Raw genomic sequence first — 121,896 nt, forward strand, 5'->3', positions numbered from 1 at the left:
CTACTTCCCTTTTGTGAGTTAATTAAATAAAAAGTTTAAAATTTATCCTAATATTTTGTCACTTTTACACGTATTATTATTAGAGACCAAAGCAGGATGATAAGGTCATTTTAGGACCTGATTTTCCAACTTTATTGTTCTCGTCATTACTGGGAAACATGCTACTTCCCTTTTGTGAGTTAATTAAATAAAAAGTTTAAAAATTTATCCTAATATTTTGTCACTTTTACACGTATTATTATTAGAGACCAAAGCAGGATAATAAGGTCATTTTAGGACCTGATTTTCCAACTTTATTGTTCTCGTCATTACTGGGAAACATGCTACTTCCCTTTTGTGAGTTAATTAAATAAAAAGTTTAAAAATTTATCCTAATATTTTGTCACTTTTACACGTATTATTATTAGAGACCAAAGCAGGATGATAAGATCATTTTAGGACCTGATTTTCCAACTTTATTGTTCTCGTCATTACTGGGAAACATGCTACTTCCCTTTTGTGAGTTAATTAAATAAAAAGTTTAAAAATTTATCCTAATATTTTGTCACTTTTACACGTATTATTATTAGAGACCAAAGCAGGATGATAAGGTCATTTTAGGACCTGATTTTCCAACTTTATTGTTCTCGTCATTACTGGGAAACATGCTACTTCCCTTTTGTGAGTTAATTAAATAAAAAGTTTAAAAATTTATCCTAATATTTTGTCACTTTTACACGTATTATTATTAGAGACCAAAGCAGGATGATAAGGTCATTTTAGGACCTGATTTTCCAACTTTATTGTTCTCGTCATTACTGGGAAACATGCTACTTCCCTTTTGTGAGTTAATTAAATAAAAAGTTTAAAAATTTATCCTAATATTTTGTCACTTTTACACGTATTATTATTAGAGACCAAAGCAGGATGATAAGGTCATTTTAGGACCTGATTTTCCAACTTTATTGTTCTCGTCATTACTGGGAAACATGCTACTTCCCTTTTGTGAGTTAATTAAATAAAAAGTTTAAAAATTTATCCTAATATTTTGTCACTTTTACACGTATTATTATTAGAGACCAAAGCAGGATGATAAGGTCATTTTAGGACCTGATTTTCCAACTTTATTGTTCTCGTCATTACTGGGAAACATGCTACTTCCCTTTTGTGAGTTAATTAAATAAAAAGTTTAAAAATTTATCCTAATATTTTGTCACTTTTACACGTATTATTATTAGAGACCAAAGCAGGATAATAAGGTCATTTTAGGACCTGATTTTCCAACTTTATTGTTCTCGTCATTACTGGGAAACATGCGACTTCCCTTTTGTGAGTTAATTAAATAAAAAGTTTAAAAATTTATCCTAATATTTTGTCACTTTTACACGTATTATTATTAGAGACCAAAGCAGGATGATAAGGTCATTTTAGGACCTGATTTTCCAACTTTATTGTTCTCGTCATTACTGGGAAACATGCTACTTCCCTTTTGTGAGTTAATTAAATAAAAAGTTTAAAAATTTATCCTAATATTTTGTCACTTTTACACGTATTATTATTAGAGACCAAAGCAGGATGATAAGGTCATTTTAGGACCTGATTTTCCAACTTTATTGTTCTCGTCATTACTGGGAAACATGCTACTTCCCTTTTGTGAGTTAATTAAATAAAAAGTTTAAAAATTTATCCTAATATTTTGTCACTTTTACACGTATTATTATTAGAGACCAAAGCAGGATGATAAGGTCATTTTAGGACCTGATTTTCCAACTTTATTGTTCTCGTCATTACTGGGAAACATGCTACTTCCCTTTTGTGAGTTAATTAAATAAAAAGTTTAAAAATTTATCCTAATATTTTGTTACTTTTACACGTATTATTATTAGAGACCAAAGCAGGATGATAAGGTCATTTTAGGACCTGATTTTCCAACTTTATTGATCTCGTCATTACTGGGAAACATGCTACTTCCCTTTTGTGAGTTAATTAAATAAAAAGTTTAAAAATTTATCCTAAAATTTTGTCACTTTTACACGTATTATTATTAGAGACCAAAGCAGGATGATAAGGTCATTTTAGGACCTGATTTTCCAACTTTATTGTTCTCGTCATTACTGGGAAACATGCTACTTCCCTTTTGTGAGTTAATTAAATAAAAAGTTTAAAAATTTATCCTAATATTTTGTTACTTTTACACGTATTATTATTAGAGACCAAAGCAGGATGATAAGGTCATTTTAGGACCTGATTTTCCAACTTTATTGATCTCGTCATTACTGGGAAACATGCTACTTCCCTTTTGTGAGTTAATTAAATAAAAAGTTTAAAAATTTATCCTTATATTTTGTCACTTTTACACGTATTATTATTAGAGACCAAAGCAGGATGATAAGGTCATTTTAGGACCTGATTTTCCAACTTTATTGTTCTCGTCATTACTGGGAAACATGCTACTTCCCTTTTGTGAGTTAATTAAATAAAAAGTTTAAAAATTTATCCTAATATTTTGTCACTTTTACACGTATTATTATTAGAGACCAAAGCAGGATGATAAGGTCATTTTAGGACCTGATTTTCCAACTTTATTGTTCTCGTCATTACTGGGAAACATGCTACTTCCCTTTTGTGAGTTAATTAAATAAAAAGTTTAAAAATTTATCCTAATATTTTGTCACTTTTACACGTATTATTATTAGAGACCAAAGCAGGATGATAAGGTCATTTTAGGACCTGATTTTCCAACTTTATTGTTCTCGTCATTACTGGGAAACATGCTACTTCCCTTTTGTGAGTTAATTAAATAAAAAGTTTAAAAATTTATCCTAATATTTTGTCACTTTTACACGTATTATTATTAGAGACCAAAGCAGGATGATAAGGTCATTTTAGGACCTGATTTTCCAACTTTATTGTTCTCGTCATTACTGGGAAACATGCTACTTCCCTTTTGTGAGTTAATTAAATAAAAAGTTTAAAAATTTATCCTAATATTTTGTCACTTTTACACGTATTATTATTAGAGACCAAAGCAGGATGATAAGGTCATTTTAGGACCTGATTTTCCAACTTTATTGTTCTCGTCATTACTGGGAAACATGCTACTTCCCTTTTGTGAGTTAATTAAATAAAAAGTTTAAAAATTTATCCTAATATTTTGTCACTTTTACACGTATTATTATTAGAGACCAAAGCAGGATGATACGGTCATTTTAGGACCTGATTTTCCAACTTTATTGTTCTCGTCATTACTGGGAAACATGCTACTTCCCTTTTGTGAGTTAATTAAATAAAAAGTTTAAAAATTTATCCTAATATTTTGTCACTTTTACACGTATTATTATTAGAGACCAAAGCAGGATGATAAGGTCATTTTAGGACCTGATTTTCCAACTTTATTGTTCTCGTCATTACTGGGAAACATGCTACTTCCCTTTTGTGAGTTAATTAAATAAAAAGTTTAAAAATTTATCCTAATATTTTGTCACTTTTACACGTATTATTATTAGAGACCAAAGCAGGATGATAAGGTCATTTTAGGACCTGATTTTCCAACTTTATTGTTCTCGTCATTACTGGGAAACATGCTACTTCCCTTTTGTGAGTTAATTAAATAAAAAGTTTAAAAATTTATCCTAATATTTTGTCACTTTTACACGTATTATTATTAGAGACCAAAGCAGGATGATAAGGTCATTTTAGGACCTGATTTTCCAACTTTATTGTTCTCGTCATTACTGGGAAACATGCTACTTCCCTTTTGTGAGTTAATTAAATAAAAAGTTTAAAAATTTATCCTAATATTTTGTTACTTTTACACGTATTATTATTAGAGACCAAAGCAGGATGATAAGGTCATTTTAGGACCTGATTTTCCAACTTTATTGCTCTCGTCATTACTGGGTAACATGCTACTTCCCTTTTGTGAGTTAATTAAATTTTTATATTTGAGCAAATATTTCATTACCATTGCCGTGAAGAGGACACAAATTTAGAGCGATAGTCACGTTACCCTTTTATGCATACAAATTACCAGTTGCCAACAAACCTAAATTAAAATCAGGTTTTGCAAAACCGAAACACATCAAATCAAATGTTGTTAATTTCAACAAATACTTGTATTAATCTAGCATTTTATTCTAACATTTTATGGTTTTGCACAAACTTTAACATAAAAGATTTGGGTACTTAATCCGTTTCAGAAGCTAAGAAAAACCTATTACCTTTATACCTATATTAGGTACACCTATATTATTAGGTATGATATTTTAGCTACCTACTACCATAATATCTGTAAACCTTATTATCGCAGTCAATTAAGCATCTGATATCAAAAATACACTGAAGAGCAATTGAATTAAGGATAGCAATACTATGCAAGTTGTGTAGCACTGCTCCTCATATATGTGCACATCATGGTTCTGTGGTAACTGCATACGCAGATAGCGCTGCGGTTATTGGTAGTAATTAATTGCTAGATGGAATTGATTAGTGGTAGTAATTTGAGCTCATGTTTTACTTCACTAACTACACGCAGCTGAGTCGCCTCACATCAAGCTCGTTGAGGGTTTATTATTATTTACAATTTGACAGATCTCTAATTTTCCACCATCCGGGTATTTCAGTTTTCTCCTTATCCTCTGTTATGTATCCTTATTTCTGACTTTTTCGAGAATGTAATGACTCATAATCGAGTGCCTACTATTTGTCCGCAAAGGCATCTGAATCAAATCTTTAACCTACACTTGCAGTTAAATCAACTAATCAATTACAATCACAGTTCCAGTCATATATATGCAATGACATACCAGCAAGTGATGTAGTGTGGGGTATCTCGATCGTGATTGGTTGCTGACACGTAAAATTTATTTACGTTATTAACTGCTCTTTTTATTCTGTTTCAAGTAAGCAAACCCGTCAAGTATCAATTTTCTTAAGTGACACATTCTATATTCTTTCACAAATATTTAAATTCCTTCTATGTATTTCTTACTTGACACAAAGACAAGCGCAAAGCCGTCTAGAATATGAACAAACTAATTATGCATCGAATCTGTCAGGTACCCAAAACAAAAATATGTTAGATTACAATAAAATACATAAACTAATAATAAATCTAACTTTAAAAAAAGATGCAGAAGAGAAAGAATTATATTTCAGCAACTTTGGTGTGCGATGCGGTGCTGCATTTAATTAACTTCATGCTAATTAACATTCTAACTTATGTGAAAAGTCAGAACTCAAGTTTTAACTCGCCATTTTGCTTATAAACGATCAACTGGCTCTGATAAAATTAAATACAAAGTCGCACTTACTAAATATATGAAAACAGTTAAGAAGGCCAAAACAGTCAACTTCAAAAACTACATAAATCGAGTCACGACCGTCGATACGTTTGCGGCTAAGTATAAAATTGCTAAAGGAAACGATATCAGACAGCCCACAAACTGCCCTTTGATTTAAAACAACACTACTACGACAAGTTTTAGCGACACTATCACGGCTATTATGAATCACCACATCTGGCGTTTTTACTCAATTCATTCCCATTTTAATTGCATTGTAACTCTATGAAGGTCTTTTAACCTCACAAACTTTTATAAGGGTCCCTTGGCATCTGGCGTTTTTACTCAAACCATTCCCATTTTAACTATAATGTAACTCTATAAAGGTCTTTTAACCTCGCAAACTTTTATAAGGGTTCTTTGGCATCTGGCGTTTTTACTCAATTCATTCCCATTTTAACCATAATGTAGCTCTATAAAGGTCTTTTAACCTCACAAACTTTTATAAGGATCCTTTGGCATCTGGCGTTTTTACTCAATTCATTCCCATTTTAATTACATTGTAACTCTATAAAGGTCTTTTAACCTCACAAACTTTTATAAGGGTTCTTTGGCATCTGGCGTTTTTACTCAATTCATTCCCATTTTAATTGCATTGTAACTCTATAAAGGTCTTTTAACCTCACAAACTTTTATAAGGGTCCCTTGGCATCTGGCGTTTTTACTCAAACCATTCCCATTTTAACTATAATGTAACTCTATAAAGGTCTTTTAACCTCGCAAACTTTTATAAGGGTTCTTTGGCATCTGGCGTTTTTACTCAATTCATTCCCATTTTAACCATAATGTAGCTCTATAAAGGTCTTTTAACCTCACAAACTTTTATAAGGATCCTTTGGCATCTGGCGTTTTTACTCAAACCATCCCCAATTCAATTACATTGTAACTCTGTAAAGATCTTTTGACCTCACAAACTTTTATAAGGTTTCTTTGGCATCTGGCGTTTTTACTCAAACCATTTCCACTTTAATTATATTGTAACTCTATGAAGGTCTTTTAACCTCACAAACTTTTATAAGGGCCCTTTGACCTGACACTCTGAACTTATTACATTTTATATCATATTCTTTGTTCCCATGTTCTGTTTTTTTAAATTTATTGAGTGCTGTTGTCATCTTTCAAAGTTTGTAATTTTATGTTTTTATTTAATAAATACCAGGGAGGGACTTCGCCGGGCCGTTAGTTCTACGTGAAATACCAGCTGCTAAGGTTACTCTCGCTTCTGGTCAATAAGATCGAAGGTATGTGGGCAGTTATAAAAGGGACTCATGAAAAGGGAAAAAAAATCCGGTACCACAGACGCCATTTTCGATTCGTATTTGGAGGTACACAGATTCTATTCATGATAAATTTAGACAGTATCTAACTGCTATTAGAGAATTCTGTGCCTGAGGATATTCAAGCTTAATGAAGAAGTAAGTTGCTTTTGTTCTTTTTCTTTCTGTGCTTATTCCATTAATTTTTGTTTCGATTAAAAATGCATTTTATTTGGTTTATTAATTTTGCTTATATTGGGTTCATTGCAATTTTATAAAGCTTTGACCGATGTTTTGCTGAAATTTACCAATGTTTTATTGAAATATCATTATGTTTTGGCCGTTGTTCCTGTTACCACAGTGTTCCGCGCAAACAGGAATGGCGCCAAACATAACTCGCCGATTTTGCCAAGGAGCACCCTCAAGTATATTGCTACCGAGAGCTGCCGTAGCGACGAGTTTGTCTTTTCCCAAATTATATGGGAAGGAAAAAATTAATCTTCTTACCACACAAAGATGCCAAATATATAAAAATCACAATTTTGAATTTTACGTTGATTTTTCAGTTGCCTGGCAGAATATATGTAACAATTGCATCTTAAATAATGCAATTTAAATTTATCGCTGAAAGAAATTTTGACCAGTCCCAAACATTGCAAAGTTAACTCAATTCGCTTCATCAATTTTTTTTACGTTATGAAATCAACAAAGACTGTATAAATAACTAACATCAACATTTGTTAATGAATAAAAAGCATTTGATGTGTTCCCAACGTTTTTTACTGTAGGTCTCCTAAAAATAAAATTATTTTCTCCCATTTTCGTCTATTTTAAAAACACGTGTTTTTCTTACTTTTTTTTTTAATTTTTGCTTCATCAATTTTTCTCACGTTATGAAATCAACAAAGAGTCGTTGGTGTCATCAAATAAGAAAGTTTTGGTGCTGATTGATTTAGAATCGCGGATACATACATTCATAGATTCATACATACATACATGCATACATACATACATACATACATACATACATTACATATACATACATCATGCTTACATACACACATACAAATAATACTCACACATCTAAACATTTAGCTTAATTAGAGTTTGAAAATCAATGTTGTTGACACATGCCTGTTCAGGCAGAGGGGGTGCGATTGCTCTTGTTTTCCAGTAGCGCCATCTGTGGCCAAGAATTCGACTTCTGCAACACCATACGTCACGCCCGTTTATAGGGCGGACCCATTCATTCATCCACAGATCGTAATTTTGACCTGAATCAGAGAACGATCGATCTCCAATCCAGTACCCCCAGAGGTTTTGATTTGTTTTAAGAACATGGAGGACTTTTGCGACTCGACAGATTTAACGTGCATCAGTCTCTTTACTACACGGGGAGTCTTCGGCCGGTGGGGTTCGAACCCACGAACTCTCAGACATGGACCCAGTGCCCTACGACCAGGCTATACCTGCCCTTTTGAAAAATCAATAGTTTATATATATTTCTTAGTGAGGCCTACCACACTATAACACTAAATTGAATAACTTCAAACACTAAGTGGAAAATATTATCAAAGTCAAGAGACAGGATTCTTAGTAATTTAGATTTTGATTTTAAAATACTTTTTTTTAATTAACTGAATAATTTTTTTCTAAAACTTAAGAAAATCTTTTAAAATTCTTAAGCAATTTCTATTCAAAAGGAAGCTCCTTTTTGCTTTGTTTTTTTCTTTTTCCAACATGTATTTTAACAAATTCTTTCTCCTTTTTTTTTTTTTACTTTTAAAATTATTTTCAAAGCTATATTGAAATTCAAAACCGTATATTTTCATGTTGAGCACATTCTGAATTAAATCTCTAGATACCTTCAATGCAATTTATTTTCCGAAATTTCAATCAAAATCATATAAAAACAAAAACCTCAAAAGAACATTTAATAAGAAAAACGGGATCCACAAAATAATCAATTCTCTAAAGTTGGAATTACCCTCGCAAATACCACAAATTCTATTGCTTCTAAACAGCACGATTTTGATACATTTTTCTAAATTCTCTTTTCATTTATAAAATGTGTTTTGTTTTTCGTTTCAGCTGAGATTCCTTTCATTTTCTTTTTAGCTTCTTTTTTCTTGAAGAGCTAGCCTTATTTTCAAAATTAGAGTTTAGAGGTTAGTGCTATAAAAAAAAGAGAATAAAAAAAGAGAAAAGAGAAAAAAGTAAAAGAAAAAAAAATTTCACTTTTTGACGAAGAGAGAATGTGTTTCGAGAAAATTTTCCTCTTAAAAAAATTACCTCTTACAGAATATTCATCTGATTAAGTTTTAAACCATTTAAAACTAATTTTAAATTGAAATTTTAAAATTAGTGATAATCGTATTATCTCTTTTTTATTAGATGAACTAAATGGAAATATTTTTTTAGTTAAATTAGCTTAAAATCTAGGTTAATTTTTAGTTAATTTGCGCAAATTGAATTAAAGGTTTGTGTAGTACGCAAAAAAAAAAACATCCTGAATAATTTTTGATCTAATGATCGGATTTTCACATACTTGGAGTCAATCTTAATAATTCAAAGGGGTGATCTCCAGCATGCTAATTAGTTAGTGCAGACCATATTGTAAGTTACGAAATTAAACGGAAAAACACTCTTTCTATAAATAAATATACTTTTTTTCGAAGGATATGGATTTTTGACTCTGTAAAATATAAAAGGTAGTATCACAATCTGGGAAATATGATCATAATAGTTTGGCCAGGAAAGCGGTCGAAAGTTTGGGACCCCCTTAAATGTTAATTTCACTTTTTTGTTATTTCGATAAGTTTCGAGAAATTTTTAAGCAAATTAAAAAAATTTTAAAAGCAAGTATGAAATTCATTTATCCAAAGATAATTCCACGTACGAAATTAATTTAATAATTATTTATTATTAATGGCATCAAAATTCCTGTAAAGCATACAAATTTTTACATCATTTTTAATAAAGTAAATTTATGCAACAAAATACAAATTTGACTGAAATCTATCGAATAGTTCGTGAGAAATCAAATTTTTAATATTTGACATTTTAAAATTCAATTTTTCAGGACCTATTCAACCAATTTCATTCAAATTGTGTATTTTGTCACATAAAATTACGTTCTTTAAAATAATATTAAAACTTTTATGCATTAAAATGCAAAACTTTTTCAACTATTACTAAATAAAATAATACTAAATGTTTATTATAAATTATTTCTTGTATGGAATTATATATGGATAAACGAATTTCATAATTTTGTACAAAAATGGTGAGATATGGGGAAATCTGTAAGAGAAATGGGAAAATTTGTAAGAGATATGGGGAAATTCGTAAGAGATATGGGAAAATTCGTAAGAGATATGGGGAAATTCGTAAGAGATAAGGAAAATCCGTTAGAGATGTGGGAAAATTCGTAAGAGATGTGGGAAAATTCGTAAGAGATATGGGAAAATTCGTAAGAGATATGGGAAAAATCGTAAGAGATATGGGAAAATCCGTTAGAGATGTGGGAAAATTCGTAAGAGAAATGGGAAAATTCGTAAGAGATGTGGGAAAATTCGTAAGAGATATGGGAAAATTCGTAAGAGATATGGGAAAATTCGTAAGAGATATGGGAAAATCCGTTAGAGATGTGGGAAAATTCGTAAGAGAAATGGGAAAATTCGTAAGAGATGTGGGAAAATTCGTAACAGATATGGGGAAATTCGTAAGAGATATGGGGAAAATCATAAACAAATAAAATGAACAGTAAGGTGGTTCAAACTTTCGACCACTCTCCTGAAGAAACTATGAAGACCATATTTCCCAGATAACTGCTGCATTTTGTATTTGGAGGGGGGAGGGTCTGAAATCGTAATCGGTCTAAAAACTGGAATGTTTATTAAAATAAAACACGTTTTTGTGTCTGATTTCATAACCTATTGTCTGTGCTAACTAATCAGCATATTTGAGGTCAACTCCTCAAGCCATTAATAATGAGCTCTAATATGTTAAAATCCGATCATTAGATCAAAAGTTATTCAGGGTGTTTCTTTTTTTTTTTTTTACGCATTGTATGTTAACAGGAGATAAAGGTTTTATAGAAGGACTTTATAAAGGAAAATATGTTTAAGGAGATCATATTACGGAAATACAGAAAACTAAACTTGATTTGATTTCTTGTTCGCAAGATTCCAATTACTGATTGTCATTTCACCTGTTCAGCATTCATACTCAAGGAGCCGAAAATAAAGCAATTCTAAGTTAATTCTATGATTATTTCTTGCCAACTACAATGGAAATCTTCTTCAGCTCCAAAATCACCTAAATAATGTTATTTGAGCCGGGATGGCTCAGGGGATAGAGCATTCGCTTTCCAATGAGGCGAACCGGGTTCAAATCCCGGTCGATACGAATTCCGCATCCGGCTTGCACCCACCACAGTGCTGACGTGAAATATCCTCAGTGGTAGACGGATCATGGGTTAGAGTCTCCTTACCGTCAGTTTAACAGTGGGAGGTTCTCGTAGTCTTCTTCTCCATGTAACGTAAATGCGGGTTAGCTCCATCAAAAAGTCCTCCGCGAAGGCAAATTTCTCCCTAATACTCGATCCAGGAGTTCCCTTGTTTTCTGGATTGGGTTCAAAATTACAAGGCTACGGAGTTGAACATTAGTAGTCGTAAACCCATAAAATTGGGTCGGCTGTTTAACAACGGTTATATAAAAAAAATATGTTATTTAGTGCATTCCTCCATTGAGAACTTACAGGGTTCTATTTCCTAAGAACGGTTATAAAAAGAAAATATGTTATTTAGTACATTCCTCCATTGAGAACTTACAGAGTTCTATTTCCGAAGAACGGTTATAAAAAGAAAATATGTTATTTAGTACATTCCTCCATTGAGAACTTACAGAGTTCTATTTCCGAAGAACGGTTATAAAAAGAAAATATGTTATTTAGTACATTCCTCCATTGAGAACTTACAGAGTTCTATTTCAGAAGAATCCGAAAGATTCCAAAGACTTGACAAAATAAATAATTTCCTTATAGTTAAATGAATCTAAAATAAGTTCTTTCTCGCAGAAATCTAATTTCTTTCGTAAAATTTCCAGCTAAACTAGACTTGTTTTAACTATTCCATGCAGTAAAATTTAAAGGAAGATGGAAGAGGGGGAGCTCATGTAAGCGGGTGACTTATATGAACATGGTATGCCTTACTAGGATAATTTGGAATTAAAAATCCGTAAAAATTATCAGACGATAATTTCAATTGTCCAAAACTTTCAAAGTAATGAGTCGTTTTGTGTTTTCGTGACAATTTCCTTGTTTTGGCAAGTGAAGGATATACTTTTTTCACGTATTTACAGTCCCTGGCCAAATTATTAGACGTACTATAAGATTCTATGTAAAATCTTAGTTATCAGATGATACTATACAGCAGGGATGTAAAGCAGGGATGATACTATACAGCAGGGATGATACTATACAGCAGGCAAGCAAACTCAAAAGTTAACTTGGGCCAAATAAGCAATGCTTACCTTTAGGTGGGCCGCAAAAAAAGAAGAAAAAATCAGTGTTCATAGAAACAAATATTTTTATTTTGAATAGTACATTATAATAAACATATATAAAGTAAAATTATTATTTGACATCTCTTCTCTGCTACTGTCTTTCCTATTTCAGGAGAAATTTTACTGGCCGAGACTACTTTCAAAATTGACCCAACGTGAGCGTTATTAATACGGTTTCGGACAGGAGATTTATTTCCATTCATTACAGAAAATAATTGCTCGCACTGATTAGTACTTTTGAACATATAAATAATTTCATATGCCAATTTTCGAGTATTTTCAAACCTTGCCGGTAAATATTTGTAAATTTCAGGCACACCCACTTCAATGAATTTTGCCTTCAAATTTGAGCCGCACTGAATCTCAATCACTTCTATTTGCATATTACTAGGTACTGAGTCTATATTTATTGAGAAAATCGAAGAAAACAAACAAAATTTGTCTTACAAAGAATTAAAATATTTAAACCTTGCTACTAATTCGGTTCTAAGATTTGAAATTTTTTCTGCGTATTTTTGGTACGATGCAGTATCCCTGGAATGGCAGGTACCGCAAGCCAATTAGAATTTTACATTTTCGCGCTTACAATTTAAAATCATCCCTATAGTTTATAAATAAAGTATATTATAATTTTATATGCTAGTTTTCTTTCCAATTCACATTTCTATTTTATTTTTGCCTTGCATCGGATGCATTGAATGGGCCGCAAAAATTTTCATCTCGGGCCGCGACTTTGACACCCCTGCTATACAGCTTTATTGCTTTTACGTGACTGAAACTGGTTCACACTTGTTTACGTTCGTGTGTCAATTAGTTAAATTATACAATACATAACATGAATTCAACGATTGGATAAATTGGACGATATATTATATAAATGTAGAATATTTATTACATCAGGAATTATATTAGAATATTACAATAATTTGACCAAATTATTGGACTCACTGATGTTTTTTAATAGTTACATGTTTCGCGCGAGTATCTATGCATTACTTTTATATTTAAACATACATGTAATGGGTATAGAGATTTTTTATATACTTCCTATTTGTATTTATTTTAACTTGTTGCATTGCAATGTTAACCAATTGATACACGAATGTAAGCAAGTGGAAACCGGTTTCAGCTACCAAAAAAACAATAAAGCTGTATAGTATCACCTGATAATTAAGATTCTGCATAGAATCTTATAGTTAGTCTAATAATTTGCCCAGGTACTGTAAGTGAAAATGAAATTTGAACTAACTAATAAGCAATAAAACAATTATTGCAGAATATTCCATAAACATCTTGGAGCCGCGATTGCTCAGGGGATAGAGCGTTCGACTCCCAATGAGGCAAACCGGGTTCGAATACCACGATACGAATTCCGTATCCGCCTAGCACCAACCACAGTGATGACGCGAAATATCCTCAGTGGTAGACGGATCATGGGTTAGAGTCCCCTTGCCATCAGGCTAAGCGTGGGAGGTTCTCGTGGTCTTCATCTGCATGTAACGCAAATGTGGGTTAGCTCCATCAAAAAGTCCTCCACGAAGGCAAATTTCTCCCTAATACTCGATCCAGGAGTTCCCTTGTTTTCTGGATTGGATTCAAAATTACAAGGCTACGGAGTTGAACATTAGTAGTCGTTATCCCATAAAATTTGGTCGCCTGTCCAACGATGGTTATAAAATAAAAAATAAACATCCTGTTGAGCCGCGGTGGCTCAGGGGATAGAGCGTTCGCCTTCCAATCAGACGAACCGGGTTCGAATCCCAGTCAATAGACGGATCATGGGTTAGAGTCCCCTTGCCATCAGGCTAACCGTGGGAGGTTCTCGTGGTCTTCCTCTCCATGTAACGCAAATGTGGGTTAGCTCCATCAAAAAGTCCTCCACGAAGGCAAATTTCTCCCTAATACTCGATCCAGGAGTTCCCTTGTTTTCTGGATTGAATTCAAAATTACAAGGCTACGGAGTTGAACATTAGTAGTGGTAAACCCATAAAATTGGGTCGGCTGCTCAACGACGGTTATAAAATATAAAAATAAACATCTTGTTAATTTATTAAAAAAATGTTTTTATTGGATTAAGAAAAGCTGCTACAAGGTGAAATGAAAACGTAAAAGCAAGCAATTAGTATAAGCACACTTAGTTTTTAGAACACCGTTTCAAAAAGCGTATTGATTTGAATGTCAAGTGAGTTAACAGTCATAAGTAGACAGCGGATAATATGCAATTGCATACGTGCATATGCAATTGCATATTTTAGCACTTTTTGCCATTTGTTCATATAAATGCATACAAAGGTATATTTGCTCTTATAAATGCATATTTTCAGCATTTTATGGCCTTTCCCTCCTAGAACCATATCACTATTCTTTTTATGTTAGCATAAGGAACGCTTTAAATTTTGTTTTGTCGTTCTTTATCACCTGAAAGGGTCAGCTGGATTGATGTTGCTGGGGGTGATTGCAATCACGTGAAAAAGATGTAGAAATGAGATGTGTGAAGGGGGTACAAAGGGCCCACCCAAACAGACATTCGTCATAGAAACCTCAGAAAGGGATGGTCATATATTCTATGAAGGGATGTCTTTTCCTGGAATAAATAATTGTCAATCTGTGTGGGAAAAATAAGGCTTCTGTGGTAGGTAGAAAATGACCTCCCTTTCCTGTGATTGATTAGTTAAAAGGTGGAGTGAATACATTTTCGGAGAGAGCTGCTATTCTGACATATTTCGATAGTCCATCCGATAGATAGATAGTTTCGACATCCATCAGTTTAATACGTAGTTAGTGAAGCTTCGAACGTGATTTTTGACTGCTGAATTTTATAATATGCCGAAAATTAAGTCGACTAAATCAAATTTAATGAAGACATGGATTTCGGACTATGGGAAGGACATTACGACCGATGGGGAAATAGTATTTTGTGTGATTTTTCAAAAACACATTTCCTGTGAAAAATAGTACCAAATCGATCAACATATAAAGACTAATGCTCACTCCGCGTAGAAAAAGCAGAACACAAAAGGATTTGTTCAAAGTTTATTAACTATTCCTGTTCAAGCAGCTAAAAAGGAAAATGATTTTTCTAGTGATTTATGCAAAGCCTTAGTAAGCAGCAATATTCTTTTAAAAAAGTTAAATAATCCAAACTTAAGACAGTTTTTAAAAAAATATTGTACCAATCAGATCATTCCCGATTAATCGACTTTAAGAAAGAACTACCTTCAACCGCTATATAACGAAGTACTGGATGATATTCGACGAGATATTGGAGATGGCCCTATATGGATTGAAGTCGATGAGACGACAGATAAGTGCGGTCGCTATATTGCTCATTTTATTTGTGGAAAAATGGATAATATTCCTACTTGACCACATCTTCTTGCAAGCAAAGCCCTTGAAAAAGTCAATCATTCAACCATATCAAGGTTTGTCAATGATTCTATCAGATTATTATGGCCTGATAGGGATGGTTCTGAAGATGTTTTGATTTTTGTCAGTGATGCCGCTCCGTATATGGTCAAATCTGCAGCAGCACTGGAAATTTTTTATCCCAGAATGCTTCATATTACATGTTTGGCTCATGCTGTTCACAGACTGGCTGAGACTGTTCGAGAAGTATTCTCCTCTGTGAATGATTTAATTTCTAATATCAAGAAAGTTTTTCTCAAGGCACCTGTGCGCATAAAATTGTATAAAGAAATGTATCCTGATTTGCCCTTACCTCCACAGCCTGTGATAACTAGGTGGGGTACATTTATTGAAGCTGCACGCTTTTACGCTAATAATTTTGACGCAATAAAGTCAGTTGTAGATGCAATTGACAGTTCCTGTGCTTCTTCAGTTTATGTCACAAAAGAATTACTACAGGATATCACTTTGCAGAAGGACTTGGCCATAATTGACACCCACTTTTCTTTCTAAAGTGGAACAATAACAAGACTCGAAACACGAGGTCTTCCCCTGGCTGAAGCCATATCCGAAGTTGAAAAAATTCAACAGTGCATCAATGCTCTTCCAGACTCAGTTGGGAAGAAAGTAAAATAAAAATGGTGTTTCGTTCAAAACAAAAATTCGGGTTTCGCAGCAGTGAAGAAGATAAATGATTTTCTTAATGGAAACGGAACTGAACTTCCAAAGAAAGTAAAACCAATGAGTACGAAATTGTACAAGTTTTGTCCAATAACATCGGTTGACGTGGAGAGGTCATTTTCTGCTTTCAAAATGATCTTTGATGACCGACGACATCAATTCACCCTTGAAAATTTGGAATTAGTTGTGTATTGCAACAAAAATTATTCAGTTTAATAAAATCTTTCCGGAAAATTCGATGATTTTTCTTCTCTCATTTATCATACTTCAGTTTTAGGCTTTTTCTTCAGAAATGTGCAGATTCGAGTTAGAAATATTTTGAATTTCTTCCTTTTAACAAAAAAATGTTTTAGCTGTGTTTGTTGGAAAAAGTAAGTAGTAGTATTTAAACAAGTTGAACTTTTAATTTCTATTTTAAATGCATATATCTAGTTTTAAGAGCATATACTGAAGTTTTTTAGTGCATATTTGCATGCATATTTTGTCCGTTTTTTAGTGCATATAATCCGCTGTCAAGACTCATAAGCTTGAAAATGGAAACTAATAAGCCAACTAATAAACTAAAATAAATTAATTCTAAATATTACATTATAAAAAGTAGGTGAGTTTATCTAAACATCATTATGAATTATATCAGTTTTTATAAACATCATATGAGTTATTTTAAACATCAGGTGAATTCATGAAATTTTTTAATTTTTTTTCTACTGGATTAAGAAAAGCTGGAACGAGAAGAAATAAAAACTTAAAAGCAAGCAATTAGTATAAGCACACTTAGTTTTTAGAACACCGTTTCAAAAAGCGTATTGATTTGAATGTCAAGTGAGTTAACAGTCATAAGCATGAAAATGGAAACTAATAAGCCAACTAATAAACTAAAATAAATTATTTCTAAATATTACATTATAAAAAGTAGGTGAGTTAATCTAAACATCATTATGAATTATATCAGTTTTTATAAACATCATATGAGTTATTTTAAACATCAGGTGAATTCATGAAATTTTTTAATTTTTTTTCTACTGGATTAAGAAAAGCTGGAACGAGGAGAAATGAAAACTCAAAAGCAAACACTTCATTTAAGTGCACTAGGTATTTAAGGCTCCGTTTACGTAACGTTACGTTAGAGTAACGGTTTGAAATGTCAAATGAGTTAACAGTCGTAAGCATAAAAACGGAAACAATATCCAATATTCTTTAATCCACTCTAAGCAAACAGAGCTTATAATTTTACTTTAATTTGCATAAACGCAGATTCAATAATAATTTAGAACTGTGCTTATAAACAAACTCCTTTACTCCGTTTACACAAGAATTTGCAACTGTAATTCACTTTTAATGATGCTTAAATTTTACAAGGCTCTTAAAAATGTATGATCAAATTCTTATTTTTATTATGTTACAGAAGTCTAAAAATAATTTAGAAACTATATCATAGTTTCAACGATGCTTCATAATCCCCGCCTAAGAGAATATAAATTTTGTCTTCAAAAATCACTCGGACATACTTTCTTCATTTTCTTATCTTTTCTTTGGTTTTCATTTATTTTAAAAGTTTATTTTAGACTAAAATTATTATGAGTTTATGTAAGAGTAAAAATCACGCGTCTCCAAACACTTAAATTTATAATTTTGAATACATAAAATCGCAATTTCGATGTAATCGTACAGTATATAAAATGAAATGTTTATAAATGGGAAGCTTGACAAGATGTATATGATGTATATTTTTAGAACTTCATTTTAACACTATAAAATGTCGTGGTATACTTCCCACTAACTTCCTTAATTTTAAATGTCTATGGGAAGTTACGTAAGTATACTTCCCACTAACTTCATTAATTTTAAATGTCTATGGGAAGCTACGTAGGTATACTTCCCACTAACTTCATTAATTTTAAATGTCTATGGGATGCTATGTAAGCATACTTCCCACTAACTTCATCAATTTTAAATGTCTATGGGAAGCTAAGTAAATATACTTCCCACTAACTTCATTAATTTTAAATGTCTATGGGAAACTATGTAAGTATACTTCTCACTAACTTCATTAATTTTAAATGTCTATGGGAAGTTACGGAAGTATACTTCCCACTAACTTCATTAATTTTAAATGTCTATGGGAAGCTACGTAGGTATACTTCCCACTAACTTCATTAATTTTAAATGTCTATGGGAAGTTAAGTAAGCATACTTCCCACTAATTTCATTAATTTTAAATGTCTATGGGAAGTTACGGTCCTCCCCCCCCCTTAATTTGTGCGGCCATGTGCTGATTGATTAAAAAATAAAAAAAATACCAATTATGGGGTATGCTTACCTAAATGTGGGTTAGAGTAAAGGTTAGCGTTGGGTCAAGAGGAAAAGCTAACACGCAAGAATTTTCTCTTGTACGTTACACGGTAGTTCATCTTGCCATTTCTCACTGAGTGTGTATGTAATCATAATAAAAGAATTTATAAATTCACTCATTTCTAAACACAGAAGTTCAAGTGTATAGCCAATTATTTATATTAGATAAAATTTTATAAATCCCACTAAAAAATCTTAATAATCAAATTAATTTCGGATATTAAGTTCGATGAGTTACTTTTTATAATTCAATCTCAATCCCAAAAAAATTTTAACACAACTTTACTTGAAAAAATGAAGGATTGTAAAGAGTATAAGCATATATGCAAAACTAGACTAAATAAATAAGTATTCAATGAATAAGAAAATTAATCAAACTCAGAAATGTACTGTACCAGCAAAAAGATAATTTAAATTAAAATTATTGTAGGCAGAAGTTATGTGTAGCTGGTCGTTACTTGTTAAGAATTATATCATGCGATTATTTAGTCAAACAAAATAATTCGACAATAATCAGAAAGTGGAGTAGAAAAGCAGATCGTAAAAATACATTCCTTTTCGTATAATTTAAATAAAACATTTTTTGGTAATGCATTGAAACAATGTACTATTTTAAAGATCAAAAATATATAAGAAAAAAAATTCATCAATTTGGCAAACCTTCAATAGAATTTATGTTTTACAAATCATTAATGAGAATTAAGAGAAATTGAAAGCGCACTTTCGAAAACCTTAGCTTAGTATTTGCTCTGAAACTGTAAAATATCTAAAATAGCAAACTCTAAAATAGGATTGTTAAAAATAGGTCACGTCTAAGCTTTAAAGGTTTCAATTTTCCTGAATCAATTTAAGAAAGGGGAAAGAGTTTCCTTTTGGAAATAATATAAATGGACCAATATAAATAAAAAAGAAAACAAATATAAAATTTAAATATAACTATGCGTCTACATATTATGTTTCCAATACGACAACCTTCCAAATTCATGATTTAGTCACCGGATATTCTGATATTAATATTTATACTTTAGTTTATTAAATCTAATTTTTGTGCATCACTTTACTTTTAAATTGATGTTTTGAAAATAAATTTGTTAGTACATTTACTTACTTAGCTTCTTGTAGGAAACATATTGCCAGATTGCTTAAAAGTTTTCAAAAAGTAATAGTTAAACATAAATTCTATATTAAATATTATTTTCAATTTATTGTCGTGTTTGCGAACAGTGGTTATGAAATATTCGAAGTTTTATAATAATTTTTTTTTAAAAAATAATGTATTTCACATAAACTATAGTTAGCGAAGAAAAGTTTAAATTTCAAATTCAGAAAAAATTTGCACCGAAGTAAGTATATTTACACGAAGTATATGTAAAACAAATTTTAAAAAACACCTCTGAGTCTGAGATCTAAAAGTAAAATTTAAGGCATTGACTTTTACCCATTTTTTTTAATTTTTTTTCACATTTATGCTACTCCGTGAAGATTTTCAGAAACTAATTTTGACTCGACAAAAATGTTTCCGAAAATCTCAGAGAACTTTATTTAATATTATGTTTCCGATCAATTGAGAAACATTTCTTTTATTTTCAAAAGTAGAAAATTGATTCGCAATGAAGCCTCCTCACGGTATTTTATAAGTAGTCTGCGCAGACTATTTGAAAAGTGAACCAGTGGTGCGCATGAACCCAAATTCTTATTTAATAGTAATTGAGATAAATTTATCTTATATATTTGAGAATTGAATCTGTAGTGGTTGACAAGTGAATACGACAAACCAATCGTATTCATAAATTTTAAAAAAAATTAGAATATAAATATTTACTACCACTTTCTTATTTTTACCATATTTTCTATTAATATCTATTTCGTAAACTTGCTTTCCTTCTTAGTGGCCTGCTCGCACTACTTATAAGGGACCGTGTGGAGGCTTTCAGTCATTGGAGGCGCTGATTGAAGCCGATTCAGTTTCAGAGTGTAGCGTAGCTACCACTATAATTATTAAATTCACTAGTGTGTAAAACTTTTTAACTCAGATCTATCAAACATTTTTACATTATGGTCTTATCACCCTAATGCATATAACAACACAGTCATAACTCAATGATCATCTATCCACATGAATATTCCTTTACTTCATTTGCATTCCACCACCTTATCGAAACACCATAAAGTTCAAGTTAAAGATGAATGGGAAAAGAGCAGCAAGCGGCCTCTTGTACCCATATGTTTAATGTAGTTCAGTTCTCAAATCTATCGAAGTAGGGGAATAATGTAACGTGCACTGCACTAATCAATTCCCGTTCACTAGTATATAAGACATGTTAACTCCAGTGTATTAGGAGATAGAATTTAATAAATGACGGTTGACTACATCGGACTCAATGCAAGGCCAAGCCCCACATGGGTGGCTTGCGGACTTGTTGGTACTACTACTTCAGATTAAGTAAAGCCACTTCAGAGAAAGAAAAGGGATCAAAAGGGTGATCCCGGTCGCAGAAGTGACCAACACCCCAATTAGTGATTACTCATGCGTTTAGATTAAATGTAGATTTGATTTCCGAAACTAGATTTCACCGCCACCTCTACAATTCACAGCCAATTTCCAATAACAACGATATTATTCCGCCCTCACAGATGAAAGTGTGAAGTGTCGGCTTCGCGGACCGGTACACTGTACTAAACTTCAGTTCAAGTTCAAAATTATATCTTGAGAAACATTTTGATAAATGACGGTTGACTTTGCTGGTTGTCTACCCCCTCCAGATGTCTCCAAAATATTAAGAAACGTTTTAGAAATCTACATGCACCATAGCTGTCATATTTATTCAGAAACTTCCCGGGATTTTTTATTACAGTGTAAGCAAAACCTGAAAGCACCTCGTAATGCATTAATTTTATAACAAAAAAGCACACATTTTTAAGACAAGATAAATGTGCTAAAAAAATTTAACGTAATGGTCTAAGTTTATTTTACTATAGCTACTTTCAAAGTATAGTTAACATTTTTTTTCGCACTTAAAAATTTATCTTCGCTTAAGTTCATCTTTTACGAAAATTAAAAGACTCTGAAATGGATGAAGCTAAAATTTCCCATTTATGTAAGTACATTTGAATTCGCTACTCGTTTTATAGTTTATGTTTCATTCTGTTTTTTCTTTTCTTTTTTTTTCTTTTTTTTTTACCTTATTTTATTTTCTGTTTTTACGTGTTATATTTTTACTTATTGTCTTCGATTCTATTTGTGGTAATTTTTGTAAAAAAAAATTTTGAGTGCTCCTCACACTATTGTATTAATATATTTTGCTTTGGCTATATTGATACAATATCAGAAAGCACTCTTTTTTGCGGATATAATCGTGTGGGCTGATTTTCCGGATTTTTTAAAAAAAAAATTATCCTTTTTTTTCCCAGTTGTTTGTTGTTTCTTTTTCATTATTATTTTCTTCCCCCCCCCCTTTTTTCATATGTCTATAATTTTCCTTTGTTTTATCTTCCTTTTGAACTTATCTAATGAGTTCTGTTTACTTGCAGCTTATGCGCAATAAATGAAACGTATTGTTTTTCTTAATTTTCTTCGTGTTTTCTGTATTTATTTATTTTGTTACAGATATATATATATATATATATATATATATATATATATATATATATATATATATATATATATATATATATATATATATATATACAGAGATGCCAACTGCTCCGGACACACAAAAATAATTAAAAAAAAACGTAATTAAGTACAAAGTAAATTATACAAACAATTGACTATTTTTGCTCGCTTTTAAAAGGCATAACATGCCATAAGTACTATAAATTGGTGAATTATACAAGCCTACGAATTATTTAAAAAGAGTGATGGATAAAAATCTTCTAAATTGAATTTCTTAAACCAAGAATCACAATTGATAAACTACCACTTTAAAATATGTATTTGCTGTCCGCAGCAAGTTGGCATCTCTGTATATATATATATATATATATATATATATATATATATATATATATATATATATATATATATATATATATATATATATATATATATATATATATATATATATATATATATATATATATAAGAATACAAAAAAAAACACTTAGTATTCTTTTACTGAAAAATATATCGGTAAATAATAGCTCAATCCCTTTCAATTCAATTTTCGTAAAAGGTGAAGTCAGCAATTTTAAGCTAAGATAGGTTTTTAAGCGAAGAAAAAAATGATCAGCTATACTTTGAAAGAAGCGGTAGTAAAAATAAAATTTGGCCATTACTTCCCTTTTTCTTTCTTTTTTCTTTTTTTTAGCACATGTTTCCTTACTGGCCATAAAAGAAGTGAACTTTTTGCTATAAAATTGATGCATTACGAGGTACTTTCAAGTTTTGCGTTGCATATTTCGGTAAAAAATTCAAAAAATCTGTAAAAGACAATGCATTAAACTTTACTTTTACACAACAGAGATTTTTAAAATTCTTCGGAACGCATACATATACTTTTTCGGTGCAAACTTTTTCTGAATTTTAAATTTATATTTTTTCCTATCTGATTATTGTCTTTATGAATTACACTATTATTTTTTTATCTACCCGCCATACTACATCATAACTTAGAACATAGCAAGATTTTTATGATTGTGATAGTTTCGAGAAATTGAGACTGGGGAAAATTTTATTCTTCAAAAATGTATTTTGTAAAAGTAAATTATATTCATTCTGACTACTTTTTTATTTATATTTAAGTTCTTTTACAATAAATAAAAACAAATTGTTTATGGCAATAAAATATTCAATTATAACTCATTAGTAAATAATAGTCCGCAAATTTCCTGTTAACTACATGATTTAATTCCAATTGAATCTCAAAAATAGACACGAATTAAGTTTTCTAAAAGTAGAATTTACCTAGACTAAATATATAAAATTTATGCTGCTTGAGTAAGCAACAAAATTGTACTTTCTCATTAAATTTCATTCTTGAAAAAAAATTCATATGAATAAATTTATTTTTAAAACATATTTTATTGTGTTCTTCGGTTGATATATTATTGCCAAATCATATTATTTCTTTTAAGAAAATAAAATATGTATGCATAATATTCCTAAAAATGTTAATGCATTTTTCAAAAATGCGAATGCAAAATCTTTTTTTTCGTAAGTTGTTCTTCATATTTAACAGATTTCGAAACGCTTATCAAAACTTAGTTGTTCTTTAGTTTGTTTCTTTTAAAAAAATGCAAATACTTTAGTTATTGAATTTCTTGTCGACCATCCTGTGTAGGAGGCAGGGAACTGTCCTCGCATCAGAAAGGTTCTGGGTTCGAATCCCGGGCAGGGATTCGAACCCAGAACCTTTCTCTCTGTGTGTTCTATGTCCTTTCTCCTTATTAACGGGTTTGAGGTAGTGTGAATGGTGTGGCAGAAGTCGAATTCTTGGCCATAGATGGCGCCACTGAAAAAAGAAGAACAATCGCATCTCCTGCCTAAACAGGCATACAACGAAAAAAAATTGAATTTCTTAAAATTTGAATTTAATGTAAAATCCGAACAGAAAAATTCCATATCTGTAACAGTTCTTTGGCTACTGAAAGCATTTTTAAACATGCAAAGAGTTACATTCAAAATTTGATTAAAATTCTTAATTAACTGTAAACTATGCATATATTAAGAATATTCCATACCAAACGTTTGCTTGTGAGTAGAAGTTTCGAGGTTATGCTTCTACAATTGGATGCCTGCAACCTGCAAGTGACGTCATCGTAGGTAAATCCTAGCATTTTTCGATTTTGGAGCCAATTAGGTTTGACGCAAACGCGTGACGTCATTCACGGGTATCCGATTAAGTCTGATTTAAATCACGTGTTTAGGCATAATCACTTCACTTCTTCTCCAGTTGCAAGAACGCAATTATGATGGTAAAACACTAATCAGGAGGAAAATTATAGTTTAGATTTCAAATAAATAATTAATATTAATATTAAAACGGTTATGTATTTTAACTTTTTATAAGGCATTAGGAAATAGGCTTCCTACCAACTTGTTTACTTTTTAAATGTCGAAAGAAAGGTCTATTCCGACCTTTGATTTGCGCTGCCATCTGCTGATAACTTTAGGAAAGAAAACCAATTAAAGGCTTTGTTTCAGAAAACGTGAGTAACAGTAATGGTTCCGTGGGGTCAAAGAGTGAAAGCAACCAGGGCAATTAGTTTTTTCGAGTGCATTAGGCGTTCGTTCATTTGACCATTTTTCATCGAGTATATTTGCAATTATTGTTACAGAATTTATAAAATTGGTTAGTTCTAAGCATAGAAGTTCAAGTTTATAGCCAATTTCTTATAGTTGGCAAAATCATGTTAAAATCCCCCTCACCTAAAAAAGTTTTCTTAAGAAACAAATTAATTTTTCGTAATAAGTAAAATTACTATTATTATTTTTATAAATCAATTTTAATTCCAAAAATATTTAAGCGTAGCATTTACTAGAAAAAATGACCTTTTAAAGTCTTAAAGTGACACTAAAATCTCGTTATGATAGGATGTTATTTATATTTAAATCAGATTTAAAAAATATGAAGAAGAATGGGTTTCTTTTGTTTGCTATTTTTAAACTAATTAAAATAACATGATGGTAACTAATTACAATAATAATTCTAAATATTTTAATGTATAGCTCACTAAAAAGTCTGCTTTTGATGCAAAATTAGTTAAAAACAAATTTAAAAAGACGCAAATTAAATAGTTTAATGCTAATTATAGCATTTCTACATTTATCAAGTTGTATTATCTGTGGATCAAAGTTAATTAATTTACTATGACAAGAAACTATGCATTCATGCATCAGGACAAATGTATGATTGATTCATACTCATATTCCTAGAAACTGTGCTAGAGAAATCGCTGTAGCCCAGGAATGTATGGTAGCCAAAACAGGAAAATCAGGACCGAATACGTATGCGGAATTAGTAGAAACTAAAATCCCTTACTATAAAATCGACGTTTATATGAAAGATGCAAAATTTAATCGGCATAAAGATGAGCTAACGTACCAAAAGCATTTTAGCATTAAGAAAGTTAATATTTTGTCCAAGAATGTGCGGCAATTGATGATGTCTCGATCTCTTAATAATAAACATATCTATCTAGTTTTTTTTTTTTTTTCAATCTAAATTTGAGGCAAAATAAAGCAAAAAGAATTTTTATTTTCTTTGATTTCTTTTACTTCATTTTAATAATTGCATACATTGGTATATGACATGTATGACGATTACAATTTTTTAAGGTTATTCTAGTCCAATAAGTTATCAAAAACCAATTTATTTGTCGATTAAAACTAAACGATAGCAAATAGGCACATCCTAGTTTCAGATAAATATTAGAACAACTCGAATCTCATATTTCTTAATTACGCCTTTATTACACGCGTTTCATTTCATGCACTATTTCCTTCCTGATTGCAAACATTTTGCTTGTAAAGACCAATATTATTTTATTTTCTATCTTGAAATACACTTTTATTTGTTACCAGAGATATTGTTTGTTTGTTTTTTCGTTTGTTTTTCAATTTTTAATTTGTTTTTTCTTTTCTTTTCTTTTCTTTCAAGATAGCATCTGAAAAAACGCCCTTTACACGTCCCCACCTCTTTAGTGCGTCAGATATTTAAGCCTGCTTCATCTTTCTAAGCCTTTTACTTCGTAAGAAATAACATTATATCATTTTTCAGAGTGAAATGCAGCGTATTTTGTTACTAAACATTTTTTGATGTTTTTCCAAGATGGCAGTAAAAACCACTCACATTTTTCTAGACTTTTGGCATGTCAAAAAAAAAAAATACTAAAAATGCGCAAAAAAAAAAAAAATTTAATTCCGTCTTTACGAGTATTGGGAGAATTACGAGAATCGGAAGATGTGTAGTAAATATGCCTAACAATGCGATTTAAATCAGATTTCGTTTGATGCTTAGAAGCGATGTCACGCGTGTGTGTCGAACCTGATTGGTTTCTGAATCGACAAATGCCACGATTTACCTATGATGACGTCACTTGCAGGTATGTGATACCAACCTGCTACTAGTACGAAGTAAGTATTCCAATTAAATTTCACCCGCTGTTTTACACTAATTTGACTATATTAATATCAAACAATTCAATTTAACTTATTTACATTTTAATTACTAATTCAATCACACATGATAGATTTCAAAATGCATTGTTGTCCCTTATGTCCCACATGTCATATTTATTGAATCTGCTTCAGAAGCATTAATTTTCAGCCAAATAATGCCATGATGTTTAAATCCGTCAATTGTAACCCATGAATTTGAACAATCGCAAGAAGCTTCTAAAAAAAGTATTTTCTTATTGTTAGTCACATTTTATTCAAAATCTCAAATAGTAACTATCACAAACATTTGCCATTTAAAAAACCGTTTTCTTACCATTAGGTAGGCAGTACTATTACAACTCAAAATTGATAATGAAGAAAATATTTTTTTTAAAAAAATTGTTCTAATAATAAAATCGTTTTCCTAAAAAAATTGCAAAAATGCTTATACCCTTCAATACTATTTTTTTTCCTAAAATAAAATACATGTTAGAACTTTTAACATTAGTTTGTTTGTTGCAAGTTTTTAAATTCGGTAACTATCTGTTAATATATTTTCATTTCGAAAAAGCATCATGGACTTAAGTTTTTTTTTTTATTTCCAATGCAGCAGGCGATACAGACATTATCCTAACGCCGTACAGAAATAAGAAGAAAAAAAAGAAAATACAAATACAGAAAAGAGATGAAATATACAAAATACAAAAACAAGAGCAAAACATCAAACACAAAAATTAAATCAAGAATTTAAATTAAAAAGGTCTCTGGCCTCCCAGTATCGGGAGTAGATGCAGTTCCTTGTGAGAACTGAACAGTTGAGGAGATGTTCATCGTCGCACCACAGCGGCAGAGGAGGCAGGCAGGATTATCCACTATTTTAAGACGGAAAAGATGAGTGTATAAGCAATCGTGCTTGGTAGCAAGACGAAAGGCAACTACAGCACTGCTTCTTGGGCAATCGGGAAGATTATCATGGACTTAAGTTTAAAGAAGAAATTGCTCAATATATACCTGAGCCATGGTGGCTCAAAAGGTAGAGCACTCGCTTCCCAGTGAGTTGACTGGATGATGGCTGGCTGATATGGCTGATTGATTCGAATTCCGCACCCGGACCACACCGACCACAGTTCTGACGTAAAATATTCTCAGAGGTTGACGGATCATGGGTTAGTCTTCTTGCTATCAGGCTAACCTTGGGAGATTTCCGTGGTTTTCCACTCCGTGTATCGCAAATGCGGGTTAGTTCCATCAGAGAATCCTCCACGTAGGGAAATTTCTCCCACTACTTAATCTGTGAGTTCCCTTGTCTTCTGGGTTGAGTTCAAAATTACAAGGCTACGAAGTTGAGCATTGGTAGCCGTAAAACTAAAAATTCAGTCGACTGTTCAGCGACGGATATAAATTAAAAAATTACACCGGAAAAAAATTGTAAAATTTTTCTCACTCTTTATCATATATGGCAGTACTTTTACTTTCGTTACTTGTACCGCCGGAACAAGTAAAAAGTACGTACTTTTACTTGTACTTCGTTACTTTTTAAATTTAGTACTTTTACTTGTACTTTCGTTACTTTTTTAGGGAAAAAGTACAAGTATTTGTAACGGAAATGTCGAATGAAATCGTTACTTTTTTCTGAAGCTCGGTAAGCTTTCTAAAAAGAAAAAAAGGAAGCTTGGCTTAACCCCGTCCCGCCTCCTGTGGGAGGCATCCGGGGAGGCAGATGATCCATTGAACAAACATAGTGTAGTTTTTACAAGTGAAAGATGATAAATATAATGGCAACTATGAACAGAAGTAAAGATGATCAGTACAATAGACAAAATATGGTTTTTACAGGTGAGTGAAGGGGTTGTACGACGCAACCACACTGCTCAGTGAGCAATTATAGCAATTACACTAATAAGTTGAGACATATGCGATGATGATGGTTACAGTGGAAAGCATGAACAGAAGTAAAGATGATTAGTTCAACAGACATAAGGTAATTTTGCGATGTTCCATAAGGTAATGTCTGATTGACATAAAGTCCGTCTAATTGCAATGATAATAAATACAGTGGTTGGTTGGAACAAATTTAAAGATGGTAAATACAATGGGAATTATGAACTGAGACAAAGATGGTCATTACAGCAAGAGTAATGTGATTTTACAAGTGAATGAGGGGGTTGTGTGACGCTGCAACAGTGCCCAGTAAGCAAGTATAATATTTACAGGAGAATGTTGAAACAGATGTGAAGATGAAGGGTACGGTGGTAATCGTGTACAGAAGTAAAGATGTTGGATTACACAAACAAAATATGGTTTTTATATGGGGGGGTTGTGTGACGAATCTACGGTTTCCAATAAGGTAAGGTCTAATTGGCATTATATCCGCGAGCTGTAGCAAGATTTCGATCTGTGTAGTGATTGTTATGCACAATGATTTGACGACTGTGAGAAGTGTTATCTGTCGATGATTTCCGGCGTATGTCTCTCGAAGTGTGACTTGATTATTTCAATGATTCCCTGTTTAATCTGTTTGTTTCTCCAATTCTGTCTCAATTGTTCGTAATTGAACCCGGCAGGGAAGAAGCCTGTTCTTATGGTTTGGTATTCGGGGCATCTGGTTAGTATGTGGTCCAAATTATCGGTGGTGTTACATGAGGGGCAGTTAGGATCTTTATGATGAAAGCGAGCCTGATAGGTGTGCTGGGTACCGTGATCTGTTAAGAATTGGTTGAGATAAAAATTACTGTTTAATGTTCTTGGGTTTACGTTTTTAATTAGATTATAAGTGTGTCGACCCTGTTCATGTTCTTCATCCCATCTCTTCTGCCATATGTCCAAAATCTCGTCTCTCTTTTGCTGCCGAATGGTTCTTCTTGATGGGCAATTATAAGTATCGATTTTTTCTAGTTCGCAGGCCTTTTTGGCATAAATGTCTGCTTTTTCATTTCCCTCGTGTCCCACATGGGCCCTTATCCATGACAAGCCAATGTTGTTTTTGTGGTGCATTTTTATCATAGTTACGAGATAGTCCGCGTCTTTCGGCCGCTCAAGTGCTTGGAGGCCCGAAAGTGAGTCTGAGAATATGTTGACATGTTTACTGATCCCGTTCGTGTTTATGAACATTATTGCCTGAAGAACTGCCCACAGTTCTGCTTTAAATACAGTGGAATTTTCACAAAGTCTGAATTGGCCTTGGTCAATCTGGTTACCATTTTGGTAAACTACAAAGGCGCAGCCGACTCTGGTCTCGTTATTAAATGTCATTCTTGACCCATCAGTGTAGATCTCCATTCCCGTGTTTGTTGGTGGGTTAAAATTAAAAGAGATTTGATAATGTTCTGCGGGGTGTTTATATAGTAGGTCAATCTGTCTATCAGTTGGTTTATCATGTAAATAGATATTAGAGATGTCGGCTTCTGTTCTGACGATCAGGTCAAGGGGTATAGTTCCTGCAAGAATTTGTAAGGCCGAGGTGGACGTGGTGCTATAAGCCTTGGTTATGTTTAGCAAAGGTAGTCTCTCTATTTTCCTAATCTTGTTAAAAATTGTTACCTTCTCACTGTACCAGATCTCAGCTCCATAAATTACGATTTTTTGAGTACACTGTAAGTAAATCAGCTTTCTTATTTTTGGATCTAGGCCCCAATCGGCTCCCGATAGTCTATTTAACTTGTATTGTAGTTTTGAAATTTTTGTGTAGAGTTTCTCAAGATGAGGGAGCCAAGACAATAGGTTGTTTAAGCGAAATCCGAGGTAGTCGATTGTATAGTGTACTCTAATGGTCTGATTATCCAGTTTTACGGTTGGTTTTCTTGTGATCTGCTTTTGCTTTGGGAATACGATTGCCTGTGTCTTGGTAGTACTAAATGTTAATTCATGCTTTTTAGCCCAGTTTTGGTATTTGGTTAGTATATTCGACATGGTGGGCCCGAGGCGAGAAAAAAAGGAAGAAAAAAATTAAATTTAAAAAAATGCTTATGTTTCTTTGATTTATAAAATTAATGTGCAATATATATGCATTCACAGCTAACTTCGTGTTTAAATACCTTGACCTCCCGTGGAGCGCTTATTCAGCGTGGATAAGCACGTTCTGAGAAATTCTCGCAGCAGACTCAGTGACACCACTTTCGAAATGCAATTATTTTGCAAAATGAATAAAATATTAATTAGCAAGTTATTTTAATTCATTTTCGAGTTTTATGCATTTATTTAATACATTGTCAATAAAAAATGTTGGATTTTGTTATTAAGTTTTTTAATTTTCTTTTTGAACTCACTAATAATACATTAATGACTTAACACATTTTTTACTAAATATTTTTTTACCTAGTACATTTTTTACTAAAAGTATGTTCATGCCCGACCTTGTCAAACAACGCCCAGTCAAATCTCTAAGAACTTCAAAACTATTTGTGCTATTGAAAACTATTATAATTACTATTTTAACTCTTGAAAACTCGAAGGTATTAATTTAGCCGCTGATACTAAAATTCATTTACAAATTTTTATTATTCCACTAGGCAGAAATGTTCGGAAAATGATTTTCTCGCATGACTTCAGCATACAAATAAAACTGTAGACTGTTCTGTTTCAGCTTATACTGCACATTCAATTATTTTTTACTACCTCAAACATCACAAAGGTATCTATCTGAAACCCCGTGTTTGCTTTGTTTATGTTTGCTCTTTTAAAACGCGTTTCTATGGAGTAAAACAATTTTAAATCAATGATAATTTAAATAAATAAAAATAATAAACTAAAAATTAAAATCATTAGATAAAATTTCTTTTTCGTGCAAATCCATAAAAAGTTTGATATTAAAATCTTATTTGATTTTAAAATTATATTATACGATTATATTATAAGATTATATTATAAGATTATATTATAATATTCTTCTGAATTCAAAAATAAATTAATGCCCATAACTTTCAAAATTAAAATTAATTAAATAAGTAACAAAAATTTTGCAAAAGCATTAAAGAACATAAGAATATTATTCAATAAAATTTTAGGTTACTTTGAATTTTCGATTTCCTAGAAATGTACTTTTAAATCGTTACTTTTTTTGTTTGGTACTTGTACTTTTACTTGTACTTTTTACTCGTTACTTTTTAAAATAAGAACTTTTTACTTTTTACTCGTTATTTTTCTTAAAAATACTTGTACTTTTACTCGTTACTTTTTAAAAGTAACGTTGCCATATATGCTCTTTATCATTATTTTTTTAACCCTTAATTGCATAGAGACGTAGATCTATATCGTATATTTCAAACCTAATTTTTCTTTATGTACCTACCTTTGCAAAGTATTTTATTTGTTAATTTTAGTTTTAACAAAATTATTTTGTCATTTCCGAACGCAACTAAAATCTTTGAGATTTTTTTTTCCTTGATCTATGAGAATTTTCATTGTTAACTTGCTGACTGAAAAATACATTAAAAAATCGAGAATTTATTGGTGCATTTATAGTAGAACGATCAAACCACATTCAGTAGAAATGATCCCTAAGTTCGTAAAATCGTGAAATGTATTTTATTATTCTTTCAGATTTTAACTTTAAGATTTTAGCTTTAAGATTTTAACTATTCGCAAACACAACGACCTATACAGAGATTTGAAGATCTTAATCAGACGTAAAAAATCATTCTGTAGAGAATTGTCATCAAATTAGAACAAAAATTATTTTCAAGCAAATTTTATACTATAAAAATCATAACACTTACCTGCTTTATAAATCCGGGAATTCCAAATTGAAATGTTCTTCATTGAAAGTTTTATTCTCAAATAATATATCTATAGATTATCCCTGCATTACTTTAAGATGACATGCCACACTATAAAATTTCATAATTGAAAGATCTGGCTATAAATTATATTAACTTAAAACTAATGAGCTTATGTAACTTAAAAACAGAACAGCTGAATTCTATTTGAAATTAAGCATTCAAAATAAAAATAAAAATACTTGCCAAGAAAACGATAAAAATTTATTAATAATCAACACAAATAATATTATTTCAAGCAATTAGGATGATTCTTTATTGTTGTTTTCCGTATTACTTAGATACAGAAATATGTACTATTATATAAGGAAGAACAATATTCTATAAACAGTTCTGCACGTTCTGAAATCACATTTATTCATTGGAATAAAGTAAACAATGTGGACTTAAATAACTTCAATTTAATTTATAATGAATTGTAGACAAAACAGAAATATTTTACTTTAATTCACACATTTGTAACAGTATGCTATGATGAAATCGGAAGTTATAGGCTGCAAATTTGTTGATAATAGAAAGGGAAAAAAAATATTGAAAAATTATTCTTCAAATGTTGGGCGCATTCTGTTTCAGAATGATTTACCAATGTTCTGGGTCGTTTTTTAAAATTCTTCTGCCTTTCCGTTGGAAAATTTTGTTTCGTATTTGCTGCTAAAAAAAGCGTCCTACTCTACCAATGATTCTGATAGAACTTAAAATAAATAATAGCCTGAAAAAATAGCCTTTCTAAAAGCTTAATAAATAATAGCCTGAAAATATCCACCCCACTAGAGGGCGTATTCGATCGTTGCTATCACGAATAGCGTAATTTTCAGACAGAAATGTTTAAATAGTGATAAAATAATTATTATTTAATAAAGAATAATGACGTCATGTGAAAATTATGAACTGAATTATCAAAAAATCAACAGTTCTTAACATAACAACTGGTCCAAGGGAAATATTGAATATAAAACTAAAGTCAATATTTGAGTTAGTTTCTTGTCTGCTATGCCTCAAAGTAAATTCACATCAAAATAAAGAAATAACCAAATTTCAGTCAAATATAATACCATTGTACTAATCTAAAAATATAGTCCTTCTCATTCTATGTGTGTTTAACAAAACTCAGTAAAACCTTGTGATAGAATAATCCTTTCAGCCTCTTCCATCTTTTGATGCGTGAAAAATATAAGGCAGCCATGCAATAACAATTTGAGATAAAAAATAAGGTAATATTTTAGATTCTCGATTAAATATTTTCTCTCTGAATTATGCCAATACAATTCTTCAATCAATTATTTTTGATAGATATTTAAATAGTAAACGGTTATTAGTTTTTAGATTTTATATAAGTATCTTTTTTTATGCAATTGACGTTACGGTGAATTACGTAAACGTTAAAGGTAATATTAAGGTTTTAAGTAACTAATGTTATCCAAATCATTAATTTAATTTAAACTGAGATAATTTTTTAATTTAATAAATTTAATTTAAACTGCGATAAGATTAGATTGTAAAAAATCCAAAAACTAAGAAACGTGTAGCTTTAAATAATTTACTCAAAACCAGAAATCGCATCATTTTATTGCTTTAAAGTCTGGTGGAAAAATTGATAGAAGTTTCAAAAATTCTTATATATGCTATTTCTCCTATCTAATAAAGCGACCAATTTACTTTCTACCTTTTCTTAAAGGTATTGTGCTGTCTAATAATACTCTATCATTAAAAGTTTATTAAATGCAAAAAATTTCGACAAAAGACAAATTAAAAATTTTACCTGGAATCAAAGACGGCGGAGGGAGAGGCCTCTTAAATGATCTATATATGCACTATTTTAAAGTGAAACTCTTGAATTTATTTAGTTCTTTTTTATAGACGATAATTATTTCACATAGATGGTTAATGCTGCTATTGATTATGTTTTCTATATTATGAATTCTGTAGATTCTTGCATACAATTCGCGTTTGGACAGTTAAGTAATAAATGTTTAACTTTCTTAGATGTTCATATTACTCGAAATTGCGATAATTTTCTCACTACTGTTTATCGAAAACCTCTTGAGGTTTTACTTCCCACTCATTATCTTTCATCCCATCAGCCTAAACAAATTATAGCTGTCTTATGCACACTTATATATCATGCTTCTAAAATTTGTTCAAATAGTAATTAAGAGCTCCTTTACCTTAAAGCTATCACTTTAAACCGCAATTTTCCTTCTAATATTATTGATCCTACCTATATAAAATTAATCTCGGAAATCACCAAACTCTCGAATTCGAACTTTAACAAGTTGATTGTTTTACCTTATTATCTGATAATTAAGTTCCAAAATTGCTAAGATTTTGAATAAATTTGAGTTTAAAGTAATTTTTTCCCTGTTAATGAACTAAATTTCTCTAACCTTTAAGACCCTATTGCTGATATTGATAGCTGGGGGTATTTATCAAATTTTAAGTCATTGTGGTATTTTGTATATTGAACGAACAAACTCTTTTGAACTTCAACTTCCCCTGAAAGAACACGTAAAATATGTCCAAAACCAGGACAATAGCCGATCTTCTACATAGTTGAAATTAAATCGCAGGTTTGAGCTTTACTCTGCTAAAATCATTCAACACTACTCTTCATCAACCGAACTTGATTTTTGGGAGGCATTCCATATTTTGAAAAATTCCAGCAATTTAGTTAATAATCTTTCTGTTATGCCACTGTTTCCCAATGTTTGAAAGTTAATTCTAATTTAATTTTAATTTTGCGAGAATCCATCTCCCTCCGTGTGTGTTTGCGTGGGCGTGAATGTGTGTGTGTGCACAATAGCAATTTTGCACCTGGGATGTTTGTCTAGAATTTAACGATCTTTGTATAAAGTAATATTTTTCTGCTATCTTTTTATTGTGTTTCTGTAGCCAGCGATAGGAAATTTATCAAAGAATAAATATTTTGTAATAATGAAGTTTATTGTCATACAAGCTTAAATGACGAATAATCTTGCATCTTTAATGCTATTTTTTCGCTAAATTTATTAAATACACTCTGTACAGGTGCCCTTAATTAGACTGGCAATTTTTCAAAAAGGTATTACTCTAAAACGGTAAGTTCAAGAGGAACAACTCTTGCAGTAAGTTAATGTAATAAGTCTTTCATTATATTTCCTCTCAGATTTCCTAGATTTGATTCAAAACGTTTTTGATAGATGGAGCTGTAAATCCCTTTTGCTGTTAACGTCTAATACTTAACTAATTTCTGTAATTTCTGTAGCATCAGCTAGTTGTGATGCGAATTTTTTTTTCTTTTAACTGACACATTAATTAAATACGGTGCTTTGTGCTTAAAAAGTATAAGAAATTATGTTCTAATCTAACTTTTTGGAGATGAATAAATTCTATATATTCTAATAAATTCTATTTGGGATTCTATTTATCGCTAAGTAGGAAAACTTTCTTGCTTTTTTTTTCAGTTAAATTATTCTATTTTACCTAAATGCGAAGCTCCGTGTCTGAAAAGTTTAAGAAGTTGCGCTCTAATCTAACTTCACGAAAATTAATAGATGCATTTTTACAGGATTTGGACAATATTCTAGGAACACTTCGTTACTAACTCTACCTAAACTAATCTTTCTTTTAATAACAAATGCCTTAGAGTATTTTATTTGGCAAATTTCTTGGCATAGTTTAAATGACCATGCTGAAAGCTGTAAGAAATTATGTTCTTTTCAACCATGGAAAATTAGCAAAGACAAAAATGAAGATAGAAAATTAAAAACCTTTTTCTTTTTCCAATACCAGATAATCCTGTAGAACAGGCCAGGATAGTCTGATTGGTAGAGCGTTGAACCCATGTCCAAGAAGTCATGAATTCGATGCCGAAGACTCCTCGTGTAGTAAATGGGGAATGGTACACATTAAATCTGTCGGGTCACAAAGCCCTCCATGTTCCCCTCTAGGGGTACTGAATTGGAGATTGATCGTTCTCTGGTTCAGATCAAAATTATAATCTGTAGATGGGTCTGCCCTATTAACGGGCTGTGATGTATGTGTGGGGCAGGAATCGAATTCTTGGCCATAGATGGTGCTAGTGGACAACAACAAGAAGCGCATCCCCTTTGCCTTAATGGCATTCGACAAGAACAATCCTGTAGAATGATTTCAAATTTTCCTAACCATGTCCTTATCTCTATGAGTCATAAAAGTTCACTGGCTGGATCAGCGAGGGCCCAAAACCGAAAACATTATGCTAGAAAAAATTTATTAACTTCCTGTATTAAAATGGTTATTTTGTAGTTATCATGGGAAAATGATAACTACATGATAACATAATTTCTGAAAACTTCAAGCATAATCTTTTAAATTGGGCCAACAGTTTTGGCATTTAAAAGTTTAAAAAACATTTCCGGTTAAAGTATAAATTGTTCATATAGAGTTAGTATAGAAGTATTTCCATAATTTTGTCTAACTATTTATCGCTATGTTGGAAAGTCTTCTTCCTTCATTTTTTTTTCAGTTAAATTATCATATTTTAATTAAAAATGTAAAATTTTAATTTTAATATGAAATCCACACATTTTAAGCAGTTTCATCTTACATGGAACTATAAGATCCATTTTGACCTATAATATTTACCGAAATGAGTAAGATATCATATTTAATGTTTATTTATATGTCGGAATAAAATATTACGTCAGCTACAGAATCTTGAGTGATGATGAAATTGAACCTTAAATATTAATAAATCAGATTTATGAGCTTGTAACATTGCAGTTACGAAATAAATAACTGAAATGGAAAAATGGCATTTTCGAAATTTATTTGGTCATCAACATTTCGGGTTTATATGTGAAGTGTTTACTATCGATATTAAATGTTTTCTCACTGCTTAGAGTCCAACATGATAAAAAAAATACATAACTTTCATTATTATTATTATTTTTTGTGAAAAAGAACCATTTGAGAAATACAATAGGGTAAAAAATTGTTATTGAAAGATTTAAAAAGTAGTCCAGGAGGCAGCGTCACAAAACTATCAGTCACTTTAATAGTTTTTCTATTTTATGTATAAAAAGTTAGGTAAAATGATATGTCTGGTTCTGCAATAGTTCATGAGCAGCCTCCTAGTGAAGAACAGCACGATTTCAAAGTAGTCTCTAACATATCTCTGCATAGTTATTTTGCACCGCCATCTAGTAAAAATTTTAAACTTTCTGAAGGTCCTATTTGGAAACGATACGAAGAATCAGTTTGAGCCGCTGTGGTTCAGAGAGTTGAGCATTCGTTTCCCAATGAAGTAACCAGGTTCGAATCTCAGCGACGGCTGGTTGAGGCTCGCACCGACCACAGTGCTGATGTAAAATATCCTCAGTAGCAGGCGTATCCTTTAGAATCCTCTTAGCATCCGGTTAACCGTGGGAGGTTTTCATTATTTTCCACTCTATATAACGCAAATGCGGGTTAGTTACATCAAAAAAGTTCTCCACGAAGGCTAGTTTATCCCAATACTTGACCCAACCCAGGAGTCTTCTGGGTTGGGTTCAAAAGCACAAGGCTATGGAGTTGAGAATCGATAGTCATAAACTCAGAATTAGATCGGTTGTTCAAAGCTGATTATAAAATAAATAAAATATTGAGTTAGTTTCAGCACTGGTAGCTCAGGAGATACAGCTTTCGCCTCGAAATGAGGTGACCCAGGTTCGAATCCCAGCGATCCTGGTTGAAACGATTTCTGCTCCCGGCTTACGCCAACCGCAGTGCAGACTTAAAATAACCTTAGTGGTCGATAAATCATGGGTTACAATCCCCTTGCCGTCGGGTAGTCTATGGGAGATTTTCGTGATTTTCCTCTACATGCAACGCAAATGTCGATTAGTTACATCAGAAAAAGCTTTCCACAGAGTCTAGTTGGTCTCAATGCTTTATCCAGGAGTTTCCTTGTCTCCTGGGTTAGGTTCAAAGTTATAAAGCCACGGAGTCGAACATTGATATTCGTAAACTCAGAATTAGGATTTCAGGACAACAACAGTAAAGGAAGATGACAACATATAGCCTAAAAAGTAAAAAACAGCCTAAAAAGTAAAAAACAGAAAGGCACATCTGATCATCTGAAAAATAACTTGTTGGGGACAGCAACAGACAACAACCTTAAAGGACGATGACAACGAATGGAGACAACAGAATTAAAAGTAAAAAACAGGGGGACGCATTTGATCATCTGAAAAATATCATCCTTAAGCAGCAACATCCTTAAGCAGCAACATCAAGAGACAGCAGCCTTAAAGGACGATGACAACATATGGAGACGACAGCCTTAAAAGTAAAAAACGAGCGACGCATCTGATCATTTGAAAAATAATTATTTGAGGACAATATCCTTAAGGACAGCATATGAACACAACAGCTTTAAGGAACAAAATTAGGGAACAACAGCTTTAATGGAAAAACAATTTGATGGCTAATTAATGATTTGACTAATAATAACTTAAGAAAACAGTCTTAATTGGTAACATTTGGATCCAAAAGAATAAAATAATGTGACTGCTATTAATACATCTGGAATTAGCATATTGCAAGAAACTTATATGTTTCATCTAAATAATTACTAATTAAAAATCTATTTAAAACATATGAATATGTAGTGAAAGAACTAAATGATAAAATCCAAGTCACACCTGGGAAAGCGCTATAGCAGCATAAGATCAAGATTTGTCTTCAGGTGCATTTTAAAAATTAGAAAGTTGAACTTGAATTAAAATATAAAATTTAGGTAAAAGAAACAGGAAAGAACATGAATGGATAACATGACTTTTTCAGGGGGCACCCTACATGCATTGTTAACCCTGCACCCAGCTTGTTGAACAGTAATTGACAGGAAAGTTCAAATGTATCCAGAGCCATATTTGAAATTTTGTTAACTTGAAATTCTATCCCCTCAAGATTTGTCCACATAAGAATTCGTCGACTCCCACATAAGAATTCGTCGACCCAAGATTCTGTCCATTTAATATTTTTTTCTAATCAAGATTATCATCTGAAGAAAACAACATCAATGCATATAAGAATTATAAAATATGTCTTTTTTCATGACCTAATGGATTTAAAATTTACCAAAAAAAATTTTATTTCTTTCTTATCCTTCTAAAATGATGATTTGTAAAACACATGAAATTAACTTCGTTGACTCGAAATTTTATTCATTAGAAATTTTGTACTCATGGGATTTTTCTTACTGAAAATGTTACTCTTTCAAGATTTTAACCATATGAGATTTTATGCACCCCGCATTCTGTCAATGTAAGATATTTCAACCAGATACAGTAGTTTCTTAACAGTTGTTAAAAAAATATTTTTTCCATTACCTAACTAGTTTAAGTTTCACCAATGAAAACTAACATTTCAGCTTTTAACGACATAAAGCAAAGTTATTCTCGGAAAAAAATAATATAGTGTTACCCAAGGAAAATGTATTAAAGTAAGTAATTTGTAGTAATTTGAAGTGAAGTAATTTGTAGAAAGATAAAATTGTTATCAAATAAAAAAATTTAGAGTGAATTAAATGTGAGATAGAAATACTATGAAGAAGTCAAAGTTCACCAACAAAAAACAAAAATTAATAAATGAAAGCTAATAATAATCACAAAATCCTTTAGACAATAGTTATACGAAATTGAAAAAAGCAGTATTTTTTAATTAAGCATGGTTTTTCAAATCTTTAATTTTATTTGTAGAAATTAAATGATATTTGTTTTGTTAGAAATAATTTTACTTGGAACTAAGCTATCAAGACTAATATTATTTTAGTGAAAAATAACATAAGTTTAATCTTCTCTTGCGATTAAAATGCTTGCGGGGTTTGAAAACATAATGAGAATTTTTACAAAATGCTATGTATAAGTTTACATATAATGCTAAAAGAATATCGTACTAAAAGAATAAAGATATGTAACTATTTCTCCATTTAATTTCAGTGAAAAATGAAGTGGAAGAAAATATTTCTTGAAATAAGTAATTTGAATATTTTTATAAATTATGTTCTTCATAGTGTCAATTATTACAAAAAATGAAATTTTAAAAATTGAACAATTTTATTTTAGGATTTTAGGAAGAAAAAAAAAATTTTTTAATTCAAAATTTCCATTTAATTCAAACGTAAACACAACTTTATAGTTATATAGAGTGGTTTTTATTGTATAGAGTGGTTTTTATTGTATAGAGTGGTTTTTATTATATAGTTTCAGAATATGAATAATATATGATTATTGTAATATTATAAATGGCTAGGGTAAAATGAGAGATGACTAGAATTAATTAAATTGGCTACAGATTGATTAAATTTGTTCATTTCTTGAAAAAGAAAAAAAAATTAGGAATGCATTTAAAATTAAAAATAAATACTTGGAAAAGATTAATAATATAAAATTTATCAAAAAAAAACTCCTTGTATTAAGAACAAAAAAATATATCAATAAAAGTTTAGATACTCAAGTATTATTTCTTAATTAAATTTGAATTATTTACTTCAAAAAATCAACTGGACACAAAACATATTTTGGAACTAGAGAGTGGAAAATGGATGATAGTAGAATTCGGTAATATAATTTTATTTAGTATTTCTGTATTGCTAGGTAAGTAATGCGTGGAATGACATTATAATACTTACGTTCCTTGTTTTACAGCTTCACAACAATACAAAAAATTAAGTAAAATAATATCGCCAAATTATTCTACCATCCAAATCTCCCCTTTCTTACTCTAAAAATAAAACGCGAGGCAAGATAATATCAGAAAATACAAAATCTAATATTATATAGAATCTAGACCAGTGGTTCCCAACCTGGGGGCGATCGCCCCAAAGGGGGCGATAGAGCTTCTCAAGGGGGCGATAAATCTTAGTGGGGCGATCAGGGGGCGACGAGTACTCAAAAGATAAAAATTGCTAATAATATTAATAATAAAAGCTATTTGAGATTGAAATTAAAAATATATATGAAACCTATGGTTCTGGTGTAGACAAAGAATTATGATAATTAAAAATTTAAAAAAAATTCAAGTGCAGGATTGTTTTCGTCATACGTTTTGGTATCGCAGGCGGAAATTTGAAAAGTCACTCTGCTCCTCTGAGCAATAATACTGTTTCCAGGCGTATTGATGAGATGGCCGCAGACATTGAATCAAAACTCATCAAATTTCTGAAAGAAGGTAAATTTGCGTTGCAGATTGAAGAATCAACTGTGATAGATAACAAAGCTGTTTTAGCTTACGTGAGATTCATAAATGAGAGTAAGGAAATGTTGTTTACAAGAACTTTGAACACAGATACAAAAGGATCGTCGATTTTTAAATTGGTCAAAGATTATTTTGAGGTAAAAGAAATTCCCCTCACAAATGTAAGTGTTTGTGCAACAGATGGTGCTCCAACCATGTCTGGTTGTCATACTGGGTTTCTGGGTCACCTTAAAAAAGAAGTACCAGAAGTTATCTCACCATTCATTATGTCAGTCATCGTCAACTTTTGGCTGCGAAAAAATGGTTATTTCTGGCATCAATAAAATAAAAGCTAATTCTCCTAATAACCGTTTGTTCCGAAAATTTTGCCATGAAAATGATGAAGATTTCAAATTCCTGCTCCTACATACAGCTGTGAGATGGCTTTCAAAAGGAAACTGAACCGTTTCTTCGAATTGGTGGACTCTGTTACTGAGTTTCTCGACACCACTGATCCTGTTTTAAGTGAGAGTTTGAAGCAACGCATGTTGGAAACTACGTACTTCACTGATAGTTTTGAAAAAATGAAGTCAATCAACGTAAAACTTCAAGGAAATAAAATGAACATTATCAAGGCTAAGGGGATCATATCTTCATTCATCGCCAAGTTTAATATCTACAAGTCAAACATTAGTCGCAAAGAGCTAATGCAATTTCCAACTCTTAAAAAGTGTTCAATGGCAGATATCGAGATTCTCGAAAATAAAATCTTAATTTTTAATGATCACCTTGATCAGTTACAAGATTTAATGAAATTAGAAATTCCGGATTAGATTTTCGATCCCTTCTTTTTTAGAAGTTGTGGATAAGCTCACTTCCTCTTTGTAGACTAAGATTTGAGATTTGAAGTATGACTGTGAGGCTAAAGTCGTCTTTAAAAAATACGGTTACAAGTTAGCTTTAGTAAAGTTTATGGACACTTATACACAATTGTGGAAACAAACTGAGCCGCTTCTCATCTCGTTCCCGTCAACATATTTAGTGGAGAGAGGATTTAGTTCTGTCTTCCAGCTGCTCACAAAGCAAAGAGATAGGTTGTACATTTGCTTCAAAGGAGACCCGCCTTTAAATCTGACGAGCGTAAAACCTGACATTCAAGCTTTAACTTGAAATACACCAAGCACCAGGGCAGTCATTGAAGTGGTAAAAATGCACTTTCTCCCTCTTCATTTTTTTTCTCAAATTTTAGTTGTTAACGTTTTAACTTTTTCTTGATTACATTAAAATATGAATTTTAAAAAATGTAGTTTTGTTTTTATTATTCCGTTTTAAATATTTCTTTTTGAAAAAAAAAAGATGCAAATTTTTTTTTAATTAATAAAAATGACAGGATAAATGTGCCTCCTTATTTGCATTACAATTTAAATTAAAATCAAATAACATAGCATATTTTCAGTGTTTGGTTGCTCACAAGCAACAAAATGGTTTTTTGAGCAAAAAGAGAAAGGGGCGATATGTGTCAGCCAACCCCAAGAAGGGGGCGATGGTTCACAAAAGGTTGGGAACCACTGATCTAGACCAATGCAAAATAATGTTACGGCGAACACTAGATAATATTAGTATCCAAAGAAACTAATATTATTCAATGCAGAGAAAACAGCGACCTTTTGTATCTTTCTAATATTAGAAAATTGTGCAAGATAATGTTAGATTTTATAATACTAAAAGGTCCCGCAGTGGACTGATCGTTAAGACACGGTTCCCAGCAGATCACCGAAGTCAAGCATCACTGGCTACGGTCAGTGTGCGGGTGGGTGACCACTTGGATCAGTCTGCATAGGGACCGAAGGTGTGTGGTATTGGTCCTCGTTAAACTGTGCTACCGTAAAGTGCTCGACTTCGGGCGCAGGTCGTCGGGCTACCGAAGCGGGGGTGCCATCCCCTCCGCAGAGGATCAAAATTGTGACGGCATGTCTTCGGATCATCCTCCGGGATGTTTCCCAGACCGTCGCCAATAGCCCATTGTGCAGCTCTAGTGCGACGTAAATTAACAACAACAACAATACTAAAAGAATAAAATAAGCCGAGCAGGTGGCCGAGTGGCTAGCGTGCTTGACTGCGCAGCCGATGGTCGCAGGTTCGAATCCCGATCAGGGCATGGATGTTTCTCTCTCTCTCTGTGTTCTTTGTCCTTTCTCCTTTGTGTGTGATTGTGTGAATATGACCCGCCCTATAAACGGGTTTGTGGTTGTGTGACGGTGTGGTTGTGTGACGGGTTTGTGGCGACGCTGCTCCACCGCCGTGGCTTCGCCACAGGTGCCCACTGGGTAACGAGAAGAGAGTAGCAGTTCTGGCACTAAAAGGCCAATGGGACAATACATCCCAAGTGCCCGCCATTTAAAAAAAAAGAATAAAATAAAATACTAGTTTTCTGATGCTATCTAACATTAGGTGCTACTGGGATAAAATTACATTGGAAATAAAAATTTAAAAAAATAAGTAGTTCTTAGATCAAATAATGTTCTTAAATTTAAAGTGATGTGCGTAAAGTGACGCACGTAAATATCAAACTTTTTAATTAATATGTATAGGAAGAGGAGTAAAATTTTCAATTTGAGTTTCTCTTCACTATAGAGCAGCATGAAGTTAATTTTGAATCCTTTTCAATTCCTTCCTAACACTAGCGTTTACTTGCTAATACTTCCTCTAATCGAAATTGTTTTAAACATACACATATTCGAAGATTATAAGGATTAGTTTGAATATTATTGCAAAGCCCTTATGGATGCTCAATCAATTTATAAAGCATAGCAGTTCCTGTTCATTGTTTCAGAGTTTAACAATTTCCCACTTATGTTCGCATTCATTATTCCTACAGGTAGCTGATACACCCTCTTGATATTGTTCCACATAGTTACCAAAATCGAAATTGAATTCTCAATTATTCAGTGTAGTTACTTTAATAATACTTAAAAGCTAAAATTAATCAACGGAAGAGTCACTTATTGTTTGTCATGATTATGGTTGCATCCGAAATTGATAGAGAGCCATTGTGCAAATAATCGCCGGATGGTTTTCAAATTATAATATTGTACGTCTTTCTAGATAATGTTTTGAGTTAATTAAATCACTTAATATTAATTTCCTTCAAGAGAAATGTGCTGAACTTACGCATGAATGTTCGATCCATAATAAATATTTAAAGTCAAAAAGAGTATTAAGCTAGATGTCTCCAATTCACATTTCCGCGATAGGAGATATGTTTCGTCATTTCATACTCTATTGGTAAATTTTGGGTATAGTATAGCAGTTGTATTTCAATAACTCTTAGAATGGACTGTAAACAATAATTATTTTATTTAACACTTTTAGTACACAAACATTTTCACTGTTGTATAGACACATCCGCTTAATTGCGGAACTCAATAAACACTAATTGAAATATTTAAAACTCTAAGAGATGGCGCTTGTGTCGCAGTGGGCACGAACATCCCGCCCCACATTGACATGTTTACATTCAATTAACTCACTCTAATTTAATAAAATGCAATTAATGAAAATAAAACAAAAACACAATATAACAATAACATTGAATCACACACACAAAAATTATACATTAATAGGTAAAATACAAATTTTTGAAATGGGACGTTTGAAAATTCCTGATTGAGTTTTGACTTTTACGACTCTTACATGTTTATCACTGCCAAAATAAAGCTCAATTATTCTACCTAATGCCCATTTTTGCGGGGGTAGATTTTCATCCTTAAGGAGCACTAGCTCATTAATTTTTACATTATCCTTTTTTACCATCCACTTGGACCTCTGTTGCAAATTGTTAAGGTATTGTAGATGCCATTTCTTCCAAAAGATTTGAACTATTTTAGTTAATTTCTTCCAATTAGACAGTTGATTGTCCTTAGTTTGACTTAAATTTGGTTCTACAATAGCGTTTAAAGGTCTACCGATTAAGAAATGAGCAGGAGTTAATGCATCATAAACATCAGAATCAGGTGACAGAGGTACAAGTGGTCGCGAATTTAGAATTCCTTCTATTTGGGTTGTGACAGTGAGGAATTCTTCGTAACTCAATCTGGAATTGCCCACAACTCTTTTAAAATGAAATTTAAAAGCTTTAACGCCACTTTCCCAGAGACCACCGAAATTGGGTGCTCTCGGTGGGAGAAAGTGCCATTCGATTCCCTCAGTTGTTAAATAGTTAGCCAAGCAATCGTCTGGTTTTACAACCAAATTATGTAATTTTGATAGTTCTTTGTTGGCTGCTGTGAAATTTGTGGCATTGTCCGAAAACAACTTAGAACATAAACCCCTACGGGCCACAAATCTCTTTAAACACGCGACAAAGGCATTTGAGGTTAGATCCGTTACTAATTCTAGGTGTATTGCCTTAGTCACTAAACACACAAAAATGCAAACATAAATTTTATGATAAATTCCCTTCCGTTGATGTTTGTACTTTATAAAAAATGGACCACAGAAATCTGTGCCCGAGCAATTGAAAGGAAAATCAGGAGTTACTCTTTCTTTCGGGAGATTTCCCATTAACTGTTCAACTCCTAAAGGTTTTACTTTAAAGCAATCTATGCAATCGTGCACAATTTTCCTGCACGTTGCCTTACCCTGAACAGGCCAAAATTTCTGTCTTACATAATGTAGTAAAGCAGTAGGCCCTAAATGAAAATATCGTTTGTGAAAGAACTCTAAAATTAGCCTAGTTAATTTATGACCTTTAGGCAGGATAATTTGAAATTTACTATTAAATTCTACATTAGCATGATTTATTCTGCCATTTACTCTTAACACTCCTTCTTCATCTAAAAAAGGATTTAAATTTTTTATCTTACTTTTGTGTGGCACGTTTTGTTGAGCCCTTAAACACTGCAGATCTTCTGCAAACGCTATACCTTGTACGTTTTTTATCAGAAAGGTTTCACTCTTACTTCTTTCTTTCGTAGTAAGAGGCCCCAACATCCTATTTCCAGGATTCCTTACATTGTGGATAAATCTGAAAAGATAACTAATAACATGCAATACTTTAGAATAACTATTGCTAATATCAAGTAATTCAAGAATAAAAAGGTTCGACGTCATAGTAAGCACAGGTAAGTTAATTTGCTCTGAATGTCTAATCTCGCAGGTGAACTTATCATTTAGGATCGATGACGGAATTTCCCGATTGGGATACTCTCGCTCATTCAGAAAATCAGGTCCCTTGAACCACAGTTTATTTCCATTCAACTTCTCAGGATTCATCCCTCTGGAGATGAGATCCGCCGGATTGTTCTCAGAAGATACGTGACGCCATTGTTGAACTTGTGTCAAGTCTTGAATTGATGCTACCCGGTTCGCAATGTATGTTTTTAAATGAAACGGCTCTTTCCGTATCCAGGAGAGGACGATCATCGAATCGCTCCACAGGAAAATGTCAGCTGATTCAAATTCTAAAGCACTTTTCACTTTGGTCATGAGTCTTGCCAAAAGGACTGCAGCACATAACTCCAATCTTGGAATGGTAACACGCTTAAGAGGCGATACCCTTGATTTACCACAAATCAAGTTCACTTCAAAGGTATCATCGTTTGAATATGATTTGCAATAAATGACGCATCCGTAGGCAGATTCGGAAGCGTCCGTAAATCCGTGAAGCTCAATATGCACTGGATTTTCTATTAAAATGCATCTCTTAATACTGATGTTGTTAATTGATGGCAAAGCATTGCTGAAGCCTTCCCACTGTTGAGCCTCCATTTCAGGAAGCGGATCGTTCCAGTCAAGCTTAAGACACCACAATTGTTGTAAAAAGATTTTCGCTTTTGTGATCACCGGACCCAAAATACCAAGAGGGTCGTAAATGCGTGCTATTATTGACAACACTGATCTCTTTGTTGGTGGTACAGTACTTTCAATGGAAGTTTGGAACGCAAAATGATCATCGGCAGGTTTCCAAATTACACCGAGTGTCTTTGTCTCATCTTGGAAATTATAGTTATTGTCAGACCCTGTTAATTCCGGGTTGTTGCAGTACCACTTGTGCAGGAGCATGCCGCCACTATTTAAAACCTTTGATAACTCTGACTGCAATTTTTTTGCTTTACTCAAGGAGTCAGCACCACTTAAAACGTCATCGACGTAAAAGTCTTTTTCTAACACTGGACAAGCTAGAGGATAGTTGTTAGACTCATCTCTTGCTAATTGCAATAAAACTCTTGTGGCTAAGTAAGGTGCACTAGTTGTGCCATAAGTGACAGTTTTGAGTTCGTAGGTCTTAACTGGGTCATCTACTCCCTCCCTCCAAAGAATTCTTAAAAGTTTGGTTTGACTCTGATCTATTAAAATCATTCTATACATTTGTTTGATGTCAGCTACAAATGCATAAATATGTTTGCGAAATTTTGTTATTATTTTAAATAGATCTTCCTGAATAACTCCACCATTATATTGTATAGAGTTGAGTGAATTACCTAAAGTTGTTGGTGAGGATGCATTAAACACGACACGAAGCTTTGTTGTCATTTTATCCGGGCGATAAATTCCTAAGTGTGGAATATAATAGGTTCCTGCTTCTTCCTCACATTCCGAAACTTCGGTCATATGACCTAATGTTTCATACTCATGTAAAAAATCTCTATACAAAGCTAAATATTCAGGATCTTTTAAAAACCGATTCCACAGAGAATTTAATTTTTTAAGAGCGATATCTTTAGATTTTCCCAAACACCTCGGATCATCTTTTAATGGCATTTTTACAATATATCTCCCCGTTTTATCTCTTTTAACGTTTTCCTCAAAGTGTTTTTCGCAAATTATTGCTTCTTTATTTTTGGGTACCTCACACTGCACCTCTTCTATATCCCAAAATTTCTCTATATTTTTGTTTAGTTCAGTATTATCCTGAATAAAACCACAGTGTACCCTTTCCTCTGATTCCACGGGAACGTTACCACAAGCCACGTATCCAAAAACTGTATTTTGAAAAATCAAAGTACCATTATGCGGATAAATTTGACCTGGCAGCAATAATTCGTAAAATATCTCAGCACTTAAAAGCACATCGATACGACTTGGAACATTAAAGTTTTCATCGGCTAGTTTAATAAACTCTAATTCAGGTAAATTTATCTTTATCATTTTTGACGGCATAAAATCTGTAATTTTAGGTACAATTAAAAAATCTAAATCTCTTTCAAAACTTCCCTCAAAATTAGAAATTGTAGCATTAACAAAGGATTTAATTGTTGTGAATGTATCACCTAAACCGCAAACCGTTATGTTTGTTTTTTCTTTCTTTAAGTTTAAGCTATTTGCACAATCTGAAGTCATAAAATTATTCATTGCACCCTGATCTAATATTCCACGGACTCTATATTTATTTCCTCGATTATCTTTCAATAAGCAATTAATCGTACTCAGCAAAACAGTTTTTCTCTGATTTATTACTCTCGATGAAAGAATCGGATTGTTTTGACTTTGAGTAGAGCCAGACGCCTGAAATATTGGTGCGATTGGCGAGAGAGTCGATTTGTTTACTCTAGGAGAGGGGGAAAGAAGTTCTCATTAGCATTTTCATTTTTCCCATTCGTTTCTAGGATAATGTAAAGAGAAATTATGTCTTTTATTTTTTCCTTCTTGCCTGCATATCGAACAAGAAAATTTTGAATTACACTTACTCACTAAATGTTTTCCCAGGCAATTAAAACAATGGTTATTTTTCTTAATTACTTCTACTCTTTCAGAAACGGGTAATCCCCAATAATAATTACATTTATATAAAGGATGACTTTCCGATGAACACATGATACACTTTAAACTCTTGCTATCAGCTAAAAATGCTCTAGACATATTTCTCATATTAGACGATTTATGACTGTTGACCTCCGTTAAAGATTTTCCTAGCGAGACAAAAAATAAATCAGCTTCTTTGCCCAAACTTACGGGATCAAACCAGCCGCTAGACTGTCTAATGCTTATATGAGAAGCGGTTTCCTTATCTAAAGTTTGATATAATTTGTCCGATACAATTAATTGTTTTAGCTTTTCAAAATCAGACACTTCTCTCAATTTTTAAGTAATAATTAAAGCTAGTAGTTAAACGTGATGCAAATTGCAAATGGGTTTCATTTGTGTGCCTAGTAGTTTTCTTAAATTTTTCTAAACAATACTGGGGGGTCGGTTCAAACTCTCTCAATACAATTGTTTTTATTTTATCATAATCACTGAGTTCGTTATCACTTATGTAAGAAATTACGTTTGACGCTTTTTCGCCTAGTAAGTTCAAAAGAATTTCAGCCTTAAATTTATCGGGTACATTTTTTGTTATAAAGGACCTTTCCAAGGAAGCAAAAAATAAACCCCACCCTTCTGGCTGACTCGGAACTCTAATAGTTAAAGTTTTTATACTTTTTATTATCGAATCCAGAGACTCGCAATTCTCAACTTTGTTTTCCGAATAATTATCATTAGTTTTTTGAATTGGCTGCTTGCGCATCAATTCCAATTCTGCTTTCGCTCTCTCTAATTTTATTTGTTCCAATTGTAACTCTTGTTGTTTACTTTTCTCAAGTTCCTCTAATTCTGTTTTCCTATCATCTATTATCCCCTCGATTAGATCAGTTACCATATTAGGATCTGTTTTGTAACTCTCAGTATTTTTTATAAGATTAGTAAGATCTATATTTGTCATTTTATCACTGATTATCACTCAGTAGCGGCAATTTGTAAGTCTACTTTTTTCGCGCCTTTAAACATTTTGCAAACAAAATACGATCACAAAATTAACATATATCACTTAACTCATATGGGTAAATACAGAATTTAACTGATGGGAGTAAATGACCAGAAAGTTCATGCACCTACTTCGTTCGACACTAGATGCTTATCCAAGAAGTTTCACTTTTGATTTCAAAGTTTCTCTTTGATTACGTCGTAGCTTACGCACAATGAACATTAATTGCACATCTCAAAATTTTATCCATAGTTCGCTAATTAGTCCGGTTTCTACGGACCAGATGTATTTCAATAACTCTTAGAATGGACTGTAAACAATAATTATTTTATTTAACACTTTTAGTACACAAACATTTTCACTGTTGTATAGACACATCCGCTTAATTGCGGAACTCAATAAACACTAATTGAAATATTTAAAACTCTAAGAGATGGCGCTTGTGTCGCAGTGGGCACGAACAGCAGTGTTCCGGACCGGTACCAGTCAGCGAATCAAATAGTACCGGGCCGCCCATTTCATTGAAACTAAATTTAAATTCCTAAGTTTATACCCCAAATTAAAAAAATCTTTGTTCCATTAAAATTTTATTTATTTAAAAAAATGGGCCCATAAGTAACATAAATTTTTTAATGTTTGTATTGTATCATCGTCTCCGATTACCTCCAGATGGAACCGTCTCATTGCAAAGAAACAAGCTTAGGGTTCTCATTGATTTAACGATCTTTATATTTATTTTTTGATGTAACTGTATTTTATTTTGAAGACATGTTTAAATAAAATAAAATTTAAATTAATAAATCAAAATAATCTAAAATATAAACAATCAACGTCCCCCTCCCCAGCGGGCCGCGGTAAAATTATCAAACGTTGACAGGTCCGCCTTGCTACAAAGGTTGGGGAACACTGTAGTAAAGTATACAATGCGAGATTTTCCGCTTTGCTGATAATATATAGATCTTTAAAAATATTTCTCGTTTTCTTAATAAGTTCCGTTTTTATTTTTTTAAGAGAATTATGATGCCATTAAAGGCTTTACTTATTTCCTAACTATTAAAATTTCCTTAATTTCATAAATTTAATTTTTTTTAATCATCCTTAATCCTATTATAATTAAATTAAACCGATTATTCCATTTTTATCGTATTTTATAAATAGCAAATATAAATATGTTATTCTATTTTCAACAAAATCAATGTTTGGGCTAACTTTTTAATTTAATATTGTCGAGAAAAGAAAAATCAACGTCAGCGATGAAAAATCCAAAATTGAGATTTATATTGCATTTGGCATCCCTATATGACAAAGACGTTGCAAAAGAAAAATTTCTTTTTCAAAAATAAATTTTGTTTTATTAGTTTTCTGAAATTCTCTTTTAGCGTTGATAGCATTGGCAATAGAAAGAAAAAAAGTTCTCATGCGGCTTCTTTCAGAATTTATCGTGAAGCACATAGGTTGCTTTTTCAATTGCAGGGTAATATAACTCATTAAGCCAGTATCGCGACTAAATCGAATTTCAAAATCTAATTTTAACTTCATTTTTCTTTAAGCTACTTTATTTCTCTAACCATAAAATGGTTCGATTACAGTTCGGTCATTTTTGGATGTCCAATGGCCCCTCAGTCCGTCCGTTATTAGTTTCAAAAATTGTTATATAAAATCGATGGATGAAAAAGAAACTATTTTCCTTCTCTCTAAATGAAATGCTTCTTAGAATTTTATTTTGTTAATATGATATATTTTCCAAACTAGACTATAAGTATGGCCATATTTGTTAATTTTTAAAATTACATAATAAAACAAGATACTTTTCTTTGTTTGAACGTATCTCCGCAGTATCCTTGTATTATGGTACAATGACAATGTAAAAGGAATTTCAACTATAACCAATCTGCTACGATAAGAATTACCAACGTATGTTCATTTAAACTTAAGTGAAAGATAATGTTAGCAGTTCTTTTCTAATTAAACACCAAAAACTAGAAATGTAAGATAAAAAGACAAAGTTTGTGTTCTCGTATGCAAAATAATTATTCTAATAACAATATTTCAAGAATTCTAATAACAATAAGATTTGAGTTTAACTAAAAACAATCTCAAGGCGAAACAAATAATAAATATTTCATTTTACTTCAGTCAAAACAAATCAAAAGTGTCCATTATCTTGCTTTTAAATATTATGACTGAACACCAAATGTTAAAATGACAAACAGATATTCTGAGCTTTTATTATAATATAATATATAACATTACATATTAATATATTTTATATATTATACAATATTATATATAAATATATAATATATAATATTACATATTATAATCCTTAGTATTATATGAAATAAGCTGTGGGAATAAAGAAATAGTTTATTTTTTAAACTTTTGAGTTGGAATATCGAAAACTTAGAGAGAATTTTAAATTTTATCCTATTTAATTACTTTCTGAGGACAACAGTTATTACGACATTCCTATTGGTCATTTTTAATTTATGTGAAAAGCATTTGCTTGAAACAATTTTTTTTTCAATACATTATTTTGTTAGAAATTTTTATTTCTTGTAACATTGAATTTTAATTTTATACAGAGATTTTGAAACATTGATTTTATATCGTTATTTTGAAACATTGATTTTCTGTAGATATTTTAATGAGTCCCTCAAATTTGCAAACGTTGCCTATTTTAAATTTTTATAAATGCTAATCTAATTGTTGCTTTCTTACTTTCCACACTACGCCTATTTTAAAATGTTCAGTAAATATTGAAAAACAAAAATGCTACCCATTTTATTGTACATCTCAAAAAAAAAAATTGGAAATATTAGGCGCACTACAGCTTATTCATAGCATCTCAGGATGGCTTATTAATGACAGCTAACAATAATATGTATAATGAATCGCGATGGGGGCCGGGATAGCCTGGTCGGTAGGGCGCTGGGCCTACATCCAAGAGGTCGTGGGTTGGATCCTCGCCGGCCGAAGACTCCCCGTGTAGTAAATGGTGACTGATGCACGTTAAATCTGTCGAGTCTCAAAGTCCTCCATGTTCCCACAACAAATCAAAACCTCTGGGGGTACTGATCCAGGAGTTTCCTTGTCTTCTGGATTGGTTCAAAATTACAAGGCTACGGAGTTGAACGTAAGTAGTCGTAAACCCATGAAGTTGGGTCGGCTGTTCAACGACGGTTATAAAATAAAATAAAATGAATCGCGATGGGGGCCGGGATAGCCTGATCGGTAGGACGCTGGACCCATATCCAAGAGGTCGTGGGTTTGATCCTCGCCGGCCGAAGACTCCCCGTGTAGTAAATGGTGACTGATGCACGTTAAATCTGTCGAGTCTCAAAGTCCTCCATGTTCCCACAACAAATCAATACCTCTGGGGGTACTGATCCAGGAGTTTCCTTGTCTTCTGGATTGGTTCAAAATTACAAGGCTACGGAGTTGAACGTAAGTAGTCGTAAACCCATGAAGTTGGGTCGGCTGTTCAACGACGGTTATAAAATAAAATAAAATGAATCGCGATGGGGGCCGGGATAGCCTGATCGGTAGGGCGCTGGACCCATATCCAAGAGGTCGTGGGTTTGATCCTCGCCGGCCGAAGACTCCCCGTGTAGTAAATGGTGACTGATGCACGTTAAATCTGTCGAGTCTCTAAGTCCTCCATGTTCCCACAACAAATCAATACCTCTGGGGGTACTGATCCAGGAGTTTCCTTGTCTTCTGGATTGGTTCAAAATTACAAGGCTACGGAGTTGAACGTAAGTAGTCGTAAACCCATGAAGTTGGGTCGGCTGTTCAACGACGGTTATGAAATAAAATAAAATGAATCGCGATGGGGGCCGGGATAGCCTGGTCGGTAGGGCGCTGGACCCATATCCAAGAGGTCGTGGGTTCGATCCTCGCCGGCCGAAGACTCCCCGTGTAGTAAATGGTGACTGATGCACGTTAAATCTGTCGAGTCTCAAAGTCCTCCATGTTCCCACAACAAATCAATACCTCTGGGGGTACTGATCCAGGAGTTTCCTTGTCTTCTGGATTGGTTCAAAATTACAAGGCTACGGAGTTGAACGTAAGTAGTCGTAAACCCATGAAGTTGGGTCGGCTGTTCAACGACGGTTATGAAATAAAATAAAATGAATCGCGATGGGGGCCGGGATAGCCTGGTCAGTAGGGCGCTGGGCCCATATCCAAGAGGTCGTGGGTTCGATCCTCGCCGGCCGAAGACTCCCCGTGTAGTAAATGGTGACTGATGCACGTTAAATCTGTCGAGTCTCAAAGTCCTCCATGTTCCCACAACAAATCAATACCTCTGGGGGTACTGATCCAGGAGTTTCCTTGTCTTCTGGATTGGTTCATAATTACAAGGCTACGGAGTTGAACGTAAGTAGTCGTAAACCCATGAAGTTGGATCGGCTGTTCAACGACGGTTATAAAATAAAAATAAACTGAATCGCGATGGCTAAGAGGATAGAATGTTCGCCTTCCAATGCGGCGAACCGGGTTCGAATCCCAGTCGATACGAATTCCACATCTGGTTTGCATCGACCACAGTGCTGACGTGAAATATCCTCAGTGGTAGACGGATCATGGGTTAGAGTCCCTTTGCCGTCAGGCAACCGTGGGAGGTTCTCGTGGTCTTCCTCTCCATGTAACACAAATGTGAGTTAGTTCCATCAAAAAGTCCTCCACGAAGGCTATCTTCTCCCAATATTTGATCCAGGAGTTCCCTTGTCTTCTGGATAGGGTTCAAAATTACAAGGCTACGGAGTTGAACACTAGTAGTCGTAAACCATTAAAATTATGTCAGCTGTTCAACGACGGTTATAAAATTAAATATATGTATAATATGTCTGTGTATAATATATCTTTGAATTTGGTTATAATTAAGTATACAACCATTGTTAATGAGGCTGAATAATTTTGATTTACAATAACACAGTTTTAAATGTTATCAGCTACAAGTAAAATACGATTAAGGCTGTTTCTCGCAAGCTCCGTCGGCATGGGAAATGATGGTTTTTTACTAGCTATTTTCATAACTACAAGGAGTTTTCTGCAGTTACTCATGACTGCTGGACAAGTTTAGCCTATCGCAAGCCAGCACTATCTACGCTTATGGGTTATTCTCACAAAAAGGTGATTTTTTAAGTCCTTGAGTAATAAATATTAGGAAATACAGCAGATTTCTTAATATTTTTCTTCATCATTTTTCGTAAAGTTCTAACTAACAAATCATATGCATTTCTGCCTAATGTATTTAATATTTCATTCTTATTTTTTAATAAACATAACTTCAAAATCCCCTCCGTGGACGTCCCTACGTCTGTGACACAAAATAATTTTTAATGGCTGTTAAACAATTTAAATGTTATTTTAATGACTTTTGTAGTTTTACCTAGTTAAATGTTTATAGTAACTTTTTATTTAATATTTTTCTTTAAAAAAAATTTTTTTTGTAACATAAATGACTAGTAAACTTTGTCCATCAAAAATGAAATCCCCCTCCATGGACAATTAATATAGTTCGGTAAATATGCAATAAAGGGCAGCATATGCGAAATCCCTATAAGACAGCTGCTGGGAGGGGTAACCATTCCATTTTCTATTGTTAACTATCAGTTGTTCTTGTTCTCTTTGGTGTCAGTTTTGGATTGTTGTGTTCAACTGGGGTTTGGCAAAGTTCTCACCATATACTCCGCGGACATCATAAAGAAGGTAAGAGAAAATTATTTTATATTTGATAGCTGAATTTTAGATTGCAAAAATAGTATATTTAATAAAAAGAACTGCCCCATTTTCGTAACTTTAAAATTAAAAATCAGAAAAATTCAAGAACTAGTTTTTGTCTCCTCCGTGGACATAACAAGTCCACAGAGGAGAAGAAACAGTCATGGAAGAGACAATGTGTTAGATAATCATAATACAATTTTAATAATTAAAAAACTATTTTTTTTATTGATATTTTTTAAAATGGAACAAATGTGTTAATTTGTTTGTATTTTTAAAGAAAATCAATTAAGTTTAACTTTTTCTTATCGGAAAAGTAAATATTGGCAATTTTTCTAAATAATTTCTGTCATGTTTAACATTTTTTTTCTCTTCAAATTTTAGGAAAAAAATAGCAAAACCAAAATGTAAGAAAAGAAAGCAATCAAATGCTCAAATGCAAAAGAGAAGGGAACAGAAAAAACTTAGTATGAGACAAGCTAGACAGAAATTAAAAGAAAACCCTATATTGTTTGAAGAAAGTAAAAAAAAAAAGAGCAAGAAACTTTAAAATATGTATCAGAAAAGGATTTAACAGAAAAATCGTGATTAAATGTACTTAAATTTCTAAAAATTGATAGAGCAAGCCGTTTGTGCCTAGGGAAAAAAGAAACAATAACAAGAAGAAAAGAGAAAAAACAAAAACGTTATTTGGATGACAGTATGTTCAACTTGCATAAAATGTTCATAAAAGAGTACCCTCAACACTCAACTTTCATGTGGAGTCTGAATTTTCATTTCAATAGTCTTTACATTTTAATTTATTAATATTCAGTAAGAGTTACTTAAAAAATTGTACACCTAGGTTAAAAATGCATGTTTTCCTTCATAGCAGCATGATTAATCGGAAGTAGCTCTATCTCTAATAATGAAATATTTTATTATTTACTTATTAATGTTAAACTCATATCAGTTGTACCCAATAATTAATGAATTAGTCTTCATTGACATTTTATATTTTATAACATAAAATGTCTCCTCCATTGACTATTACGTCTCCTCCGTGGACAAGGCAAAATTTAAAATATTTTAAATCTTGTAAAAAATAAAATAGAAAACTTGACCATTATTATAAGGACGTATAACAAAAATAAATAAAGGCATTTATGCAAGTTTCATCACTTTTTTAATTACTTTAATTTAAGAAATTTTTTTAGTCTATTTATACCTTTTCAGTGAGAATGACCCTTATTCTGAAAATGGCTCAAAACGTCAATATGGTGAAAAGCCACAGTTTTGTGAAAATGAAGTATTGGTGGAATATTTTTTTAATATTTAAAAATTTTCTCCAATGCTGCATTATCTGGACTTATAAAAACTTGCAAAAATTGAGAATAAGGCAGTGATTTGGATGATTTTCTTCTAGATGGAAAAATATCGATTTTTTAAAAAAAAGTTTAATAGTTTTTAAAATATTTAAGGCTATTACTATTAAACGAACAAAAATCAGTAAAAAAAACTAATATACAAAGAAACATATATATATAAGAATACATAATAATATAATAGAAAAGTTTTAAAAAAAACATTAATTGAAACTTAATTTCTTTTTTTAAGACATGACTCCTTCGGTGAATAATTTTAAAAATTAAATTACTTCACACCACAAGATACATCTAAGAATACTTTGGAAGGATAAAGAATGAAAAACATTCACTAAAAGTAAGATTAAGAAAAAAAGAAACACATCTGCAAAAATTAATAAACCTTAAATCAAAAGAAGGTGATGAAATAGGGACTAGGATAAAAATAAGATTCTTCTACAATAACAAAATTATTTATTATTTTATAATATTTACAAATGAATATCAGGACACTTCAAGAGGAAACATCTAAACTGAAAGAATTGGAAGCAGGTAGTACATGAACTTGCATAGCTCTACTCCAACTGAACACTTGACCTGTATCAAAAGGTTCTAGACGAGCAGCTTTATGATTACTCTCCTTTGATGGAGTTGATTTTGAAGGAAGGGACTTAGTAGGTGTAGACTCTGGAAGAAAAAAAATGAAGAATAATTTTCAAAAGGCTGTTTTTCCTAATTCAATACAGTGGTCTCAAAGACTCATATTCATTATCTTTTACTACAAAATACTGAAGGTATTTTTATCAGTATCAAATTTACTAAATACAATAGAATCAAGTTTGATTTGTTTTCAATGAAAGCAATAAGTCTTGAGAGAAAAGACTTTTCTTTTCCTAAAAAATTAATGATTGATTCTGAGAAAGCAAACATTTCTAAAATAATTTATGCATATAAGAAATAGTAAGTAATTGTTGGGTTGTTTCCAACCACCTGGAGGCTGTTGCCAAATCTCCTCACACCCTGTTTTCTTTTCTCCCTTTTTATTTTCTTGTTCAAACATGCTCCTCTTCCCTATTAGTTAAACTATTTTACATGTGTCTTTTTTTCTCTACCATCATTTGGTGTTTAGACACTGAGGAAGGTTCTTGTTTGTGGAACTGAAACTATACTATACAACTAATAACTCGAACACTTATGTAAGAAATATCGAAATTAAAATTTAAAAAATTAAAATTTTGCCAAAAAATCTGTTTTTAATCCTGAAGCTCCTCTTATTCTTAAATAAGGAAGCTACCTTAAATAAGGAAGTACCTGTCAACAACAACTGCTACAAAAATTTGTCAAAAGAGAATAGGAAGTAGCTGTATTAAGCCTAATTTTGTTAATTTATAATTTTCTTTCATATTATTTTCAGAATAACTTCATACCTTTGGTTGAGGGCTTCTTTTGTTCCGCAGGAATGTACTTAGATAAACGAACATTTGGCAATGGAAGAAATCCTGAAATCAAAGGCATGACATCCAAAATAACAGCATGTTTTCCAGATTCATCAATATTTACTACACCTAAAAGAAAATTTAACAAAATAAATTATGTTAATAATAAGAAAGTTAAATCCATAATTAAATAAGGTTTTCCTATAAAATACCCTAGAGAAATTTCATGTAAGTTCTCTTTTTAGTTTTTAGCTTTCTTTAAACATATTTGCTTAAAAAAATTAACATTAAAAACACTTATCAACAATTACCCAAAATTATTAACCATACACATAACTCATATTTTCATATTTAACATTACTTCTTTTGAAGATCAATTTTAAGTTCAATGGAGAACACTGCACAATCCCCTTTAATTTTCAAATTTTTAAAACTTACTTATTTTTTTAAAAAAATTACTTTAAAAAACACTTCTTCAACGAAAATTATTAATTATACACATAATGCTAAGTTGTGTTATAAAATTACATATTGCCTTACTTTAATTCATCAATATTTGCAACACCTAAGAGAAAATTTAACACAACAAACTAATAACTATAAATCCATAATTAAATTAATAAGGTGCTCCAATAAAATACCCCTCAGAAATTTGACTGTATGTTCTCCTTTTAGTTTTCACCTTTCTTAAACATATTTGTTTTAAAAAATTAACATTAAAAAAACTTAATACATTACAATTATTAGCTTAGCCATACTTAAAACTCATATTTTCAAGAAAGACCAATTAAGTCCTACGAGATCAATTAAAGCAGTGTACTGCGATGGAATGGAGAATACTGCCTATTCCTGTTTAATTTTCAATTTTTTTAAACATATTTATTTTGATAAAAATTACTTTTAAAAATACTTCTCTAACATTATGCTACAGTTATTAATTATACGCATAATGCTAAACTGCATTATAAAATTACATACTGAATTCATGAATAATTTCAGTTTAAATTTTTTATAATAAGTAAACACTCTGACAACTGAAATAAAAATTAGCGTGATAAATTTTTGTATTAATTAACTATAATACTTTTGAATTAAATTATAATTTTAATCTATATTAACTATATAACAATATTTGATACTCACCAGCAGTTCTTCCACAAACAGCCCACATGGTTTGATCTGCTACAACTTCATACATTAAAGAAGTATAGTCAGAATTATTAATCTTGCAAATAGCAACATGCATGAAACACATAATTCCTACTCTACAAAATTCAGATCCCTTTGGTGGTTCAACTCTTGCACGAACACCATACAAAGTCTGCAATCAAAAAGTAGTTAAATTAATTACAAATTAGAGAAATGTTGATTGTGTAGCATAAAGTATATATAATGTTATATTATTATCCTAATATCCTATAAAGTTATATTAATATTTTACAGTAATTTAATAAAAGTTAACACCGTGTAAACATTAACATATAATAAATTTTAACATAATAAAATTTCAAAAAAATAAAAAAATTCAATGCATATTTTGATAATTTATCCTTATTTTGATAATGTATCAAAATATTGAATTGATTTTCGTAAACTTGTAAGATTTGCTGCATAATACGTCGAGCATGATGCAGGACAGGACATGCTGTGACATGTATGATCATGTGAACTTGTGCATTCATTTAATTAATGGATTTGCTCACTCTTATCAAAATCTTTTAGTAAAACACCTAATAATATTTCATGCAAATAATTACACATTTATAATATTTCATACAAATAATTGATTCAATTATGTAATGTAAGAAAAAGAATTAATGATACTTTCAATATAAATAATTTAAATTGCACCTTATTTGGCTGCAATAATTTTTAATGAAGGTAGAAAGAAGCTAAGAAGGTTTGACAGTTCTAAAAAATGCTCAAAATAAAGATGACCATAGAATTTCAGTTGCTACTCTAAAAAGAAATGAGGTGTCCCATGACCTTAGATCGACATGAAATAGCATTTGAGACTAAAATTGAGACAGAGAAGAAGATGTTATAGACATGGTAATGATGCATTATAGTTAGTAGCAAAATTAATACATTTTTATGAATTATTGATCACAAAACTTTAAATGTTATTAAATAGAAACTATGTTTCTCTTACTTGCTGTAACTCTAACTAGCACAAATTTCAACCATTTTACTTCAAATTTAAAATACAATATTAAAGTTTACAATAAATATAGTTTTTGTTACACATAGAGTATTTTTTTTATTGGGTTGACTGGTTTGGAGTAATCCATAAAAATGTAACTTATTTTATGAAATTTTTTAATTTTTTTTTTAAAAAAATAATAATTTTTTTAAACTTATGAGTATAGCAAGTTAACAATCATTTAAAAAATAAGTTACAAGCATAGTATTATATAAGTGTTTATTCTGTAAATTTTTGTAGTTATAGCATAATGAAAAGAAGATTAAAATATATTCAATATGATAAAGAAATGCATTAAGTATTGAATCATAATTTTTTAATTTTTCTGTTTGTAACATGATAAAATGAAGATTAAAATATGTATAATAAGTTTAAAAAATGCTATAAGTTATTTAATGCCACTTGTTACAAAATTCATTAAAAAATCCTTTCTTTTACAAACTTCTATTGTGTTGTTCCCCCTTAACAAGGGTCAATTGTTTATGAATGGTAAAAACAAAGAAAAAATTATATTAAAATCTTATTTCAGTAATTTAATAAAAAATTAATTTAAATTAATTGCAAAATGCAGATTGTTTTCGAATGCAAAAACAAATCAACTAAGAAAATAATTCTGAGTGACTATCAGTATTCATCTTACAGAATAGCAAAAAGTAAGAAGAATTAGATAAGTAACAGTAGATTAATATAAAAGATCTATATGAATGATCGATATGTAAAAAGACTTTAAACAAAAAACTAAATATTAATATGAAAATGACTTTAATCATTGAAATCTAAGAATAACAATGTTTCACTTAAAGTCTACTTCACAATTATTTTTATACCAAGTGAAAATAAATTTAACAATCTTAGGTTTTTAATTTCCAAAAAAGGAAATGCTCTGAAATTGAAAAAGACACCGAATATGTAATGTAATAAAATACCTAACTCGCAAATATTTTTCAATTAACATACAAAAATAATATCTACCAGGATAAAGTTTGGGGAAATAAATACTAATTAGTAAAATACTAAACTGGAAATAAATAAAAGTACTTGTGTAGATAATTATAAATATCAAATTATTTAATTTAATTGATAATTATTTCAAATTTTATTAATATAAACATAATGCAATAAATTAGTCATTAATATGTAGGAATTTATTTGAATAATCCCAAAAAACTTAAAAGTTTTTTAACAGTAATTTTTAAATTAATTGTTTATGCTTTTTGTTTTAAATGTTTTTTTGTAATTTAAAATTAATAGTAATTATTTAAAGATATGTGTAACAGTATTAAATTTAAATATAAAAAAATTAATATATATCTATACAAAGTTATTTTTGTATGAAACAATCTATCTACAAATAAGCTTTCTAAATAAGTGTCACGTTCTTTTTTATTCCCAGAATTAGTTTCAGACATGAAGAAAAAGATAAAAACCAAAAATAACTTTTTGTTTGATTTTTCAACCAGCCACTTGATTAAACTGTTAGGATATGTACCAGATTGTTCTAACTCACATCTTAAAAATTAAAAAAAAGGGCTTTTTTACCTTATTTTTAAGATTTGTACTCCAATTAATAAGTAACACTAACTAGTTATGCTCAGATTACTTAAAATGAGCTTAATTAGCTGTAGAAATGGTATCATGCATGAAAATCTATTTATCACATTTGGAAGTAAAACTATAAGTTTTAATCATAAAACATTTATTTTTATGTCAATATACATTTAAGGTAATGAATCAATTATAGATATATAAGTTTAATTAACTCAACCAGTCGAAAATATATCAATTTAATAAATAGATTGTGAATTTATATAAATTTATATAAATTTCATAACAAAAAATTCATCTAACCTCATAATCATTCAGCTTGATTTCAAAATTAAATGGGCTAGTTTGAAGATTTTGTTCACTCTGTAGTACGTAATCCATAGAGAAACCAAAATGGGAAGGTAAAATATCAGAATCTTCACCCATTATTTCCCATAGGAAGCTTGCAGTAACTTCAGCTCTAACAATCTGAGAAAAAAATATTTATACCATAAAAGTGAGTAGGATGAAGTTAAAAATTTTACATATTTCTATAATATATATCAATTTTAATCAAAAAGGTAGGTCTATTTTTAATAAAACATTGAGAATTTAGTTATTTTGATGTAAATGACACCTGATAAATAATTGTAAACGAAACCTAAAACAATATAAAGTAAACATCAATGAAAATAAACAAGATTTATAAAATTACAAGTTTTTTTTTTTTTTTTAATTGATAAATAAAAAAGCTGAAGTTAGACGTAAGTCAATTGAATTTGTTCCCTTTATTAATTAGAAAAATAGCCACAAACACTTAAAAAATTTCTCTGATTTTTCCCTAATTTCATTGTATTTCTCTGATTTTTTCTAATTGGAGGCATAAATTTTTTAATTCATTTTTCAACTATGCCTTATTCTTACATATTAAATATATTACAAAACAAAATACTACTAGCCATTAGATTTGAAAATGAAAAAAAAGCATATCTCTATTATTATAAGGTTGGTCTTTTTTTATTTATTTTTTTTTAAAGGAAAATATTGGATTTTTAGGTACCTTAAACTAATTTATTAAATATTTTAGTAACATTTCCTGACATTACCTTGATTTTTTCATACTGTCAAAATTCCCTGACTTTAATATGACTTTATTTTATTATAGGTTCTAATGATTAATAATTAGGATTCTAAAAATAAATGTTTAAAGTAAAAATGAACAAAAAAGATTCATGGACTTTTCTCCAAAGTAATAATCTGAAATTTTTATTTTTAATAAAGCAAACAGAAACCATTATTAACTTCCTTGAAGTAAATCATTGTTAAAAAATTCTAATAAATATGCTCAAAAGCAATCAATAAAATATAATTTTTTATTAAAAGTATTTTTAATTTGGCATTTTTTTAAAGATAAATATCAATCAAAATTTCATTCTATTGAAGACATATAATTGAATCATTATAGTATAGATTGAAATTCTCAGTTAGTTCTTAAAAATAACACAGTTACATAAATAGTAAAAAGCAGGCACCATGAAAATTTCTGAGTTTAGTTTTAAAATGTTACAAATTGAAAAGCTAATAAAAACAAATTTTAAACACTTGTAAAAACTCTGATAATGTTATTAAAAGACTTTTATACGTTAATTTAATAAGAAAAATAGTTAGTAACAAAGAACAAAAACTTACCACTTTGTCTTGCAAGCAAAGCTGCTTTAATGGCACATTTTTTTGGTCTAACACTTTAAGCTGAGTATTACTCAAAAGGAAACGATACTTTTGTGTAGTTCCATGAATTACAACTTGAATATATTTCCTAAAAAAGCAAATAAATAAAACTGAATGTAACATTTATAGTATGTCTGAGACAGCAGGAAAAATAAATATATTTTACTCATAATTTTGAAAGATAATTATTACAAAAATTAAATCACAAATGTATTACAGTTAATTGTTTACAGCGTCCAGAAAACCAAGCACAAATTTTAAATAAGAAACTACATACATGAAGATTTTGATAGTATTTGCCTTTTTTCTTTCTTAGCTTTCATTTTCAATGAAATAGGTCCAAATTAAGTAACTTTTGATGAGTATTCTTAAGAAGTTTCTTTATAATTGATAACATAACTGATAATTTAGCATCAAACGAATCTAATATGTAATTAAAAATTTGTTTCTAACAAAAATATTTAGTAAAATTAAATATTTTGCTTAGAAACTAAAAATACAAGTACACAGATTTAAAATTACAGGTTAACTAAATCTGCAAATAATGTTTATTTTTCAAGCAGCATAAAGTTATCTTTTTTCTTCTTTTTAAAAAATATAAATATTTTAATGCATATTACATTCTAATGCATATTAATTCAAATTCTTCTAAATATTATTGAAATATAAACTAAAAAATATTAAAATGCAAATTTCGCAATAATAAAAAATCAAACTTTTACAAAAAGCGCAAAAATTAAGCAGCTATGCAATCTTAGCAACTAAAGTACAAAAAATAAAGTATTATTTTATATAAACTTTTTAAGTGACAGATTGCTCATGAAATTACTCGAATTAAACAATTATAAATATAAAATTTTACATAATTATGTTAATTAGCCCTATTTATTTATGAACAAAAGAAAAACATTTTAAATTTATTATATTTTGAACAATACCCAAGTCTTAACGAAAATAAAGTTCCTGTTTTCTGTGTTTATATCATTTAAAAATTGAAAAGAATTAGTTAATTCAATATCTTAAATTTTGAACATAGACAGGACAAGCTTCTGGCACAAAAAAATTATGCTTGAATTAATTTTGAGTCACATACATTTTATTTTTACCTTATTTTGCACATTTTTTATCAAATACAAAAATCAGATATTGAAAATAGAATATGGTTTTATCAGAATAAATAAAACTTGGACATATAAAGTTGGTTACGTTCACCTAGGCTTTCACTGAAATGAAGCTAATTCAACTCATTTTATTCACTTTTAAAAATTATAAGAATAGGTGTAAACATTTTTAACTTTATTTAAATATAATAGATGGTTTGGGGGAATTTAACTGCTTGTAAATTCTTTTTGGTGTACAACTTTAGAAAGAAGACCTAAAAATTCTGAAACTAAATCTCCTTTATTAAGTAAAAATATATGACAAAACACATTTTTTTTTTAAGACAGGACACTTTAAAGCATTTTTTTCGAAAATACAACAAATATAGAACAACTGTGAGACTTGACTATATTTTATTTTATAACCGTCGTCGAACAGTCAACCCAATTTTGTGTTTACGACAACTAATATTCAACTCCGTGGCCTTGTAATTTTGAACCCAATCCAGAAGACAAGGGATCTCCTGGATCAAATATTAGGAGAATTTTGACTTCGACTTTTGATGGAACTAACTTTGCGTTACAAGGAGAGGAAAACCTCTCACAGTTAGCCTGACAGCCCTAACCCATAATCTGTCTACCATTGAGGATATTTTACGTCAGCACTGTGGTCGGTGCGAGCCGGGAGCGTAATTCGAAACCCAGACTTCGTAGGGAGGCAAACTCTCTATCCCCTGAGCCACCACGCATCAGACTTGGCTATAGTAAAATTTCTGGAAACTTTAATTATAATCACTCAAAATGTGATAAAATTTTAGACTTATAAACATGCCGCAAAGGAAATAAATGCCTTTACCATAAATTATCATAGTCAGTGTGTGCAATATTTTGCCACCCACTCACATACTTCTAAAGTATTTTAAAGAATAATGCATGATAAATCAAACTTACCTAACATCACAGGTATGTAGCTTATGAAGGACAAAAAATGGAGGAAGAAAATGAAGAGAAATTTTATGTGAGCTTGTTGACCACGGACATTGCAATGAAACAAAATGTTCAATCATGTTGGCACTTCGTTGAGGACCAAACGGTGCTTTAACTTTTAATGAAACTTCTGTAGATTGAAATGAAGCCATTTCAGCTAAGGGAATGCTTACGTCATCAGACCAATCAGCTGGTTCTTCACTTTCTTCATACTGTAAATATTATGATAATGGCCAATTTTATTGTAAAATAATAATAAAATATACTTTGTTTAGAACAGAAATTTTCCTATATAATATTATCAATGGAGCATTAAATAACTCAATAATTTAAAAGGAATACAAGTAAAATTCTTATTTTACCCTTGCATTAAACAATAACCAGTATTAGTCAGTTAATAATCTCAAATCTTATGAAATTAACATTCATATTTAAAAAAATATTTTTTTTTCTACTAAACAACAAATAGGTGACCAACATAAATATTTATATGGATAAATTAATAATGGCTTAGAAATAAATTAGCAAGGCAAAAATTATAAATAGATTCACAAAAACAGGGATGTTCAAATGCTGAATATGATCTACAAAATGTTTTAATGTTTTCCAGTTATCATTCGAAAAATTTTTTACATGAATTGCAGTTAAATATTTTTTATTTCAAGAATTTTATAAAATGTTTAGCCAATTTAAGATTATGACAGTTGAAATCCATGTTAAATCAATAAAAATAGCTTTTTAAGATATTTCCCCAATCATTTTAAAATTTAATTTTATTAATTGGGGGTTTAATTCTATTCTAAAATTTAATTCTATTATTCGATTAATTGGGGATACTAAAAAAATATTAAACAAAATATGCAATTCATATTCCTATAAAATCTTTTCCAGAATCTTATCCACTTATTTTAGTGATTTGAGATAATCACTTAGTATATAAATCTGTCACAAAACACATTTTCTTGAAATAAACACAAATTCAAAAAATTATAAAGAATTATAATTATTTAGCAGATTTAAAATCGATTCAGATAATACACATATCAAACTACCCATGTTCAATGTTGAAATTCAAAATTCATACCCTCAGCTGTAAACCCCTGGATGACTTAATATGTATTACAGAATCTTTGGGAAAAGATGAACTGCCACTTGTTATGAGCAATATGAGTGTTTGTTCTAGACCAGCAACAAGATCTCCTACAAAACATTTAATAAAAAAAAATTTAGACAAGTTTGTAGTATGCAAGCATGTTCTCATTTAATATTTGCTATAAAGCTATGCAATATAATTGCTCAATCACTAGTTTGCATGCAATGTGAATGAAATTTCAATACAGATTTATATATGTATATAGAGTATGTCCCGCAGTGGACTGATCATTAAGACACGGTACCCAGCAGATCACCGAAGTCAAGCATCACTGGCTGCGATCAGTGTGCGGGTGGGTGACCACTTGGATCTGCCTGCGTAGGGACCGAGGGTGTGCGGTATTGGTACTCGTTAAACTGTTCTACCGTAAAGTGCTCGAGTTCGTGTGCAGGTCGTCGGACTACCGAAGGGTGGCGCCATCCCCTCCGCAGAGGATCAAAATTGTGATGGCATGTCTTCAGATCATTCTCAGGGATGTTTCCCAGACCATCCCCAATAGCCCATTGTGCAGCTCTAGTGTGACGTAAATGAACAACAACAATATAGAGTAAAACCTATCTATATTGATATGATCTATTAGAATATAAGCCCCGCTAAATTCTTATCTTTTTAATATGTTTTCAACTTCTCAACAAGATATTCAAAAATTTGTGCTTTTGATGGTCTGATGTCTTCTTTCAAACGTGCTTCAGATGTCTGCCAAAGCCACAACAATCTATACTATCCCACTACAATCCTCAAGTTTGTCCACAGGCGATGCATAAACTACTTATTTAAGATGACCCAACAAATGAGATATAGCGCAAACGGTGGCCATACAATGGGTTCCATGCGTCCAAGTAATTTATCTTGATTCAAAAACTACACGCACTTTTCAAGAATTTCATCCACCCTACATGTCTACTCTACTACTTCTATAATAAATTTTCACCTTCATGATAACTTTCATTCCTCTGAAATTGTGGGCTGAATTTCAGAACACCTAATCAGTATTTTTTTAGATGAACCTGTTTATAATATAATATGCTTTTTAGGCAAGAATAAAATTTTAAAGATAAGAAAGGAAGATAATTTTACAACAATTTTGCAAGTGCTAAAATTTTATCTTGGAGAAACTAACATTATAGTTGGGAAATGATGACCCATAATTCATAAAAAAAATCATGAATCATGGATAATAAAAGATATCTGACAAAAAGTTTGCTTGTGTTCCTTGGTGGTCATTGGTAAGTTATGATTTTGAGGAAGGAGAATGCATTTGTTTAGTCCAAGCTTATCCATTACTGTATGTTTACTTGCACCAGTTATAGCAGTCAGACCACTTTTTTCCAGGAAATTCATATTTATGAATTAAAGCTTTAAATGTATGCTAGCGTGGGAAAAAGATTTTAGCAATTAAAAAAAGAGCTTGAAATAATTTCAAAAATTGGTCAAGTTGAAGCTGCTTTAAAAAGTAACAGACCTAGATTTTTCAAAGAAACATTTAGGTATTGAAAATATGGTAGAAGATTGTAAAATGGACAGCATATAAAAAATGTGTTATAAATGGTGTCATTTATAAATTGACTCACATGTAGGGCATTAGTAAATCAAGAATTTTTAAAAAAGTTAAAAAAAATAATTATGAAAAATAAATAGCTAATTTGTAATAAAATATCAATAAACAAAATAAAAATATTTGCTAAGTTTACGGATATTAATTGCCAGCACAGGTTATAGGTACATTTTTATGTTGTGTAAATGCCTTAAAGTTTTTTTTTCTGATAGTGAATAGTTTTAATTTATATACTTATATTTATAGTTTAGTTTAGTATGTATATTGAGATTTACAATGTAAAAAGTTTAAAAAGCAATAAATTCACACAGTTAGTCACGTCTCATTTTTGAAATAGTCACTTATAGTCAAAAGATTATTAAGGTGCATAACTTTTCCAACATTGTGGCTCACCAAAAAGGTGGCTCTCTAATTTTTTTTCTAAAAATTTAAAAGAAATTAAATAACTAGTAAAAGAAGTTTTATTTGAATAAGCTTTGAAAAATAACCAGATAACATTAAAATTCCAAAATGTATAAGAGTCAAGAATACAAGATGGCAAAATGTAATCTTTCAAAATTTCAAATTTTTTATGAATATGTTACAGTTATAGAGAATTTTGTTTACATAAAACGTGATCGAACTAAATTTAGATTAAGGATTTATTTAAAAAATAAAAGTGTCAATAATTCATGCTGATTAAATAAGTAATAAAGCTAATTTTCTTGCAGAAAAAGCTTAAAACTTGCTTTATATTAGATTTATTGAGAGAAAAATGTGCAAAATTTCAATCATAAATATTATATGCATAATTTGAAAATATGAACATAATTCTTTGGCTTTTAATTTTTTAGAAAATTGACACTGCAAGAATTATTTAAATTATTATCAATTGATGTAAAAACTGAATGCAATGTGATCGGCTGGGGGTCAAAACTTTTTTTTTCCTTGCAGATCTCATCCCAAAAACGTTGTGTACCCCTAGAGGACATATCTCATTTAATGAAAATAAACAACACTTATACTTAGTTTGATTGATTTGAGTTGCAATACTTTATTAATTCAGAATAAATATTTTATAATAAATTTAAAATCTTCCAGAAATAAAAATTTAGCTTTTCCTTGTATTCATATCTATAATGAGTCTCTATAATATATATCCCTAATATATTATTTTAAGTAAATATTGAAATATACGTATGTACTATTTTACTTTGATTTTCAGTTAAACGACACAGCATGATACAGGTCATAATTAACTCGATTTGTTATAATAAGAATAGAAGGAAAAGCACACCAATTGTAACTTACCATTTTCCTCAACATGCTTTCTAATGATTGAAGGCTGTTCTTCAGTTACCACAAATGAAAATAATGGCGATAAATTTGAGAGAGCAAAATGAATATTCCCCCACTCCATCCAGAGACGATGAAAAACATACATGCCGATGTCAGCTGCCTAAAAAAATGTACCAAAAATTAAAACAAGGAAGTAGCAGTGGTGGTGCTAACAACTTATCCACATCCTGAAAAATGGATTACGGGTAGCGAAAAAAAAATATAGAATATCCACAGGTCTTATTAAAAAGATCTTTAACACAATGCTGACGACTTGGTACTTATAAATTATAAGAGTAAATACAAACATACTCAGATAAAATAGAAAAAGCGAACATAATTTACTTTAGTTTACTGGATTAGAGTAACAAGCTACCAAAGTCGAATAACAATAAATGTTGTTGGATCTTAGGTTAGCAACTATAACTCTTTAAAAATTTGAGAAACTTAAACTCATGATAAAAATAATAAAGCTTTTACAATATTATGTTTAATAACATAGTTGTTTATAAAAAGTTCCTGAAAAAAGCTTTATAAAGACTCATAGGCACTGTGTCACTGCTATTGCATGCATTGTTAAAAATTGACAGTTATTACTTGAACTGAATGATGGAAAAATACATTTTAATGCCCAGAATTTTTCCCTGCAGTTAATATATTGAAGCCTAGAAATTATAATTAAGAGATATCTTTCTATTAAATAAAACCTTTAACTTTTGATATAACAGACACTTTTAAGAGTCATTAAGACAAAAATTAAAATATATATTTCGATAATACTTGAAATCATACAAACTCTTCTAAAAATTAATTGTGATCACCTCTTCGATTGCAATAGTTCTCTATTCTTCCACAAAAAACATTGTAATTTCTCTATAAGAATCTTAAAACAAATATATCATATTATTTAACATTTAGTGTTACATTCTGAAGTCATTTACAGTAACTTGATGATTTTCTGACAAAATGTTTGTTATGCTTGTAAAATTTGTAAACTAATTTTATTATTTCGAGATTTTGAGAAATTTTTGGTAGCGGATGTGTTTGGAGAAATCTGTGTACATCGCAAGAGAAATGAAACACCAACAAATTTAAGTATATGTGAAATAAGTTTGAGTGGTTATTAGGTATATAAATGCAACAATTTAAATAAATGATTACGTTCTTTGTTTTCGATCGAGTGATGGTAAATTATCACTACCAGTGAGATTGTCATATATTAATCAAGTTTTAATAAAAAGGAATGTAAGTAAAAATTTTATATTTTTTCTCCTCATTGCAGCTTTCCTTTTGTTTAACCTTATTTTATTTTTCAAATTAATATCTTTTACATTAGAGAATGAATTAAAACTAACTGTAACGAACTGTTATACTTTCCTTGCATGATTTAAATCTAGTATTTTAATCATGTGGTAAATTATCATACTCCAAGAGAGTAGCATATTTTAATGTTTAACATATGATTTCGATTAATTTTTGCATGGACTAATTTTGTTACCATGTATAATTTGTTTAAAAACTAATGATTTGAACTAATTTATTAAGTTGATATTCTAAATTGTTATACAGCATGTACTATAAGTCTGAACTTACATTATTTATCACTAACACATTAATATTAGTGAACGTATTACTTGTATTTCACAAAAGTTAAAATATTTAATGCAGGGTTGGGTTTTTGACGTCAAAAAGTGGTTTTTGACATGACAAGGGTATAATACTGGTTTAAACCGTCAAAAACCCGTCGAAAACGTCAAAAACTGAAGTTTGCCAAGAAAATATATAAACTTCAAAACTACCAACAGTTGCCATGCATTATATGGAAATTTAATTATACTATAGGTAATCAGCAGGTTTTAAAATATTTTTTTATTAAAATTAAGGTAAAATAACAGATTTAAAATCTCAGAAATTTATATTCAAATGCATGTGCAGAAAAATTTTGTACAAAAACTGTTTAAATATTTATATTTTGAAAAAAAAATTTTTTTTTTTTGATATTAAAGAAAATTAAAAGTTTATTACCATGCATTTTTGACATATAAGGAACATTTAACTAATATTTATATTTATAAGGAACTTACAAGTTATGTTGTATAAATACAAACTTGATACAAGTGTATAAAAAAAATTTTTAATGTTAGACTGAATATCTTTATTATCCAGTATGCTAATTTGATTTTAAAAGTAGTTATATTTATGAATAATGATAAATATAATTCATATTGTTCATTATATTTATTTATAATTATTACACTTATCATTTTAAAACAATTTTCATCTCTTAATTTTTTTTTCTTCACTTGTATTAAGAATACAAATAATGTATATCTTGAAAGCAAGAAGTAATTATTCAACAGCTGAATATTTAGATATTCAACAAAACTATATAGTATTCAGCAAAATGAAATTCACAAGTATTTGGATAAACTAAATTTTCAGCATAGTAAATGAATAGGCTGAATATACTGTAAATCGACACTAACTTCTCTGTGTATTTAACAGAAAGCACTTAAATTTGTATTGTCTTATGTTAACTATGAATTAAAAAAAATTTAAGATTTAAAATTCAGAATTACTGATTTTTCTGAAAAACTAACAACCAATCACAAAAGTCAAACGAAACAGAAGAACATTACAGTCACTGATCCATGAAATATGTAAACAAATTATTATGGAAATTTTTTAATTACCCTAATTAAATACATAATTTTAAAAATTAGAACATGCATCACATTACATAATCAAAATGAAAATGATGGAAGTAGAAATTTAATTCAAAATTCAATAGTCTAGTTCATTTGCTCCTTGAAAGCGGTTCACTAATCCCCCTCCCCCCAGTTTACTTTAGATGAGCTAAAAATAGACAAAAATTCCCTGATTGTGAATGTTGCATGTGCCCAATCTGTTTAAAAGATTTTTCTTTAAAAGATGTCTAATGTACAAAACTGCTAATGTTTATCTTTAAAAATGTCTAATTTTTAGTATAATCTATATTATACACTAAATTTGGTTTTAAATAAATTTCTTAATAATATCACTGCAGATTTTCAATAACACGTGAAAATGAAAACATAATATTACAAAAGATGTGAGCTTTCAAAAGTACAAGATTTTGGTTACTATTCAAAATATAAGTGTTTCTTCAAAATTTTTAAATTTATTTTTTCTAGAACATATTTAGAAACAATATCCTTTATAAAAAAATATATAAATTTTATGTATTAATTAAATTTTACATATGAATATAGGTTTTTGACATTTTCGACATTTTTGACAGTGAGGTTTTTGACGTGACGGTTTAAACCGTCAAAAACTGTCACATGTAAAAAACCTGCCAACACTGATTTAATGTTAACTAGCAGTATGGCCGAGTCAGTAATACGACCACACCAGTATATCACACATAGTACAAACACAGTATTACACTGTAATGTCTGAAAAATGAAAATACATTATATTTTAACTAAATAGTAGTCGCATGTAAAGATTTAGACCATCACAAAAGATTTATCTCAAACCTTCCACAAAAAAATTTAAATTACAATATTAAATAAAAACATTTTGGAAAATATAAATTTGGGTGTTTAAATTCATTATCATTAATTTTATTTTAATTAAAGATAATAAAAATTGTTATTTGCAATAAAAAAGGCAAAATTTAGAAGAACAACTGAATTGAAACATTGTAAAGACTCAAGAATTATAAAGACTACCAAATTGAAATAAAATTTATCTCAATAAAACGAAAAATAACTTATTGTCTTACAATAATTATATTCAAAGTTTATTTAAGGGTTATTATTATTTATGAACTTAAAAAAATATCTTATAAATGAAAAAATATTTTTATTGTAACTTATAGTGTTATTTTTTCTGGAACGTACCATCTCAGATCTCATAAGCCCGGCTGCACTATGAGGTTTGTGTTTACGCCACAGTTAAAAGGAAACAACCTTCTTTATGTTTTACTTTTACGCTTTAATAAGAGTAAACTTACTTTTACAGGGATGGTAACAACATTATTTCCAGGAATAAGCTTAACCATGCTGGTCTTATAAAAGAGCCCACTCTCTTCTTCATTGATATCATCCTTGTGGAAACCTTGGCTGTCTCTGCGCCTCAACACTTGTTGTATGTTCCTACACATCACTGAATAAATTTGAGAGCCATCTTGGCGATAGGAACTTAGAACAAGCTGAGGCTGTACTAAAATACGCTGCGGCATATCATCTCTGGAAGGAATGCCAAGTTCACCAGAGAGCATTGGCGACATAGGACTGTGAGCAGTTGGAACTGTCGCTTTTGAAGATAGATAATGAGAATCCGATTGCTTCGACTTGTCCACAGAAGGGGCATTCTGCTTCTTCAGCACTAGTTTAATGCTCCGGCATATTATTTCACTTGGCAGATTACTTTGAATGTGAAAAGTTATAGATATTTCAGAGTTTTTGGTAATTGGAACAATAGAAGAGTCGATTTTGGCACCACTGACTAGAAATGTTTTTTCAGTTCTTAATCGTAAAGGATCTGAAATTAGAATGATAACCATTGAATTCAGTTTAAATATTTCAAACAATTTTTAACTCTTTTTTATGCATGTTATGTGTATGATAAACTTACAAAATAGAATAAATTTATGTTATCATTGAGTTTATATTTTCTATGTATATAAGCTAAATAGCATAAAGTTACATTAACTTTGGATGCATATCACCTATATCCTTTAAATACTTAAGAACATTTATATATAAGACTTTACTGGGGAAATTCAAAATACATGAAAAATATACCTATTAAAAAAGTAATAATTGAAAAATTTCAACTAACAATTATTATAAGACAATAAACAAACCCAATAACAATTTAGTTAGTATTCCATGAGGTTTTACATTTCCATTTATAAAAAAATTACTATTCACCACTACTCGTGATAATGTACATTTAAATGGTAACAAAGCTACCTCAAACTAAAAAACAAAAACTTATGACAATATATACTCAAGCGTAGATAACTAAGTGGTGTTAAACAATATGTCTAGTACAAAAACCAAAATAGGGTGAGGAAAACATAATTATAAACAAAATAAGAGAAACCCAAGGGAAACTCAGAATCGTAGAGCCCATCTGCATATAAAGAAAACCACCACATAAGTTTAGTCAAAATATTTCCCATAAATATTCTTTACAAACTGCATCATTTACTACATATGGTCAGAAAGAAAGTTCAAAAGTATTTTAAGTAAATCTAATGCTGGTTATTACTAGAAAGATTAAATTATTAAGACTTCTTTAAAAACTAAAGAAATGCATCCATACTTTTTGTAAAAAAATGCATTTCAAAAGAAATATATTATGCAGAATATATATACTGCAGGATATAAACGTCTTCGGCCAAAATGTTAAATTAAAGTAAAGTTATATGCTATAAAATGGCAAATTTGCCATTATCCTGGCTGTCATTTTCCTGGATTATAAATGCCAGGACATTGAGGTGTTACCAGAAATTCTTTTTAACTGCTAATACTGTAAAGATTATTTTGTTTCAGATTATTTTGAAGACCTTAAATTTGAACAAATTTTTTGGTCCGAATTGTCATGTTTCGTGAGAATCACCCATATATATATAATCATATATATAGACAAAAATGCACCCAATTTTACATGCTCTCATTTTCATAGAATAATATGACAAGAACTGATTATTTTTGATCAGGAAATGTAATCAGCTTAAAGTTCAATAAAAGTTCAGTACTTAGATTTACATTTAAAAAAATTCCTTCTCTATGTAAGTTGTAGTAAAAAGATTACAAAATTTAATAAACACACTTTGAATAAAACAAAATTTATTGTATCAGTAGGCTAATAGTTATCTAACACTCACTGGTATTTTGGAAAATTGAAATTGATGGATACTTAATAAAAGGTTTTATCAGATACATTATTTAATGTATTCTTCCATATTATGTTAACATTTGTTTAAAATTTTGTGTATTTTGTTTGAATAAAAATGAAATGAACTTCTTTTTAACCTCTTCTCTGTCGGATTTTTTTTTTTCGAAATTTTAACCCAAAAAAAAGCATTTTTTTATTGCATACAATTGAAATATGTTCTATCCTAAATTCGAAAATAGAAAATATTTTTTTCAGCAATCAGTTTTTTGCTTGACCTATTGGTGGTGAAATATGCAATGTCCCATCCACTGATCTCCATTTCTCCCTGCAATGCATTAAAGTTTTATCTTAAATTACACTATGATAGCACATTTATTAACTCTATTGCTTTAAGGTGCTTAAGATAAATATCTGCATAAAATAATTATTAAAATTAGGTAAAAAATATTTTGGAAAATTAATTTTCCAACTTTAAAACAGCTTTACAATCAGTCTTTGGCTGTCAATCAGCGAAATTACAGAAAAATAAAGCGAAATTACAGAAAGTTCAAAATAACTTTGATTTCAGTTCAAGGCTGGAAATTTCACAGCAAAAATTGTAAATAAAGTGGGACCAGTTGTGCCATTGCTTAGCAATATTCAGAAATACAAAAATAATTATGGGATTTAAAGAGACGTGTAAGTAGCAAGGAATTATATGTCAATGATGCAATTTTTCTAATCGTTGCATAGCATGCAACACCGACCATGTGGGCACTAAAATGCTGAACGCATGAGATGCAATGCCAACAGCGAAGAGGTTAAAATTTATGAATAAAATCATAAGTAAACTAAACTAAACTCAGTGGCACGACAGCCCATACAGGCCTAATGTGCCCATCTCAGTTTTCTTGACCATAGGATCTGGGGTGCAGTAGCAGATGTTTCGGTTAGGTGGTCAGCTGAATGCGAAACCGCCAGTGTTTAGTTCCCAAGCATGCTTGGTACTCACTTATCGACCCCCTGAAGGGATGAAAGGCTGAGTCAACCGTGCAAGACCAGAGGATCGAACCCAGGACCTGTGGCATGGGAGCACGAAGCGCTACCACTCACACACCAGGCGTATCATAACACTTCAGATAATATTTTTTTTCATAAATTAGAATAATAAAAGATTGTGTTAGAGGATTATCAGTACATTGTAGCTTATATTGATGTTTCATCAGCAGAGTGTAGTAAATTATGTAAATCTTTATATTTACATATTTAGCAATATTACCTGATCCAAGTTTTTCACTACTAGTAATTATCTCTTGAAAATAATCCTTTCGTTGATCAAAACTTAAACAAACAGATGCAGAAAGTCTAATGCAAGTTTTAAGATATCGCCCAATATCACCCATGTCTTCGTAACACTGAAGCAAATCCTGCTGTATATTTGCAGTTAGCATTTCCCAGTTTTCTTCTCTATATGTTTTCAGTAGATCCGCTAAAAATGAAATAGCTTTTTGAGGCTGCTTCATTTTCCTGCATAAAAAACGAAAATGTAAAGTTTGAAATTATTAAGTAAAAAATGCAACAATGATTTATCAATATATTTTAATTAGGCCAAGTAATAAAATAAAATAAAGATGCATTCATATTTCATAGAAACATGCATTCATATTTTGTATGAAAAATAAGGCAGATTCTAGTTTTACCAAATTTAAACTATTTTTGTTAAATATTTTGTTATGAAAAACATTCCATATAATTTCATTTCAAAACATAAGTTTAAAATTCAAAAATGTTTAAACACAAATTTAAAAATAATTTGCTTTTATTAAAATCATTTGCCTTAAAAAAAACTTTTTTATTTCTAACTTAAGCACTTTTTATCAATAAATTAATATGCAAAACAAGCTTGTAAGTTGAGTAAACTCTAAAAGCTAAATTTCATGTATTTCTTGGAGAAAATATAAAAGTATTTCAACACCAGAAAATAGAAATGTTGAGTAAGACATTCTCCGTGACAACATTTACCTACACATTGTCCATCAAAATGTTGTTCTACTCAAACAGTTTAAAAAGAACATATAGCCTATAGCCTGGAACTTGCTCACAGAAACTAATACCACTTCCCTTATTTAAAAAATAAATTTCTCAGAGATGATTCAAATAATTGAAGCTAGAAATTAGGGTTAGTGCTTTCCAAAGGACATGTTGGGAAGCTGCTATGGCATGGGAACATAAAAACTGACATAGGATCTTAAAAAAATAGCTTCATCTAACCAATTTATGATTATGTTGAAAAATTAAAAAAACATTAAATCTTTAAAACAATATAAATAAACAGATTTTTATTTTTATTTTTTTAAATAAATTGTTACTTTTGAAATTGCTCTTCCATGAACCTTAGTAAATGAAGAACAAAATAAGTTTCAACAAATAAACAAATTTCAAATACTCTACATGTATAACTGAGCCAAGTCTCTTCCAATTAAACGAGCAGTTCTAATTCTTCGATTATGTTTAAAAGTTCCCATGGTCAATTCAGATAACTCCTATAAATTAAATCAAATCATTAATAAGTTATACAACAAGACATCAAAAAATTAAAATGTATTGTGTTAAAACAATATTACCAAATAGTTTTTTAAGAACGATTCCTTAGATGATAGTGCAGCTCTGAGTTTAGCGTGAGGACTTTCAGCACCAACTAATATTAAATGTAAACATTTCAATAAGTTGATTATTGATATTTTTTTTAAAAAAAATTTTAATGAATCTAGGTGATAAAGTAAAACATACACATAAACTTAAGAAATAAAAGAGCATTAAAAAAATTTAAGCGAAGTATTATTATACAGTCAATATTTAAAATGTTTCACTCTAATACTGCTTATGAGAGAAAATGCTTAGGAGATACTTATGAGAGAAAAAAATATTTTATAAATGTTACCGGCAAAGTATGAAATGCCAGCATTATATATAATGCCTGATGTTTTTAGGCAAAGTATGAAATATGAGAAGTATTACATACTTTGTCTAGAAATTATATATAATGCCGGATGCTATTTAGGAAAAGTATGAAATAAACGTCCTGATGAGGTTATTACGTAAATGATGTGCATGTTACTGTGAATGACCGAAATCGGTGATTGTTGACTTTCACCTGTGAATGTTGACAATCACATAGTTGCTTTGGTGAATGTCCGAAATATTTACCACATCAGATTTGATATTAATTTTTTGTGGATATAATTACATTTATTCAATATTTTAATACTTACTGATGATAGATTAGAAGAAACATCAGTGCTTCGAATATCGGGCAAATATATACCGGGCAATGATACTTGACCTTAAAAAAACATCAGTGTAGGATATACCGGACAAATGTATACCGGCAGTGGCACTTGACCTTAAAAAAACATCAGTGGAGGGTATACCGAGCAAATGTATACCAGGCAGGGGCACTTAACCTTAAAAAACATCAGTGGAGGGTATACCAGGCAAATGAATACTAGGCAGGGGCACTTAACCTTAAAAAACATCAGTGTAGGGTATACCGGGCAATGGCACTTGGCCTTAAAAAAACATCAGTGTAGGGTATACCGGGCAAATGGCACTTGACCTTAAAATAATATCAGTGTAGGATATACCGGGCAAATGTTTACCGGGCAGTGGCACTTAACTAGACCTAGTATATATTTCAGACATTTACCAAAGGTCTATTCATACTAGGTCTAATCAAGTGCCTCTGCCCAGTATACATTTGCCCGGTATATCCTACACTGATGTTTTTTTAAGGTTCAGTGCCACTGGTATACCCTACACTGATGTTTTTTTAAGGTCAAGTGCCATTGCCCGGTATACTCTACACTGAAATATTTTTTAAGGTCAAAAGCCACTGCCCAGTATATCCTACACTGATATTTTTTTAAGGTCAAGTATCATTGCCTGGTATATATTTACCTGATACTCCAAACACTGATGTTTCTTCTAATCTATCGTCAGTAAGTATTAAAATATCGAATAAATGTAATTATATCCACGAATAAACTAATATCAAATCGAATATAATAAATATTTCAGTAAATATATTATTGATTGTCAACATTCACCAGTGAAAGTCAACAACCACCGATTTCGGTCATTCACAGTAACATGCACATCATTTACATAATAACATCATCAGGGCGTTTATTTCATACTTTGCCTAAATCGCATCCGGCATTATATATAATGCCTAGGACATTTGTGAAATATAAATCATTTCATACTTTGCCGGCTGGTTTCAAGAATTATATATAATGCCTAGGCATTATATATAATGCCGGATTTCATACTTTGCCAGTAACATAAACATTATTTAAAACGGTGTTACATCAAACAAATTTCTTTCAAAGTTCCATGTAAGGAAGAAAACACTGTAAGGCTCCATACATGAATATACATATTTAAATTGAATTTAAACACAAAAAATTCCCTAATTTGCAATATTATAAATTAATAAGGATATACCAATTTTTTATTTTATTTTTATACCAGGAATAAAAAAATATAAGAAGTCCTTCCCTAATTACCATTAAAATGTTTATTTTTAGAATTCTATGCAAAAAAGGAAGGAATGGCCAAATAATATTCAAGCAACAAAAACAAAATCATATACTGATAAATCACTAAAAATGAAGAATTAATTAAAAAGATCAAAATTAGTTTGATTTCAGATAAAATTTTAAGATATTTATAATAATCGACTTTCACTTCCTTTTAGTTTCCTATGGTGACTAAACAGGTTTTTATTTTGCTTACTGTATTACTGATTTGTCAAGTTTTGCTAAAGTTTTTCCTTTTTTTTTTTTTTTTTTTTGGACTAAATATTATATAATTTCTAACCTAATTTCGCACATTTTTTTTGACAAAGATTTAAAAACAGTGATTACAGAACACATTGTATAGTCAGAATTTATCCAACCAATTAATAAGAATAATAAAAAGATATAATATTGATTTAAATTTTAAAAAATAAAGAAGAAATTATAAGCTTAATTATAAGTTTATTTATTTTAGATTTTAAAAAAAATAGAGAGAAAAAATTTAAATACCAGGATATGGATCTTCCCCCATGCCAGCCAAAAGACTAACAACTATATGAAGCTTCTCCGAATTTTCATTTAAGTCTGGCATAAGTCCACACAAAATTCCAAGATGATGGAGCTATATAAAATATATTTCTGTTACTTTTCAAGTTCTTAAATTTTAACTTTTTGCACTTGCAATAGATGGCACATTAAATTTATGCAACCAATTAAAATTAAAAAAATACCTCACTGTTCAGTTACTTTTTTTAAAAAAATGTCAATGAAATAAAGTGGTTACCAAATATTAAGATATGAAAATTTTAACATTTGTAGATTCAAAATTTAAATCCATTTATTTGGTGTGATGGTTTAAAAAGGTACCAGATTAAAAATAAACAAAATGCAATTGCTAAAAAACATTCTAAAATGTATTGTACTTCTAAAGTAAACAAAATGAACAATATTATATACATAAAGAATTTCAAGATTTTTAAACAAGTACATTATCAGTTTGAAGGGGAGGGTTTCTCCTTATGAATTATTGATTTTCATCAGTGAACTAAATTTACAATATTCTGAAAATTAAGCATAACAAATAAATCATATTGGGCATAACAATAGCATGGTTGCACAGAAACGAATAGATTAAATATTTTAGAGAAATTATTTTAAAATGTTACTGGCTATGTGTAGTAGTTAAATTCAAGTTTATTTCAAAAAAAATCCTAAATTTAAAATTTCAGTAGGACATATTAAAATTAATAGTATTATAGTATAAGAAAATAAAACTTCTAATACTTAACACTACATTTTTCTTTAATAGAAATCATTAATGAGGATATTTGCATTCAACATATATTTTTTTCATTAATAAAAACACTTATTCTTTAATATACTAAGTAAATAATTATTATAATATCTTAAGAGTGTTACTGCGAAACCACCATATACCATTACCAGACAAAAGACTTCATTCACTTCAAAAATATAGGAATAAAAAATAACAGTAGACATGTTCCAAGCACTCAGAAACAGACACCCATTCTCAAGACCTTTTGTGAGTGCTTGAAACATGTTGACTGTTATTTCCTATTTATATAAATTTTTAAGCAAATGAAGTTCTTTATCTGGTAATATCTTGCCTTTTCAGTTCCTTTGGATCATTTATTTAACGCAAAATACTATGTCAGTAAAATTACAGTAAAGTGAAAAATATATTTTCATTTAGATTGCTTTCAACAAATTTTTTAATTTAAATTTGCATAATAAAATTAACGTTTGCAAAATATTCGATAGAAAAAATGTTAGTATGTCAACACTGCATTAAAAACTTAATTTATTCTATATTAAACTAAAACTTGAAACATGATAACAAGATTTACTTTATACAAAGAAGTAAATACTTAAGAAACACTATAAAAATTAAGATAAATTATATTAAGCTGCACCTTTTCGCGAGCATATGCCCATAGTCCAGCACAATAAAGTGAATACTCTTTTATTTGAGATGTATCACTAAATTTTTCACACGTCTGCAATATTTCAAAACAACTCAGAAAGACCCAGCATGCCACAGAACCTGGGGGCATGGCTATCTATAAAAAAAAATCATTAAGTTAACATAAGTTATTGATACTTGATTTCCAGAAACAGCTTACAGTAGTGAAATATACAGATCTGTTTTCGTTTTTTAATGACCTACTTTCCACATTAGATTCAAAAAAGAAAAAAACTGATGTTGCACTTAATTAAAAAAAAAATTAAAAGTAAAAATAATAATTTTCCAAAAAATTTAAGGTTAATCTTTTTCTACCAAAGACGTTAAAACAGACTTAAGCATAGTTCTTTATTTAGAAATTTCTTCATTAAAATATGCATTGTTAAATAATTTCTTTCCAATACATGCACCCAATAAATTCCCAAAATAAAAAAATAAATCAATAGAGAAAAATTAAACAATAACAAAAAAGGAAGAAAAAACATGTTCACAGTCAGTCAAAAATCACAGACAAAATTTGACATTTCATGAAAATTCAAGATACTTATTAAATATTGAAACAGAGTAAAAAAAAATACTAAAAATACAAATACGAAACAATTACAAGTTTTAAAAAAATTTATTAAAATGTTTTCTTATAAAATTTTAAAGAAACATAAACAAAATTATGATAATTTTAAAAAATTATTTTTATTATACAGAAGAGTCCTGATTATCAGAGCCCCGATTATCAGAGTTTCCGCTTTAACCGAGCTATAAAATATTTCAAGTTTTTTTTTTTTTTGTTCCACTTCATTTTTTTTATTTTTAAAGCTATCGGTGAAAAAAATCTGAATTTTATCTTCCAAACACTCAGGAAAACAAAATTCAACAACTTGATCCCATAAATGATCGTTAATATCGTCAATACTGAAAATGAATCTAGCAAAGATGAAGACAGTGAGATGAAAATCAACCTATAAAAATCTTTCATACAGATGGGCTAAAAGCTATCGAAAGTGCTATTGAATATATAGAACAGCAAGAAGAGGCGACACCAGTCTTCCTGTTTACCCTAAAAAATTTTGAAACATTGCTGCAAAAGCGCCAAAGTAATGTAAAATCTATGTATGTAAAGTATGCTCTTTATGTGTTTTTAAGTAAGCTTTTTAATTATAATATGAATTTTATGTGGTGTATTTGTATAAAGTTCATGTTTGTTAAATATATTACATTAATAGCTACTTTTTCTCTTTCCTTTTTCATACTCTTCGCTTTAATCGAATTTTTCGGTTATCCGAGTTAGTCATGGTCCACTTTAACTCGGATAATCAAGACTCTACTGTACTTACATAATACAATAAAGAATGCAGTTACAATATTTTTAATACAAAATATAATGAGAGAAAATGCACAGCATTATAATCATCAATGCCCACTTTCATCAATTGCATAAATGTGTCTGTAGTTAATATTAGTTTACACTATGCCCTAAACTATAAAAATGTTGAATGAGAAATATTAACATACCTCGAGGGATTTTAGTTCACTGATACAGTTGTGAAGAAAGGGTAGAGTTCTTTGAGCAACTTCCCAAGGTCGACAAAGCAATAAAAGTAAAGCACACTGCCTTGAAAATAAATAGTTCCTTAAATCTAAGAGACATGGGTTTCCATTCAACAAAGTTTCGCGCAGCTGCATATATTTCTCACGAATCAAGCAAACACCAGACCACATATCACCTGAATTTGAATAGCTAGACAACCACTCAGGCATTTCTACAAAACAAAACATTAAAGTTTCAACTAAATACATATTGCTCAAGTTATGTGGGCAATATAAAATTAGAGAAAGTATAAAAGTTATTATATTTCAGTCCAGGAAATGTACTTTCATGTAATGTTTCAATAACACAACAACAAACAATATTTTCCATTACCCACTTAAGTGTAAGACTTTACAAATACTTAAACTTGAACACCTAAATCAAAATCAAACTCTTCTTTAGTTTTATATGTAATGGCAGATATCAATCATCTGTTATGAACCCTAGAATGAGTAAAATATTTTATAGTGAAATTTTGTTTGAATTTAAATTTAAAAAAATTCAAATCTAACTAAAATATTTTTCCTTCAAATAGAAAATTATTAAAGACCATTTATTGCAATGGAAATCACCTTTGAAATTATACTACTTTTATTGGTATTGCACATTTTAACATCAAAGGAAACCAGAAAAATTCCTTTTCTGGCTTATTATTCTTCATAAAGTAATAGTAAACAATGTTTTCCATTTCCTATTTAAATGTGAAAAATTACAAATACTTAAAATTGAACATCTAAATTAAAAGAAAGCAAATTCTCTTTATATTTTATGTACAATTACGAATTTCAATGATAACTGTTATGGAGATTAGATTGAATAAAATATTTTAAGTTTAAGTTTCATTTTAATTAAAATTTTAAAAAATATTAAAAACCACTTTTTACATTTAACTAAACTAAAACTAAACTCAGTGGCGCGACAGCCCATAGAGGGCCAAGACCTACTGTGCCCATCTCAGTTTTCTTGACGTTGGGCTCTGGGGTGCAGGAGCAGATGTTTCTGTCAGTTGGTCAGCCGAACGCGGAACCCTCAGTGTTTAGTTCCCAAGCATACTTGGTACTCATTTATCGACCCATTGAACGGATGAAAGGCTGAGTCAACCTTGTCCGCCCGAGGATCGAACCAGGGACCTGTGGCACGACAGCGCGAAGCGCTACCACTCAGCCACCGGGCGTCACTTTTCAGATTTACGTGGATGAAAATCACCATTGAAATTGTACTCTTTTATTGTTGTTATACATTTTTTTCAACGAGAAGTACAAATAATTGCTCTAACGTCAAAAGAAGTCAGTAAAATTAAGATAACATATAAACATAACATATGGAAAGATAACATATGGAATTATAAATTGGCGCATCTTCAATTCTCACCTCCAACATTTGAATTTATAACAAATTGAGTAAATGTGAGTGGATGAAAATCACCATTGAAATTGTACTCTTTTATTGTTGTTATACATTTTTTTCAACGAGAAGTACAAATAATTGCTCTAACGTCAAAAGAAGTCAGTAAAATTAAGATAACATATAAACATAACATATGGAAAGATAACATATGGAATTATAAATTGGCGCATCTTCAATTCTCACCTCCAACATTTGAATTTATAACAAATTGAGTAAATAAGGCATCTAATTCGTCATATTGCACTAAAGCTTCATCATAGAGTCCCAACATCTCCAAAACAAAAGCTAGCTCTTCCTGGAGAAAAAAGAAATTTTGAAAATTCCAACCATGCTCATTTCGTTTCTCCCTTTGAGTACGCATATGCTCTTCAAACAAACTCAATTGACGGCTGTACGCTTGCAAAATCAACCAACGTATTCTTTGCAGCAATAACTGCCAAGATTCAGCAGCACGAGAGTCATTCCGATTTGGATCCAACAGAGATATGCACCTGTAATATAAAATTTTTAAACAAGAAAAATGGATCTCCTAATTGAATAATTTTATGAACATAATGATTATCCAAAAGGAGCAAACAGTTTGAAAAATCACTTAAAAAATGCGCAATTGGTAGAATAATTTGCTGCATTCTATTTCGGAAACTAGAAAGATACAATTCTTACCAAGTTTTCAATTTAGTCACAAAACTAGTCAATAGATGGGGATGCTGAATGGGAAAAATTAAATATCCATGTTCTGTTGTAAATCAGTCTTATAGGTTGTTGCATTCTGTTGTAAATCATTCTTATAATCATTCTAATACTCAGCATTGTCTTCCGTTGACAAACTTTGTAATTAATTTTGAAACTTAGAGAGAATTAACCTCTGGTTACCTTGGAAGAAAGTACTAAACTGTATCTTTCTATTTCTACACTTTTACTTAATTGATCTTTCAAATTGTAAATCATTTTTTAAACAAAGGGTAAAAAAACTGATAATAAAAACAATTTTTAAATATAAGCTATGTAAATAAATTATCTTAGATTCTCAAAATCAATTCTTGAAATTTGAAAGTAAATTATAAGATTTGTAATTTTCTCTTAAAAAATTAATTTTGATACCCGAAAAATGATGTTGACCTACTTCTTTATTTTAACATTTTAAGCTTATTCTGTAATTTTTTATTTTAGGGCTTACTATAATGTGTAGATCAACACTTCATTCATTCATCTAAGATATTACAAAATTCTTAAGCAAGCATACTTAAATACATGATTTTGAGAAATGAAAAGAAAAAGTTTAGTAATTTATGTACAAAAAAAAATTTATTTTTTTTAAAGAGATTACATTTTTTTTATCATGAAGTATATAAAAATTAAATAAAAATATATTTGAAATCATTCTTAATAGTCTAAATTATTTCTACATTAAAGTAATTAAATACATAAATAAATAAAACTAGATACCTCTGTGAGCTTTGGCTTGGGAAGTCACTTTTTACTTTGTCTAAAACTGTAGTTCGAGGAAGCAATTTAGTTTTATTTGATTTTCTGTTTTCTGAATGATCAACAACCACAATTAGCCAATCATAAATCTTTCTCGCTTTTAATTTTAAGATCCAGTTATTTATATTTTCCTTCACTGACTGCTTATAGTGATCAACATCCTAAAAAATATAAAAATCATTTTAAATTATTTAAAATTTATACATTTTTTAAAACATAAAACAGGCAAACTCAATGTTTCTAATGCTATATTTCAATCAAATAATAAACTCCCTTAAAAGTTTTGATAATAAAACACAAAAATATATATATAATATGTATATATGTAATAAAAACAACTTTAGCAAGTATTTTTATGTAATTTTTTTTATCAAAATTCTCTTTATTTTATTATTCAAACAAAATCCTTTCTCATAGATAGTAATCCACATCTGGCATTTTAGCTCTAATTTTAGATTAAAGAATGTAACAATCACTATAATAAGTCAATCCCTTAAGGAAATATGAAAACCTATGAGAAACTTCCTACAAATTATTCTAGCCTATCATAATTGTTATCCCTTGTTAGACACATAATTACTTGTCATTTTTCCCTTTAAAGACCCCTAATGTATAAAACGATGTGCAAAATTTTCAGTGTAATTTTGATGTTTGCTCTTTTCACCATGCCTAAATAAAGAGTGATATGCAACCTTGTTTGATTTCATGCATGCCAGAACACTCGCCCTTAACTCTATCATGTAAATAAATATATGATTTTTATCTCACCAAAAAACTAGAAATGAAATCTGTAGATAACTATATTGTATAAAAAAAAAAGCTGCACTCTGTATACAAAGCAATTAACAAGGTAATTATAATGCTAAATGGCATTGTTACTATCCTGCAAAAGTTCCCTCTTTTCAAATATATTGGCATATAAATGAGCATAAATATCAAACTTTTATAGCTTTATATTATCTTGAAATTCACTTAAATAGAAATACTACAACTAAATAAAAAGGTGATATAAACATAAATAAAAAGATTATTTTCAGTATATAAAAAAGAAAAAATATCTTAGAAACATTATAGAAGCTGTAAATCCATGTTCAAAAAATATATGCATTTCAAAATGAATTATAAAGCTTTAAAAAAATATTAAAATAAAAAGTTCAGCAAATCTATTTTTTTTTTTTTTTTTTTTTTTTTTTGCAAAATATATGCAAATAATAATAAATTTCGATGCAAAATATATGCAAATAAATAAAATTTCAGCAAATAACTAGCAGTTTTAAATAATTTCAGAAAAATTACAAATTATAATTTCTAAACCTATTTATGATATTAGAACCACTAAATTACTATTTCTAATGGTAGATTACAAAAATAACTGTAGAAAAAACAAGAAAAATCAACAGCAACAAAATAAATAATTATAATAAAATAACAGTGAACAAATATAGTCAGTTTACTGTATAGTCCATAGAAATAAAATAAGTATAATTGTAATGCACTAACTTGGCAGCTGGTCCAGTATATGTGAAAAAATGCTTGTCCTAGTAAATTTTTAGTTCCTTCAAGTGGAAGACGTTCCTCAGAAAAAGGTATGAAATTTCCAGTTACATACACTAACTTTGGATTTCTCATATGAGATCTAAAATAGTACAATTGTTTTACAAGAAAATTCTAAAAATATAAATTTTAAAAAATGCAATATTTCAGTAGATAATAAGTAAAAAATAAATAAAAAAACAATTTCGGTAAACTTATTTCTTTTAAAAATTCTTTATAAGAGTGTTAAAAAAATTTTATTTCAGAGTTACTTTTTGACTAGGCATATGTTTTAAAAAGTAAAGTTTATTAAAATTAACTATATTATATTATTAAGATGCATCTACTGCCTTGCCAATTAATAAATTAATTTTAAAGCAGAAAAATGAAATTTGAAGTTCATTTTGAAATTTTATTTCAAACAAATATTAATATTAGTCAAAGACATTAGAAAAAAATAACATAATTTAAATAAAAAGTTAGAAACCAAAAATAAGTAAAACGAAATTTTAAAGATATGTATGTTAGAAAAAAGCAGCACTTCATCAGGAGACACACTGGAGTCTTTCTGTAGTCAGTGGTTTAACCAAAAGCTGACTGTGCCCTGAGACCCCATAATGGAACAACTAAGTAAGAAAATGTGATACCTCTTATTTTCTTATTTAGTTTTTCCATAGTGGCACCTCTGGGCACAGTCAGCTTTTGGTTTAACTACTGACTACAGAAAAACTCCTGTGTGTTAGCAGACAGTGTCTCCTCTGATGAAGTGTTGTTTTTGCTAGCATGCATATATTTAAAATTTTGTTTTGCTTGTTTTCGATTTCTAACTTTTTAATAGAATTGTTTACATTTACATAAGACAATTTTGGTTTTAGCTGCTTTTAACACTTTTCAATTTTGACTTATTATTTTAAAGTTTTTATCTTAAAACTTGTTAAAATCAATTTCATACTTTGATTGCAAAAAAGTAACATATTTTTAAAGAAATGCAAAATCATAAAAGGATAATAACCAGGGAGAACAAAATAAGAGACTGAACAGCAATTTCAGATAAGTTTTGCCTAAGTTCAAAACACACTGCATTTCAATGTCACAATATGCTTACTTTATGAGACAAACTTAAAGATTAAAATATGAATAATTGAAAAATTATTTTTAATATAAACATTATTTAAAACAGTTTTATTCAAAATATATCCTTTAAAGTGAACTATCTAAAAAGGGCAAACTACATAAATTTTGTAAATATACACGTTGGATTGAAGAAATATAACCATTTATGATTGAAAGGGCTCTGAAAATCTACTTTTTGATGAAATATACACGTAACCAAATCACTATAGACAATCTATAAATGCAGACTTATTGAATGACAATGAGTTTAAATTTTTCGTTTAATGTGTTTCACCTCTTAGATAATATCACTGGCATTGTTGGTGGGGAGAACAGTAAGTATATTTCTTTGTCAATATTTAAAAATCTCTAAGATACTCTCACTCAATGCATGAGACAAATAAAGAAAATTATCACAAGCTATCATCAATTTGAATTCCTTAAATTTAAAAACAAGAAAGAGTTAAAAATAATTAATGTTTTTTTCATGCATCAAGCAGAATTAAGATTTTTTTTTCCCTTATATGTGAAATTTTAAAAAATTCTGTGTAATTTAGTTTCATACCCCTTAAAAATCTGCCTACTGGATAAAATAAATGTAGCGAAACAGAATTTTGATGAAAATCTGGATTAAATTTGTAGTACAGGTACAAGCTTTTAAAGTTATATTTTCAATTTCAGTAACAATAAACAATGTGGTTCCTCATAAATATCCATGATGTTATACATGGTAAGCATTTAAATAACAAGTAAAAAAAATTTACACATTTTCAGTTCATATAGAAAATAATAATAATAATAATAAATAAACCTTTTCCATTCTACTGATTCTTTAGGTAAATTTTCTACCAAACTTTTTTTTAAGCTTACAAATAACCTCTCGTCACCAGCACCTGTTAAAAATAATGAAAAATATTATTTATGAGATATATTAAGTTCATTTGCAACTTCGAAATTATATTCATAACTATAATCAATAATAACTATAATTAATCAATAACTATACTTTTACTCAACTTTTTTTTAAATTTTATTTAACAATTTGGCAGAAAATAATTAAATAAGTTTAGCAATGGTAATTATTTCTGCAATTAGAACTTTTTAATTAGAAAAAAAAGCCCCTGGGTGTCAGCAACAGCTATAAGTAAAGTGTGTATTTTATGGAATTTTGTAAATAAGTTCATTCACGATATGTACATTTCTTATATTATTTTTTTAGTCTACTAATTTGTTATAATTATTTTAATTATATCATTTCAGTTTAAAATTCTATTTAAAATGAAGTTTTACACCCTTTTTTGAGGTTTGATGATGATGGAATATACTAAAATTAAACTCTACCATAAATTACATCATTTAAGTAAAAATGTGTTAATTCTTATAAGTGGATTTCCTTATAGTGGATTTTCAGTCACTGTTGATTTATTGAAAATGATGATTGCCGACAAATTAACCACCAAACAATAATAGCCTGGCCAATTTTTCAATATTAAAACCAATTATGAAAAGAAGTCTTAAGCCAAACACCTTATTAGACTGGGGGGGGGGATTTCCATATTGTGATATGTGGCAGAATAATTGGCAAATCTTTGAAACTTCCGGGCAGCCGCCCGCGAAAAACTATAAAAAAAACATCACAAAAAGGGACCAACTCGAAAGGTATAACTCATAGCCACCCCCAGGCAAACATCTTCGTGCTTTTTTTTTTTTTTTTTTTTTTTTTTAAAGAAATCTGCAAGCCTAAAATCTATTGGGCACCTTGGCAATTGTAATTGGTACGACAGATCACGATACGGAAATATCCCCTAGACAGCGAAGTAGTCTTGATTTTTTCACCGAGCATAACTGTCAGCCACACAACATAGCATTGGCCTGGTTTGTGAACGACATTGTTCCTTCTGTGGTGGCCTTTTCCAAATGAATGGTCACCACACTTTTCATAGCTTCTTTGAACGTCGATCACTGAGACATATTGGAAGTCGAAAAGATGTCTAATGATGAAATTATTCTTAGCGTTACTGTTTTCCTATTTCTTTGTGTTCTGTTATTGTTATACTCTTAACCCTTTGTCATTAAAAATAAGGAGAGAAAAACATTGTCATTGAAAATGTGAAAATGCACTACTCTTTAAAAAATAACTCATTGGTTAGAAATTTGAAACTATTTAACAGGTAAGAACTCCAAAGATTATGGGTTTTATCCTAATTGTCTCAATCCTTTCAGCATTCTTTTTTTCTCTAACATAAAGCTTTTAAAAAGACTTAACATGTTTTTGTTCACAATTAAAGGTATACGTCAAAAATTAGAAAGTTGGTTTTTATTAAAAAACATAAAATGAAATAATGTTCGGTAGTTCATACTTCTTAAAAGACATCTAAATGAAATCACCAAAAGAAAACAAGTTCTGTAACAAATGGAAATTAAGAAGCACCAATGTTTCTTAAAATATTATTTTACCTTGAAATTGGATTGGGATTACATAATCAACTACAAATTACAATCAAAAACAAGAACGCTTTTTACATAAAAATTTATGCATGGTAGCACAATCGTCGTAACAAAATTAGAATTTACTTTTATGCGAATCGGAGAAAAATTTTCGGTACATTTCAGGAGTTATTTTATACACTGAGAATGATTATGAATCCAAAATTTAAACTTACAGGTAATGAGAGGCTTACTATCCATTTCAAAAATCTATTATGAACCACACTTCATGTCATTTTCCAGAAATTAAAATTAAAACAAAGGGGAAATGCTGTAATAATTATGAAATAACGAAAAATTCAAATTTCATTGCAGACGACAACCACCTCTCGTTTAGGAAAATAAACAAACGAAATTTGCTGCCATACGACATTTACTTAATTCCCATTAAAAAAAAATCTGAACTAAATGCAGCTCAACTCGACTTTTGTACCAGACGACGCGATTTCCGCCACGGTGTTTCATTTTTATTTGAACGGTGTGTAAATTTACAAATTGTCTGATTATATGAAATTTCATTACATGTGATAATTCCTACAATTCTCAGAAATTAAAGATGTCTTCCAAAGGTGGTCCTAGAGCAAAAGGAACTGACGGTGGTGATTTTGGACATCGTGAAAAAGTAGCATCCCATTATCAAATAAGGTTAATATGCATGAAACGTTGCTTATAATCTATCTTGTTTCACAAAAATTTGCTGTAAATAAATGTGTTTTGTAATAATTGAAATGTTGATTATGATAAAATAGTTATAGTTGTATAATATATAATAGTTACATACTTTTTGATTAAATAGTTAAATGATTAAATTGTTTTAGCAAAGTTTTCTTATACCTCCTTGAAGTTAATGTTATGTAATCAGGTACTTTTGGTTTCCAAATTGTCTATTTAATTTGATATTTTATGTTCTTATCAATGGTGCATTAAATAAATTCTTTGCTTATATCCTTTTTTATGAGAATTATCAAACAATGTTTGATAATTTTTTTAAATCTTTATTAACGTTTTATTGATTTCTTAAATAAAAATTTATTTCTGTTCTACTACATTCTTTTATTTAAATATCATAGACTACTGTGTAATATAACCAAGACATTCTTTTTTTAAATTTGTTAAAGGTACTTTAGCTTTTAAAATTAACGAATATAAAGACAAGTATATGGTACTTTAATTTAATGTGTTTAATATGTTAAAAGTTGATGATTTTTTTTTTTTTTTTAAAATTCCGCCTAAATAAAATGCCTGCGTACAAGAAGATTTATATATTGGTACCTGCTCTATCTAATTACATAATAACACAAATGCACTAGCTGCTTAGCTGGACTATAAAAAATTTTCGGTTGAGATTTCCTCCAAAATTATGGTCCTTGTTTTAGTTATAGCAACTTTTTCAAAATATTTTTAGAAATTGAAGTTCGTATAGAATATTGAAGTTCGAAGATAATATTTTCATTAACTAAGAAAAAAGTTTAATTTTATTTTTCACAACTCTTGAATAATTTAGCATGTGTGTTAAATATTATAGTAATCAAAGTATATTCAAATGCTGCAAAAACTAAATTTAAGGTCATACTCCTAAACTTAAAAAATTCTAACAAATAAATAAACAACTAAACATATAAAGTTATTTTGGTTATATTTAACTCAGCAGAAAACATAATTTTTCTTTTTGAGCACTAAGTTAAAATTATTGCAGACCAAAATTTTTCTCTAGGTTGTCTTAATTTCCCCTGGACCTCGTTTGCGCAATTTTGACATATCCTATCCCCGGGCTGTTTACAATAATACTTGCATTATTTGCTACTCAGTTAATTAACCCTTTTATCTTAAGATCTGAAAAATTAAATTAAAGATAACACTCAAAACATGGCTACCTTTACACTTTTTTATGCCATGATATTAATTTCATTAAACCAATTTATGGATCATAACCTTTTAGAATTTAATACAATACCACTAAATCATATAAATGGTAATATTATATTTAAATTTTAAAGTAATTACCGTTCTGGTTATAGAATATTGTTGATTGCACTCGGGGCCAGATTACCCATTAGGCCAAACTAGGCCATGTCCTGGGGCCCCCTTAAAATGGACTTTTTGAAAATAAATTAAGAAAAACAATGATTTTTCAAAATGTTATGATTATTTTTTAGTTCTAATTTAATAAAATAAAGTAAAATTTAATTTATTATTATTTATTTTCATTTTAAATATGCTTTCTTAAATGAAAAGATATATAAATACTTTTATATTTGAATAAAAAAAATATATACAAGAAAAAAATTTATCTAAGAGTCCCGCATACGCTTAATCCGCCCCTGATTGCACTCAGTTCCCCACCCATATCAGCAATTTATTGTAAGTTCCCGATTATCTTGGTTCTGTACTATCTGACCTGGTAAAAAATGAAGAATTCTAAACTTATTGTTAACTAATCTTTTTTGGCAACTAATTTTTTTTATTTCTCTCTTACAGCTCAAGCAACAAAAGGAAGCTGAAAATAGCCATTGGTTTCCATTTCCTTTGCTTAATCTTTATTCTTCTGAAGTCAGCTCCCAAGATTTTGCAGTTCTTCGAGATTTCCTTGAAACAGTATGTAAATGTAAGTTTACCTGCTCCAGCTTTGTGGGAGCTTGTCTGGCTCAGTAGCGCTGTTTTCATACCATTTGCGCTTTATGCCACCAGAAAAAATTATCCCACTATAATGCAAATTTATGCTATCGGTACTTTTGTTACTGGTATTTCGCCATTAGTTTTTGGCATTATATATCATTCCAGCGATTTCAAAATGTTTGTGGTGTCTGATACTGGAAGTGTAAAAGTAGAAAAGTTTTATGGAGTTCCAATTGTGTTGATCACATCTGTTTTTATTACTGTTACATTCCTTATACATTCCTTGTCTATCATGACAGCCATGAATCTAGTTAAAGCATGGACTCCAAAATCTGGAAAGAAAAAATCTTAATTATTCGCTGTTTTTTAAATAAAAAAAAATTATTGTAATCAATGAGTTTTGTCTCTTTTTTTTTCTGTAGTTTTTAATCATTGACCTTCTAGGTGTTTTTTCTGTAGTATTTAATCATTGACCTTCTAGGTGTTAGCCCTAACTTTCACTGAACCTTAAGCCAAATGACATGAACCCAATTTTCTAAAAACTACTTTAAATTTCATTTTAAGTAGTGTTTAGAAAGGAAATTTTCAAACAACTAAACCTACAGTTTGAACTAGCCTATAAACTAATGTAGAAAACTAAGAGCTACTTAAGTTTTCTAAATCAATTTAAAATTATAATATTGCACAGTTTAAGGCATTGCATGTTAACCGTACAGTGCACCGCCATAAAAATCGCCCTGAATGATTTTTAATTTAATGATCAGATTTTCATGTACTAGGACTAACTTTTTATAGTTCAAGGGGGGACCTCAAATATGCTAATTAGCTAGTGCAGACTATATTTTAAGTTAAATATCAGACACAAGTACATAATTTCTCAGAATAAGCATAACTTTTTCTCAACGAATTGCGATCTCTGACGCCCAGAATGTATGGAGTAGCCACAATCCTGGGAAATATAGTATCAATAGTTAAGTGGGGTAAGTAGTCAAAAATTTAGACCCCTTAATTTTACATATTTCGAAAAATGGAATGAAAAATTTTGCAAAAAATAATAAAATTTAGTTTTCTAAAGATAATTCCAGGTAGAGAGCAATTTTTTTTTATGATTATTATATATAATAATAAATAAATTTTAAATTGCAAGGTAAGTTTTTCATATTTTAACGAATGTAATTCTCTACGGCTAAATACAAAATTTGTATGAATTCAGTATAAACTGTGAAATTAAATTTTAAAAAAGTCATATATTTAAAAATTCGATTTCCCAGGGAGTATTCTATCATTTTTTTTTCTATTTCATCTCAGAGTTGCATCCTTTAAAATGATTTAAAACAAAATTTTATAATTGTGTACAAAAATTTTTCAATTTGCTTAAAATGTTCTGCAGATATAGCGAAATATGTAAGAATAATTAACATTAAAAGGGTTTAAACTTCATACTGCTCTTTTAAGCAAATTAATGGGACCATGTTTCTCAGATTGGGGAAACTTCCTATGTATTGGGGGTATAAAAAAAGGTATATGTTTATTCAGGGTTAAGTACATTGTTGTCTGATTTCGTATCTTGAAATATAATCTGTGCTAATTTAATTAAAGTATCAGACTAAGGCTAATTTAATTAAGGTATTTTTTTAAAAAGGCTTACATTTTTATTTTATGGAAGCAGGGGTCCTAAAATTTCAAATTTAAAGGTTAAAAATAAAATATTTTTCAAAAATGGGCAAATTTGAGCTCAAAGCTACAAAACTTTTCATGTCAGTAACAACTGTACAACAAATTGTAATGTATTGTACTTCAAAACATTTTTTTCTCTGTGTTTTGAACTGCAATCTTAATCAAAATTTCAGAAAGATAATGAAATAGAACTAAATATATTGTATAATATTGAATTTTTTAAAAAAAAACTTTAATAATCTTACTTAAAATGTGGTAAAAATAAAAAATTCAGACTTCAGCTTAAAGTTCAAAACATCGCAACATTATAAAAAATTCTATAATAAACTTTTTTTGTAACGTGTGTTAGCGTAGAGAATTTTTTCTCCAAATTAACATCCTTTAGAAAATCTCTAAATTATTGTAAAACGAATTATTTCAAAAAGTAATTTCTGAAAATAAATTTTGTCTTAAAAATATAATTTATTCAATAAAAATACTTAAAGCATAACAAAAAACATTTTAGAATCATTTTTGGGAGTTTGGTCATCTGTCAACATACAACAAAACTAATACATACATATATTTTTTCAACTCATTATAAGAATTGTAGATCAGAAATTTAAAAGGTTTTGGAAAGCTAAAGTTCAAATAAGAATTTAAATTTAAAAAAAATTTTTGAAATTGCAGATTTTCACTGTCAGAATATTATTTTACATATTTGAGCTTACCACCATGAACCATTAAGTTTGAGTCCTGTATATGAAAATCTAAAAAAAAATTATTCTGGACTTTTTTTTTTTTTTTTTTGCACTATTTACACAGTGTCCCAAAATACAAGTAATTTTGAATTTAAAAAAATTTAAATTAAAAATTCTGACTTTTTATTGATTTATTAAGTAGCCTATTGTATGAATGACCTAATACTGGCTCATAATTGCCTGCTCAACTATTATGCATAGATTTTGCTGAATATCCTACTTCAAGGTTTAAACAAAAAAGAAAGAAAATTACATTTTTAAAATCAGAGAGGGACTAATTTTGATCACGAAAACAGGAAATTACAGAATCAATCTGCTCAACAATAAAAACTTAAATAAATTCATTTTTAATAATCATAAACTGTCAGCAGACAGCATTTTATTGAATTAATGGTACAAAATTTATATTGTGCATTAATTTTAAGGCACCTTTTAGTTTGTATATCACTAGATTATTTTAAAAATAGCATTTTATTCATTTTTTTTAATTGAACTGCTACACATTAATATTGCCTAAAATTTTTCTTGGAGGCACATGCATACATCCAGTTCCACGGTACAGATTGAGCTAAGATATACTAGGTGAAAAAAAATTATTATATTAAAGTAATTATAATACATCATGCCGAATTATAAGTTGGCATCGTATGTGTAAGCAAAACAAATAAAACATCTGGTTAAAAGAAGTCTCAGATGTAACTTTGCATTAAATGGAAAATTTAATAGTGAGAATTCTCTCTCCATTATTAAATTCTTTCTGTAGCCTAAAGCAATGGTTGATATGACGACTTATTAATAATATTATAGAAAGTGGGTTGAACCACTTACTACAGGATTAAGGAAAATACATGAAGTCGAGAAGAAAATTTTTGGAAATTGAAATAAGAAATGTTGAAAATTTCATCTAAATTTTCAAGAATATATTTTCTGTTGATTAGCCTTTGTTTGCTGTATTACTTCTAATTAAAAAAAAAAATGTTAGATTTTTGAAGAACTCTTCTAGATTCAAAATTAAAAATAAAAATAATAACCTAATTACAAAGTTTTAAAAAAGTTCTAGAACTAGAACTTTTATTTGTGCACTTAAAAAATGTACTGTATATAAACTTAAAATCGTCTACTACAGTTAGTTACTCCTCTTGTAGGTAATCTGCCACTTTTATTTAGCAACCATTGTAGATTTTAAACCTTTCAAACCCCAAAATATTACACAACTTTCTCTACATTTTTTCTACTTAGAAATATTTTGAAATAAAATATCAAATTGTTTCACACAATTTTATTTTTAAACATTTTTCAGCACACATGTTTATAACACATACAAAGTTTAGTGTAAATATCACAAAGCAATAAATTGTTATAGCAAAAAACTGGATTGAAAAGCTTGTGTGTAAATAACAATAGGAAAACTAAATAACATAGGAACTAAATAGGAAATAAATCTACCATTTTTATAAAGAAAAAAACTTCCAAGCTTATCTTTTTGAAATATTTAACATAAAATCAAGATAGCAATAAGTTACTCATATAGGCTCAAAATTCAAATAACAATTATACTATTTCATATGACACAATACATTTGAAAAGCTACTTAAAGAGGTCAAATATAACTTTTATAAAATTATTTTAGAAAAACAATATACAGACTTACATCATACCACCATTAAAAAATTTAATAAATATATATCAAAATCTTAAAAAGGATTGACATAGTTATGCTAAATAGCACTTTCAGCCTATCTATAATATTGCTTATATTTACATTGCCAGTCAGAATTAATATAAAAACTTTCACATTTAACAATTGCCTAGTTCTAAAACAGCAATAGATTTTGAAAAATGCCTTTTAAATAAGAATTGCACATAAAAATAAGCAAAGAAATTTTTATATGATGAACAATCTTATATTAAAATGTTAAAAAAAATTATGTGTTAAGTCGTCATGTAATTAAATTAGCAACAGTTTATATAAATTATGCACAAACTACTACAGAAACAAATATAAATATAGTCTTAAAATAAAGCAAATGAATACATTTAAAAATAATTCTCAAATAGTCAATATTTTAAAATTAACCAAAAATATTTGATAATATTTCAATCTTTGTAATATTTCAATCTAATATTGATCATAATTCTAAAATACTCACATAAATAAAAATCATATGCCTGTAAATAATAACACATTTTAAGAATTATTAAATCAACAATTCTTATGTCTACTTTTTTTTTTAAACTGTTAAATGTTTGAAAACTTTGCAATATTGGCCACATGTTATAATTATCAAAATGATATGCATTTAATAAGAGATTAATTACCTGTCAGTACTTTTGAGTCTAGTTATATAAATAATCTTATATTTTGCTAAAATTTCACTCAAGGACAGTAAATAAAGAGAGTAATTTAATATATATAATTCTCTTACGTGGCTCCCAAATTTTGATTGTATTTCTTTTCCGCCAGTGGCAACGTTTACTTTGTTTTGTTTATGTTACTATTTCTCTTACACAGCGAATCGACCAATGATTGCCGCTAAAAATGTCACATGCCAAATCTGGCTGAGGTGGCTCAACATATAGCGCTTTTAAAAACAGAAACTGAAATAACCAGAGAGCATCAGCTGCGGCAATCTCATACTATTAAGCTAGGCAGAAGGGAGTAGTCTTTGTCGATAGATCTCTATTTTAGTATTTTGTCAAAAGCGCTTTTTTTCACGAATTTATATATTACGAATTTATTTGACGATTTTTTATTTACATTACGAATTATACTATAGCACATTTCTAATAGGTTTAACGAATTACATGTCATTTATTTGAATTCAAATTTATGTTAATGACTTAGTATTTATTAAAAAGATGTAATTTCTTTTAAAAAAAGTTTTTATATGGATTTGAATGATTGTTTTCAATTCTTAGAATTTTGTGCATTTGCAATGTACCTAAGTTAGTAGCGAGCGAAGCAAACCATATAAGATTGCGTAGCAATTTTCGGGCGTTAGCGAGCAGGGGGCGCAGCCCAATAGTAATGTAAATTCAGATAATGTATTTTCTAAACAATTCATAAATTACAAGGCTAATTGAAACTATAAATAATTTGTAATGCCAGTAAATTAACGTATTTATATTATTATACATATTTATATTTCTTAATTAAGCAACAATTTTTTTAGCAAACATTGGTACTAGTTATCAATAATAAATACAATCATAACACCATGAAGAATCAAACTCAAACAGCAATAATTTTAGTATGTAAATTCGGCAACGTATCAAAACGCTTAAGATCGTTCTCCAAGTTAGCATCAATAATGCCAAACACATTTGACTTTAAGCCTTGTGTCAACAAATGGTAACCTTTTATTATATAATGGTAACCATGGTAACTATTTATATTTATTGCTGTTCAGAACTTTTCTGCAAATAGATATCTTTAGCTTTTCCATATCTCAGTCATTTGACTAATTTTTTTAAAAAATTTAACATTTGTTACAGAATATTTGTCAAATGTTGAAGATTCTTAGCTATTTGATCATTAAATTAGGTAAAAATTTGGTCGACATAAGAGTTAACAAGCAAAAAAAAATTTTAAAAACATAGAAAATAAGAAGAATAAATTGCATAGACTAGTTTGTTCAGTGCAACATAAACAATTAGGATTTAATAAACAAATACAGTACTATAATTCTGCGATATAAATTATTCTTTGGTTTGGTATCAATAAGCAATAATCATTAACAAATAACAGAACAAATTCAAGTTAAATTACACTTTAATGTTGTAAATAGAATAAAATAGTGCAGTCATAGGTGAAACTATTTGGAAAATGGCGTTAATACTTGGGCGGATTCCTTGAAATGAAAACTATTAAAAAATCCAAATTTATATTTTAGAAAAAAAGCGTAAAATCAGACTATTTTGTATTTAAAATAACATATTGATGCAAAAATATATAAAACCATTTAGTGTATATTTTACAATTACTTGTATAATTAATATTATTCCTTTTCTTTTTTTTTAACTTTATAATTTTGCACAAAATTCAAGACAATAAAAAGTTTATTATGCAAGCTGCCTGATAAACAATAACAGTTTATATATCGATGATCGATTCCAAGTTGACTTAACTTAAAATATATATAAAAGTTAAAATATATTTATAAGTAAAAAGAAGAGAGGAAAATACTCATTAGTAGTCAACAAATTATTGTTATATTATTATATTTGCCATGTTTTAATTAAAAAAATGTGCTTCATGTACCAAAACTTGCCGACATATTTTACACTAGTAGTGATGTTAAACAGCATTTTATTTTACTTTATAATTCTATCTAAACAGTGATTTCAGTTTTCCAGTGATTATATCAAATTTCTCTGTTACTCTGTTAAATTTCTATACTTACTGTTACCTAAACAGGTAATAAAAAATAAATAACACAGTGTTGTATTATAATACTAAAGAAGATATTTTAAATATAAACGCTGATAAGAAACCACATAAGAATATAATTCATGTACACATTTTATGTTCATAGACAGATTTTAAACACATAACAAAGAACACAAACAAACATAAGCAGATACATCATGTGCGTTTTTCATGTGTGGGTATTTATGTGCATTAGTGTAGCTCATTTATGCTCAATAAAATATTGCGACATTTACAATATATTTGGTCAAATTACGAGGAAAAGTTTTGTTGAAAATTAAACATACCTTTATTACATTAACAACATATAGTTATATAGAATAAATATTTAATATTAAAAAAAGCAGCACATAAACAATCTCACTATACAAACAAATGGTTTTTACATTGATGAATAGACACTATATTTAATTATGTTTTATCCAATCTAATTGAAAAAATCAATATCTATTTTTTTAGAATACATACTTTGGTACAATCCAGCATATGTATTTTTAGAAGTAAGAATTCCTAGCTTGTAGGTAACCAGAAGTTAAGAGATAGAAATATAGTTCTGATGATTTTAATAGACATTTAATAGCTAATACGTTTTATACTTACTATCCTAGCAATAATCAATCAAAAAATTATGCATGTTTTGTTCACTAATAAGTTTGTTAAAAGATTCAGAAAATTTTTTAACTTTAATGGGTATAAGAACAAATTGTATAGATCATTTTTTAAAAAAACCTTCACTTGAAAAAAAACAATAAAACATTAAACATTCAAAACATTAAGAATGTTTATTGTGATTTAAGTATTGAGTTTAATAATAACTTTTTCTAAACATTTTTTATTAGCATAGCTAAGGAGAAAGAGGCATTCCTATAACTTCATTACTATGCATGTCACCACATTTACATAACAGACAGACTTAACTGAAATTGAAAAAGAAAAGAAAGAGAAATTTAAAATTATTTATTCACTTAGTTTCCATACTTAGAAGATTGTAACTATATTCATTTTTATAACACTTACACAGTGCAAAAATAAGACTTTGTAAAATCAAGGATAAGTTTTGTATATCTCAATGCACCTTACCTCATATTATCAGCATGATCTACTTTATTATTTTAAAGGAATAATCCAATAAAATAATATTTTGTTTACCTGAGAAACAATTTTTTTCAACTGTTTTGATTATAGCAATGGTTTTGATTGATTTATTTTTAAACTAAAGTAATTTTGAAATATAGATGGTGATTATCAATGGCATAAATAAATATCCCCGGATTTCACTGGTCAGAGAAGTAATACAAAAAGATATAAATTTCATTTCCAAGGAGACATGTTTGTCCAAGTACAAAGCTAACATTTAAAATAAAAGAAAATACATTTATAGCCATAGATTACATGCATAGAAAATAGGAGATCAAATTATTATTTTAACAAATTTTAATATTTTTTTATTTTAACATTCAGAGTAACAGGTTTAATAATACACTTTATATATAGTTCTATGCTTTCCGAGTACACATGCATAAAATATAAAATCGACAAAAAGAAATTTTAACACAATAAGATAAATCTAACTTTGCATTACCATACAATTGTGCTACTGCAACAATATCTTCAACAATAAAAATGAAATCTTTGAAAACTGGATTAAAGCTGTCATTAACATAAAAATCATATACATTAAACTAAAAGTGAGTTTTTATGAACATCTTTAGAAGTCCCAAGTATTTCCTCCAAAATCCAGCCAGAAACTAAAGCTCCCATTTCTTTACTGTTCTCTAAAACAAAAGCATGCTCAAACTTGTTTTTACACAGCCTTATATCACCCTCAGGGAAAAGCTCCCTAATGTCTTGGTAATAAGAATGAGGACACCAGTTGTCATTTGATCCGTAATAAAATGTAATGCGAGGTAAGTTTTCTCTTATGTTGTCAACATCTAAGGTGGTAACATTCTCAAGTTCATCCCGAGCCATGTACATGCAGAGTTTCGCGCAATCAGGCTGGAAAAGATTAAGACTTGCATTTGTCACACATTCTGGAACATTACGATCTTTAAAATACCACTCTAAGATTCGAGACTGCATTTGTGGACTCAAGCAACTTAAAGCATGCACACTTATGATAGCTGGAAGACGAAGGTAAGTCAGCACTGGCCAGACCCATTGACCTTGTGGACTAGTAGACATTCTCTCAATTGTAGGAAACAATAAGAAGCAGCGATTTACCTTAAAAATATATTTTATGTAAGAACTTAAATTTTAAATTGTTAAAAAAGCATTGTCACAAAATATTGTATATATACAATAGACTCTAGTTATATTGCACTTGTTAGGGGGCAAGAAAAAAGCGTTCTATATCTAAAAGTGCAGTGTAATGGTCATTGTGAAATAAACACTTTTTACTTTTATTCTGATTTTATTTTTAAGTTATTGCAAAAAAGTAAATTCAAATAATGATAAACTAATGTACTTTTTTATAATTATTTTCTTTCGATGCAACGAATTTACAACAACCTTACTACCACTTTTTAATTTTGTGAAAATTCTGTAATGCAAGAACTGCCATTAGATTAAAAAAAAACATAGTGTTTCATGAGATTTTAAGAAAAATGGCTCGACAATTGTTATCTTTCCATTACGAATGCTAAAATAGAATTTCAGAAAATTGATTTTAAAAAAATTTATTTTTGAAAAAAAAGTTTTTGCAATATAAGTAGATTATTATACAAAAATGCCAAATATATAAAATTTTTACTTTAGAATTTTTTTTCCGCATAAGTCAATTTTTCAATTTCAGGACACAGAACATTTCTATAGTAAGTAGGTGGTTAAGAGGTGATAAAAGATTGAATAAAATAAAACAAATATTTAAGCACTGCTAGTAATTAATTCACAAAATTAGCAAAAAATTTATTTTTTAAACTTTTCATTTTTTTTTTTTTTTTTTTTTTAATTTAATAAGCAAGTCAGTTTTTACAGATCAAATGGTAGAGAAAACTATACTTAGGTTTTGAAAAAAAGGAAACATGATAACTTTTTGATCTATAAAAACTAATTGAAAAAATATATATATTTCCTCAAAATCCTCATTTTACTGCAGCAATGACTTTGAGCTAAAGGCTCATAACTTCCAGAGAAAAAAAAAATTTTTAATTCAAAAACTATTTAAATTCATTTAAATAGGCCATCATTAAAATACTTTTGACATATCTATCGCTTTTAATCTTAATTTGTGGGGACAGGGTAAGTTAGATTTCTTCAGGAAAAATGTTTTCAAATCAAAATAAGCATGTTCCATATATGCTACATTTAGCTGTTATACATATCATAATAACAATCCTTTTTCCTGTATGATATGACAATTAACAAAATAAAATTGAATAATTTATTCAAAAGTTAGTAAGGGTGATTTGAGAAAAATACACAGAAAATACACTGTTTCACAAAATGTACTTACATAACAGTCTCCAAACTGAATTGTTTCAACTACCTCTCACTTAAAGTAAGTATATAACTACATAAGTGTTTTTTAAAAAAAAATTTACACATTTTTAACTTGAAGACTAGATTTATTTAAAAATTGATATTGCTATTATTTAAAGGACATTTGTAACATTATATTTCAATAAAAATAAACATGAAATGAAAGATTTCAATGAGATGCTCTATTACGTTAATATTTTTTCTAATGAAAACAATGAACTAAAACATTATTTCAAAGCATTAGAAGTTATCTAAAGTATGGTTAAACTAAGACCTTTGATAAATTTTAAAATTTAATTTCTTTAACATCCAAGTTAAAATAGTCATAAATCTCAACTAGATCAAATATATCTTCAAAAGCTTTGATTTACAGAAAATTACAAAAAGACAGTAAAAATAATAAACTTGAAAAATTACATAAAATTAAACAATAATCAAAAACAAGTAGCATCTGGAGAAGAATTGTTTTTTAAAATATACCTGTAAATGGGGTAACCTTTTTAATAGCTCAAGTACAATGTAACAACCAATGGAATGACCAATAAGTATAAGCTTGCGATCACGTGGAACATATGTGTTAATAAATGCCATTTTATGATGAATTTGTCCTTCTAAAGAATATAAACTTTCATTTCCTATAAAGAAAAAATAAGCCTAAGACAACTTTTTCAAGGCACATATGTTATGAGATCTGCTAATTCTTCACATCATTATGAATAAAAAAAAAGAAAGAAAAGAAAATGCATTTTTATTCGTGACAGATAAAGAACAAATTATCAGCTCACTTTTAATTATTTCTTATACATACATATGCAATCATACTAAACATTTTTTAATTTTTCAAATAACATTCAATCTATAAGAAAATTTTGCAGAAAGATATTGATGTTAATTATCCTGGTATGTTTTTTTTTAATTGAATAAGAATATTTTGATATTTGTTTACCTCAAAGACCTTTTATCTGGAAAAATGTATTTATTTTGCAATAATTATATTTATTATTGCGGAAGTCTCGAGAACTTTCAAGATATGGGACTTTCCCTCGTACAAAAAAAAAATATATAACGTTTCTTTTTAGACATTTACACATCATAAAATATTTATAATAATACTATAATTTTAAATATACGGCCTTGAACTCCATCTGTTGAAGCTGTATAGATGTGTTATTTAGATGTTTAAAAATCTATACAAATAAAATGAAGAACACACGTACACGAGGGAAAATTTTGCATGATATGTTATATGCTGCGCTTCATAAACAGTTTTTAATTGTAATACTTAACTCTATGCTTTAAAAATACACTGTTTAATAAGCCAATGCAAAAGTAATAAATAAATGTTGAATTAGAATTTTGTCACAAATTATAAATTGCAATGAATTAAAGGAAAAATAGCTGCAGTGTACTTAAAAACTAATAAAGGTTACAAATCTTAAATTTTTAATACTTATGTTACCCCCAAGAGTCGCAGAAAATTCTGAGTCACTAGTTAAGAGGATGCTATACCACACGAGAAACTTTACATTACAAATTCTCTTTCGCCAACATAAATAATTTAAAATTTAAATGACAAAAAGTCTAGAGAAAGCCATGAAGTTTCAAATACTGAAAAGAAATTTTTAAAGTATCAAAATAAAAAGAAATTAGGGGAAGATAAATTAGGATTACATTATAATTTGTTTGCAATTTGATATTTTCACATTCTTTTTTCAGTAATTAAAACTTCATTGCTTGCTCTAGGCTTGCTTGAACTAACTTTTTCTGTTCTTTAAATTTTAAATTACATATGAGGATGAAACAGAATTTGCAATGATAAGTTTCCCCCACAGTATAGCATCATCTAAACAATTTGATTATATTTTATATTCATTTTCACACTTATCATTTAAAAACTGTTTCAAAAATATTAATTATTTGTTACTCATCTCACCCCACTTTTTAAACAATTTTATTTTTTTTTAAATAAACATTTTTTATCAACATCTAACAGATTCTTTCTTGTACCATCAAGTAAATATTTCAAATCTGTTTTTATTTATTTATCTATATGAGAAATTTGAATAATTTACTAACACTATTTTTGATTAATAAACATTTAAATATGTGAAAAATGTGGTTTATTTACTTTTCTTTTGATTGCTTAAATTATAATAAAATAAATGCAATATTAATGCTGACCATCACATTATGGATGGAAAAGGATAGCCTAGTGATGCACTCTGGCCATTAGTAGGAAGAAGAAAGAATTAATGAGAGATATTCAAAGAAAATTATAACAGTGATACAAAAATTAATAAATCAGAAATTCAGAGGTTTGCCGAAAAGTGCCAATCTAATAAAGTATATATAGGTTGTGGGTGAATAGTAAAATTGCAAACTACTACACTTATTGCAAAATATTTTATAGATAGTTTGACAATTAAAAGCTAAATCTTTCAGAATTTTTGAAAGTTCTGTTAACATTTTTAAAACCTCACCACATGAAAGCTGGAATAAAGTGGAAGTTCTAATGAATTTTAAAATCATTTATATGTAATGGTAAGGAAAATAACTTTAAATCAAATTTAATAAACAAATAATCATACATTAAAACACAAACTTATTTAGAACTAGAAAAAAAATTTCCAAAAAACGTAGAAAGTTATAGCCCAGGAAAGTATGTCAGTTAAATAAACTTTTAAAAAAAAATTTCACGAAATTAATACAAATAATAAAATAGCAATTTTGTTGCAGCACAAAGAAGATCTAATACGTTTTCAAAATTAAATAACACAATTCCATGAATAAAATATTAGACAAATTAGGGTAAAAGGAAATTACAAGAATAAAAATACCATGAAACTTAAGACAATTAATATGTTTTAGTTGATGGATAAAGTTTTACGGGTAATCATTAAAATAACCAAATTTTAAATACCATAATCATTGATTTATTATTTTTAAACACAATTTTGAAAATTTTGCTTCCTAATAAAAAATAGCGGGCTCAGAACATTCGTATGATCTAAACATTTTTAGAAACTAAACCAAGGGAAAAAATCCTAAACAAACCAAACAATACTTTTTTAACATTTCAAATTTAATTTTAGACTCTTGACACTAAGAAGCTTCTGTCAAAATCACAACAGAACTGAGGATTGTTCTTTCTTGTAATTATTGACAAATATAGCCTCACTTCATAGCCATGAAACATTCCATTGTAATTGCATTGATCAAATAAAGTAAAAAAAAAAAAAAATCTCATTTGTTTATGATCTCACACATGGATATAACTAAGAGGAATCGATTCTTGACTGTACCAGGAAAACAAAAATCTTGATTTATTTTTTTGTAACAAACTGATTAAAAAAAATTTGCAGATTTCTTTTCAACTGAATGCAAACCAGTTATTTTAGTGAAATCGGTCACTTTAGTAGTCTCATCTTCATAATAGTCATTTTAGTTGCCAATGGTAGCCGAGAAAATCTCCTTTAAATACTACCTCTAAGCAATTATGTTTATGGATTTGAATATCTTCCATAATATTTACATTAGGCTGAATTGAACTTGTTCTAAACTACGGCAATCCATTTTAAGAGTGAATTTTATCTTTGTTAACATTTAAATCCCAATTAGGTAATAATTTAAATTAACCATCGCTAAGCAAAACCTTATTCATCATTCATTTGTTAAAAAAATTAGTAAAACAAAAAGAAAAAAACACTATTATTATGTAAGCAAAAATAAATTAAAATGAAAATGAACTATATAAATTTTGCTTTCAAATACAATAAAAAAATTTAAAAATATCAAATCAGTCTCTTATGTATGTATTATGTAGACCCTAATTCCGAAACAATTTTAAAATGATTTACATTGAATAGATTAATCTATAACATGTATTTTTCAAAAATAAAACTAAAAATCTTTTTATAATACTACCTTGAAGTTTGGGAACTGCACAACTGGGTGGAGCACTAACATGTCCAGCATGTGATATACCCCAAATGGGAATAGCACGTTGTACTCCTTCATACAGAGCTTTAATAAATTCAATGTAGTATTCAAGAGCACCAGGGTTACCTAAAATTAAAAATAAATAGAAACATTTTTGCGAACACTTAATATTAGTAAAAAATTTGTTTATACTATTAAGAATAAAGTTCATATGTGTCAGATAATGAAGTCATAACATTATGTGCAGGGTAGTTATATTTGCAGAGTAGTTTTTTCACAGAGTAGTTATATTAAAGAATGCTTCTATAGCAAATTATTAAAAATAATATAATATTGTGTGACTATAAAATAAACTTACATATTTGTTGTTTTAGTACTAGGAATCTGGAAATAAGAAATACTGCTAATGTAATAAAAATTGGAAAAAAATTATAACTGACTTTTGAAAAAGCAAATTAACATAAAATCTTAAAATCTATACAATTAATTGATAATTTCATAATTCTTTCACAACCGATACACAGGTTACTTTTAATTTGTCATTTTATTTAAAGTAATAGTGACATTCCAAAATTGCCTACCCAATTTGGTTTTGTTCAGTAAAGAAGTTATTTAGTACAATAGTACTTACTGTTACTAGCATTCTTTTAATGCGAAAAACAAATAATAGCATACTTAAATTTTACAAAATATAAAGTTATGCAGACAGCATTCATTTAATTATGGAAAAAAATTACAAATCTTATTTACTAAATATTGACTCAAAAGCTTGATTAATTTTAGTGTATTTAAAATTAAATTAATTTTAAATATTAAAAATAAATTTTCAACATTTCTTTCTACCACTTTCATGTTTGTTCTTTAAAAATTTATCAACCAAAATTGTTCTTTCTAAGTGACATCTCAACACATAGCATCACCGATGTGTCTTTATTTTCTTTTAAATAAAAATTCCTTTTACAGGGTTCCCACTCAATTTTAAATAAAAAATTCAAGGACTTTTCTATAACTTTCAAGGACCTAAAATCGCATTTTTCAAGGACCTATTCAGTATTACAATTATATGCTAAATTGCATGTCAACTAAATTTTACAATTACGCAAAAGAAGAAATTGTATATTTTTAAAGCACAATGCTTATTTGACAACAAATAAAAAAAAAATTTATTAAATTTATCATCTAATAATACAAATGGTTGATAGTTACATTGCTGTTTCAATTCACTTTAAAAAAATTCCAATTGACTAAAAAAAAAATTTAAAAAAAAAGGAAGAAAAAAACTCTCTAATTGACATAGGATACTAGCCAGCATTTAAAAACTAGCATCAGTGAAACTTTTCTTGAAAAATTTAATGAAGTGAATTAATGAAATTCAGTGAATGAATAATGCGTATTACATTAAACAAACATATTATAATTGATAAAGTTCATGTAATTGCACGGTTATTAAAATATAAATAATTTTTTAATATGTTAGATCAAATTTTAGGTTACAGGATGTGTATATAATTAGATAAAATATCAAAATATATCCATTTAACATATCTGTCTCAATTTTAATAACAAATTATCTATTTTGTTACTTCAGAAAATGGGTAAATAAATTTAAACTTTTCCTTATAAACATTTTCACCAAGTCAAGACATACTTATAAACATTTGTAATTATATTAAAATTAAATTATAAGCATCAAGTAATCAAAATTTTGTATCTCAAATTTGATGAAGAAATTTATAAACACTGCTCAAAAAATAATTTTAAAAATTACAAAAAAAAAAAAAAAAAAGGTTTCAAATACTATGATTTTTACTGTCAGGATAAATATTTTAAATCTTTCTTACTTACCTGGTATAAACACAATGAGAAAACGACCTGGATCATTGTCAGGCAATTCTTCATCTAACCATCTTCCACAAGTTACTACATGTGTCGATACACTATGCACAGTTACAAAATCTTGATGAAGAAATTGCAAATCGTTAACTGGTGTATATGATGGTATATCAGCCATTGTTATCACTAAAATATTTAGAAAAAAATTAGTACAAAATTTCCAAATTTCCAGATTTTTTTATAAAAAAAAATTTTCTATTATACAACTCAAATTGATTTATGTAATAAAATTCTAGATGAAAACTTAACAAGATGGAAACGCTGCTGTGGGGAAAATTTTCTCATTGGTACTCTGATTGATGATAACTGCACAGTGGCACACTAGAAACTAAAATAAACTTCACAGATGAGGACACCTCAAAAGAGATAACCACTGTTGAAAATGCACCACACTTTTAAGAAAATATATATACATTTAAGTAAGCGCTCCGTTAGCATCTTTGCAATAGTAATTGACTTGAACATGTACAAACTTGGAAAAATCCTCTTAGGTAGTAGGTCACACAAAACTATCACTTATTTTTTAAATAATCACAAATAGAAAAACTAATGAAATTGTCAAAATCACAATTGATGAAAAAAAATTTTCACTGCTTTTTTCCTGTCACAAGGGTACTAAAAGAAATATTCTCAAGGAAAATATTTATTAAAAATTTCAAAAATCCTATATCATCTTTATTTTGTAAAAATGCCTCACAAATTTAATAATTAAATCAGAGCTTAGAAACTAACAATCTTAGAAAAAAAATTCTGTTTTTAAAATCACTTAAATTTCAAAACATAAATTAATAAATAGCACACTTAAATTGAATTTCTTAAATTAAGTTTATTTTAAGCACAGAAGGAAAAAAACAGTGAGTACAAGTGTTCTATATTTTTGCTTATTTTTTATTAATATTTTTCTGGCTTTATCTTTTAGTACCTATAGAAAAAAATTTTAACTGCATAAAATTTTAAGATACTTCTTTCGTTCTCAGTTTGAGAATATGAGTAGATACAATGCTATACATTAGGTATAATAACTTAAAATAAAGTAAAAGAAATAAAACAATAAAAAAGGAAAAGCAAAATATATTTTTTAATTCAACAACATAAACATTTTGGAATATTGTCATGTAAGTCAAATAGAAGAAAAAGATGCTATTTTAAACATTAACTTCATTTTTTTTATAATTTATTTAGTAGAATTTTATATAGTAATATAGTCTATAGTTTTTGTAGAGTTAGAGTTTTGTGTCACGTAGAAATATGAGACTTTATTTTATAGATCAGTTAGTTTTCTAATAATGAACATTTAGCTGCATGAAGTTAAAAACTAAAAATACAGTTTTCATGGATAGAAAATTTATAAAGAAATTAAATAATCCATCAAGTGATTCATATTTATGAAAAAAGATTTTTTAAACAAATCGACCTACTTAGATAATATTTTAAATGTTTAACAATTTCATAAACAATTTAAGTCAAAGAGAATACTACATCTAGAAAAACATTTAAGCTTCTTTAGAAAAAAAAGTGCAAAACTTTGTTAACGTTGATTTTATAAACAGCAATTATATAAAGAACGCAAGAAAGTTTTAAAAAAAACATGTAAAAGATATAAGAACCAGAAAGATGAAAAAAGCTTATTTTTGATAACAAATTTTTAATTATTTTGTTCAGACGATTAAAACGTATGAAACAGTAAGTGTATACAAAAAATGAAATTATGAATGACTTTTTAAGCCTAAATAAAAAAGAAGAAAAATATTAAAATTATGAAATAATTTAAATTCAGTGCATTTTAGATTATTCTTTTACAATTCGTTTCTCGCTTTATTAGGACACAGTTGAGATCAGTCAATCAAAATAATCTGCTCCTGGAAAATAGTTAATCATAAAAATTCAAAGTTGGATGAATAATTTTTCTACAATGTATTTTTTTATAAAAATATGAATTCGAAACTTTCTTCAAATATTTATGCCGGGAACAGAAAATAAAAAAAACGATAGAAGTTAAAGTACGTGTACTCAGTATCTGATAATAATTATCTTTGAAACCTTTGGTTGCAGGCTGTTGCTTGGCTGACCGCCTTTTTAATAAATAGAGGCATTTGATTGGTCAATTACATCATCGTTTTCATCGTTATCTCTTCATCGTTTTGTCAGGTTTACTAGAATGGCGTTTTTAGCATTTTTGTTTGGCGCAATTTTAATAACGCGCATGCTCAGTTTGATAATTTATTCAAACCAATCTAAGTACTTCGTAGACAAAGAATATAGACGCTTGTATCCCCTCCTTTGCTCGTGTAACTCAAACAAAGACATAAAGATGGAAAGATCAATCACTGTACCAAACAGATGTCAGGGTGAACTTTGACACTGGACACATCACTGGTCTCTATTTTTTTTTATTTGATTTTCATAAATTGTTATGATAAATAATAACATTCTGTCACTGTGCCAGAAAAATCTGATCACATTTTTTTTAAAGATTTATAATTTGTAAATTTTAAATGAAAAAATTAATGTATTTTAAAAAATTGATTTTTATATTGTTCTGAAATTCAAATACTTGAAATAAAAAAAATAAAAAAAAAAAAAACAATTTAAGTGCTTATTAAAAATATATAAAAAATATAAAATAACTAAAAAAATTAATAAAATGATTAAAATAAAATAGAACAGTTTTATAAGCAATCTAAGCTGCCCAAAGCATTTAATTTCATGATGAACAATAAATTGGAAAATGTTAATAATTGCTGAGATAGAGTCTCATAATTGCCTGTTAGCGTTCAGTTAGTTAGTTATTAAAACTTATTCATGATATTCATTTGTGCGTAATCTAAATTCTAATTATTTTCATTCAAAAAGTCTTTCAAAATATAATTTTATTCCTGTATTTAAATTACAAGTAACTTTGATATCTGGGTTGCCTACAAAAATTCAAAAAAGTACAAAAAAAATTTAGAGCATTTCACAGCATTTACTATTTATCAAAGATGATAAAAAAAATTATTGATTATTAAAAAATAATTTTATTGCGATAATCAACATTAAGCTGGAAACCTATTACTATTAAGCAATTTAAAAGACTTTTTCGTGGTTTTCCTTCGCATGTAACACAAATTTGATTACTTTAACTTAATCTTCATTAAAATAAATTATTCTTATAACTTTCATGAATTTGATTGTATTCTGATACTTAAATTGTTAATTACTTTGATCTCTGAATTGGATTAAGCATAATAAGGGTGTTTCATTACATTCACAAAATAAAAAAGCTCACACTTTGATTTCTGGGTTGAGTTAATAAGAAGAGCTTTTCGTTCTGTTCAGAAAGATGGTACCCTATCTATTAAGGATAATAATAATGAAAAAATGTTTATTTATAATTTTACTCCTATACTTAAATTGCAAATTATTTTATTTTATATACCAATAGCAGCAATCTGAAAAACATTTTTGTCTGTTTTTCATAGCGTATAACGCGAAATTTGATAATTTTAATTTCAATTTAATCTTGATTATAATTAATTATTTTTACAACTTAATTGTTTATTAACTTAATTATTTATTAACTTAATTATTTATTAACTTAATTATTTTAACTTAATTAATTAAAATTAATTTATTAATTAATTTATTAATTAATTTATCAATTAATTAAAATAATTAATTAACTTAATTATTTTAACTTAACTATAATTTATTTATAACTTAATTATTTTTATAAACATAATTATTTTTATAACGTAAATATGGTTTTATTCCGATACTAAAATAGCGAGTTACTTTGATTTTCGGTTAAAAACTACAAAAATTTGAAGAACATCTCGTTATAGTCACAAAGAAGTCTCTCAAAGATGCTGAAAAATGATTCATTATAAAAAAAATTCATTGCGATTACTGAACTTCTAAATGGAATCAAGCCATCTGAAAGATATTTTCGTGGTTTCCCTTCACGTATAATGCAAAATATGATTGTTTTCTCAAATTTTTATTCAAGCAAGGAAGAAAAATATTTATACCATTATTAACCACTCCAAAAACCAGAGTAAATGCTTTATTATAAAACTAATGCGTCCAGAATTTGGAATTATGATGAACTTGCCTGTATATTTTGATTCAATAAATTGATTTATTTTCTGCTTCCCTTCTTACCATTATTTTTTTTTTTTAAGTGAAAAATGATTCTTCTACATTACTGTTAGAAAATTTGACGGTTCATCAGGTTGTCTTTTGTCAACATCTGAAAATAAAATTCGAGCAAATAGTATGTATTTGTAATGGCGAAAATATCCAAATGATAAAATAAACATGAACTTTTTTTACATTGTTAAAATTAAAAAACTTAAGTACTCGGGTTCCTATGATTTTATTATTTTACTAATAACTTATTCTAGTATGTTATATTGAAATATCTGATATATGTTATATTGAAATATCTGATATATGTATTATGATTTTATTATTTTACTAATAACTTATTCTAGTATGTTATATTGAAATATCTGATATATGTATTTTGAAATATCTGATATATGTATATTGAAATATCTGGAGAAAAAAAAATTTCTAACCAAATGTTCTTTGAGTCAGGAAGAGACAAAAAATACCTGTTGATTTTTTTGAAATATACTTTCTATCACAAACGCCTTAAAACTTTGTTATCGATAAAAATAATTTCAGATGATTTTAATCCTTCATCTCTTATTAACCTCGTTATATCATGCTTTTGATCAAAGTTCAGCAGCGTGTCTGCGTTCTTTCTCTCCTAAATATTAATTTGATCCCTACACACGTTTTTTATTCCATTACTTATAAGGATTCGTAAAATATATATTAACGGCCCGGATTAGAGAACAACTGAATTATCTTCTTCAAAAATGGCAGTTATTTAATTTAAATTTGATACTTTTGTGTGTGATCATATCTCAGTGTCAACCATATCGGTGTCACGTATCAATGACATCCAATAAAAAAACTGTCAATGAACTTATTAACTGAGGTGAAGGGATTAATTGAATGCTTAATAAAATAAGAGCTTTCTTTGATGATATGTTTTTTAAATTAGTGGTGAAATCGTCTAATAATTATTTTTAAAAATCGTTGCAAGAAAGGTTTGCAAGGGTATTTTTTTTTCAGACTCATGCGAGTTAATTCAAATCAAATAAATATACTATATGTACTCTCTTTTTCTTTCTTCCGGATTCTAACGAATTAAAGAGTATTCATACTTATCAAGGTATTTTACAACAAAGTGCTAACATAGTACAAAGGTACATATAGTATTGATTTCTGTGCATAGATTTTTTTTCCCTTCTATATTTGCTTTCGGAAATTTAGCTGTATAATATTTTATACCCAGTTATGTAATTCTGTTGCGATCGTAATTTTTCTTAGAAAATTATTATTTAGATGATTAGTTGAATATTCATAAAGTACGTTAAGAAAAGGTTTGAAAAAAAAAGTAATCAATATCATGCGTAAATACTTTGGTTTTTTTTTCCTTCTTTTTTTAATAATGTGTTACGTTTTCTTTTTTTAAATCATTCATTGCCACTTATTTAATTTAATTACATATAATTTCAAGATAAAAACATATCTCAGTTTTTACATAAGCATGTGAAAATCTAATATTTCATGCAGTCTTTCTGGTGGTTTGTGTTAGAGTGATAAATATTTGTTTCAAAACTATAATGTATGTTTCCGCAACTCTATCTCAGTACTATGACCCTTAGCAGTGAGTTCATTAACTAACATTATATTCAAATGTTCTGTAAATGAAATGAATATAATAATTTTAAAATCTAATATTTCATGCAGTCTTTCTGGTGGTTTTTGTCAGAGTGATAAATATTTGTTTCAAAACTATAATGTATGTTTCCGCAACTTTATCTCAGTACTATGACACTTAACAGTGAGTTCATTAACTAATATTATATTCAAATGATCTGTAAATGAAATGAATATACGTATATTGATTATCACTAAATGTCAAGTTTACTACTATGGATTGCAAATTCATTCAATTTCTTCTATTCTTTATGTAAGTCAATTTCATGAAATTTTGAGAAATTTTTTGTACTATTTAGAGATAAAAGAATTCTTTGCATGCATTCTGAGATGTATAAAGCAAGATTTTAGAAATGTTTAATTAATTTTTTTTAAGTACTTTGAAAACTCTGGTATTTGATAACTCCTTTAATATTTACGCGATTTCGTTATAAATTTGTTATATAGATAACTATTAATCTAACTAAGTAATAACTATTGTTATTTTAATTAAGTAAAGTTAATAAACTGTATACGATTGGAACAATCATTTGAGCAAAGCACAAAACGGGAATAAATTTAACTATTATAGGTTATATTCTCTAAAGAATAACTACCTCGTTTTTTTCCCACAAAAAATTTACTGAATTTAAAAAAAAAAATTTTTTTTAAAGAAAATAAGATCAATGCAGAAAAGATTATATAGACAATATATAATTGATTTTATTTTGAACTAATATTTATCTAACAGATAAATTTTATTTAGATATAAAAAAAAAGTTATAAGGATAGAATATCTCTTTCTAAGATTAGATATTCATGTAAATAAACTATTTCAGCTTAAAAATTGGCGTTTAACTTCTAAATTGAGTTAATATAAATGAACACATTAAGTTATATTTTTTAATCAAAGTAAAATAATATGTTTCTTAAAATTCAAGCAAATCTTTTTCGTGTATTATATGACCAAGTTTAATCATAATGCAAAACTGAAAATGTGTTTCTCTCATTATAAATATGTAAAGTCACACTTTAGGGCCAAATTAAATACTAAATAAAGAAATTAAAATCATTTTTTCTTTTTTAATTGTGTTGTTATGTCTTTCTGTTTTGTGCATATTCCATATAAATAAGAAAAGATTGGTTGCAGATAAGACATTAATGTATAATTTATTCAAAATAATTCATAAAGTAATCAAGAAGGATAAAATAAAATTATCAAGATCTCTGGAGAAGTTTAATTTTTATTACAGCATTGATTGTTATACCATGTGTTTATTTATTAGTTCAATAATGGATCAGTAAAAACTTATTGCAACATTTCACATATTTCAATAGCAGTTTTGACAACTGTAGAGATTTCTTTCCTCTACTATGTTAAATATAAGTTTAATCTGCGTAATTTAATCTACACAAATAATCAAATGAAGGCTATTAAATCAATTAACCAGTATGTTTTGGAAAGCTAATTATATTGCTTTAAATTCTGATTTTAATTATAAAATCAGAATGTGAGATATATAACTTGCAACATTTTAATATTTCAACAGATTTTTTCTGACAAAATTGTTATAAGTCGGAACAAATTAGATTTGACAATAAAATTCAGTATCATCCTCTTACATGTCATATTTTGCTGGCATTTCAGTATTTCTTTTTCTCTTTGAAAGATAGAACAAGTTTATGTTACATTGGAAGTAAGATAATTTTCAATTTTTTATAGGTTCGAAGTATATTAAAAACGAAAAATAGGTAATGGTTGTAAATAAGTTTTTGCTAATTTGGTTGGCTATAGTAATGGAGATAAACTATCCTGTTCAGTTCTTGCTAAATAGCCATCTAGGTCCTTAAGAAGTTAAACATGTGGCAGCAAAACTAATAAGAAGTATTTTATTATGTGTATATTCACCACAACATTCAATATTTAATTTCAAAAACTTGTAAATTCGTGGTAACGAAATGTGTGATTTTTCAAATTCTAATTTTAACTTTATAATTACGACACTAATGCTACAGTTTTCTTAATTTATTAAGGACAATATAAGTCCTGTTAAAATATTAAGATACAGACTACTACAAGCATAAAAACTTAATTTTTCTAAATGAAATTTCAAATTTAAGAAAATAAATAAAAAGAGTTTCAAATCTTTGAAAAAATTAAAATTCGCCAAAAATTGACGTCTATGTCCTGAAGGTTCTAGTAAATTGCAGAGTAAATTTTACTTAGAGTTTTCGTTGAGTTTTGCCGTTGTAGATTATTTAGAGATTTGCAAGTTTTTATTGGAGTTTTACTAATTTTAATTGAATTTAATTTTAGTAGAGAAAATAATGTTCCACTGCTCATACATTCTAAAAGAAAAAATAGTGGCACTATATAAAAATGGAAAATCCATCACAGAAATTAGTTGGGTATTGAATATGTCGTATTATACAGCTAGAACATGGCATTTGAGGCAAATAAATTGTATTTTTAAGTTGAAAATTCGTAATTTAAAGATATATATTTCGAAATAAATTCCTTATTACTTAAGTGTATTAAATTGTAATCAGCATCTGATTTTATTTTTAAATTTTTCATGTATTGTTGCAAAAAAAAAAATTAGTTTCTCAAAACTATTTGCATTATTAACTCTTTAAACGAACCCTCTATTTTTTTGTAAATTTATGTTAAACTACATTTCAGATTTTTTTGTAAAATAAAAGTTCATGGAGCCTATTATTTTTTATAGTTTGCCTAAAAGTAATTTGGTTTTTACGACCTATGATGAGTTGTAAAATTTTACCTACAGTAAAGTATTGACCATTCAGTACTTATAAAAAACCGAATTAAAATTATGAATAATTTATAAACAAACGGATAAATATCCAAATATGCAAAAAAAAATTTTTTTTATTCAGAGAAAGTACGTTTCTGTGTCCGATTTCGAAACTTAATAGTTAGCACTAAATAATTTTCATATATGAGGTCACCCTCAGGAACCATTAAGATTGACACTTAGTATGTGAAAATCAGATCATTAGAACGAAAGTTATTGAGGGTGGTTATGAGGGAAAGTTATTATTATTATAATTATTTTTTTTTTGGTCCACTGTACAATGCTAACATGAATTCGCAGATATTCAATTGTTAATAGTTTTAGTAGTTCCTGTACTTAAGTGAAAAAAGAAATATTTCTTAAAAATGTGTTTTCTTTCTCACAAAAGAGAGAATAAAATTGCCTAAATATAGAAAATCGTTAAGTTGTAGCAAAATACGAGGATTTTCTTTTGAGAAACAGTAGAGTATGATGGGAGTAGTGAGGTAAGAGATTTTTCTATATTCCTCTCACACATCGAATATGCTATCAATTTAAGAGTAATTGTCTCTAATACTGGAAGTAGATTAATATCGTACTTGAGAGCTATGAAGACTTCGTAGTTCATTTTGTTTCATGAAATTTCTTCAATATTTTTTTAGATAAATAGTAATTTTTCTCCCTATTAATTTCAACAAAATTTTAAAATCACAAAAATTTCGGGACATCTATGGAAATGTTTAATAATTAAGAATACTTTCTTTATCTTATTTTTTTAAAGGAAATTAAGGATTACTTTGAGCCCTGATTATGTACTACTATAAAGCAGTTACATGTTTTGGTGCATGAAATGTTCTGTTATAATTTAATTTTCATAGTGTATTTCAATTATGATTACTTTTATAAAACTTAATTTAATTAGTTATGAAGTTAAGCTTTTAAGTATATTTAGAAAAATTCAATTTATGTTTAAAAGTAGTATTCCTCTTCATTTTATAAATTTTTTTTTAGTAAACACAAAGAGAAAAAAAAAAGGAAGAGAGAGAGACTAAGTCAGTAGAAAAATCATTTATTTATTATAAAATGAAAACAATTTAGACATACATTTGGATCAAAAATACCACAGCTACCTACATTATAAGAAAAATCCAGCACATTTTACAAATTAAATAAATAAAATTTTTAGTCTATGAACAAAATGTAAAATTCTTCTTTTACAGGAGCTCTTTAAAAGCAGTTAAGATAAATAAAATACCAAAAGTAATACTTTTCGATGTGAGTGACAGTCATACATTTCATTCATAATTCTAAATATTTATTAGGCGCCTATTTAACTTTTGAAAGTTTTAGATTACAAGATATAAATATGATAGGCATGCTACAAAAATTTGAAAACAAAACGACAAAAATTTGACAACAGTTTAGAACAATCATGTTTGAAATTACAAAAGTGCTGGTATTTCTTTTTAATGTTAAGACACTTTACGTAATAAAATGAAACAAAACATTCTAAAATACTACAGTGGGTGATCGGTTAACGAACATAATCCGTTCCAAGATTATGTTCGCTATCCGAATTGTTCGTTAACCGATCATCGATTCACCATAGACTTCTATGTGAAATCGATTAATTCGTTCTGGAGACCCAAAAAATTAAATTTTAAAAAATGTATAATTTCTCAGTAAGTTTTTAAAAAAATAATACATACATATAGTCTTGCATATTAATCAGTCCTATTCATTTTATGCTAATGGGGCGTTGAAGAACATGTCCAATGTCGATTGCTCTTCTCTCTTCTTCAAGATTATCCGGAAGTAATTAATAGCATTGTCGTCCCTACTGACATCAGCTTGGTTTGGGCGCCATTCTAAGACCATTGCTCTGACATCCTTCCACTTTTCAAAAGATCTTTAATGGCAGATGTCGGTATTGGTCCTCTTTCGTCTTTCTCTTGTTCAGAAGGAGACACATTTCGCTGTGTTTCTTGGTGTTCGTCATTCAAAATTTCTTGGAGTTCTTCTGTCGTCAGTTCATCTTCATGTCCCATTATGAGTTCTTCTATGTCAATTCCAG

At 29.1% G+C, this 121,896-nt stretch overlaps 5 protein-coding genes and 1 long non-coding RNA gene across 9 annotated transcripts; 2 read left to right on the plus strand and 4 right to left on the minus strand.

Annotated features, from left to right (window-relative positions):
* Nucleotides 1–29,126: 29,126 nt before the first annotated feature.
* LOC147808909 (uncharacterized) lies at nt 29,127–30,593 on the minus strand. Its single transcript, XM_087162732.1, has one exon. The coding sequence runs from the start codon at nt 30,591–30,593 to the stop codon at nt 29,127–29,129; it is 1,467 nt and encodes a 488-aa protein (XP_087018858.1).
* A 14,648-nt stretch (nt 30,594–45,241) lies between these two features.
* LOC147808910 (uncharacterized) lies at nt 45,242–48,781 on the minus strand. Its single transcript, XM_087162733.1, has one exon. The coding sequence runs from the start codon at nt 48,779–48,781 to the stop codon at nt 45,242–45,244; it is 3,540 nt and encodes a 1,179-aa protein (XP_087018859.1).
* A 9,123-nt stretch (nt 48,782–57,904) lies between these two features.
* Nucleotides 57,905–92,851, minus strand: SIDL (SIDL trafficking protein particle complex subunit 10). 2 transcript variants are annotated; one of them, XM_016054040.4, is made up of 20 exons: nt 92,673–92,851; nt 90,821–90,902; nt 88,864–88,999; nt 87,325–87,524; nt 86,062–86,369; nt 84,396–84,643; nt 82,837–82,983; nt 81,413–81,524; nt 78,947–79,020; nt 78,774–78,865; nt 77,602–77,849; nt 74,449–74,978; nt 70,422–70,569; nt 67,508–67,623; nt 66,388–66,635; nt 64,298–64,424; nt 62,933–63,097; nt 60,025–60,202; nt 58,873–59,010; nt 57,905–58,132 (listed from the first exon to the last, which is right to left on the minus strand). In XM_016054040.4, the coding sequence occupies exons 1-20, from the start codon at nt 92,695–92,697 to the stop codon at nt 57,960–57,962; spliced, it is 3,495 nt and encodes a 1,164-aa protein (XP_015909526.2). In that variant the 5' UTR covers nt 92,698–92,851; the 3' UTR covers nt 57,905–57,959. The 2 variants fall into 2 exon arrangements, with proteins under 2 accessions (XP_015909526.2, XP_071041764.2); XM_071185663.2 differs by having other exon boundaries at nt 82,837–82,979; nt 84,392–84,643.
* A 55-nt stretch (nt 92,852–92,906) lies between these two features.
* LOC107440946 (protein jagunal) lies at nt 92,907–95,502 on the plus strand. Its single transcript, XM_016054041.2, has 2 exons — nt 92,907–93,141; nt 94,975–95,502. The coding sequence occupies exons 1-2, from the start codon at nt 93,053–93,055 to the stop codon at nt 95,462–95,464; spliced, it is 579 nt and encodes a 192-aa protein (XP_015909527.1). The 5' UTR covers nt 92,907–93,052; the 3' UTR covers nt 95,465–95,502.
* Nucleotides 95,503–98,793: 3,291 nt separating this feature from the next.
* Nucleotides 98,794–113,299, minus strand: sturkopf (lipid droplet associated hydrolase sturkopf). 3 transcript variants are annotated; one of them, XM_087163611.1, is made up of 5 exons: nt 113,281–113,299; nt 111,223–111,396; nt 109,363–109,503; nt 105,919–106,073; nt 98,794–104,181 (listed from the first exon to the last, which is right to left on the minus strand). In XM_087163611.1, coding segments are annotated over exons 1-5 (1,017 nt in total). In that variant the 5' UTR covers nt 113,282–113,299; the 3' UTR covers nt 98,794–103,635. The 3 variants fall into 3 exon arrangements, with proteins under 3 accessions (XP_087019737.1, XP_042908724.1, XP_042908723.1); XM_043052790.3 differs by lacking the exon at nt 113,281–113,299 and adding an exon at nt 113,051–113,264; XM_043052789.3 differs by lacking the exon at nt 113,281–113,299 and adding an exon at nt 113,071–113,263.
* Nucleotides 113,300–113,356: 57 nt separating this feature from the next.
* LOC147808911 (uncharacterized) lies at nt 113,357–118,114 on the plus strand. Its single transcript, XR_015433668.1, has 2 exons — nt 113,357–113,646; nt 115,434–118,114. It is a non-coding gene; the product is annotated as an uncharacterized LOC147808911 (long non-coding RNA).
* The last annotated feature ends 3,782 nt before the right edge of the window (nt 118,115–121,896 follow it).

Source organism: Parasteatoda tepidariorum, chromosome 5 (genome assembly GCF_982258835.1).
Source record: "Parasteatoda tepidariorum strain Cologne lab strain chromosome 5, Ptep-v5.0, whole genome shotgun sequence".
NCBI lineage: Eukaryota > Metazoa > Arthropoda > Arachnida > Araneae > Theridiidae > Parasteatoda > Parasteatoda tepidariorum.

Coding starts and splice junctions, on each gene's coding strand:
- LOC147808909 (XM_087162732.1), bottom strand. CDS start 30,593: ATGTCGAATATACTAACCAAATACCAAAACTGGGCTAAAAAGCATGAA.
- LOC147808910 (XM_087162733.1), bottom strand. CDS start 48,781: ATGATAAAGATAAATTTACCTGAATTAGAGTTTATTAAACTAGCCGAT.
- SIDL (XM_016054040.4), bottom strand. CDS start 92,697: ATGGATAGTAAGCCTCTCATTACCT. Junction 77,850..78,773: donor GACTTGGCTCAGTTATACAT/GTAGAGTATTTG, acceptor TTTTTTATGCAG/GAAAATGAAGCAGCCTCAAA. Junction 74,979..77,601: donor TAGTGAAAAACTTGGATCAG/GTAATATTGCTA, acceptor TTCTAATTTCAG/ATCCTTTACGATTAAGAACT.
- LOC107440946 (XM_016054041.2), top strand. CDS start 93,053: ATGTCTTCCAAAGGTGGTCCTAGAGCAAAAGGAACTGACGGTGGTGAT. Junction 93,142..94,974: donor GCATCCCATTATCAAATAAG/GTTAATATGCAT, acceptor TCTCTCTTACAG/CTCAAGCAACAAAAGGAAGC.
- sturkopf (XM_087163611.1), bottom strand. Junction 109,504..111,222: donor TCTCATTGTGTTTATACCAG/GTAAGTAAGAAA, acceptor TTTTAATTTTAG/GTAACCCTGGTGCTCTTGAA. Junction 104,182..105,918: donor AAAGGTTACCCCATTTACAG/GTATATTTTAAA, acceptor TATATTTTTAAG/GTAAATCGCTGCTTCTTATT.